Source organism: Taudactylus pleione, unplaced genomic scaffold (assembly GCF_031769625.1).
Source record: "Taudactylus pleione unplaced genomic scaffold, aTauple2 ptg000408l, whole genome shotgun sequence".
NCBI classification, from domain to species: domain Eukaryota; kingdom Metazoa; phylum Chordata; class Amphibia; order Anura; family Myobatrachidae; genus Taudactylus; species Taudactylus pleione.
This window is the reverse complement of record NW_028284810.1, coordinates 8952786-9092500: the sequence shown is the minus strand read 5'-3', so window position 1 is coordinate 9092500 and position 139715 is coordinate 8952786. Positions and strand designations below refer to the sequence as shown.

The following is a 139715-nucleotide window of genomic DNA, read 5'->3' as shown; positions in this document are numbered from 1 at the left end:
TACATACACACTGACACATACATACAGATATATACGCACTACATACACATATATACACATACATACATACACAATACACACTACATACACATTAACACATACATATACACACTACATGCACATATATACACATTAATACATTCATACAGATATATACACTTACAGATATATACACACTACATACACATACACACTAACACATACATACACATATATACACACTAACATATATATACAGATATATACACACTACATACACATATATACACATCAGCACATACATACAAATATATACACACTACATACGCAAATGTACACATTAACACATACATACACATATATACATACTACATACACATACATACAGATATATACACACTACATACACATATATACACAATAACACATACATACAGATATATACACACTACATACACATATATACACATTAACACATACATACACATATATACACACTAACACATATATACACACTAACACTAGACACATACATACACATGCTAAAACACATACAATACATAATTATTACTTACACTTAACAACAGCAGGATGCAACTCCCATGATTAGGCTCCGCCCCCTCCATAATGCCGCGATTCGCGGGTGTATGGGGGCGGGGCTTGTCACGTTGACTCCGCCCTCATTGTGGTCAGCATCAGCGACTGAAGAGGAAAATTGGCCAATCGGTTCCCAGGTTGGAGCAGGCACATTCCTCCTCTTGTTAGTGCGGGCTGGCAGGCAGCAGTGGCAGGAGCAGGCCCCCTCTGATTCTGCCTGTGTCAGCGTCCCCGCACAGAACACACACAGTGCGTCTTCAAGCCTTGAGGCTCAAGGACCCGCTCTGTTTTAAAAAACGGCTGCAAGGGGTCGGGTTGGTGGGCCCCTAGAACCTTCGGGCCCTTGGGCAGCTGCCCAAAAAGCCCAATGGAAAAGACGGCCCTGCCTCATGGTGTCTGTAGGAGTTCATGCAGGGTGAAAGCCGCCCTACATACCAGCAGCTCTTGCTAATGCATCCAGTTGTGTATTTGGTACGTTGTCCCACATTTCTCTTATGGTTGTTAGTACTGAAGGGGAAAATGAAAGTAAAGGGAATGAATCACATTACTGCTGCAGAGAACACTGGTGAAATGAAAGAGAAAGAAATTGATGTAACGAAGAAGTAATCTGTATAACCAATGTACATACACATACATACACTATGTAGTGTGGGGATCCTTAGTTGGCATAAAACATGAGTGAGAGCTACAAGGCTGAAGTTAGCTTCTTATTCGAGATCCAGCTTCTTATTCAGAAAATGTTATAGTAAAACATTTTTATCAAATAGAATCACTAAGCTTACATTGAATAAACAAAATATGGTATCTATTACACAAATGTCAATTGTATTTTGCTTGGCCCACAAAGCTTTTCGGCATGAAATAGGGCATCAAAGTGGGCACAGGCACCAATTAATACATTTGAATAAGTAGTTGTGCATAGGTTAAATAGCCTTGGACAACAAATATGACACTTGGAACTCATACAGTGGGGTCATTTACATATGAGACACTTGCAATTGGCATTGCCCAACAAGGTTTTGGGCATGAAATAGGGTGGTAAAGTGGGCACAAACACCAGACCAATAAGTAGCTGTAGTTGCGCAAAGACTAAATAGCCTTGACCAGAAAATTTGACACTTGGAATACACAGAGGAGGTCACTTATATATGACCCACTTGCAATTGGCCGTGCCCAACAAAGTTTTGGGCATGAAATAAGGCATTAAAGTGAGCACAGGCACCAATTAATATTTTGAATAAGTAGCTGTAGTTGTGCAAGGGTTAAATAGCCTTGGGCAAAAATGTTACACTTTGAATCCACAGAGGGAGTTAACTTACATATAACCCACACGTAATTGGCCTTGCTCAACAAGGTTTTGGGCATGAAATAGGTGGTAAAGTGGGCATAGGGACCAGTTTTTATATATTTGAATAAGTAGCTGTAGTTGTACAAGGGTTAAATAGCCTTGGGCAACAAATAGAGAAAATCTGGTCCCTCTGCCCATTTTACCACCTATTTCATGCCCAAAACCTTGTTGGGCAAAGCCAATTGCAAGTGGGTCATATGTAAGTGAACCCCCTATGTGGATTGCAAGTGTCAAATTTGTTGCCCAAGGCTACTTAGCCTTTGCACAACTACTTATTCAAATATATAAATTGGTGATTGTGCCCATGTTACCACCCTATTGCATGCCCAAAACCTTGTTGGGCAAGGCCTATTGCAAGTGGGTCATATGTAAATGACCCCACTGTGTGAGCTCCAATTGTCATATTTGTTGCCCAAGGCTATTTAACCCTTGCACAACTACTTATTCAAATATATAAATTGGTGATTGTGCCCATGTTACCACTCTATTGCATGCCCAAAACCTTGTTGGGCAAGGCCTATTGCAAGTGGGTCATATGTAAATGACCCCACTGTGTGAGCTCCAATTGTCATATTTGTTGCCCAAGGCTATTTAACCCTTGCACAACTACTTATTCAAATATATAAATTGGTGATTGTGCCCATGTTACCACTCTATTGCATGCCCAAAACCTTGTTGGGCAAGGCCTATTGCAAGTGGGTAATATGTAAGTGACGCCCTCTGTGGATTCCAAGTGTCAAATTTGTTGCTCAAGGCCATTTGACCCTTGCACAACTACTTATTCAAATGTATGAAATCTGGCGCCCGTGCCCACATTACCACCTTAGGTAATGCCCAAAACCTTGTTGGGCAAGGCCAATTGCACATGGGTTATATACAAGTTAACCCTTTCTGTGGCTTTCAAGTGTAACATTTTTGCCCAAGGCTATTTGACCCTTGCACAACTACAGCTACTTATTCAAATATAGAAAATTTGGTTTCTGTGCCCACTTTACCACCCTAGTTAATGCCTGTAATCAGTGGGTTAAATAGTTAATTTCTACATAGGCATATAAGTTACAAACACATATACCCTTGCTAGGCCTCTTTGAGGTTTGCAAAAAGAGATTATACTATAGTTGCAGTCTATGGACGGAATGGTTAGATATGACCTTTTGGGGTCAAATAACATATAAATTGAGGCCTAGCTCTACCTGTCATTTCTATTGCAACTAGAAGTATAATGAGCAATTCATAGCTTCTATGTTCTTACCAGTTAGCTACATTCCATTGGAATGACCATCATAAGATATGTAGAGATGCTAAGCATTATGGGTAATTACCAATGATGTCCATACTCTACACACAAAGGAGCTTTGAAACAGTTCATCTCCATAGATACTAGGATACGTCATTACTGTATGTCTTTGTCTGGTAGTATACATCTTAGTGCTTATGGAGCATGTGCAAGAGAGAAGTTTGATCAATGCTATGCTGGACCAATTAGTGCTTGATACCTAGCACTGTATGTAACTGATATGGGCTTAATATCCGGAAAGCCAACACCCCATTTTAGGGTATATAAACCAGAGGTACACAAAGGACCCTTTAGCTCGTGGTAGACCTGAGACTGCAGAAGGGTGCTGCCAATGTATATTGAATAACCTGGGCGTTGGAAACGATGGGCTCCCCAGAGAAGAAGATAAGATGAAGTACATCTTATGCTGAAAATGATGATTTACTGGTGTCATCTGAATACATAGACAAAAGTTGAGTATACTGTATACTTTGTATGTTGTTTGTTTATTGTTTGTTTCTTGTAAATAAAGTGTGTTCATTTGTACTCACTCATATTGGTCACATATTTCATTTCGATCAGAACGAAACCCACAGTTATGCAATGCCTAAAACCTTGTTGGGCAAGATTGCAAGTGGGTGATATGTTAGTGACCCCCCTCTGTGGATTCCAAGTGTCAAATGTGTTGCCCAAGCAGGGCTGCAAATAGGGGGGGGGCTAGAGGTGCACGTGCACCCGGTGCGGGAATGCAGGGGGTGAAAGAGAGCTGACACACGGTGGCTTAGGGCCTGCAGATTCAGAAAACAGCCATCCAAAAATGCCCATTTTCAGCAGATTCCATGTGGACGAGCCATCCGCATGGACTCTGCTGAAAATGGGCATCCAAAAATGGCTGCCGCCAAGGAGGAGATAAACACTAGAGGTCCTACTGGACCTCTAGTGTCTGTTAGGCCAGTGCAAGTGCCGGGAGAAGATGCTGAAAGCTGCATCTTCTTCTGTGAAACCCCCTGGCAACGAGCATGTAAACCCCCTGGCAACGAGCATGTAAAACCCCTGGCAACGAGCATGTAAACCCCCTGGCAACGAGCATGGAACCCCCTGGCAATGAGCAGGTAATTTTAAAGTAATTAGAAGCCTTACTGTGGGGCATAAAATGGTGTCGGGAAAATATGTAAGTGGCACTTTGGTAATAGGCATTATGGTGTGTAGCATAATGTGTAATGGGCATTAGGGTGTGTTAAATAATGCAAGTCACTATACCAGAGACGTTTGACTAGTGCACTGCCTTATGGAGGAGCAAGGACAAAATCCAGGTACGGGAAGGGAGGAGGCGCAAAATTGTTGCCTTGCACCGGGTGACAGATATCCTAGTTTCGGCCCTGGCCCAAGGCTAGTTAGCCATTGCACAACTACAGCTACTTATTCAAATTTAGAAAATCTGGTCCCTGTGCCCACTTTACCACCTTAGTTCATGCCCAAAAGCTTTATGGGCCAAGCAAAATACAATTGACATTTGTGTAATAGATACCATATTTTGTTTATTCAATGTAAGCTTAGTGATTCTATTTCATAAAAATGTTTTAATATAACTTGTTCGGAATAAGCTGGTAAATGAATAAGAAGCTGGAGCTCGAATAAGAAGCTAACTTCAGCCTCGTGTGAAAGCTCAATGTGATTTGTGGTTGGGTTCAAGAGAGCAGCTGAGACTGGAAGGTACTTTTCATGTCCATCAAGGCAACTCTGGACTGACAACATGGACATTTACTAAAATCATTGGGTGGCTGGCCTGTCACACAACAGCAGAATATTAACAAATTTGATTTTAGCCTGCATTAAGCTAAATAGATTGTTTCACCTTTTACCTACTGGAATCTAAAAGGAGGTCATATCAAAAGGATGGTTTTCAGAGTACCAGAGATCCCAGAGATGCAGAGAAGAGTGGCCGCCGAGGAAGCCAGCGCTGCCCTCATCTCCCTCTGTGTATACTTCAGCGGCCCCACTGAGCAGCAGCCGCTGGGGAAGCCAGCACTGCCCAACCCCTCCCGGCCATGCTTTTATACCCCAGCGGCTCCAGGGAGCCGAGCCGCCGGGGAAGCCAGCCCTGCCCTCCGGCTGCAGGGAGCAGAAGCTGCTAGTGAAGCTAGCTCCACCCCCCGTTTATACTTCAGCGGTTCCAGAGAGCCGTGCCACCGGTGGAAGTCAGCGCTGCCCTTCCCTGCATATACCCGGCGGCTTCAGAGAGCAGCAACCGCCAGGGAAGCCTGCCTCAGTAGTAGGGATGGACATCAGAAGCCGATGGTTAGCAAACATCAATGGTTCTGATTCGATGGAAGTACTTTTTCCATCGAATACCTGAAATTCGATGGTTGCCAGCCATCAGATGCAGCTTTCCGATGCCCATCCAATGGCTGGCTGTTGAGGGAGAGCAGCAGCAGGTGAATAGATGCTGTGCACATGAGCACAGAAAAAAAATAATGTGAACACACCCTTTTTCACTTTATTTTAGTAAAAATAATGTTAATAAAGAGAGCCCCTAGTGAGAAATCTGGAGGGAAACCTAAGAAATGTAAATTGGGAAAAAGTAGATTTGCTTTCTAAAATAGTTTTTTTATGGGTTTGTCTGCATCATTTACAGAATAGCAAAAATCCAAACATATAGGCTCTCCTGCATCTAGTAGTTAAAGAAGCAAGGGTATATTTACTAAAGGCTGATCTTAATCGATTTTGATAAATTCAAAATCGATGAAAATCGCTAAACATCAATGTTGTGTTTTACAAATACTGTCTAGCTACGGCTCTGCTGAAAAGACCCCTAAAACTGAGTTGCCTAAGGATTTGCCACTTAACAGAGATTATGTGTAGCACTGCTACATGCAGTTCTCACTGCAGTTTATTTTCCAAGTCATGCCCCAGTACATATACAGTGTTAGACCATATGGATGGTTTCAGCAATGAAGTAGTAAAATATATATTATACACACACACGCACACTATATACAGTGTGGAACGGGAGCACGAAGGGCCCACCGGGGGAATGCAGTGGTAGGGGCCCATGCTTTGGGGTGTGGCCATTTACCACAGGGGATTGGGTCAGTCCCCACAGAGGCTTGGACAGACAATGGAGCCCATGTAACTGACCCTATAATAGAGTAACAATGTATAATTCAAGTGTACAGTCTGGTACCTGACATTAGAACGGTAAGCGGGCACGCGCCCAAAACTTTATCCCCTGTCAAACCTCCAATGTGGAGAAAGAAGTCCGCATGTGAAAAGTCTGGACTTTTTGCTCCAAATTGAATACCCCCTCTATGCTACAAAAATATTCTGGCAAAAGATCTGATCGTTTGCCTCAAGGTAGGAAGAATAAGTTTATGCTAACATCCTGAGAGCATGGTTTATTTTATCAACATTCACAATGTTGACGTTTATTAGGCTGACATGTGAACATCAACTGGGTTGTAATGTCAACATGTCGACATTCAGTATGTCAACACTGATAGCGTTCCCGCTAGGCTGTTTTAGCGGGGCGCTGCGCCCTGCCCTCCTTCTGGAGGGCAAAAAGCACCCTGTCCTCCTTCTGGAGGGCAAAAAGCACCCTGACCTCACCTCTGTGCCGTTTTCACCTGTGGGTTGGGAAATGTGCGGTGACCCGGTTACCGCCGGTGAATAGACGCTGGGCGCATGCACCCGGCATCTATTCTACCCATCAGCAACGCTTTGGGGCTGCCCGGCGTGTCCGTAAGTGCCCCCAAGAGTGAAGAAAAGGTGACTCAACTTATAGACATGCCCCCTTTTCAATGGCTACGCCCCCTTTTCGGGTGCATCTTCGGTGCACGCAGAAGTGCCATCTCTAGCTCCGGCGCTACACTGCTTCTACTGTAAGTCAAACGGCTTTTTTTAAAAGTAAGAGTGTTGTCGTGGTACAATAATATATATAATTATATATATATATATATATATATATATATATACACACACACTAATGAGTGACCACCATATATGAGCAATATACGTCTACAAAACTGATCTGGTACAAAAGAAAAAAAGTTTACTTAAAATGTATTTAGTAGTCACAGTGCTCCTTAGGGAATCTAATGTAACATGTAATCAATAGAAAATACATACATAAACCATTATGCAATGGGGGGGGGGAGAAAAACACTTGAAAATCTCTGTGTGCTTTGGATAATGGAATATTACACATGACTATCCTTCTGGGGATTGTGTGCATCTCGGTCAGTATTGTCTCTAATGATGTCTTCGCAGGACGGCATCTGCGACATTTGCATATTTTCACATAGCATCTACATACTCATTGGAATCAGTGGCGGATTAGCTCAGTGGTATAACTAGGGTATTTGGAGCCCAGGGCAAATTTAAAAATGGAGCCCTCCGCCCATGTGTGCGCTCCAAAAAATGGGCGTGGTCACTTAAAAATGGGGTGTCTCAACATGATCAGGGCTGCCATCAGAAATGATGGGGCCCGATACTGACAAAATAGGTAGGGCCCCCCTGGGAAGGCTGGCTGGACTAGGTGGGGGGGGGGCACAGGGCTGGGAAGGCTGGCTGGACTGGGGGGGCACAGGGCTGGCTGGATTAGGGGAGGGCACAGGGCTGGGAAGATTGGCTGGACTAGGGGGGTACAGGGCATGGAAGGGTGGCTGGAGCAGAGTGGGGAAAGGACAGACAAGGATGGCAGGACTGGGAAGGGTGCGCAGGGAACTCTGGCTGGACTATAAAGCGAGTGCAGGTAAGGGTCAGTATGCTTACCTGTCACTGGCAGCCTGTCAGGCATGGAGGAAACCGGGCCTGGATGTCAGCGTTGTGGATTGCATCGGCAGCCATGGAGAAGAAACAGCGCAGGCGTCATTTTAAATACGGCGTTGGCCGCGAGCCAATCACAGCTCGCGGATCGGCAGCCAATCAGGAGAGGCCGTTGCTGATTGGCTGCCGGGTCGCGAGCAGCCATTCAGGAGCAGCTGCTCCCGATTGGCTTGCGGCCGCCAACTTATGGAATGCTGCCTGTGCTCTGTTTCTTCTCCCTGGCTGCCAGTAAATGAATGATTGATCCTCCCCACCGCTGACATGCCGGCCCCCTCTCTCTCCGGGCCCGGGACTACAGGCCAGGCATTCCACCCCTGATGGCGGCCCTGAACATGACACACCCCTTTATCGTCACTCTGAACATTCCTTTCCATATGCAACTTAACCCCAGTAGTGCCCCTTATACAGTACCCCCAGTATGCAATGTCCCCAATTGTGGTCCCTCTTATGCAGACCCATAGTCGTGCCTCCTCTTATGCAGACCCATAGTTGTGCCCCTTATACAGTACCCCCAGTAGTGGTCCCCCTTATACAGCCCCCCATTAGTTCCCCTTATACAGTACCCCCAGTATGCAATGCCCCCCGTAGTGGACCCCCTTATGCAGCCCCTCATTAGTTCCCCTTATTCAGTGCCCCCAGTAGTGGTCCCCATTATGTAGTGGTCCCCCTATGAAGTGCCCCCAGTAGTGGTCCCCCTTATGCAGTGCCCCTTATAGTGCCCCCAGTAGCAGTCCCCCTAGTGCAGGGCCCCCAGTAGTGGTACCCCCTAATGCAGTTCCCTTTATATAGTGCCCCTAGTAGTAGTCCCCCCCCTATGCAGTGCCCCCAGTAGTGGTAGCCTCTATGCAGTGCCCTTTATATAGTGCCCCCAGCAGTAGTTCCCCCACATGTAGTGCCCCCAGTAGTGGACCCCCTTATGTAGGCCCCCAGCAGTGATCCCCCTATCCAGTGCCTCCTGTAGTGGTCCTCCCTATGTAGTGCCCCCAGTAGTGGTCTCCCCTGTGCAGTGCCCCTTTTCCCCACTAGTAATAAGTCCCTTATATAGTGCCCCAGCAGTAGTCCCCCCTCATGCAGTGCCCCCAGTAGTGGCCCCCCTTATGGAGGCCCCCCAGTAGTGATCCCCGGTATCCAGTGCCCTTATACAGTGCCCCCTGTAGTGGTCCTCCCTATTTAGTGCCCCCAGTAGTGGTACCCTAGTAGTTTCCCTTGTGCCCCTAGTAGTAAGCTCCTTATATAGTGTCCCCCCCCGTAGTGTAGACACACAAGTTAAAATAAATAAATAAATAATACACTTACCTGAATCCCCGCTCCGGCCACAGCTCCCGCACGTCAGTCCTCCTGGGCTGGCACGCTCTGCATTATTGGAGAGACGTCATGACATCTCTCCCATTACCCACTGCAGGAGCCGGAAGGCGGAGCTCATGAGTGAGCTCCAGCCCGGCTCTTGCAGTGGGCGCTGCAGCAGTCAATGAGAGTCTGACACTCATTGGCTGATGGTTAACACACACATTGCTGCCGCGCAACGGTGACGTGTGTGCAGCAGCAGCAGCCAATGAGAGACTGTCTGACTCATTGGCTGCTGGTTAACACACACATCGCTGGCGGCGATGTGTGTGTTAAACTGCACAGCCTGAGCCGCCTTCCACCCTCCTTGCTATTGGGTAAGTGCCCAGGGGGAGGGAAGGGGCTTGGCTGTGCAGATCGCCTGCGTTCGGATCTCCACACCCCCGTTAAGCACCTTCCTCTGTTACCACCCACAAACGGCTCATTCTATCACTCAAACTAACGACCTGGCTGTGTTCAAGGAGAGAGCAATTTCTGATCGTAATAGCTAGTTTGCGCACTGTGCAGCATTATTAGCCACCAATTATAAAGCCGTCCTTGGTGTGTCATGTTTCTATGCATCTACTGGTGATGTAGCACTGTTGGAAGGAGGGAACACAGCAAAACCATGAACCAGTCACCGCAGAAATGCCAAAACAGCCATAACTTTGGGAGATGTATCAAACCTTGGAGAGAAATAAAGTGGAGAAGTTGCCCTCAACAACCAATCAGCTCCATTTATCTAGCACAGTCTATAAAATGACAGCTAGGACTTAAGCAGCGTATCCACTAGACGATATGAACGATAACGAGGGAGGGAGCCAGCACTGAACAATATCGTGAATATCATTCAGTGTGTGTGCTCAATGTCGTTAAGGACATCGAGCACACCACTGCCGGGGACACACTACACGATATCACTCATGGAGCGAATCATGTAGTGGATATGCGCCTTTAGGAGTTGATTGGTTGCTATGGGCAAGTTCTCCATTCTATCTCTCTCAAAGGTTTGATATATCTCCCCCTATTCAACCCAACTGAACCTCCTTCCTTCTCTGGCTCATGCTGCATAGGCACCACCATAGTCATCTGCCAGTCCAGAGTAGCTGTGCACCAGGTCTCCCTCCCGACCGTCACTCACTGCTAGAAAATGAGCCAGGATGGCTGTCTATCATGATGTTTGGCGGTAACTATTGTCACCAAGGAGACATTAGAGATTAGAAAAGGCCAGAGATTGCAAAGGCAATGATAATTGAGCTCAAAGGGGTTCAATTACCAGCAATGTGCCTTTAAACATCCCATGATGTTCAAATGCGCTAATTTCTACCTAAAACAGTAATGCAACATCACTAAATTAGTCTATGAGGAAAAACTATGAACGTTGGTGGCCATGGTTTGCCACTAATTGACGTGCCCATGGCGAGTCCAGTAGCTGAACTAAGGGCCTGATTCATTACGGATCATAACTGCAATTGCAAAAGAGATTACGCACGCAGTCTCACTGCGATAGTATTCGAATCCATTGCAATCGCTATGCCATTGCAGCACAACAAAAGGATGCCCACTTTACCTTACACACATCTGTAATCCTTAGCAAGACTACAAAACCATCGGTCACATAGAGTACCATCGCAGTCTCATGCACACTTGCACAAGGTCTGACCTTACTCAGGAATTGCTAACTTCACCGCACACAGAGTACTCAAGCTGCTGATGGCATTGCAATGGATAAGTAATGCACACCCATGCAATAGCGTTTAAATGCACTGGCATGCCTGCGTTTCACCGACAATCCCCGTCACCTTCCACAAATGGCACTTCCCGTCAACCACTCTGAGATGGGTCTGCGTAGTCACTGTGATCGCAGTCCCGACTGTAGTGGGTGGTTCGCGCACTGCCATGCATACGCATGCTCAGAAGCAACAATCGGCCGATTGCATGCATAATCGCAGTTGCGATCGGTAGTGAATCAGGCCCTAAGATGGTATTTAGGTGGATCTTCCAAATATCTTTAGGTGGCCATACATCAGAGACCGGATTTTGCAATCCGGCAATGCAATGGGAAGTGCTGGCGTTTCCGGGTGGAAACGCTGACCTCCCACCATCGATGTTCTGCGATCAGTCGCCGGATCGCAGACATTTTCCATGTTAAATGTCGGCGATTTGACGATCGCGATCATTTTTTGATCGAGATCATCAAATCGGGAAAACCCAACATGTTGGATTCCTGCGATGCCGGGTTGCCGCATCGCAGCAATCCATCGCTGATGTATTGGCCCCATTAGGCTTTGGGGTGGTGATTCCTCAGCACTACCATGTAGAATTATAAATCATTCATAGCAGACTGATAAAACATCCCAATAGGAAATGGTAAGATTCTTCCTAACACCTGCCAGTGATTATATTAAAAAACGCACCTAATTTTTTTTTATAGTATTACTGCTTCACATTTGTTGCTTTATTTTACTTTGTCCACATGGTGACACTGTATTTCACTAATCTCTAGCACTTCTATTGGTAGTATACAGGTATAGATAGAGTAAGGAAAACATTGGTAATCGATGCAAACTATACTATAAGTATATTCAGCCACATAGGTGTGGTTCTTTAATGAAATGATTATTTTACAATTGAGCATAACTTTATTTCTGTTATATTTATCACTATTTATATATAAAAGTTTTGGAAGTTGAAACTAAACTCCCTTTTCCAAGCATATAGTGCTGGTACAGCATGGCAGAACAGTAGTTAGCATTACAAGCATCATTCTTGACAACAAAAAACTAATGTTCACCAACTTTTTTATTTAATTTACTCTGACTTGTCATTTTCACGGGGATTTGACCCTAACCTGGCTCTAATGTTCTAAAGTGTTTTATAGTTTTCCTGACTTTTGGACCCTCAACCAGTCTGATTCCCTGCCACTGTTTTGCTTAACCATTCCCCCTTATTTTTTTTTGATCCAATCAATAATGATGGTTGAGAAATAATGCCATTAGATTTTGTATATTATATATTTTTAATTTTTTTCAACTTTTTATTAAATAAATGTAGAATACAGCAGAGGAATGTAAAAATACAGTCTAGGTGTAATCTCGGTACATAGAAAAGATACTAGGTAGGGCAGGTATAAATTCAAGCTAAGATAAACACCAACAGGATTGAAGACTGAAAAAGAAGGGGTGTGTGGGGGCTTAGGGGGAGGAGAGTGGGATTGCCGTGCACAGCATGTTTAAAGTGCAATGGGCTCAATAAAAGAAAAAAAGAACAGTGTAAGGGGGAGCATCAGCAGCTGCAGAGTAGGACATAGGGGACAGCTCAGAGGGGAGGGTGTGAGGATTACCTATGGCACCGGGGAGCCCAAATCTGTTGAAACTTTTCCTCTTTTCATGTAAGTGACTGGTGAGCTTTTCCTTATGAGTAATAAACTAAAGGACTTCAGGATTAAAATGCAGGGCAGCTTAGAGGGGGGCACACCTACAGATCTGCCACCTACAATTTTTAACCTCTAGGGGGCCCGTGGCCACTTGATGTTAGGGAAGGCTCTCTGCATTGCCTTTTTGGTCCAAGCTCCTGGTTATAGGCTCTATCACAGAGCCTCCATAATGTTGATGCCCAGAAATGCAGGGCACAGGATGGTATGATGTTGTTCCCCAGAAATGCAGGGCACAGGATGACATGATGTTGTGGCCCAGAAGTGCAGGGCACAGGATGACATGATGTTGTAGCCTAGAAATGCAGAAATGATCCCACTTTGGACTTGCACATTTTTGTTTGCAGCCCTATGAACAAAAATTACTAGTCCAAAAGGTACCGTATACAGCAGCACTTACTCATGCCTAATTGGATTGAGCCCTATATATGTCTAGTAACACTCCTGTTACTAGCAGTTCTAGCAGTGACTATTAGTAAACAGAACAGCTTGTACTTTACAATGCAATGAAAATAAGTTTCATATTGAAACAATTGTAATGTGGCAGGAGCATGTGTATTGCTGCAATTGGCACTATATTGTATTAAATGAAGAGCAAGGTAATTTATTTTTAAATTCTATGACTTACTGTGAGGTTTTGTGTTTGGCCCTGGGCCCACCAGCATCTTAAAACAGCTGGAAAAAGGATCTTGATGCATTTAAAAGGGACGCCATCAATGAGGTTGGATTTCACCAGATAGGAAATTCCACATTGGAGTTATTCTGCGATGCCGACTAGGGGACAGATGATGACCACCATTTCTACATGGGATACTTGTTCCTACTGGCAAGAACAGCGGTCAGCTGGGCAAGCAGCAGCAGCAGCCCACAGAAGAGTTGTCCACCACAGAAGCAGAATATTTGGCATTGACTGAGTCAGCCAAGGAGGCTCTACACCTCAAGGAAACCTTGGGTAAACTCAATGTCATAAACATACAAGGTACCATCAACATTGAATGCTACAATAGAGGTGCATATAGATTTTTCACATAGCACAGAGCATCACAAAAGGTCCAAGCATATTGAGATACAACATCACTTCATTCATGAACTTGTATTAAAAGATCCATTGATCTAGCCCAAAACGCCAGCAAGGAAAATACTGCAGATGTGCTAATGAAAGGGACCACATGGCATTCACTCAGAGCCGTAACTAGGGTAGTGAGACCTGTGCCATGGCACCGCAGGGCAGGGGGTGCTGTAATTTTTCTGATTATTATCATTCTCACTTGTAGCTTCTTCTTCTTTTATCCCCAGCATCTACTGGCCTCCCCTATCTCTTCCCTGGCCCTTCCCCATGACCCTTTTTTGGATGTGCTTCATATGTCCCTATTTGAAATATAAAAATGAAGGGGGGGGCATCAATGCTCTTTCTGGCACAGGGCACCAAAATGTCTAGTTATGCCTCTTATGACAAAAAGTGGACTGGTAGTCACATGATATGCCTTTTCATGTGTTTAACCAAGTTTATGTCACAGGTTGCTGGAAGAAAGTGTATTTGAATGTTTATGTAATATGGAGAAACTTGCTAATGTGCTGACTCCAACTTCCTGTCCATCCAGGGAGGCTTCATGCCCTGTCCCAAGATGGCCACAGAGGTCACTACTGAGCATGTGCAGGGGCTATCTTGTCTTTTATCTGTGAAGATTGACATGGTGGGACACAAAAGTCTCCTACTTAGGGTTTGAGAGACCCAGTTAATTACCTGCTATACAGCTGTTCCTGCATTCTGCACCACTACCCGTAAGCAACTCTCACTGGTTAGTGAGCTGTATGGAACCCCGCTCTGCTCAAGGTCCTCTCCATCACCAGTGTGCATGTACAAGTGAGTACTTTTGTACCTGCTATCTATCAATAAACAAACACCACTGGTTAAGTAACTGGACTATCATCTGCTGGTGTGTGCCTACATAACTCTGCAATATCAACACCTGATTTCCAACAGTACACAACTAGGCAACCACACCACCCCATCCATATGCTTTTGCCATTGCCATCATCCTTATCAGTGCATAATTACACTAGCCCTAACCTTGGTGGCAGAGACCCGTCTGAAATCACAACTCATCCTAGCGTACAATTCCATGTAAATGCTCTTCATAAATTTAGCCTACGTGTGAATGCCCCATTCCCCCTTATGACTGAGCTGCGTAGGTCTCTATCGCCTACAGATGCTTCTGCTTAACTACGGAGCATGTGCAGTGCAAAACCACGGTAGACAATCGGGAAATCGGCTGCCTTAATACCGGCAGCCGGCTTCCCGACTGTCATATCCCAGCGAGGGTGAAATGCCGGGCGTCTATATCTAGACGCCTGTCATTTCCCTGACGCCGGGAGACAAGTGCCCGACATCCCGATCGAAGGGACGCCGGGTGCCGCGAGCAGACAGCCGCGGGGGGGAGGGTTAGGTTTAGGGCACCCGGGTGGGGGAGGGGAACTTAGGGTTAGGCACCCCCCCGGCAGGGTTAGGGTAAGGCTAGGGGGAGGGAGGGTTAGGCACCCCCGGGGGACTTAGGGTTAGTCACCCCCCCGGGGGACTTAGGTTTAGGCAGCGGGGAAGGGGGGGTTAGGGTTAGGCACTTGGGGGGGAGGTTAGGGTAAGGCACCCCTAAGGAGTGTTAGATTAGGTTAGTAAGTACTTACCTTAGCGACGATCGGGATTTCCAGCGCTGTCGAGCTTCCGCTGCCGGAACTCTGCTTTTGTCGGCCAGGCGCTGTTGGGAATCGAACCATGCAGCCGCCGGTATTTCATACCGATTCCGAAAACACCACACAGATCTGTCTTAAATTAACTTTTGTGCATTTCTTTTTTTCACTTCACACTGCGGGGCGGGTGATTGGAGTGATGCTGGGACCTCTTAATTCCACATTCTAGTGGCGAAACATGCAGAGTTTAAGGCTGATATATGGAAGTAGACATATATTCCACGGAATGTTTTTAAAATGTTGCTTATTGCCAGGGCCGATTTTTGCCGTTGCTGGGCCCAAGGCAAAACAAGCCCTTTGACCCCTGTAAAACAAGTTCTAGATTACAGTATACAGTACACCCGGTTATTACGACTAACACATTTCCTAGTACACAAAATAAATCTGGTTTAACAGACTTACACAAGCTGCTCTGAGACTGTGCTCATGAACAGTCTGAGGATCTTGAATTTTCAAATTGCCCACAAAAGAAGTGAAGTGCTGCTACTGCACTATAGTACATAAGGCGTGTGGAGCCCACGTTGTCCTCTCTGGGTTTGTCACTGGCAGTGCAGGGGCATTAAGTGAAATATAATATCTGTATTCTCTGACTTCAGACCTCAGGAAAAAAATAAAAATTTTAATTAGTTAGAAATTTTGGTTCTTTCAAAATGTGAGGCCCAAGGCAGTTGCCTGGCTCGCTCATCTCTGCTAACAGGGCCGCCATCAAGAGGGGACTGCCGGGACTAGAGTCCCGGACACTGGCAGACTGTGAGGGGGCCCGCGCCCGCTCCTACCAATGCTGCACAGACCACACTAGCCCCCCCACATGGTCCGATTCCTTGTCCCCTCTTAAGGCTCTGATCACAGTGTGGGCGGGGCCAATGTGGCAAGCCCCAACCCCATACACCCAGGAATCACGTCATTTCAGAGGGGGCGATGCCTATTGACAGGGCCAGCTCTAGGGGTGTTCGACCAGTGCGGTCGCACAGGGGCACCACCCGTAGAGGGCGCACCCCTCCCCAGCATCCCGATTTCAGCGGGACAGTATTGGCCCACCGGTGGTCAAATCGGGAGGCTGGGGACCAACACTGCCACAGCTGTGCGGCAGTGCCGACCCCCGGAGTGTGAATGGATGCCGCGCATGTGCGCCGCAGCCATTCACTGACGGGAGAGGGCTGGGGGGAAGCACAGCCAGTGACGGATTTCTGGGATTTACCCCCTGCCTGTCGTTATTTGGAGGCGTGCCATGAGGGCACGCCTCCAAATAACGGCACGTAGGGGGCATGGCCTATGGTAATTAGGCCACGCCCCCAAATTCTCAAGGACCAGCACAGGGTGCTCAGACAGCTGGAGTCGGCCCTGTCTATTGATGCGAGGTGCCCGTCCTATTAGCAACCTGCTGTTGCATCAGCAGTGTAAGTAATAAGTATGTATGTTTTAGCATGTGTTAGAATGTATATATGTGTATGTATGTCTGTGTTAGTGTGGATATATGTGTTAGTATCTATATATGTGTTACAGACCCTCCAACATGACCCCTTCCACCAGCTACAAGAGGCTCTGCTCCTGGACTTCCCACATCATTTATGATTGCAGTCACCTTTGTTGAACAAGTAAACCACCTGATCCGACCAGCAGGCACCCCGCCGAGAGTTGATGCCCAATGGTATAGCCAGACCAAGCAACGCCGTTGGCTGCACCTCAAACAAGGGGCGCCAGCACAGCCTGAAGTTAAACAGGACCACACTAAAGAACACAGCAGAACCGAAGGTTGAGGTAACAGTGTTGTCACTGAATCAACAACCCCCCCCCTAATATATATTTTTTAAGGACTATTTTACCCCTTATGGTACGCAGCCCTCCAAACTCAGTACTGTATAAAGACGGTAACCAATAAGTAGGGCGGGATGCCGCTCTCTTATAATAATAAGACACCTGGCAACACACCACTAAAGAAGTGGTATACCCCTACAGGTGGCTATTAGTCACAAACCCAAAAGCAGACAGACTTATACCCCACCTTGATTAATATGTTATGTTTTATATATGCAAATATACTACAATTATAACTGTTATTAATACTGTGCAACATTAGTAACTCTGCTATCCCTGTATGTAATGAATAACCTTGATAACCTGTTATACATTGTTTACCATATAGGATTGTTTAAACAACTGTACATATAGGGGTCTATTTACTGAGCAGTGTTAGGAGACAGAGTGAAAAGTGATAAGAAAGTGATAAGGTGCCAGCCAATCAGCTCCCAACTGTCATCTCACAGGCTGTGTTTGAAAAATGACAGTTGGGAGCTTATCACCTTTCACTCTGTCTCCTAACACTGCTTAGTAAATAGACCCCATAGTGTGATATAGGTCTGAGGTTAACACTGATTAACCAATAAACAGATTCTTCACACATATCATTCTAGTATATTTGTAGAACACAAAAATACGCAACACATTTAGGGGTATAGCGCGGTATATCTTATCGGGGAGAAGTGGTGTCAGCACACATAACGTGCTCTGATACCGCTCTGAGCTTCATATATCTCCCCAAATAGCTGTCACAACAGCTCATACCATTCCGTGGGCTTGGGACAAGGCATTTTTTTATTTTACCGAGACTGGGTTTCTACTAGACAAGGGAATTGATCACCACCAAGGAGCAGGTGAGTATGAAGTGTGTGAGTGTCAGTGCAAGTGTAATTAACAAATCAATCGGTGTGTAAAGGCCCCCATACATCAGCAATTGATTGCAGCAATCGTGCAATTTGCAATCGATTGTGTATAAAAATCTTTCCCTTTTTCAATCGATTGTGGCAATTCTGCAATCTGCAATCGATTGAAAAAGGGAAAGATTTTTATACACAATCGATTGCAAATTGCACAATTGCTGCAATCAATTGCTGATGTATGGGGGCCTATAGTCCTGTCTTTTTTAAGATCTATAGGTACCAGCAGGCCCTTAATGTCCAGGTATGCTGGTACTTGTGATTGTAGTTCCACTGTAAAGAACAATATTAATTATTATTATCCTTTATTTATATGGCGCCACAAAGGTTCCACAGCACCTTACAAAGTACATATGTAAAAGCAGCACAATGCATAGGCAAATGCAGGGGGGGGGGTTCCGTCTGCCTGGAAACCCCTCTCCCCAGCACACACCATGACCCCAATAGAAATAGTAATATAATACAAATGTTACTAGTGCTGCATGTTCTTCTCAGTATCACAAATGAAATGATTAGCACCAACTGTGGATCTTTTCAAATGTGTCAGCCAGTAATAAATATACCTGTGCACCAACTAGGAGATGTGGAAAACATCCACTGTTAGGGGTGCACTGCTATAGACCATCAATAGGGTTAATTATTAATACTGTATAATAATACACTATCCAGTACATAAGGAGACCAATATGTACATATATGTCCAGGGCAGTGCTAGGTTCTTCTACTGCTACCCCAGACTTCCAGACTTGCTCCAATGCTCAGGAATGGTGCCCACATCTGAAAAAAAACATTCTGCTCAGACAGGACCTACTGCCGCATCTAATGGCTTACTGTGATCGCTGGTCCTGTATATGCTGGAACTATGCAACACAATATACTTTGTATGATGCATATTAAAGCTGGATAAGTGCTAATTATACCCTCTTCATGAACTGGCCACACTTGCTCTAAAATCAGGCATTTGGAAACTCCCCTCTAGAAATCCTGCATTTGCCACTGCAATGAGTGGCACTCAAACGGACTTGTAAATCAATCAGCAAGACACAGTGGATCAGTGGACAGTCCTGACGGAGGAGTAAAATCTGAAACGTTGACCTCTGGACCACTTTGTCTTGATTGATTTCCGTTTGAGTGCCACTCATTGTGCTGCTTTTGTCTATTATTGGAGTGTAGCACCGCGGTTGTCGACCCACAGTTTGAAGAGTGCCAACTTCTTTGGAACATATATATATATATATATATATATATATACATACACATTGATATATATGTATACACTCTGGTTGAGATCTGAGTTGGGGGGCCCTTAAAAAGTATACTATGGGGCCCACAAAGTTCTAGTAATACCCCTGGTCTACATGCTCCATTTAAAAATTAAGACAAACCAGAACCAGAGAATAAATGCAGCATTTGCTGGCACCTTAATTATTTGGTTTTTCCCTTTCCATACAAGCATTTCAGTCTTTAGAATTGTACCCTGTATTAAAGTATGGCGAGGGTCACTACTATCTAAGGGGGCTGGTGGGGGTGATATGCTTATTGTCTATTTCTGTGATTATGATGGGCTTATGTTTATTGCTATTAGCACTATTCAGCAGATAATGGTGGATTATAAATGGAGCAATGGAGTTAGGCTAAGAGTAAAAGGCCCTCATTCAGAGCCGCTCGTTAGCGGCAGTACGCTCGTTCCGAGCGATGTTTGCACATCTGCGCATGCGTACGGTTTTTAGTACGCATGCGCGAACCAGTCAGTGCGGCCGAAAATCGTTGGTACGCAATATAGCGAGTGCCTGCTATTTTGAGTGACAGAATGAGGCGTATGTGGGTGGTAACAGGGGAAGGTGCTTGAAAATGGGGAGTGGAGATCCGAACGCAGGCGTGCTTAAAGGTCAAAACGGGCGTTTTATGGGTGTGCATATTTAAAACAGCAGCGTCAGTGACCACGTCACTGGGTTATTTTATAGCCAGAACTGCTCGCAAATTTGTGGTAGCAAACACCAACCACAAGAATAGCGAGCAGTTCATACGCTGGTCGATGTACTCGATTAATCTAATAAATAGCGGACATGACGTAGGATGCGAGCGGCCAGGGGGCGTTTTTAACAAATAAACGAGCGTATGTTTTGCTCGCTCGTTCAGACTTAGAGGTGTGAACAGACTGCAATGTGCGTACGGATCATTTGAATAGCCACCCCTTGTTTTTAAACGAGCGACCACAAATAGCGAACGGCTCTGAATGAGGGCCAAAGATTCCAAGACCAGATGCTTTGAGGTTAAGTCAAACAGTATTAAATTGAAATCAAGTGGCCAGCTGTGAATGTCTAGGCTGAATGAACATATTTGCCACATTCTGCATGGAGAGATTACTGTATGGTAGGGGCACTGTATGGGGTCCTATGATGTCAATTTTGTGATAGTTTTCCAGTATGAGAATTTGGCAACTGCAACTTCTAATGTTTGTTGTAATTAAATTGTTACTCTGCCTTTAGATATTCTTCATACAGTACATCTGAATTTCCATAGATTCCATCTTACCCTAGACTCTGTATGTGGACTGTAGCATGCTTATTTTGTAGGACTGGATGTGCTTTTGTACACAATTATTTTCACTCTAGCTATTTATACATTTGTAAATATATTTGGATGCCTGACTATATAGGATTATTGCACCTTGTTGGCTGCATGAAACTCTGAGTACTAGTTCCCTGCTGGATCTAGTGTAAAAGGTCAGTTTCCACAGGCAAAACCAGCCTGCTAACCTGCACAATAAAGCTTGACGGACAAGAAGTGCTGGTATAGTTCTGGAATAAAGCAGAAACCCCACAATAATGATAGATTAGTCACAAGTTCTCACTGCTGTCCCTTTGAGCAAACTAATATTTTTCAATTGTCAATGATTGCTCTTCTCTAAAGAAGGTTCTTTTTGTTGGAAAGCAGTGCGCAAAAGAGTCACATTGATTGCCAGACCACCTGTGAGAGGCTGATCACTAATATGCAGGAATCTATGACCTGCAAACTGGATTTGTTCAAGGGAGCAGGATTGTTACCTAGCAACAGCAGGTGGGTTAGGCAGCAAGCCTCCCGAGTATGCTGAGGCAGAGGAGAGTGAAAGAATTTTCACTTACCTCTGACATAATGATGGAGCAGTGTGCATGCACACGCGGGTCACGTGCACGCCCACGGTAATAAGGGTGCCCATCAGAGCACCATTGTTCAGATTTTTCAGAAGGTCGCTGGTGGCAAACCAATCATAGAAAGTAATAGTAGGAGAAAAGAGGTAACCTCTCAGCCTGACAAGTCTGGCACTTTTAAATTATTACAGAGAACCAAGACACAAATGATTTGCAACCAACAATTTTATTGAACTCTAAATGACAAGTTATGAAAACTAATTATATGCTAAGATCGGAGCCAAAAGTGAGGAAGAACTGGATAGACGGCATCAGCTCCAAACTTTAGGAAGGAATCTAATGTAAGGAAGTAGATTACTTCTCTCCTTATTGGTGGCTGCCTGAGGCTTCTTTGGGTCCCTTGCTGTGCCTTGAAGGATAACAGAAGGAAAGGCTATTAATAATCAAACATATCATCTTCAGAGGGACAGCAGTCCTAGCAAAGGAGAGAATGATGGGTAGGGTGGCAGCTGTTGCTAGGTGGCAATCTTGTTCCCTAGAACAAATTCAGTTTGTATTGTAGGTCATAGATTCCTGCAAGCTGGTGTATTGTTCTTCGGCAGGCTTGCCATCTAGCAATAGCAGGTGGGCAGACTACTGTATATCGCTTGGTCTCCATAAATGCTTAGCAAAGGTATGGATGGAGGACAATCTTGCTGCTAGCATTATCAACTGCAAAGGGATGTCCTTGTGGCTGCTGCCCCCCATAAGGTGTGGCTTTTGAGTTGTATCTATCCCAGCTTCTTTCGTGGATGCCAAGATCCATCCTCTGATTGTAGAGGATCTTTATGGGTGAAAGGGTTTCCCACATGGGTCTGAGGTCTGTATGAGGGTCAGCTCAGCTCCTGTAGCTGCTATAGCTAGAGCCAACAAAAATGCCAACTTACAGCCTAAAAGTCTAATGATACAGGGGGTCATTCAGACCCACTCGCAAGCGTAAGTACGCTCGCAAGTGGGTCGATGTTCCCCACTGCGCATGCGCACGACGGAGGGAGCTCCATCGTGCCCATGCGCGAGACCCGGACTGCGACAGCCAAGCTGTTGCTCCGGGTCTCGCACCAAAGGGGGCGTGCTGTCGATGGTGACTGACAGCACGCCCCCTTTGGTGGGCGTGCCGGGGGTGTGCCTGCCAGACGGAGGCGTTCCCATGGGAACACCTACTGTCTGAAGCCGGCTCCACTGACATCACTAGTGATGTCAGTGGGAGTGATTTTGGCTCTGATAGAGCCAAAATCACTCCAGGGCTTGTGGCAGGGAGACCCTACCGCAGGGTCTCCGTCGCAAGTCCGATGGTCACGATGGTCAAGACCATCGCGACCATCTTTTTGGATGCTCGTATATGCTGTGGATGGTCACCCACAGCTATACAAGCGTCCAGGAGGACGCTCCATTTTAATGGAGGAGGGCCCTGATTCAGAGCGAGCGCTCTGGTCAGAGCATCCGGCTCTGAATCAGGCCCACAGTCCCTCTACCAAAAAGCTAGGAAGGTGAGGAAAGGGTCCTAAGTGTGGGAGTACTTTGGTAGGATGGGTCTAGAGGGGTATATGCCTCATAACCAACAGAGATATAGGGGGCCTATTCATATCACTCATTTTTGCAAAAGCAGATGAAAATGCACATTTTCACCTGCATTTGTAAAAATTAAGTAATCGGGTCATTCATCAAGAAAGTAAAGCAGGAAGTATCACAGATATCTCCTGCTTACCTTCCTTTTGCGGAATGGTCCACTGTCCCCATACACTAGTATTACAGATATATCCTGCTTACCTTCCTTTTGCGGAATGGACCGCTGTTCCCATACACTGGTATCACAGATATCTCCTGCTTACCTTCCTTTGGCAGAATGGCCCGCTGTCCCCATGTACTAGTATCACAGATATCTCCTGCTTACCTTCCTCTTGCGAAATGGCCCACTGTCCCCATATTCTAGTATCACAGATATCTCCTGCTTACCTTCCTCTGGCAGAATGGCCTGCTGTCCCCATACACTAGTATCACAGATATCTCCTGCTTACCTTCCATTGGCAGAATGGCCCGCTGTCCCCATACACTAGTATGGGGACAGAATTCATCAAGCTCTGAAAATATAATATTTTCGGAGCTCGAGTGTGGTAGCATTTGCCATCTTCAGATGGCGAATGCTCCTGCTCTGGGCTAGCAACCCGCTCCTTCCCTATGGGAATGAAGTCCTTTCGGATCCCTCCACCCCTGTCCGGCTCCTTCCGCCGGACGTCGGGGTTCTTGTGCGCATGGGTGACCTGTAGGTCACCCATGCGCATTCCCATCACTGCTCTGAAAAGATTCACTGCTCCAAAAAGGAGCAGTGAAGCCGCTCACGGGGACAGCTGATTTCGCATCAGCTGTCACCGCGCCGGAGCAATAATGAATTGCTCTGGCAGCCGCGGGGAGTTACAATGTTAATTATCGGGGTCCATTCGGACCTCGATAATTAACATCATGAATAGGCTCCATAGTCTGTTATCCGTTAAGTTTGGGATTATGATGGCTAGAGCAGAACCATATGATCTGATGGTAGCTGACGCTAGGCCCAACTCATATTTGGAGGCTAGGAGATCTAGGGGTATATTTACAAAGGTTCGATTATAGTGTGATTTCACATTCTATTTTCATTCGATTTTGCATTTGGAGATTTACTAAAGGCAAAATCGAATGTCAAATCGAATATAAAACTGAATTTCACTCAAATCCCACTCAAAATCGAACATCGGAAAAACATCGGTACTTTTACATCGACCTACACACAAATTCCTTATTTACTATTATTCGATTTATCAAACACAAAATCGAACTTCAAATCCCCAAATGAATAAACCTGCTTTATGCTTTCGATTTTAGCATGAGCATTCCGTTTTGACACAGATATATGCATACATCAGTGAGATGCATGCATGTATCTTACTGTAAAATGCTTGTTAAGTGTTCATTTTTTTTTTTTAAAGGACTTTGCATAGCCATAGCCAGGTACCAAAGCCGCAATTAATTGAGTACTGTCTTCTACAATTGGCTCCAAGCCGCACCATCGGTTACCATAGAAACATAGAATTTGACGGCAGATAAGACCACTTGGCCCATCTAGTCTGCCCCATTTTTAAACATATTGGGCCTGATTCAGACCCACTCGCGAGCGGCTGTCCGCTCGCAAGTGGGTCGATGTTCTGCACTGAGCATGCGCACGACGGAGGGAGCTCCGTCGTGCGCATGCGCCAGACGCGACGAGCGAAGGAAAGTCCTTCGCTCGTTGTGTCCGATCAAAGGGGGCGTGCTGTCAATGTTGATTGACAGCACGCCCCCTTTGGTAGGCGTGCCGGGGGCGTGCCTCCCTGATGGGGGCGTTCCCACGGGAACGCCTCCCGTCAGAAGCCGGCCCACTGACATCACTAGTGATGTCAGTGGGAGTGATTTTGGCTCTGATAGAGCCAAAATCACTCCGGAGCTTGCGGTTGAAAACCTCAACCGCAGGCTCCGGCTCGCAATTTCGATGGTCGCGATGGTCACGACCATCGCGGCCATCAAAATGCACGCTCGTATAGCCTGTGAGTGGTGACCCACAGCTATACGAGCGTCCAGAAGGACGCTCCATTTTCATGGAGGCCAGCCCTCATTCAGAGCGTGCGCTCTGCTCAGAGCGTACGGCTCTGAATGAGGGCCATTGTTACCTTAACACTTATTGATCCTTACTTCTTCTGAAGGATATCTTTATGTCTATCCCATGCATGTTTAAATTGCTCTACTGTCTTAGCCTCTACCACCTCTGATTGGAGGCTATTCCCCTTGTCCACTACCCTTTCTGTGAAGTAATTTTTCCTCGAATTTCCCCTGGACCTACCACCCTCCAGTTTTAGAACATGTACTCTTGTTCTAATACTTCTCTTTCTTTGAAGAATGTCTCCTTCCTTTACCTTGTTAAAACCCTTTATATATTTGAACGTTATTATCATGCCCCCCTTTCCCTTCTCTGCTCCAAACTATACATATTAAGATCTTTTAGTCTTTCCTGGTACGTTTTGTGGTGTAGACCTTGCACCATTTTAGTTGCCCTTCTTTGTACAGTCTCTAATGTATTAATATCCTTCAGGAGATATGGCCTCCAGAACTGAACACTGGGCCTGATTCAGAGCCGCTCGTAAGTGGCCGCTCGTTCGCTCCGAGCGATGTTCGCACATCTGCACATGCGTATGGGTCATAATGCGCATGCGCCAACCAGTCATTGCGGTCGGAAATCGAGCGCTCGCAAAATAGCGAGTGCCTGCTAATTTGAGTGACAGGATGAGGCGTTTGTGGGTGGTAACAGGGGAAGGTGCTTGAAAACGGGGAGTGGTGATCCGAACGCAGGCGTGCCAAACGGTCAAAACGGGCGGTTTAAGGGTGTGCATAATTAACAAAGCAGCGTCATCGACCACGTCACTTGGTTGTTTCTTATCCTGAACTGTTCGCATGATTGCGGTAGGAAAATCCTACCACAAGCACTGCGAGCAATTCAGATGCCTTTCGATGTACTCGATTAATCAAATAAATAGCGGAGATGATGTAAGATGCGAGCGACCAGGGGGCGTCTTTACAAAACAGCGAGCGCATGTTTCGTTCGCTCGCTCATACATAGAGGCGTCAACACACTGCAAAGAGCGAGCGCTCAATTTAAATATCCGGCCCCTTTTTCTGAACGAGCGAGCGCAAATAGCGTCCGGCTCTGAATCAGGCCCACAGTATTTGAGATGAGGACGTACCAATGACCTATACAGTGGTATTATCACTTCTTTCTTTCTACTACTGATTCCTCTCCCTATGCAACCAAGCATCTGACTTGCCTTCCTCATTGCTTTGTTACAATGTTTGCTTGCCTTTAAGTCACCTGAAATAGTGATTCCTAGATCCCTTTCCTCTTCAGTAGTTTCCAGTATAGTGCCATTAATAATATATTTAGCCTTTGGATTTTGAAACCCAAGTGCATGATCTTGCATTTTTTGGCATTATACTGTAGTTGCCACGTTCTTGACCATTCCTCTAGTCTACCTATCATCAATCATTTGTTTTACCCCTCCTGGTGTGTCTACCCTGTTGCATACCTTTGTGTCATCTGCAAAAAGGCATAGTTTCCCTTCAATACCATTTGAAATGTCACAAATAAAGATATTAAAAAGCACTGGTCCAAGTACAGATCCCTGAGGTACTCCACTGGTAACATTTCCCTCTTGAGACTGCACTCCGTTTACTACAACTCTCTGTTTTCCTATCCTGCAGCCATGATCTTATCCATTCAACTATCTTTGTATCTAATCCCATGCTTTCCAGTTTCTTTAACAGTCTCCGATGGGGAACAGTGTCAAAAGCCTTACTAAAGTCTAGATAAGCTATATCTATGGCCCCCCCTTTATTTATTTCCTTAGTCACCCAGTCAAAAAAGTCAATAAGATTTGTTTGACACGATCTCCCCCCAGTAAATGCTGTTTGGGATCCTACAAATTGCTGGATTTGAGATAATCTACTACTCTTTCTTTTAAGAATGTTTCCATCAATTTCCCTACTACTGATGTAAGGCTCACTAGTCGGTAGTTGCTTGCCTCTTCCTTGCTTCCACTTTTGTGCAGTGGGACAACATTTGCTTTATTTTTGTCCTCTGGAATTACTCCAGTAGCCAGTGACTGGTTGAATAATTCTGTTAATGGTGTTACCAGCACCCCTTTAAGCTCATTTAGTATCCTTGGATGTATCCCATCTGGCCCCATTGATTTATCCACTTTCAGTTTTGAGAGTTCTGTTGGGATCTTCTCCTCTGTAAATGTGTTTGTTCCTACCTCATTTTTCTGATTATACCTGCAACTTAACTGTGGCCCCCTGCCCTCTCTCTCAGGGCAAGGGGCCACAGTTAAGTTAAGGTGATCAGCTATTACATTGTCTCCCTCAACAAGACTCCCTCTTTCTGTCTTTAGTCTTTTTATTCCACCTTTTGTTTTTCTCCTTTTGCTTATATACTTAAAAAAAGTTTTGCCCCCTTTTCCCAGTGACTGTGCCATTTTCTCCTCAGCTTTTGCCTTTGCACATCTGATTACTTTCTTAGCCTCCTTCTGTTTTACAAGGTACACCTCTTGGTCTTCATTATTTTGCGTCTGCTTGTATTTCCTAAAGGCCATCTTTTTTGCATTCACAATACTTGCTACCTCTTTCCCAAACCACACTGGCTTCCTTTTCCTTGTGGCTTTCCTAACCCTTTTAATACAAAGGTCTGTTGCCTTTAATATTGCACTTTTTACATTTTCCCACCTCTCCTGGACTCCTTTCAAGTTTCTCCACTCTGCCAAAGATTTGCTTACACATCTTCCCATCCCTGCAAAATCAGCCTTCCTAAAATCTAACACCTTTGTTTTTCTATGGGGTGAGTCAGTATCTGTCTTTATTCTGAACCATACTGCTTGATGATCACTGGATCCCAGGTTTTCACCCACTTTTACATCAGATATTCTGTCTCCATTTGTAAGTATTAAGTCTAATATTGCATCTTTCTGAGTGGGCTCCCTTACCAATTGCTAGAGGGAGACTCCATGCAATGAATTCAGGATGTCCCTACTTCTAGTGGAACTTGCCACAGACAGTTCCCAGTTTATATCGGGTAGATTAAAATCTCCCATGACTATAACCTCTCCTTTTAATGCCATTTTGGTAATGTCCTGCAATAGTTTATTGTCCAGTTCCTCTTCCTGACCTGGTGGTCTGTAGATCACCCCAATACGAACAATCACTTTCTCCCCTGTTTCTATAGTCACCCAAAGTGACTCGGTTTTTACTTCAATACTATGTATTAATGTAGTATTTATGCTTTCCTTGACATACATTGCTACTCCTCCTCCTATTCTTCCCATTCTGTCCTTCCTAAATAAAGTATATCCCGGTATAGCTATGTCCCAGTCATGATTTTCATTGCACAATGACTCCGTAATAGCCACAATATCCAGATCATCCCTTGTCATTATTGCAATTAGTTCAGGGATTTTATTTCCTAAGCTCCTAGCATTTGCACACATTGCTCTTATATTTTTATTTGTTTATTTATTTCTCCTGTTCCTAGGTATGTTCATCTCTCTGCCTATGTTTATTTAGTTTTGTTCTGAATTATTTTCTGTTGCTGTGGATATGCTTCCTGTTTCATTTTCCAGCAGAAATAATACCTCTACCAAATAATACCTCTACCAAAGCCGCATCAATTGAGTACTGTCTTCTACAAACGGCTCCTAGACGCTCCATCGGTTCATCAGCCATATCATTGACTTTCAAGTCTCCTGGATACCAGTTTCTGTTCCTGTCATTCCTCTCTCCATTGAATCCCATTGTATTTCTGTGTGAACCTCTATTACCCCGAGTTTTAAGACCAGATGGCCGCCTAAGTACCGGTGAACGTCTCATAATTCTAAGGGAACAACGTGCGGTTGTTATTGGTGGAAGACATTGCTAGCCTGGGTTTTAGGCAGTTCACATGGAGCAGGCTTTGGGATTCGTAACAGGCTCTGACATTACCCCCCCTGCTAGAAAGGGTCCGGTGCTGGTTGTGGAAATTACAGGGGAACCCTACGCATTTTTTTCCCCTGTAATTCCAGAACCAGGACCGGATCTGAGCCTGGTGCTAGTTGTGCTAACTACAGGGGAATCATACACAATTTTTTCCCTGTACTTACACAACCATGTCTAGGGTTCCCTGGAAGCATTTCTTGAATAACTTAGGGGAAACTTTGGCCATATGCATAACTGGCTGATCAGAGAAAACCAGACTCTGGATGGCCATACATGATACACTATCACGATTTGAGGCACTCGGTCTTCCCTGATTTTCTGTAAAACCTTCTGGAGAAGGGCAGGGGGAGGGAAAGTATAGGGGTAGAGATAGATCTGTCCAGAGGAAGGACATCGCATTCATCTTCCACATCCCTTTCATCCATATATTTGACAAAAGAGAAACAGAACAGAACTTCTATGTATGGCCCACTCCAAGAAGGGAAGAAAAAAGAAAAAATAGAATTATAAAACATACCTTTTATACATTATAATTGAAATAGAAATACTGCATGCCAGATATACTCAGCACAAAACAAAGTGCAAACATGATTATTAATTAATTCTTAAATTATATGTGCAGGAATGTACACAATAAACTAATAAGCAAAGTGCCATATGTGTTAGCAGATCTGTTAATGATAACAACTGACAGTAGCTATTGGAGCCAAGCCTTGTGCCATAGTGTATTATGCTGATGTGGAAAAAAATTCATAAATATGAAAAATATGGTCAAATATTACTTTTATCACTTTCTATTATATAAGCACATAATAGCAGACAATTAGGAAATAATGAATCAACAAACTGTAATAAATGAATACCAATAGCTATGCAGGATGTCCCAATATGTCAAAAAAGAAAACCATATCCCAAATGACTTAGGGGTCTATTCATGATGTTAAATATGGGGGTCCATATGTGGCCCAGTGTGTGGCGTATCATTTTTTTGTAGGGGTTTCCCCCGCTAAAGCCAGAGATTTGTGTGGCCGTCTGGTAGGTGACCCTTTATACTGACTGTGGGCAGGGGGGGGGAGCGGGTACAGATTACCCAGGCTCGGGCTTCCTGAGGGGCCCGGGTCCGGTGCCGCTACCCCCTCCCTCCTCTCTCTCAGCAGCCCAGCACACAGCATGTGCTGAGCTGCAGTTGGAGACTGCTCGTGGCTGCTGAGCAGCAGCCACAGCAGTCTCCTTTTCCTGTGGGGGGAGCGATCACACTGATCGCGCCCCCTGGCTTTGCGCCGGGCTGAGGGGCTCACAGCTCCCCCCTCCCCGGCGCGCAGCGCTGCAAAACGTGTTTTGTTTTTTTGTGCTCGAGGGGGCGTGGCCACACCTCCCGCAATTAGGCCACGCCCCCTCTGTACCTGGGCCTGCCGCGGCTCTCTACGGCTCTGACTGTGGATCCCTTCATGCTGCCTGCTATGGGCAGAAGCATTATACCAGCTACAGGTAGAAGCAGTGGCAGGGACTTATTATTGGAAGCACTCCCTGCTCATCACAGCCAGACAGGCAGTCAGGGAGGTGTTTTCTCCCCCTGGGACTGCCAGACCCATGGGAAACCATTTCCCTGCTATAACGGCAGCCCTATCTTTCTTCTAGGGGCTGCGGCTAATGCAGTCCCTAGAAGCCAGCCTGTTTGCTGGCAGTGCCGGTCTTAAGCCATGCCCCCTTATTTAGGCTCCGCCACTTGCCACAGTTTGACTTAAACCCCACATCCCAGTGGCATCAGCTGTCAATCACTGAGATGGGAGGGAGGAGAGGACTGCATAGACTGCAGTCTATGATGTGCGCACACTCTGGCCAGACCCTCTGGCCAGACAGGTTAGGAGCTGCTGTAGAAGTGTCGTGGTTGCTTCTAGTACTAGAATGTCTACTACAGAGAATTCCAGAGAATGGGGGAAAATCACCTGAACAGGTTTGCCTGAGGTTAAACTTACTTTTCTTTTTCTTTTTTTTGTGACAGTAGTCTCCCTAAACAGGAAGATGACCTGGCACTGTCAAAAGGAAACTTTTCTATCTCAGAGTCTGTGGAGTGAGAGGTTCCAGAGTTCCTGACAAGAATTTACAGGAATTAACTTTTTTCTTTTATAGGAAATTTCTTCAGAAGAGGAGGAGGAGGAAGATATTGCCCGTTTATGGACTCTCTTCCCTTTTGAACTGCCAGCAATGTAGACCATCTGTAGAGAATATGTCACTGAGAAAGAGACAGCGTCCTCAATTTCAGCACTGACAGAAAAACCTGAGCAGCACCCACATGACCGCAGGAATGCACGTTACTCTTATGTGCGCACTGCTCTGTAGTTATGGCAGAGGTGAGTGAAAATTCTTTCACTCTTCTCTGCCTCAGCATAGTACAAATAAAGGGTGTGTCGGTCATAAAATAAATAAAATAGCTAACTTCTATGCAGTGGTCAAAGTGGGGCGGTATACAGTGGTATGACACACTGTCACTTCCTGGCGCCACTTCATTTTAGCCACATAAAAGAATGTGCCATCGCTGGGATCAAGTATGGGATTCCAGTGCTGGAATAGCTGTGGCATTGTGTAGAGATGTGTCCCGCTGGGGGCACATCTGGGTCGGCGACGGCGCTGGCACATAGCCGGGACGGAGCATCGGGTCCCAGCTACACTGCAGTTTAAAGTAAGCATTAGCCGCCAGCCAATCGTAGATAACCACCAGCCAATTGCGGGCTCGCCGCCTGCCAGCCAATGAGAAGCTGCTAACTTCTCATTGGCTCATGGCCGGTGCTGGATTAAAAAAGACTCCCCTTTTTTGATTGGCAGTCTGAGCCGGTCCGCAAGCCAGGTCCTGACTGTAAACTGCAGTGCAGCAGCAGCTTGGATCCGATGCTCCCACCGGCTCCATTCCAGTGCAGAGAGACAGGTCAGAGGGAATTAGAGAGAGGGGAGGTTGAGAGAGAGGGAATAGAGAGAGGGGCAAAGGGAAGCAGGCAGTTAGTGGTGTATCGGGTGAGAGTGTGAGGGAATCAGTTAGTGAGAAGGGCAGGGGGTGAGAGAGGGGAGCAGGCAGGAAGAAGTATGGGGGTGAGAGGTGCAGGGGGTGACATGGAAGCAGGGGCTGAAGGGGGGTGGAGATGCAAATCTCCATACTCTCACCTCGAAATTCCCACTTTGAGCACTGCTTCTATGAGTATACTTCTAAAAGTGGGCTATTTTAATGATTTTATGCTTTATTTTTCGGATTCATTTGTTTTTATTTCTGATATTATTTTACTGATGCTGTCTTTTTTTAAATATTAATTTCTTATATATTATAAATTTACTGTCTGTATATAGTGAAAATGTTTTATATGTTTTAATATTACATGGACACCATGCCTCCTGAATAATGGTCCACAATTCCCTAATACTCACTGGTGGTGGAACCCTGTCATTGATGACACATTGCACTGCATCCCACATGTTCTATTAGGTTCAAGCCCAGAGAACGAGAGAGCCAACTCATGATGCCAAACTCAGAGGAATGCTCCGTCAGCCATAATCTGGTGGTTATGGACCTATGTGGTGGTGCATCATCACGCTGAAGAGCCCACTCCTGTCTGAGTGAATGCATGATATGAATGGGTGTAAATGATCCACAAGGATTGTTATGTAGCTTCTGCTATTCAGTTATGTCTTCAAATGTATCACAGGTACAAATGCGTGCCAACTGAAAACACCTGATACCATAACAGAGCCATGGCTGCTCTGGACTGCCCCTTGTTGGTATGCAAAGTCCATTGCCTTATCGGTTTTTGTCCCCACGCATGACTTTTAATCTGCCCAAAACAGTTGGAGCCTAGACTCCTAGGACCAGGCTACAAGTTTCCAATAATCTTGCATCCAGTGGCCATGTTCACGAGCCCAAGTGATGTGCAGAGCCTAGTGTCGTGGGGTCAGTAATGAGATCCAAGTGAGTCGTCTGCTCCTGTACCCCATAAAAGGATAGAGATGTGCGCAGACTCCATGTTTTGGTTCTAAATCATCATTGTGCTTTGGTTTTGTAAAACCACCCTCAAGTATTTTGTAATTGGACCTGTTTTGTTCCTACAATATTATTAACATCAATAACATTAATTTTCAGTAAATTTTGTCCACCTCACAGCAATGTTTTCACAAATATTGGCCAATGGCTGCAGAGAGCTGGCTGGCTAAACCAAGTGACAGAGCAGTGACAAAAACACATGGCCGTTTTAAAGACTACAGCACATCTATGAAATATAGTGGCACAGTAATGGCAGACAGGATGGCAGTATAATAAACTATACAACCCTATGGAATGTTTTCTTGGTCTTCCAGTCCTGCATCGATGATGGAAACTAAAAAACAAACAAAAATGCAAATAAATGTAATGAAACACATTAAAAAAACATTTTCCTATCTCTCCTCCTAAAGTCTGCTACATCGGAGTGCAAGCCCACACTTATAAACCCAGTCTGTTGAAAATGTACAGCGCCGTACCAGAAGAACTGGACACCGTAACCTGCCAGCCCCCAATCCCCTTTTGCAGCAAGTAAAGCAGGCCCTAGTCAAATGACCAGATCAATTCGACAGCCTTGGATCACTTAATAATAATATTTTTATTTATATAGCGCTTTTCTCCTAAAGGACTCAAAGTGCTTTACATTTACAGTACAAAATACAAAATAAGCTTAAACAAGGGACATTAGTGAAATGCTTGGGTGAATAGGTGAGTCTTGAGTCTATTTTTGAAGGATTCTAGAGTGGAGGCCTCTCGAACTGTGAGGGGAAGTGAGTTCCAAAAGGTTGGAGCCACAAAACTGAAAGCTCGACCCCCAGATGAATTCCGTGAGATTCTAGGTACTGTTAATAGTCCTTCGTCAACGGGTCGCAGTAATCGAGTGGGACAGTAAGGAATCAGAAGCTGCTCAGGTACCCTGGGCCATGGCACAGAAACAGACAAATCTCAGGTGCACAACTCCAAATTATTAATAATATATATAAATGCAATAAAATTTTGCAATCATTAGAGGTTTTTAGCATAATCATGGCCAAGGTTATGGGCCTACCCACCATATCCAGGTAACCTCTTTCGGGTAGGTCGCTAACATACTAGGGTTCAAATCCAGAGTGCAGGACCCCCCAAAACTGGCCCAGCCAAGCTGCCCCAGGGCACCACCATAGTAAGAAAAGTGCAGTGTAAAGAGATAGTTAGGAGCAGCTGCAGCTGCATATAAAGAATGAAAATAAAAAAAGTGAAGTACATATTTATTAAACACACAGTGAAGGGTTAAAATGTGTTATAAAGGAAAATGTGTTAAAATGCGGTGCCCTGAGACAGATCAACCAATACAATCCAGGGGGACCCACGCCCCAAAAATAAACCAAAGTTGCACTACAGTATTGGGGGGTCCTGTTTTGGAATAACTTGTGTGAGGCCCAGAGCATTCATTGTGCACAGGAGATCTTGGCCAAGGTGTGAGAGCTCATCATCAACCCATGCATTGAAATCCCCAAGGATCAGCCATCTTTGATGCTCCAGAACTAGTCCAGCAACAATATCTGCAAATTCTTGTAGAAATATCTTTCCACCAGGGTGGCAGTAAATGAGAAGTACTCTGAATCCTAATTCTGTAGAACTCTGATCAGCAATGCACTCAAATGAGTGAGTTATTTCCATTGGGTGGACCATAAGTTTAAGTGCTTTTCTAAAGCAGATGGCCACTCCCCCTCCCCTGCGGTTAAGTCCTGGGTTGTGAATGACAAAATAATTTGTTGGAACTGCAGCTTCCAAGATAGGTGCTGTATTTTCATCTAGCCAAGTCTCTGTAATACCGGCAAGATCTGCAGATTCAATAAGGTCAGCAATTGTGGCAGTCTTGTTTCTTATAGATCTGGCATTACATAAGACAGACCTGATTGGGCATACCGGAGTGCCTGTAGTTTTCTTTATATTGAGTGTGGGAGCTCTGGGGATGTCAGTCACAGAGCGGGAGTTTAATGATCTGTTCTTCCAAGCACAGGGCCGTTTGATAGGTACCACTTCTATTTGTCTCCTATATGAAACTGGTGAACCTGAAGGCAAGGAACTTACATGGTTACAGCGGATAAGAGATTTTCGTCCACGCTTCCCACGACTGCCCCGTTTGAGTTTTTTTGAAAAAGCCAAGGGATTTAAGAATGGAAGCCTGTACTGGATCAATAGGAACTGCTGCTCGTGGTGGGCTGAGTGAAAGCATAAACCTGGAGGTGTAAAAAATACATTGGGTCATCGATGAGAGAGCATGAATTGCATTTGATGATAAGAGAAGATCAAGTAGTTTTTTTTTTTTTTTCTCAACTCTGTGTATGATCCAGAAGTTATAATGGGATTCATGAGCAGACTAATTTAATTTGGCCATTGCTATGTCCAGTTGCTTCTCTCTTGTACAAAAGGTATATTTTGAATAAGGAGTATCTAATAAGCTAACTTGTCTTTTCAGTTGATGATTTAGTTACACAAAGTATTCCAGGGCAAAGCAGGCTTGTGGAAAGGTGTTAGAAGCCATTCCTATTGTATAGGTGTGAAAATCCCAGTGTGAGACTCCTTTTGAAGTAGATATTCTGTGCAAGGGTAAAGATAACAGATCACATGTGGTGAGCAATCTTCACATCATGGATGAGGATCAGCAACTCCATGCTGAAAGGTTGATCTATGACATCATTATGCAGGGCAAAAGGAAGCAACTAGAATATACTACCAGGGTGATCAAGGAGCCGGTACTCACCTCCGCATCCAATACTGACTGTGGGTATATGGCATCACCTTTATTTCCCCCACCAACCTACCAGGACACTGGAAGAATGGGACAAACCCCATCCCAACCCACACCTCCTCCCACCTACAGTACAACTGAAGCATCCTACCCCTCATTCTCTTCAGAGGTGCTTTATCATGCCATGTTGTCTGAGGTTGAGGAGGCACCCTAATTTGATAATTTTTCATAGTGAAAATTTCCTCTGTATCAGCTAGTTTTTGGTTGTCCAATACCTGCGGCAGGGTATAGGGTGCGCACGATGCGGTTTGGAGAGGGTGACCAAACTAAGGGCACAAGGGCAGATTTTGGTTTTCTGGGGCTTCAATCTGCACTTACGCCATGCGCTTCTTTCAATCTATCATCTAACACACCCTATACCCTGCAGCTGGCAATCTATTGGGCATCCAAAAATTAGTTGATACATCTGTTATTTTGTGTGAAATTTATATGTGTTCCGTAAAGAGAAAAAGTTTCATGAAGGAAGATTTCCTCTGTATCAGATTAAATAATGATGGTATAGATGCGCTCAAATACCCCTTTTGTTCTGGTGTGCAAATGGAAATGATAAAAGAAACAAGGTATCTAAAGGTTTAAACTAATCTTTACTATTCAAAACTGAAAGTAAACATGCAAAGAAAAATGGTATACAGTAACAAAACGTAGCTCTGATCAATGTCAATGATGCAACTAAAAAATGTCCATACTAAGTAACAAAGACAGCTAGTAAAACAGTAACAAGGGTGGCGAACACCTGAATCAGGTGTCGGGGGAGGGGAGTTCAATCCTCCACAATGAGAAAAAAAAAATAGGGAAACTGAAATAACTTGTTGCAGAAATTAAGTCTTATAAGGAATAGATACGATTGGTCGGTGTAAAGTTGAAGTGGTATGGAGACCACAATAGAAAGTCTTTATGTCCAGGATAGCTCAGTTGATTTCTAGTTAAGTAATGGTGTGCACAGAAGTTGTTGCCCGGGATATGATTCATGGGATGAGGAGTACGGTACTGGAGTTACTGGGGGGTGGTTCTCTTTGACACAGAGGGCCTGATTCAGAGCCGCTCGTAAGCGGCCGCTCGTTCGCTCCGAGCGATGTTCGCACAACTGCGCATGCGTATGGGTTGTAATAATACGCATGCGCGAACCAGTCATTGCGGTTGGAAATTGTGTGCTCGCAAAATAGCGAATGCCTGCTAATTTGAGTGACAGAATGATGCATTTGTGGGTGGTAACAGGGGAAGGTGCTTGAAAACGGGGAGTGGAGATCCGAACGCAGGCGTGCCAAAAGGTCAAAACGGGCATTTTAAGGGTGTGCATAATTAACAAAGCAGCGTCATCGCCCACGTCACTTGGTTGTTTCTTAGCCTGAACTGTCCGCATGATTGCGGTAGGAAAATCCAACCACAAGCACTGCGAGCAGTTCAGATGCCTTTCGATGTACTCGATTAATCAAATAAATAGCGGAGATGACGTAGGATGCGAGTGGCCAGGGGGCGTCTTTACAAAATAGCGAGCGCATATTTAGTTCACTCACTCAGACATAGAGGCGTCAACAGATCGCAAAGAGCGAGCGCTCAATTTAAATAGCTGGCCCCTTTTTCCGAACAACCGTTCGCAAATAGCGTCCAGCTCTGAATCAGGCCCAGTGTCCTAGGTGTGGCGGTACGCCGGTGAACACCTGGACTGAACCGACAGAAGCCGGCACTCCGCACTGGAAAGACCGCTGATGTCTATGGGGGGATAAAACGTTTGTGGCTCGGGGAACCAGGCGCCGTTATCCCCCTCCAAATTGAGACTTTCCTCCTCAGGTCTCTACAGTGATCCGCTCTCACCCCATACCGGCTTGTAGTCTTCTCGCGTATCTCCTCCTGTCGCTTCCGGGTCAGTCATGTGTTCGCGGCCCGTCTGGTGCCGCCGAGGTGTCAGATGTCCGTGGTGGTCTCCAGATCTCTCTCGGTTAGTGTGGATAGGTGTAGCACCATCAACGCGTTTCAACCCTTGTGGGGTCTTCTTCTGGGCAATGCAGTTGGAAGCATTTTCTCTGTATCAGGCAGATTTTGGTTGCCCAATACCTGCTGCAGGGTATGCGGCACGGACGATGCGGTTTGGAGAGGGTGACCGAATGCATGGCGCAAGGGCAGATCATGGTTTGCGGGGGCCTCAATCTGCACTTGCACCATGCGCTTCTTGCCCTCTTCAATCCGTCATCTGACACACCCTATACCTTGCAGCTGGCAATCTATTGGGCATCCAAAAAATGGTTGATCCATCTGTTATTTTGTGTGAAATTTATATGTGTGTTCCTGTAAAGGGAAAAAGTTTCATGAAGGAATATTTCCTTGCCACTGTATCAGCCATATACTAGTATGATATACTAGTTTGGCTAATATAAAGACCATGTTGGTTTTGTTGTACCCCAAAAAAACAGTAACATTGGTTATACACTGCTAAATACAACCATGTTGGTTGTTACATATGTTTCCAAATTAAAAAAAAAAAACTTTTACACAAAAATACATTGTTGTGTTTTTAATCACCTTGAAGTGCTGGAATTTCAGGACTTTCACAATTGCCTCACAATTGTCCGGGATGATGCGCCCATATGCCTGGGCAGAAATGAGGGTCCCGAACTTCAGGTCTTCAAAAGACCAACCTCTCCTCAGCTGGAATGGCCATCCTCATGGATATAGGGGGTCACCAGATGCAGCAACTACTGGAATGTGGCATCATCCATCCGCAGGTAGGTGCGATAATCGTCCGACTTGTTCTCCCTAATCTCCATCAGCATATGGGAGCAACTCTACATCCTCGTCAGCCACTCCTTGGTCCAGCACGACCGCATCCTCCTCCTCTCCTCAGGTACACCTTTCAGTCTCGGATAGCTAGCAGAAGCTTATGGCGATAAAAATCCATCAGAAAGAAGAATACACACACTTTGTAAAAGGCAAGCCTTAAAACAAAGCAAAACACACTAGCAAAGTTCAACGTTCAGCAGGGTATAAAACCAAGCCTCACTAGCCACTGAGAAGAGTGTGCACAGATATAAACTGGATGCTGCTTTTTATACCCCTTAGCTAAGCCCTCCCCTATTAAAATTCCAGAAGATTTATCGTGAGGTGGTTAGCAATAAACAATGCATTGTTAACGATTTGAAATTGGAAACAACACATCAGATCGTATGATCGTATGTCCAATCGTACACCATTTGTACACATCGTGCAGAGAATATCAAGGGAAGAAATCCAAGGGCAATCGTACAACTCATCTTACCAACATAAGATTGCACCGTGTATGGCCGGCTTATCAGTGTTAATCATAGTTCAAGATGTCTTCATCGTCATCATCACTCTCATCTCTGTTGTTAATATCATCTTCACACAATATTAGCTTAACCCCACTGGAATCCACCGGTACAGTTTCTGTAATTGTCGGAAAAAGGTATTCCCCATGGAATTTGTAGCTCATTTTAATGAACAATTTTTCTAAATTTTTTGGAAGTAACCTCCTACACCAAATACTCACAAGGTTCCCGTCTGTGCTATTCCCAAGTACAGACTGGAGAGTGGGCAGCTTAAGTACACGATAGCTAGTTTTGTGTAAGGCGCTCTTTTTTTCCTCCCAGTACTCAAAGGGTCTGTGTAAAATGATGCTACTGTCGAAGCTGAATAATTGGCTGAGACAAGTTCAGTTTAAAATGTAATCGCGGCGACGCCATCTTGCGAATGGCCACAAGACGCCATCTTGAAAATGAGATCGCAAGACGCCATTTTGCGAATGGCCGCCTAAGCGCCATTTTAGATAAATTCACATTTTAGTACATGTGGCGATAATACTAATAGCACCATGCATTTGCATCTTTCACCATTTCTCATACACACATTAATACACACAATTGCGCTGTTAACTAGTCACATATTAGCGAATGCATAGGACTTTGTATGAAACCGCTGTTTTATTAGCTTTATGCGCACGCATCTTCCCCAAGTTAACTAGCGTCCTTATATCAAACCCTGAATACCCACACATTACATATTCACACATAAGGTTCAATACGCTTTAAAGTGTATGATTTCAATTGGTTCAGTTAGTTTAAATGCTGAGAAATAAAGATATTTGATAACTAAGGTATTATACATGCTAAACAAGTCGTGTTTGGAGTTGTACTGATGCGTACTCTTTTTACAGTATTCCGGTGTTATCGGTGGGGAGATCGCATCATGCATTCTCGAGTTATGGATCGCAGAGCCTACAAGCAACAAAATGTATATTTTAGGAACAACTGTTAGGATGTTGCAGGGGGCGTGAAGAGGAAGATCTCCAGCTGTTAGAGGCAGGGAGAGTCTATTTGAACTAGCCTGTTAAATGTGCTGTAACAGATGCTTCTCCCCTGGGAACCAATGACACCAGCAACAAACTTCCCTATTGTCCTGTTTATTCTGGGGGGGTATAAATATGTGTGCACGAACGCTGGTTCTCAGTCTTCGTGCTGAACACTGTATGACTAGGGGTCTCTTGCTGATGCCTATCTCCAGGTCCGGAAGCGCCTGCGTATGTATACTGTACTTGGGTCTGTATAATTTTCCTTTTGTGCCTAAATTGTGCCTTGATCAATTTCGTGTAACTGTCTGAACTTTTACCTGAATAACACTTGTGCTTTGGAACCACAGATTCCACGTCTAAGTCTTTATTTATGGTAGGACTGCGTACGCAAATTAGCGTCATCCTTAGAGGTTTATAGGAAGGGTTTTAGAAGGTACAGGCAGAGGTATATAGAGGTTCTGATCCAGTATCGTTACTAATTTGTACATTATCATTAATCCTCTACCATTCTATTGATGATTACTGTATCAGATTGAGTCATGGTAGAGGTGCCAATATACAATTTGTGGGCAATAATTTTAAGCCTGACCATGTTTCCCACTGGTGCACTGAGCTGACCCATCATCATCAGTGGGTCTCTTGGAAAAGGTCAGTTATTTTCTGGCAGTAGCATTTGTAGGAGAAACTGAGAGCCTGATTCCAAGATGGTTGGTAATGTAGCCACAGTCACTGCTGCTCTTCCAATAGCGGTTGCGGGAATGTGCAAATGCTAATCTCAGTTTACCTTTTGTGTGGGGAGGTGCAATGAAGTGTACAAGTGGTGAGATGTCCACTTTCAGGCTGCATGGTCTGCGCATCTGTGATGGAGATTGTAAACACACCAACATCAATGCAACATGGACATTGGCAGTAGTCTAGGGTCTACTCTAGTCTCCTCTAAACCAACTAAATATGGCTTCTGTAGCATTGGACTTGTTTGGGAATGCAGCAGCATTCTCAGACATGCCCGTGACATTCCCATAACATGCCTATGAAATGGCCCCTTTCTGCGACTTTAGGTTACCTCCCAGTCTCCCTCCTCAAATGCCTAGGGATCACAAACCCCTTCTCAAATATTAATGATTCTGTATGCAATTGTTGCGAACAGCATTGCTTACATTAGTTTGACTGTGCGCTGTAAGGGTTTTTGAGAATTTTTATGCATGCGCAGTAGCAAAACTGAGTAAATATCTGCACTGCGTCCATCTATGAAGCCTGATTCAGAGATGGATGGAATTGCACAGCTGCACACAAGTGCCTGTGCAATTGCGTCCATTTAAAATTGCAAATGCAGAAGGAGGTGCAAACACCTCCTTTCTGCATCTGGAATCACCATCGGAACAATCGTGACCCTTGGTCGCAATTGTTGTCCCTTTGGCCAGGCTGCTGACACTTACTGCAGCCTGACCAGGTCCTGGCAGCTTGCGAGGCCAGGAAGTCTGCATGCCCCCATGCAGACCCTGGCCTCCTACCTCCCAGAAAATGGGGCAACGTGCCCCCTTTCTGGAAACATGGCCCATGAATGCCTCCGCTCCACCCCTCCCAGTTAATCCCTGTCAACCAGGCTGCGGCTGTGAAGCTCTGTGAGTGAACTCACAGACTGAGGGCTGCACATGCACAGTACACCTCCTGCACATGCGCAGTCTTCCCACCATTGGAGATGTGTGCTAACCATCAGGTTAGGGTACATCTCTGAATCAGGCCCATAGTGTCATGTGCCAATTGAGCTGACAACTTGCATCTCTTAAGATCTGTGTCAGTTGGAAAGAAAACATTACATAGGACTTAAACCTAGGATCAATTGCAAGATGTTGAAAACATTTGGGTCCTGGTGAAGGAAATATAGAACTTGGACTTGTAGATCCAAGTTTGCTTGGTTTCATATCTTCTATATATGCTTTCCTAGTAGTTTAATTAAGGGTATGACCTGACTCAGGCTGGCAGTGTCTGAACTCACTGCACAGGTTACAATTTTAAATGGTTTCAGTAGCTTGCATAAAACCGAGTGTTTTCCGGTGTGCTGCAGTATGGTGTTAACTTGTCCCCATCTCTATCTCATGGCTTGATGTGTACATCATGATGGCTTGTTACTGTTCCTCCAGTTGCTAAACCATATAAAGGGTGGACTTCCACCTGGGTTTCTACCTCTTGCTTCAGTTGGTGGCATCATGGCAAATGGAACTTTTCTTACAGCAGCTGCAAAATTCTACCTGTTGTCGCTGAATGAAACAAATGCCCAGAAATGGGCCATAGCCAGCATGGAACTGTCATTTTAAGAAACTCTGAACTATCAAGTTTATTGTATGCTGAAAATATGGTACATGTTGAAATATACTCAGTTGTAATGCTTGTACAATGTTACTTGCGTTATGCCTGAGAAGAGTCTTCGTGGGGAAAGACATTTTGTTAACCCATCCCTAGGTTTTTCCAACAGATTGACACCATTATGCTTCTTAGTGAAGCCAGTGATACAGAGACTAGCCTGTCTGTGAATGAGCTGGCATTGAGTGTTAGAAACTCTGTGCTTGCCCTAACCAATTTGGTGCCCTATGCAAGATTTTGGCTGGTGCCCCACCACCAAGTTCAGTGTTTATATGCCTCTTATACCTCTTCAAGCATGATACTCAAATTTCACTTACCTTTTTAGGTGATCCTCACTTTTCTATCTTCCTCTTCTTTCTTCCTTTAGTAATCAGGCAGAGGACACAAAATTGAGAATTAATTTAACCCCATTTTAACATATCTATTACATCTCTCTCTCTCTCTCCACATACAAATAAACATATACATAGTGTAATACAAAGCAGTGGCAAAGGGAGTCTTGAGAAAAAGTTTTAATGGTAAAGGGATCTAGGAGTCACTATTTCAGGTGACTTAAAGCAAGCAAACATTGTAACAAACCAATGAGGAAGGCAAGTCAGATGCTTGGTTGCATAGGGAGAGGAATCAGTAGCAGAAAGAAAGAAGTGATAATACCACTGTATAGGTCATTGGTACGTCCTCATCTCGAATACTGTATTCTGTTCTGGAGGCCATATCTCCAAAAGGATAGTAATACATTAGAGACTGTACAAAGAAGGGCAACTAAAATGGTGCAAGATCTACACCACAAAATGTACCAGGAAAGACTAAAAGATCTAAATATGTATAGTTTGGAGCAGAGAAGGGATAGGGGGGACATGACAGAAACATTCAAATATATAAAGGGTCTTAACAAGGTAAAGGAAGGAGACATTCTTCAAAGAAAGAGAAGTATTAGAACAAGAGGACATGTTCTAAAACTGGAGGGTGGTAGGTTCAGGGGAAATTTGAGGAAAAACTACTTCACAGAAAAGGTAGTGGACAAGTGGAATAGCCTCCCATCAGAGGTGGTAGAGGCTAAGACAGTAGAGCAATTTAAACACGCATGGGATAGACATAAGGATATCCTTCAGAAGAAGTAAGGATCAATAGGGGTTGAGGTAATATGTTCTGGGGCAGACTAGATGGGCCAAGTGGTTCTTATCTGCCGTCAAATTCTATGTTTCTAATGTGATACCTCACATCACACCAACTTTGGTGCGATGTGAAGTATGACATTAAAACTTTTTCTCAAGACTCCAAGTGTCACTGCTTTGTATTACGCTGACTGCTCTTTTCAGAGGGCACTGGAACACGGATTTCCTTGTTTAGCGTAGTGCCGGTCCTCTGGCTCTCTCACACACACACACACACACACACACACACACACACACACACACACACACACACACACACACACACTCACACACTTTTGAAGGCAAAGTGTGGTCACACCAAATATTGATTTGATTTAGATTTCTCTTCTGTTCATTCACTTTGCATTTTGTTGATTGATAAAAATAAACTATTAGCATTTCTATTTTTGAAAGCATTTTTACTTTACAGCATTTTTCTCCGCACCTGCCTAAAACTTTTGCACAGTACTGCGTGTATATATATATATATACATACAGCACACACACTGATGCATTCTAGCCTCATCTAGACATCCCTCATCCAGCACAGCACCCCTCATCCAGCACAGCACCCCTGACCTCATCCAGCACCTTTTCCAGCACAGTACCACTCATCGAGCAAAGCACCCCTCTCCTAGCACAGCACCCATCTCTCAGCACAGCACCACTGGCTCACCTAGCACCCCTTTCCCAGCACTCCTCTCCTAGCACAGCAGCCTTGGCCTCATTCAGCACCCCTGTCCTCATGCAGCACCCTTTTCCCATCACCCCTCTCCTAGCACAGCAACACTGACCTCATCAAGCACCCCTTTCCCAGCACCCCTGACTTCATCCCAGCACAGCACCCATTTCATCCAGGACTCCTTTCCCAGCATAGCACTCCTCATCCAGCACCCATCCCCCAGCACAGCACCCCTGGCCTCATTCCGTACCCCTTTACCAGCACAGCAACCCTCATCAGGGCCACCAAGAGTCGCGGCGGGCCCGGGTAAGAGGGGGCGTGGCATAATTGCAGGAGGTGTGACCACGCCCCCTTCGGGAAAATAATAGAAAAAATGTTCAGCGTGCGTGCTGGCTAGGGGGGCGCTCTGAGCCCCCTCAGCCCAGCACAAAACCAGGGGGGGCGCAATCGGTGTGATCACTCCCCCCCACAGCCATAGGAGACTGCTGTGGCTGCTACTCAGCAGCCACGAGCAGTCTCCCACTGCAGCTCAGCACACACTGTGTGTTGGGTTGCTGTGAGGGAGGGGGGACGGCGTTGGACCCGGGCCCCTCAGGAAGCCTGGGCCCGAGGAATTTGTACCCACTACCCCCCCTCTCAGCGCCCCTGACCCCCATCTAGCACAGCAGTACTGGCCTCATCCAGCACCTATTTAGCCCAGCACACCCCTCATCCAGCATCCATCTCTTAGATGACTTAAAAGTCAGTGCCAGACACCCACAGCTGCTTCTGCTTGTTTTTTCCAGCTGCTTGGTAGACTTGGTGGGCCATGGGCGTCTGCTAGAAGTGGAGCCGCGAGGTGTGACTCACAAGTGCTACAAAGGCCATGAGAGGAGCGGCTGCATCTGGGTGTGCACAGCAGCCATCACGTGGCCATTTTACTTGTAGATATAACATAACATGGAGGTGTCTTAATAGTTAATGTCACTACCTCTACTTACTTTGGTCTCACCAATGGTACTGATACCTAGACTTGTGTTGACAGGATTTTGATAAAAATATTTCTGCATGAAAGAGGCTTTTGTTTTTTTGCCCAGGCATGACAATGCGCTTATCACTGGTATGAAGTGCTGCCACTGGTGGCTTGCTTACTTCGACATAAACAACATCATCCTCCTGAATTTTATTAACTTGTTATTCTAGTCCAACACCTTCATCATAATCCTCATTAGTGTAAGATAGAAAATTATCCCCCTCATTCTGTTGCACTTCCAATGTAGTATCCTCAATTTGTCTAAACCATCATCATTATTACTTTTACTACTACTCATTCTCACATTTGCAGATAAGTTAAAATATGGTGGAAGGAGACTGCTCTAGGATTACAGTGTCAGAATCAGAAATGTCAGACTCACACATAGCACTGGTAGATACCCTTAAGCCGGGTACACACTTTTACAATTGCAGGCTGATCGGGTAAAACTGTCCTCCCTGCTGGTCCTTTATCTTTTTCTTCTCTTTATTTCCATTATTTTTGTTTCTTAATATATAAAATTGTATCCCACAGTTTTACTTACATCACTCAAATACATTTCTGTGTTTTTACTATTGTAATTCTTAGTGAATATTATTTGTCTTGTTGTAGACATATTCTGCTGTATTCTGTGTTGATCTTTAATAAATATTCCTTTAAAAAAAAAAAAAAACTGTCCCGATCAGCCGTGCAGTCTGTCCTCAGTGTGACCCCGTCAGCTGACTGTGAGCCGCACACACACTGTGCAGACATGGCAAAGTGTGTACGGGCTTGTATGGGATCGGGAGGTCGAACCGACGAATATTAAACTGTACATAAGATGCAACCTCCCAATCCCGACCATTGCAGGGGTGTTAAAAGCCGTTTATCGGCTAACGCTCCTGCATCAGGATAGGGTATGTACCTATACAATCCAATGGCCATTCTCTCGATATTGGATGAACGGCCCGATGATTGTATAGGTGTGTACCCAGCTTTAGACTCTCCTCAGGCATCTGTACAGTTTGTGAACATTTGTTCTTCAGCCTTTGTTTTTTTTTGTGCATTGATTTTCCTGTTTTAGAGATGACACATCTAGAGTTAGAGCGTAAAGGTGGTGCATGCAAGGTTACAGAAGATGCCTTACTGTGTTTTGTCCTGGGTTTCGCAATAGGCATTATAGTGCATGAAACAACAATAGCAGAACCACCACTCACAAAAAAAGAGAATGGTCTGAGCCTTTCCTTGCCACTTAATGTGATGTATGGCACATTGGCAATTTTATATTTTTCTGCAGTAATTTTTCTTACCTTCATAGTTAGAGGTTGTTTTCTTAAGGATTGACAAACATTGTTTAGATTTGGAGTGCCCTTTCTTACACCTTCTTTAACAGTACGAAGATGTTGAAGAAGTACTATGACTGCCAGCACTAGTACTAGGTTGCGCCTGTTCTTCTATACACAGATTCATGATTGATTTACACCAGGACAGGAGAACTTGTAACTGTCATCCCACCAAGAGATAAAAATGACAGACTGGTACCTTCACCATGCAGTTTTATTAAAAAATATTAAACATTTTCTTAGTTTAACTATAATTATTTTTGGGTGCAGCTGTCGGGGCCACAACAGCAATTAAATTCAGTAATATATACTGACTCTGAACAACCAACAATATTCCCTTTGAATATCTGAATTTTAAAAGACGAGATTTATTTTTAAAACAGAAAAAATATATATTTTCACCACTTTTATTATTTTGGGGTACAGCAGATGTGGCCACAACTACCAGTAAGTACAGTAATATGCTGCCTCTCAAAAATAGTCTTCCCTTTAAATATCTACACTTGAGATTATGAAGTGCAGCTAACTCAGACATAGCAGAGTATTTGTTGGTCAGCTAAAGCTTGACATCACACTATCTGCCTTTATAATGGGCCTGATTCAGCAAGGAATGCAAGGGAGATAACTCACGCACTCGGCCGGTTTTCGCACTGCGCATGCATTGCACTGCATGTGCGCGAACTAGCCAGTGCGATCGGTTATGGGTTCGCAGAATACACTCAGTGTGTGTGCGCACCCTCCCAATATTGACAGGAAGTGTCGTGTGTGGGAGGTGATGGGGGGTGGTTGGGCGAACACAGGCATGCCTGTACATTGGAACGCCGTTATAGGGGTGTGCATAAATAAGGCAGTGTGGCGGCATACGCAGCCAGACAACTCGATGCACGCAGGATGTGGCCAAAATCCTGCACCAAGTCAGGTCATTCTCGATTGTGCGTCTGGGTCCGATGTTTGCGCTATCCTGCGTACTGGTTGAGCATTGAGTAAAGGGAGATGGGCGGCATTGTGTAGTGCTGGGCGCATGCATTTTATGCTGCGGTTGCCGTATTGATTAGCATACACACGCAGCGGCCTAGTGCGTGCGTTCTCTCCCTTTGGTCCCTTGCTGAACCAATATACTGTATGTACTGCAGTGTAGATATATATCTTTGTGAAAAACAATTGTGAGTGCAGCTCACTTCGAGTAACTTTTAACAAACATAAGCTAGAGCCTGTTTACACTGGATTGCAGGTTCTACTAGTGTCTGCAAAACACACAGTGACAGTAGCCTGTTTGCAGATTGCAATTGCTAGCATGTGTCTGACAAACATACACAGTGACAAAGATGCCTGCAATCTTTTACACCCTTCCTACCCACTTCACCTACCTACAACTCTCTCTAATGGCGTCTATCTATTGCTGCACAACTACAGTCCACACCCTCCCCTTACACTCTCCTGTGTGAAATGGCGCCTGATCACTAGGGAGGAACTCTTGTTTGCAATCATAAATATGCGAGATCCGACATTTCATGGGAAATTATATTTTGCCTCATTTTGAGAACCAAAGTTGGCGGGATGACCCGAGCCAGGACTCAGTTCTATTTAGAAGCCCCAAGTTCAGTTATTTTAGAATTTCTGCAAAACCAAACCGCTCATCCCTATAGAAGGGAATGCTACTTGTGGCCCCAACATTCAAATTTGCTGTTACCTGCGGAAATATTGCATGCCAGTTGGATGTTACAATGCGTGCCAGAGAATTATGTCCGTGATTGCCCAGAGTTTTTCAGCGGCCACATTGGTGTCGCACGCTAGATGTTTTCCCTGATGTTGTGAGGTCTCAGTACACCCTTCACATTGTTGCACGTGAAATACAAATATTGTGCTGATTTCGGAGGTGCCCTGACCTATATCTCTGGCACCTACTATCAAGTCTCGGTCCAAGTAGCTGAAACAATGATCCGCTGACACCTTCACTGTGAATTATACGACAATGGATGGCAGAGAAATCTTCCTATATATAGGGGATGTAGTCAGGATAACGTCTACACCGACGGTCACAATACCCACAGCGGCATCCCAACAGTCAGAATTCCGACAGATCCTGATGGTATTAGGATTAGGCTGTGGGAGGGGAGAGCTAGGGTTAGGCTGCAGGATGGAACATGGACTTAGGCTGCGGGAAGGGTGGGTTAGGCTGCAGAGGATGGGTTAGGATAGAGAGAGGGTTAGGGTAAGGGATGAATGGTTCCCAGCCTCTTATCACTTTGTAGTCCTGTCTGTGACTGTGACTGGTTCCCAGCCTCTTATTCCCAGGGGTTAAAGTGGGCAGGAATGGGGTGGAACTGAGTTCAATCACCTCTAGTGGTAGGTGGAACTAGTTCCACCTAAACCAAGTCCCTGCACAGAAGACCCACAGGCAGAGAGCCACTCTCTGTCTGCCTAGGGAGTCTCAACATTCAGGGAAATCAATATATAGGGAAAATCAAGCAAAAGCAATACATAGGGGTTGCAAAAAAACATTAGGCATCAAGTGACATAGACTAGTTTACATAGGCAATACATAGGGGTTGCAAAAAAACATTAAGCATCAAGTGACATAGACTAGTTTGTGGGGATCCCATAAAAAAAAAACTCAGAGGCACGACAGAAAAAATAACACTGCTGATATAGAACTTTTTTTTTTCTTATTAAGTGATCTAACATTGTAGTCTCAGCTGATGGCAGGAGTGCTAAAAAAAAAAAAGCATCTAAAATGTATTTCACACTGTCACAGCCCCAAAAGCTTCTGGGGCCCAGGCGGCCCCCCACCATTCCCTTTACCGTTTCCTATACACAATAGTGTGTGTGTGAAGAAAAGTTTTCACACTTGTTTTGTCCTGTCAGATTAGCGTGGTGGGGGAGGTGGGAGAGATGAGTTCCACCACCTCTCCAGAACCACTTTATGCCCTGCTTATTTTTATGTAGGTCATTCTGTGACTGGTTCTTATCCCTGTGTAGACCTGTCAGTAACTAGTTTCCAGCCACTTACTCCTGTATAGACCTTTGTGTAACTGGTTCTCTGCCTATTATCACTGTGTAGGCCAGTCAATGACTGGTGTCCAGAGCCTTATCCTTGTATAGGCTTTTATGCGACTAGTTTCCAGTCTCTTACCAATGTAGAGATCTGTCAGTTACTGTTTCCCAGTTCCTAGCCTCTTATCCCTATGTATGCGTTTCTGTGACTGGTTCCCAGCCTCTTATCCCTGTTTAAGCCTTTCTGTTATGTGACCAGTTCCCTGTCTCTTACCCCTTGTGTAGGCGTTTCTGTGACTGGTTCATTGTCTGTTATACCTGTGCAGACCTGTCAGTTACTGTTTTTCAGTTCCCAACCTCTTAATCCTATGTGTGCCTCTCTGTGACTGGGTCCCAAGCTATTATCCCTGTGTACTCCTATCAGTGACTGGTTCCAAGTTTCTAGCCTCTTATCTCTGTGTAGGCCTTTCTGTGACTGGTTCGGGATGTAGTTATGCGGCCGCCGGTCTAAATCCTGACGGGGCAAGCCCGACAAGTGACTTAAGATAGACGTCAAAATACCGAAACCTATCTTAATCCTGACGCCGGAATCCAGAAGGTCGCCGCCCGAACAAGGTAAGTCCGAGGGGCGCCCTTAGTGTTAGCCATGGGGAGGGAGCGTTAGGTTTAGGTAGCATAGCGGGGTTAGCGTCGTTTTTTTTGAGGGGAGCTTAGGGTTAGGCACTAAGAAGGGAGGGTTAGGTTTAGGCACGAAGGGGGGAAACAGGTTTAAGCACTAACGGGGAAGGTGAGGTGCAGGGTGGGGAGGGTTATGCTACAAAAATGGAGGGTTAGGGGGAGGAGAGGGTAAGTATACTTACCCAACCCGTCGGGATACCAACCATTGGGATGCCGCTGTTGGTATTTTGACAGGAGGCATCACAACAGCGGGCATTACATACTGATTCCGACTGGTTCCTAATCTCTTATCACTGTGTAGGCCTTTCTGTTACTAGTCACAGTATTTTACCCCTTTTGAGACCTGTCAGTTACTGTTTCCAAGTTTCCAGTCTCTTATCGCTATATATGCTTTCTGTAACTGGTTCCCTATTATACCTGTATATTCCTGTCAGTTACTGTTTTCCAGTTCCCAGCCTCTTATCCGTGTGTAGGCCTTTCTGTGACTGGTCCCCAGTCTCTTATCACTGTGTAGGCCTTTCTGTGACTGGTCCCCAGTCTCTTATCACTGTGTAGGCCTTTCTGTGATTACAGTAGTCACAGTATCTTACCCTTGTGGAGACGTGTCAGTTACTGTTTCCTATTTCCAGCCTCTTATCCCTATGTATGCCTTTCTGTGACTGGTTCCCTGGGACAGATGTATTAAGCTCTGGAAAGTGATGGAGAGTGATAAACGCCCAGCCACTCAGCTCCTGTCATGTTAGAGGCTGTGTTTGAAAAATGACAGTTAGAAGCTAAATGGTTGGTTGTTTATCATTCTCCACTTTATCTATTTCCACAGCTTAATACATCTGCCCCCTGTCTCTTATCCCTGCGTAGGCCTTTCTGTGACTAGTCCCAGGGCCCCATTTATAAATGAACGAAAATACCAGCAGTAATTTTTGTTTAGTATCACTGTGATACAAACGAAAATGCCACTAGTATTTATCAATACTTACCCCTCCGGCGAGGTCCCACAAATCCCTTCTCGAGGGCGGGGTCCTCCGCTCACCTGCTGGCAACCTAACGCTGCCAGTAGCAGTGTAATGTGCATGTACGACTGTCCGTCTGTACATGTGCATGACAGGGAGACCGGGCAGTGCCTCGAAAGGCTTCGCTGAAGCCAAAAAGGCACCGCTGGGTTTCCATTGCCGGCAATGGGGAGTGCATCACTCTCGCCAACTAAAAGATGGCGAGAGCGATGCTTGACAAACAGCAGTAATCTTAGATACCGCTGTTTGTTAAATCCAGAAAGGGTGACATAACCCCTTGAGCGAGCGCTAAAGGGGTTATGCTTCTTTGTTAAATGGGGGCCCCAGTCTCTTACCCCTGTGGAGACCTGTCAGTTATTGTTTCCCAGTTATCTCTATGTATGCCTTTCTGTGACTGGTTCCCAGTCTCTTATCCCTGTGTAGGCCTTTCTGTGACTGGTTCCCAGTCTCTTATCCCTGTGTAGGCCTTTCTGTGACTTGTTCCCAGTCTCTTATCCCTGTGTCGGCCTTTCTGTGACTAGTTCCCAGTCTCTTATCCCTGTGTAGGCCTTTCTGTGACTTGTTCCCAGTCTCTTATCCCTGTGTCGGCCTTCCTGTGACTGGTTCCCAGTCTCTTTTCCCTGTGTAGGCCGTTCTGTGACTGGTTCCCAGTCTCTTATCCCTGTGTAGGCCTTTCTGTGACTGGATCCCAGTCTCTTATCCCTGTGTAGGCCTTTCTGTGACTGGATCCATCTGATATCCCTGTGTAGGCCTTTTTTTGACTGGTTCCCAGTCTCTTATCCCTGTGTAGGCCTTTCTGTGGCTGGTTCCCAGTCTCTTATCCCTGTGTAGGCCTTTCTGTGGCTGGTTCCCAGTCTCTTATCCCTGTGTAGGCCTTTCTGTGACTTGTTCCCAGTCTCTTATCCCTGTGTCGGCTTTTCTGTGACTGGTTCCCAGTCTCTTATCCCTGTGTACACCTTTCTGTGACTGGTTCCCAGTCTCTTTTCCCTGTGTAGGTCTTTCTGTGACTGGTTCCCAGTCTCTTATCCCTGTGTAGGCCTTTTTTTGACTGGTTCCCAGTCTCTTATCCCTGTGTAGGCCTTTCTGTGGCTGGTTCCCAGTCTCTTATCCCTGTGTAGGCCTTTCTGTGACTGGATCCCTGTCTGATATCCCTGTGTAGGCCTTTCTGTGACTGGTTCCCTCTCTCTTATCCCCGTGTAGGCCTTTCTGTGACTGGTTCCGTCTCTTATCCCTGTGTCGGCTTTTCTGTGACTGAATCCCAGTGTAGGCCTTTCTGTAACTGGCTGCCTCTCTCTTAACCATGTGTAGACCTGTCAGTTACTGTTTCCCAGCCTCTTATCCCTGTATAGGCCTTTCTGTGATGACTGGTTCCCAGGTTGCAGTGGCTGGAGCTGCCAGTGACGTGCTGAGTGCATAGAGGGAAGTGAAAATGAAATTGCCTTGCTCCGAGAATGGCTGGGCATGGGGGCGGTCTCACCAATAGGAAGACTGCAGTGGAGCCAGTTCCTCCCCTCCCTGTGCTGCTGAGCAAACACGAAACAAACAAATCCGGGGAGGGGGCACCCTGTGCCTGAGCAGCGCTCTCACTTTCCTCTCCTTCTTGTTTTGCTTTCGATCTGGAGCCGTCACTTTTAGTTTTGATCCCGCGATCAGTCGCTGCTGGTATGTAACTTGCGTTGCAGAACGCCTGGGAACACTGATCCATTGTTGCACCCGGGAGTCAGCCGGAGTGATGATACTGTAACCTTGTCCTGTGTGTCTCTGCGGCGTGCACCTTTCATACATACACGCAGGAAGCGGCCGATGGCGCAATAAAATGCGAAAGAGAAAGAGGGAGTGATAGTGTGCCAGGGGTGGGGGCTGGGGTAAGGGGAAGTTTTGATTTCGCTTTTGGATTTGGGAGCTGATCTTGTCCTTGGTCACCTTCCAAGGGAGACGACACTTATGTCATTGCTCCAGGATCGGTGGGATTGTTGGGAGGACCTGTGGAGATGGCATGTCTGGTGGATGCCGGGCAGCATATGGGCAGGGGTGCTGGGCAGCCAGCAGCTGCCCCCAGCTGACACACTGCCATTTACGGCATGAGGTAAAATAATCCTCTAAAATAGTTATGATCTCAGTGTGTAATGGGCATACTACTGGTCTGGGGACAGGAACAGACCCTTGCTGCGGATGCTGTATCCCATGGTATGGGATTGTTATTTTCTACATCGTTTGCTACAGTGTGTATGTAACAAGTATCCATTGTTATTCCTGTGTCACTGCATTGTGTTGTTACCCATTGGATGTGTTGTCACTTCTATAGTGTCCGTACCCTATGCACTGAGATACATGCTTGTGATTTCAGCTCCCCAACAGCCTTACCCAGCATGGAAGCAGCCAGTGTAGTATGAATTGAATTGGTTGTTTCCCCCTCACAGACGATAAGGTATGTACAACAGGAGTGTGCTTAAAGTTAAATGTGTGTTATACTTCTATATCTGTGCATCTGACAGGTTTCCATAATGTCATTTATCTTCTAGTTCCTATACACCTGCCCATATGGTTGTTTGTGCATATCACAGCCTAGTATCAGCAGTGTCAGGTCTGTGCTTGTCTGACTCTGCAGGCCTGTGCTTTGGAAGTGCTGCTAGGTTGACATTGGCTGCTTCCTTCCCACTTATTAAACAGAACTGTTATAGCGACCCACCCCCCACATTGTGCCCACTTATATAAATATAATATGTGTGGCCTGTCTCACTGTATAATACGGTGCAAGGATCCCAGGTACTGAACTGGTTAAAGAGCTCCTGAAGCTTCTCTATTTCACTCAAGTAAGTTTTGTTGACTGATTGCTCATACAGCCAATGGGACAGCTGAGCTGACGGGAGATCAGCCAATTGCAGCCCTTGTTACACGTCAGTGTGGAGGAAGGCCTCTGTGCTGGCAACTTGTAACAAGCAGGGGGGGATGGGAGGTGCAGGCTCAGGCTTGCTGACTGTGCCACCAATTGCTTCAGCCCAATAAAGGCAAAAGCTATACTTATACTTTAAAGGCAACAATATTCGTATCTCATGGTCTGTTCTGTAGGTAATCATTTATTTATAAGCAAGGCATGGGTGGCATCAGTTGAACATTCTATTTTGCAACATTTTAGTTCACTTTATCACAATATTACAATTGCATTATGAAACAAGGAAGTTATACCTTTCCATGAGCAAAGCAGAAGCTGGCAGCATGTCAAGTTTTACTAGCAATTCAACACTTGCAACCATAGCTGTAATTTATTTCAGTGCTTTCAATGTATGTATGGGGAAATCTATGACATCTGGTGTACCCAAAGTTCTGCAGAAAATAGATACAAGGTTGTAGACATCAGTTTAAGACATTACAACTTACCATATGGTAGTACCTAATTTATTAACATTAATTTTCACAATTAATAACCCTAGCGCTTACTATTTTCTGCATAAGGATGCACTTTGATTTACACTTTTCTAAAATGTTATTGTTTATAAATATCCCTTTCTGTCTAAATAGTGCTTTATATCAGTGGTTCTCAACTCCAGTCAAGTCCCCCCAACAGGCCATATTTTCAGGATTTCTGTCTGTGAAAACAGGTGGGATAATTACTGACCCAGCAATATAGATTAACTCACCTGTGCATGATTACACAGGGACTTTACTTAATAACCACTTTTTTTTTTTTTTTCATATCAAGTGTAGTGTAGATTGCAATGACCAATGGATCATGCAGTGTGTATGGCGTGTGCAATGTATAGTTATATTGCTTGTCACAACGTCGGTCAGGTGTGTACCCAGCTTTATTATATAAAAAGATCGCTTAACAGCAGTTAGATGTGAAAGAGCTTAAATTCATGAAATACTTGTGCTATATCAGAAAATTTTAATTTTCAGTACGTAAGTATTTAGGGATCTATGTGCCTGATTCAGACCCGGTCGGAAGCGTTGTGCGCTCGCAACAGGGTCGATGGTGGGCCAGTACGCATGCGCATGTTGGAGCCGGCTCCGTCGTGCGCATGTGCGAGACCCGGATAGCGACGGGCACTCCGTAGCTCCGGGTCTCGCAACAAATGGGGCGAGCTGTCGATGTTGAGTGACAACTCGCCCCCTTTGGTGGGCGGGTCGGGGGAGTGGCTGCCCAAACGGAGGCGTTCCCATGTGAACGCCTCCGTTTGGGGGCGGCCCCACTGACATCACGAGTGATGTCAGTGGGAGAGATTTCGGCTCTGTTCGAGCCGAAATCTCTCTGGGGCTTGCGGCAAGGAGACCCTACCACAAGGGTCTTGCCGCAAGCCCGATGGTCGCGATGGTCTTGACCATCGCGACCATCTTCCTGCTCGCTTGCTATAGCTGTGGGTGGTCACCCACAGCTATGCGAGCGGCCAGGAGGCCGTTCTAAAAACAAAATAGCCCGGCCCTGATTTAGAGCGAGCGCTCTGTCAGAGCGTCCGGCTCTGAATCAGGGCCTATGTACTAAGGCAAATGCAGGGTAAACATCAGTGTGCTCTTTCCAGTTTGTATGCCTCCTCATGGTAATTTTGTGTGATTGTCTGTTTGGCGGAATGCTTGGAAGAGGAGTGGAGTTTCATTACCATGTGTTGTGAGCACCACTCTTCGCTTCTGATTGCTAATGTCCTCCTCCAATTGTTATTTATTAACAAAGCTCCATTGTATGTAATAATGATATATTACATATAGCACAACTATGCTTCCACAGGTGCGGTTTCCCGTTGCTGGTAATGTGGATGGATTTTGCCCTTTTTATTGTTTTATGTGGGAGTGTGATGAAACGTCTTCAAAATGGTTAAGTCAGAGAGTTAAAGAGACAGGCACACCCTTGTCAGCAAGACCTGGAATATGTGTGTGAATGAGTTTGTAGTGGAGTTTAAAAAAACAGGTCTCAGAACTAGAAAATCCTGAATCCATAACTACATATATAGCTTTAAGCACCATACATACAACTAAATCTTTATAAATTCTGAGGTTTTCAGCTATTTGTACGATCCAATTGCCACGTTATCCACTATACAGCCATGAGGTGTATGGACAGCAATATTGTAATGTCAGTAAGCTAAACTGAAGAAAAGCCAATTGGGTATTTATTTGTTTACTTTAATATAGTGTCAGAATATTTGCCCTTTACAATTGGGAACATATTTTCCCTAGCTGTGTTGATCCATAAGAAGGCAAAACAAAATGACAAAAGCTTTCATTACTGATGGAGTGCCATTAATTGGATTAAAGGAGAATGGAACTTTAGTTTGTTTTTGTCCCCAACCACTGAGCAGCTCTCCCCTGACAGCGCTGCACCTGATGTATGAAAGTAACCTCCATGTATTTGTAAGTTTGTTGATGAAGCTTATTGAATTGCTGTCATAGTTTGAATTTTCAAATGTAGGAAAATTGGTCACTCAAATGTATTATTTGAAGTGATGCAGAGGTATTTGGAAAATAAAGTATAAACTTCATTCTTAGAATTTTATTAATAATAGTGCTGTAAGTGACATATTGCAGAATTCAGAAAATTGGTGTAGTCGCAGTGGTAGATATGGTTTACCCTTATCTAGGACCAGCAGTTTTCTTCTCTAGATGGCCATTAGTCATCAGTTAATTGTTGATGAGAGCCTGATAATAGATGTCTGGCTATACAGTGTACATAGACGTTTTACTTTAAGCCTTAAACTGCATACACACACAACGATTTTCTGAACGATTTTCTGTTAGATTTTTTTAAAGTGTAATGAACGAATTTTTTTGAAGTACAAAAGATCTTTGCATATTCCTTTAATGAAAATCGTTCAGTTGGTCAGTCTGACTGAACTACAAACGTGAACGCGCATGAACGATAATCGTTCATTGTTTTAACTCAGAAAGTGAACAAATTTTTTCAACGATAAATGATATCGTTATCATTAATCGTTCAAAAAATCATGTGTGTATGCACCTTTAGTCTTAGCAACTGTCCTGACGTATCAGCCTCTAGCTTTGGTGACTGTACTATTTCATGTCCATGAGGATGTAGAAATTAGTGCTATTGCAAATGTGATTCCAATAATGACAATATACTTCTTTGGGGGCAGTTCAATTTAATCCAATGTTAAATAGCGCCGAGAATGAGTTCCCAGAGTTATTCAATTGTCCGCACTGTTAACCCACGACTAGAGGATTTCTGCTCACACCCTCCTGAGGTGCGAGCAGAACTCCGACTAATCTAGTGCCTCGATGGTAGTAGCGGGATTAGTGTGTGCGCTAACAGTATCAGAGAATGCCGTTTACCGCAACTAAACACCCGTTATTAGGCAACGTAAACTGCAACTTCCGACTTAACTGCAGGGTGTAATAGGGACAGTTGGATAGCGCTGGGCACTCATTCCCAGTGCTATTCACATCGCACTTAATTGAATTGCCCTATTTATTTCCTGTTTATTTATTTATTTTAAATTCTGCTGTGGGGACCTGTAATAATCTTAATAGCTATAAGGGGTATAGAGAAGACCTATCCAATTCCAGGGGTGCAACAGTTCTTACTTGCAGAGATGGGCAGATCTTTCCTTTATTGTAATGAATACATAAGAGTGCTATCTAGGGGGGGGCGTGGCCTGGGTAGGCATGGAGTAAATATCCTGATTCCCTATGCTGCGGCTACCCCTAGACTCCTTCTTACCGTTTTCCCCTGTGGGACATCCTTCTACTGCCCTGTGGGTGCTTTGCTGGGCTTCGGCTCTCCGCTTTGTTCCTCTGTGCATCCGTGTCATATTGGGGCCTGCGACGTCTCCGGCTGCCAGGCCGCCATTGTTGTCAGTCTACCTGCTGCTCTCTTCAGGGATTCCTCTCTGAATCACTGAAGAGAGCATTTGGTTCTGCAACCCTATCTCCCCGCTGCCTTCCTCGGCCCGCCACCATATTTGGGGTTTGCCACGGGTCTCCGCGTGAGTTGACCCAGCGGGTGACGCAGTTTGGATGTCTCCTGCGGCTAACTAGACTGCACTAATTGCGGGCCGCTAAAACTCACACTGGAGCCATGAGGGATCTTAATTGGCTCAGATATAGGTAAACACTGGTGGAACAGTCCATAAGTGGTGTCTGTTCCTCGGGAGGTCAACTAAACAACAGGCACAGAGTATTACAGTGTTGCGGAGCCCTCCTCCCTACCTGTTGCAGGGATTGTTGTTTTTCTGTAATGTTTCACCTATCCCATTACCTGCATTATACTGGACTTCCTGTGGCTAAGTCTCCTGTTCAGTGCTACCCTTTAGTCTGTTCCTGGGTTGCTGATACTTACCTTTTACGTTCATCCCGTGCGTTGTACCTTTTTGTGCTTATCATGGAAGTACTGCAAATTATTATAGCCACAGAAAAGAGGTTGGCCTCTCAGGTGATGGAGTTACATGCCGATTTATCTCTTCTATATCAATTTCCGCCGCAGGAGTGGGTTGTGATTGTTGAGGATGAGTCTTCTGTTCCCGTATTTACGCCCTGTAGCACAGATTATAACCATAACCAGCTGATCCCCTTGGAATTACATGGAGTGCTGTGCCCAGAAGACCCTGCCGTTTTGGAAAGATGTCTTGCTACAAGTTGGTTCTCTTCTCATCTTTCTTCTGACCGACCCTGCTATATATCTCTGGAGTCTCATCTTTTAAGGGGTCCTCGGAGAACATTTAGTGTAAACAAATTCTGTTATGTAGATCCTGATGTTGTCCCTCTCCTTAATAAGAATGTTGGTATGTTGAGGTTTGTTGGTGGGGAGTGGCGGTTTTTCAGAACTTCTATGTGGGCACCCTGTGGATTTCAACATATTTACATACCTTGGAATGGGATGATCCTCCCTGATTGACTTATGTGTATTTGTTATTCTATATTCTGTGGTGGCCTGTGTACATTTGTCTAATTGACGTAATTTGCTTTTCTTTACTCTTGATTCATAATGTTATCCTTTTTGTGTGTGTGTGTGTGTGTGTGTATGTATATTTATTTTTTATTTATTATTTATTAACAGTTTCTTATATAGCGCAGCATATTCCGTTGCGCTTTATATATATATATATATATATATAATTAGTGTTCACTCTAGAGAAAGGGCACTTGTGCGTGCACCCGAAAAGGGGCGTGTCTTTATTACGCGTCCCCTCTTTGTCACTTTTGGGGCATGCCGGGCAGCCCCCAAGCGCTTCGGTCACTGAATGGACGCCAGGCGCATGCGCCCGGCATCCATTCACCGGCGGTGACCGCTACAACTCTGTTTTCCCCACACTGCGTCCCGCAGGAGGGGACAGAACCCTGTTTCAGCTGGGCCTTGCGCCGGAGGGCAGGGTGCTTTCTGCACTTTAGAAATAGGGCAGGGCACGGCACCCCGCTGAAACAGCCTAGCGGGAACGCTATATATAGTATCCTATTAGTACTTGACTGTTCCCAGGATATGACCTGATTTGCTGTGTTTTTTTCATGCCTGGCTTTTCTAAAAAAATTTTTTTTTTTTTTTTTTTTTTTTTGGTAAGCTATGTTATTTATTATATTTTGGAGTCTCTTATGCCACTTTGATCCTGGGCTGATTACATAAGGGTACATGGGAATAGCTGCCCCCATGTTTTATATAGTGGAGAGTAGATAGGTGGGGGGTTGTTAGGGGATCCAGGTATGTCGTGGGTTGGGGTATGGTCGTACAGGTTGCGGGGTACTGGGGAGGGTGGTAGTTGTTTATTATATTTTGTTGTTTATATGATGGTGACAATATCCAGTGTATATTTTGTTGGTGGAGTTCTACATCTTTGTTTTTTTTATTTTTATTTCCTGTTTGTCTTATATAGAAGGGTTTATCACAGGACGACGAAGTTTGATGCTAGTTTTTGGGATATGGATATTTTGCACTGATGCCTTTTTATAGAGCTGAGTTCTTACTTATTTTTCACTCTATTTTCCTGGTCCTATGTTACGTGGGTCTGAATGGTGCCTTCGGGTCCCCGCTTCATAATTACTATAAAGTAAGGGGTTTTAGTGTATACTGCTTTTCAATATTATGAGGTACTTCTCATATGCTTTACTCTTTATGATATCCTATACCAGATTTCTTGTATTTCATACATACCAATGAGCCGCCCATTTTGTCATATACTTATTCTGATATATTCTTGAATGTTTGAGTGTACTACATGTTAATTCCTATACTTGTGTACATTGGTTGTGCCTGATATGTATACTGTTTGTTGTTATTTTTGTGGGTGGAAACTATAACAGTCCAAAAATAAACATAAGTTTAAAAAAAAAATAGTGCTAGCTAGTATTATAATAAGCTGGAAATATGTAGTATCCTGCACATACTGTGTCTATTCTTGTTTGTGGGTGTAAGATACAAATGAGTTCTAAAGTATTACACAACAACGGGGTCATCAGATACAGAGCTATATTGTCAGGCTATTCGCACAACCGCTTCTCCTAGAGTCCAATTGTGGAGCACCAGCCAGTATGCTAGTAATAGTTTTGCATATGTGTTACATAGAAATATACATTTACCACCCATTAACATTTAGTAATTAGACCTAATTTGTTTCCACTATCTAGGTCTAAATTAAAATGTGTTCCTTTTTCCCTGCTGAGGTCTCTGTCTTTTGGGTTTTGGAGTAAACTGCAAATAACAATCCATATTGATATGGATAAAAAGTAAAATTATGGCATTTGTCACAATATGCATTGCCTGACCAATGAAAGCCATTGTGACTTAAGTAGAGAAAAAGTAATAATTTTGCTTTATTTTATTTATTATTATAATATTGGGACTAATTCAGAGGTGGATGCTAATATCGGTACTGCTACATCTTTTTATGTAGCGCCTGTGTGAAAATATACAAAAGCCGCAGGCATTGTCTTGTGTAAAAAGACGCCCAGCGCTGGCTTATTGGATCCGCTGCCTGCATCTGAAGAGGCGGCATCAGATCAACATTGCGACCATTGGTCGCAGCATCGGACTTCTGAGTGACCCTCATGTTACTCAGGATACCCAGCAAAACTATGTTGCCGGGACCAAGGAAATTGCGTCTGAAGACGCAGCCACTGGCTTCGTCACGCCCAGAAAATGGGGCCGACAGGCCCCTGCTTTCTGGAATGCTCCCGGTTGCTACCCTTAAACGCCTGCAGCCTGTCAATCAGGCTGCAGCTAACAGGGCACTACGACTGGAGCTGCAGCACCATTGCAAGACGTGTGCACTGCGGCTCTGGCACATGCGCAGTGCTGAAAACTTCGGCCAATGCAACCAAATCGGGACAGCGACCAGGGCTGACCCACTGTCAGGAAATAAATATTGGTAAGGATTATCTTCATGTACTTCTTTCAATTCCCAGTTTGGCTACATCATTTTCATCACAGAAGAACGTTGTTCTGTTTTTAGAATCTGAAACAAGAAGTAGAGGAAGGAAGTTAAAAAAAAAAAAAAAAAAAGTTTCTAATGTGCTTCAAGATAATAAACCTATTTAATCATTTGTCTACAACCAGGAGATACAGTAAATATATTCTTTTAATAGCTGTTGGGCCGCCTTACACTGTACACTGTTATTTTCTGTGATGTAATGAAACCTTTTTGATCCTAATCATTATTATATTGTTTAAAATAGATAGTTCTATCTGAAAAATGAAAAACATAATTCACAAGGCCTAAAGTAAATGACTGCTGTTCCCTAACATGTTTGGATTTATCCTGTATAATTCAGTGGGAGCAATTTACAATGTCTCAATGGTTTTTCTGAGTGACTATATTCATATTTTTCTCCATACTTCGCTTGCTGAGCAATTGAACCGTAGCATTTCCATGGCTATTTTCCCTATACTGTCTAGCTACTTACATCGGTAGGAACATCTGACGTAAAGATTAATGTATTACAGTGGCAGGAGTTCTAATGTTACAGAAATGGTTTGCAAATGTTTACTGAGCTAACTAATGATGGCTTGGGTATGAATACCGACAGCCAGAATCCTGATACCAATAGGAAGTTATGGTAAGTATTTTTCTAACCCCTACCCTAACCTACCCTCCCTGGTGCCTAACCCTAACCCCCCCCCCCTCCCCAGTGCCTAAACCTAACCTCCCCCTAGTGCCTAAACCTAACCTCCCCCTCTCCGCACCCTAAACCTAACACCCCCTCCCCAGTGCCTAAACCTAACCTCCCTTAGTGCCTAAACCTAACCTCCCCCTCCCCGCACCCTAATCCTAACAATCCCTATACGGTGCCTAACCCGGCTACCTAACCCTAACCTCCCCCTAACTGCCCCTATACTTCCCTTCGGGATACTGGTGCCGGGATCCCGACCTGCTGACTACATCCCCTAATCACATGTTCTGTAATACAGTAATAAACTTTCTGCAGCATTCACCTCTCTAATGATTTCAGTCCAGTATCTCCATTTTCTTTGTCCCCTCTTCCACTAGATGCTATTATTTGTAAAATATTTTAAGATGAATAGTTTTTTGTGTGTATTTGTGTGCACATAAATATATATATTTATCTCACGCACTGTGTAGCTCATGTGCACTACAGGGTCAATGCAATTTCGTGCGATTTGCCATTGCAACAGCACATAAACTCGCCCCAACCTCAGGAACTTTTGTACGTAGCCCTATGGTGCTGCAAATACACATACGTGAATTCAGGGCTACAGTAAGTACAGCATATACCCGCATATGTTTGCACTATATAAATATTATATCAGAGATTGATTATTCATGAACAATAATTTTACTGCCACCAGCACATAAATGCACACACACAGAGGCCAATTTACTTAGTAACCAATTAACCAACCTTTGTGCATTTGGACCATGGAAGAAAACCAGAGCACCACCAATAAATCCATGTGAATACAATTAGACCATAGAAATATCATGCAAGTAGCACCCTGGTCAGACTTCACTCCAAGGTTACGTTTTTGCGGAAGTTTGGGTGCGTGAATTTGCGACTTAAATATCGCACGCATCGCAAATCATTTTCATGAAGCGCGCTCCCGGAGGGTGCACTTAAAGTGGATTTTGTACACACTCGTTGCTTACAATACGGCATACTTGCCTACCCTCCCGAATTCAGCCGGGAGCCTCCCGAAAATCGGGTGCCGCTCCCGGCCCACCGGAAAGGAAGGCAAGCCTCCCGGCAGCCGCTGACCACTCCGCCCCCCCTGTGGTAATAAGAGAATCCCCCACAGCAGGGGGGCCGGTGATGCCATTCTCACCGAATCGCGACTTTGGCCCGCCCTCTGCTTCACAATGCCGGTAATCTCTGCATTGTGTAATGGAGGTGGGGCCAAAATGACGCGATCACATGGCCACGCCCTGATCCGTCCACAAATGTCAGCAACGCTCCCTGGATTTGCCGATCTGGCTGGCCCCTCACGGAAGGAAATCTGCAATATGGGGAAGCTGGTAGTAATTGAATAGCTCCGGGCATAGCTGCAGCCACACATTCAGTCCCGCAACTAATTTAATCTGCCTCTAAGGTGGCGATTCAATTCCCAACGTGGCTAACCCTGGGCATTATCGTGAGAAATAGTGGCCTTCGTGGGAAGTATTTGAGTAGGTCCTGGGCACACGTCGATTCAATTCTTATGCAGGAATTTAGCTGTCTAATGCTGGGTACACACTATACAACGTGTACCGAGAACGACATCACCGATGATGTGACCCGACATGCGGCAATTGCATACACACTTGCCGATGCCGGGTCCAAAGGGGAGAGAGGTACGTGTCATGTGGCATACTGCAGCATGGCATCATTGGCGACATCCCCCATTGGCCCTGCAGTAGGGCTGACGGACAATGTCGCTAGCGACCTGCGGCAGCACGGATATCATGGGTACACACTAGACGATGTACCCGGTATATCACTCCGAACCCAGCTTAAGACCTGGAGCTATAAGGCAGCAATTCTCTTTAGTGGTTTTACCAGTTTTAACATTTGGGATTAGTTAATTAACACAACAAATGTCCCACAAATGCCTAATATCTCTTACTGAACAGTGTTCCAGGGTTAAGTGCTCTTTGCTATTCAAATGACTTCATCGTACCTGGCATCTAACCTGGGAGCACCTTATCACCATTAATGCCAGTGGCTTATTTGCCTTAAACTGCATTACTCAGGTTAAGTGCTGGGTGTTGTACAGTTACCGAATGCTCGCGACTAGCCCAAAGCAATATTTAACACCGATTTCTGCTCGCACCCTCGGTGCTAGCAGAGATCCACGTCAAGGGCTAGTTGCAGGCTTACCGAGGGAGTAAATGAATAGCTCCCAGCACCTAACCCTGGAGGTACATCACTGCAATGCTAATTGAATTGTCCCCATTGTTTGGGACCCTTAGCCTAGTTTCATCCTCTCTAGGAGGCTCTTTGCTCTTTTAAGAAGTGTTGGCGATATGTCTTTCACTTTGATGGTTGTTCATATACGAATAAGGCAGTAAGCAGTTTTAGAGCTCTATTCATAAAGATTTTTCAGTGCTAAGTGGTAATTAATGTCTTTGTCGTGCTAATTTGACCAGTTATGGAGTACTCATAAATAAATACTTAACTTCTGGTGTCTCTTGATGAGCTGCGGTACCCTGGTCCCTCAGCGAATTTCTAACAAGCCCTCGCTAGGGCTTTATCCCAATCGCGGCTAGTGTTTCAGTATAGTGCAGGAGCCAGCACGAGAGTCCGCGCTTGACCAGCTTGAGTCAATAAGGTCGGACATGCCCAGTAAAACTTCAACTTTCATTAGTACTGCGCATGTGTGAGACAAAAATGGCACAGTACAATTATCCAGGTGTGCGGGCAGGTAATTATATTTAGGTTTGCAGACAGGTCATTACATTATGCTTTTCTATAAAATGGCAGCATGCAGAGCTTACTGCAGTTTCCTCATATTTGCGTTTTGGGAAGCAACATTGTGCCTGATTCAGAGATGTAAGCTAATGCCGCTGAAGCTGGCAATTTGCACGCACCCACCGCCGGCTTCTCTAGTACAAGCGACTGCGTACAAAGACGCAGCTCAGCCGCAGATCAGTCGATTTATTGGACTTCTGAGTAACCCTGTGGTCGAGTAGAATAGCTGCCGGAACGGAGATGCAGGAGCCATTTTGACTGTGTATGGGACACATCCCATACACCCCAAGTGCTGTACACTTGCATACTTTGTTGGCCAAATTAATAGTTTGAGGCCAAATTGAACTGACTATTGGAATATTATTTGACTTGGGAGAATGGTAAATTTGGTCAGCTGATGACCCCTATTAGCAGGGAACAGGATTGGTGTTTTTAGGTACATTAGTTTGGCATACCGCAGAATGACCATATCTGTTCAACTGGGCCCCCTATGGCAAGTCCGATATGGATGATGCTGGCCATGTGCCATTGGAATGATCGTGAGGGCTGCACATCTCTCACCCCATAGGGGTGTGCAGTAAATGGGAAATGGTACTCTCCCATAACTATCTGTCATGTGCACAGCTGTACATCACGACCACATATCAAAGTTAATTGATTTTCGCCATCTTTGTCTGCAACCATTTTGTAATTTGATCACCGTTCTGAGCAGCTTGCTATTGCGGCAATCAATTGAATTGATGATTCAAAGCCAAAACAAGAAAACTCATGACAGATTTGTGTAAATGAAAGTTTGTTTATTATCATATTAGGAGCCTTTGTTACTAGAGATGAGCGAACGGTTTCTCTGACATATACGGTATGTGCCTCATTTCTCATTGGGCTGTGACATTTTGTACATTGCACTTTGTGGAATTTGGCCTTGTGATCCCCCTTCTACAGCCATTCCGCAAAGCAGAATGAATCACCGTCTAGGCTGTATTTTTAGACTGTAAATTCAGTGAGAGGGTAATAACCACATGGAACCCCATTCCGCGGAATGGCAAATTAAATGAGGATCTTGAAAATTGTGTCATCAGACGCTTGCATGTCTGTGAGTCGGCCTGGCGAAACTTGATTTAAGGGATCTTTTTGCACATCTCTACCTATGAGAAGGGCTAAAGTAGCAGTTTTGTGTCCTAACTTGTTAATATCAGTTTACAATTGATAGGTACTTGTGTGTTATTGCGTCTACTGGATGACTTGCAAGTCTCAACAGCATTGGTGTGAAGAACTAATCTGTACAGCTTAGTTGATGTTAAAATAGCATTTCTCTGTTAAGTTTCAAACTGTTAGCACTGAACTGGGCTGTAAATGCACTTGTTGGATTGCAGATTTTTACTTCTGCTGCTGCTGTTTTCATGTTCTGTAATTTCAATGTTATTAATACCACTTTTCCACTGCCATAAAAACCCTGGTTTTGGCAGGTCTAGCCTGGTCGTGGCTCAGTGGAATAGGGTCCCTAAAAAAATACCCCGGGTCGAGTGACCAGAGGTCCGGTGTAAACGGCATGACCCGGGTCATGCCTCAAACCAGCCAATTGGCTGGCTCCAGTAGCATGTGGAGATTACCTCATCTCCACACGTCCTCTGTAACACTGGAAGAACCGGCTCCGATGTGAACTGTTTGACCCGGGAAATAACCTGTGCCCAGCCACCGGTGTAAAAGCCGGTCCCGACCCATGCTCACTCTGTGCTCAGTGTCCTGGACTTGAGCTGAGTATTTGGTGGAAGTTTCCATTAAAGATTTGACTTTGGTCTGAGCGTCTTTTTTTTATCATTTGTCATTTCCAGTTTGTGTGCCTCCTGTATGTCTGGATAGGCAGTAACCTGTACATGTGTGTAGTTATGCTCTTAAGAACAGGGATGTATGTGGCAATGTTGAGGATCGAAGAGACCTATCAAGGCCACGCACTGATGGTGGAAGCAGCAGAGTCTGTCAACATAACATTGCAGCAAGGGGGTGTCAAACATGCCTCCATATGAGAATTATGCTCCTATTACCCCACCTGTTTATTTTTATTATGTCTTTTTGTTTATTTACGTTGGTGACCAGAACTGAATTACAGGGGAAGTCCCATTTGTAGATATTTCCCACATGTAAATATGGGTCCTACTTCCCACATTACATGAAAGCCAGAAGATGCAACAAGACCACTTGCACTGTGTCCTCTGTCCTATCCTCGATCATAGATGCCAGGAGAAGTGCAAATGAATGGTCGGGTTAGAAACAATTAAACAAAACATTGAAATAGACACCAATTAATAGTTAAAAACATTACATTTCCTTGTCCATTGTTATTACTGTGTATATTGCAGAACACCCCCGTGCAGGAATACCAAGCTCCCAACTGTAGGAGGGGAGGCTTTGTGCAGTGGGCATGGGTCCCTACCTCGTCCAAGACTTAGTCGCATACTAAAAATGTGGTCAGTCGTGCTGCAGGCCTGCTCCTAATACATGCAATAGCAGTCCCCATAGCTTTCTTTGGAGAGGAATACAAAGAATCCCTCTCCGGTAACTACCTCTTGCACATATGCTGCCCAATAACAGTGCATTTGCAGTAACACAGCCGAGTCTTAACTCAGAAGTAAAGTTATTGCTTAAGCAGTCACTAACTTTTATCCTTTGTCAGGATGGGCTCTTTATGGAGCCCGTTTCCCAGCGTCTGAGTAATAATACATTGCAAATCACTGAAATAGGCTTTTTGAGGTTTGCCCTCATTTGTTCATAAATTGAGGGAGTCTGGATTTGGAGTGTGTGTTGTGATTGGTTGTCATAGTCTTAGGGAGCAATTCCATTCTTTTATTGGGCGCCTTAACTAATGGGCTTTTCAATTGTTGCTCTGTTCGGGCGTGCATGCCACGTGTGCGTGCATGACAGCATCGGGAATAGGCACGCAAAGAGGCTAAACCCATCTAAAGTACTGCTTTGGGCATCCAAACTCCGGACTTCTCGCACATTTCTGCTTGATACCTCAGGAGGTGGTGAGCATCACTACGATCGGGTTGCTGGGCGCCGGTCTCCCGACGTCGGGGAAATGCGGGCGTCTACATCTAGACGCCCGGCATTTCACCCTTGCCGGGATATGACAGTCGGGAAGCCGGCTGCCGGTATTTAGGCAGTCGGCTTCCCGATTGCTTCCCGTTTTAACTTGTTTTGGCTGTCAAAATATTTGGTTATTGTTGGACATTCTGTGTAGTGATGATTTTGGAATTTATCACTTATCTGTTTCCTGTCTCGGCAGCATTGATCAGCTAGTCAACTGGTGTCAAAGATTTTGTTTGTATCCGTCTATGCGTCATAGGTATATTCTTAAAGAAGTATTCATCCCCAAACTAAGAATTTAGATCAATAACATAAAATGGAAAGGTCTACTTCCCTTATGTGAAGCGTTACCAAAGAAGGCAGCAAATCTACAGTTCTATGATCCTCTCTATTACTATAACTAGGAAAATCACAGGGCAGGGCCATACTGCTATTTGTAAAATGCCTTCTTTAGTCTAGTACAGTGGTTCTCAAACTCGGTCCTCAGGACCCCACACAGTTCACGTTTTGCAGGTCACCCAGCAGGTGCACAGGTGTAATCATTACTCACTGACACATTTTAAAAGGTCCACAGGTGGAGCTAATTATTTCTCTTGATTCATTGTGGAGACATGGTAAACATGCACTGTTTGGGGTCCTGAGGACCGAGTTTGAGAACCTGTGGTCTAGGAGAAAGCATTGCAGGTTTAGACCATTTGGACCTTCCATATCCGATTAATGATGGCTCGAAGGCAGTTTGAGCTGTGTATTTTATCTTGGTTCACAGGACTGTTTTTTTTTTTTTTTTTTTAAATGAACCCAATGCCCCAACATGATGTTTAAAATGTAATTTCTGACAGTAACACAATGCTGTCTCTGTTTTATGACCATTAACTTTTGGGCAAAGCATTATTGAAAATATTAAAACAATTTTGTGGCTTAATCACCATGTTGTATATTTTATAACTCCAAAGTTAAACTCAAAGATCCAGGTTGAAGTCCACAGCTCAGAATTGAGATGTTAAAATAAACTATGGCATCTAAATTGTTGTAGTATTTTTAAAGTTATTTTTTATTTTTTTTGAGCAGCACACATTAGTGCCTTTGAATTTGCCATGCACATAGAGAAGTTTGACCTGGCTCAAACGTAGTTGAACCTTTTTATCTTGCTAGAATGTTTTACGGTACTTAAGGGTGAGAAATTATTGCGCTATTTTTTTTGTTTGTTTGTTTCAGAACCATTTTTAAAGCATTTTGAGCATCTCTACAGCTGACTCTGAAAGGTCCCCCTAGGTTGAAAAAAAATAACAGACTGTTCGCCCCTTTAGCTACCACAGACCTTGCAAGTATACATATTTGGCATCACTATACTGTATAACTTGACAAATGCATTTTTGGGAGATTTTCTGGTAGTGCTAAAACATACATAAAAGTAACTGTTGAAATCTGTTTTTGGGATTTAATGTTCATAGATAATTTCTTTTTCGTTGTTCCAGTGTGCTGCAAATTTCTAGAATAGAAAAAAAACTGTAATAAATTTGTTTGGATACAGTAAAAAAAGTAAAGTTATTTCTGGCGTGAGCATCCTTTCTTGAAGGGGTTAGGAACTAGTCCCAGTAGCTTGTCGGTGCTCATTCATACAACTTCCTACTAATTGGTCTGCAAGACCACAACTTTCATTAACAACCAATGTGTATAAGAGCTACTGGCAAGTATAATGCTGGGTACACACTATAAGATTGTGCCCAACGATGCTAACGACTAGACTGATTCAGACCAAAAAAATCATCTATATACAGCGTAAACGCTACCCAATAATTGTTTAATTCAAAATGATCCTTTTCACTCTAAATTGTCTCACCGATATAGTGTCTTTGTACACACTGTTCTTTCAGGCTGGAAAAAGTGAATTAATTATAATAATGGGCTGGACAAAATAGAGCAAATGACAGCAATACTTGGGCACAGGTGTCTGCACTTACATGAGGGGTGGAGTAGGCACAGTGTCACAGGAAACCCTAAAGAGCAGAAGTAAAGTGAAGGGGGATGCTACAGGTGTCTGTAATACTTGGGCACAGGTGATTGCACTCACTGGGTGATTTAGATGGCATATTATCACTCCTGCTACCTGCAAGGGCTACATCTGGAGTTGACCACCTGCCACACTTCATGTGCCATAGAACTACACATGCCTGCACACCCTGCCATGGTACATGTTGCTGTGAAAGGCATGGTGAGATGTGTAGTTCCACAGCAAATGGGGTACCTTGTACTACCTTCTACTATGCTACTGACCAATGACATGTGGTGAGGTCAATGGCTGGGGAAGCACTTCTGGAGATGAGTCTGAGTGCTGGGAACTATCTAACCTCCTACTCACTGTAACTCTCCCCTCACTACACTAAGCTTCAGTGTCCATTGATTATCCTACCTACATCACTTTCTCTTCTGTTGCTGAGCTCCGATCTCTAAACACTGCAGTGCACTTCCTGGTCACATGACACTCCAACCTGCATCACTGTGTCTTCTCTTGCTGCTGAGCTTCGATCTCTAAACACTGCAGTGCACTTCCTGGTCACATGACACATCCAAGTTTCCAACAGTGCTCAAGGCACACCCCCCCCATACTCGGAGGCATGCTTCTATTAGCTCTCTTTCTCTGCAACTTACTGCCTGAGGTGTGGCCCCATCCCCAGCTCTGCAAGTAGTGTCTGACTACAGAAGTGATGCTGGCTGTTGCTGCCTCATCTCTTGTCTCCCTGCAGTCCCAGGGAGCTCCACAAAGCTGGCGAGTGTTAACTATAAAAATTATTACAATAAATATAATATAAGTTATAAATATCTTCTTCTTTGTATTCGTCTAATCATTTTTATATCAAATCTCAGGAGTATGGAATGGGAGACTTCTCTGCCACTGCACATCCCTGCTACTGACATAATGTTTGTTCATTTACTGACTAGCCCAGGGAAGTCAGTTCTAGCTGATTTAAATATTTAAATACAAACACCATGAGCGAGACGTGTTAATGATAGGACATGTTAATGATAAACTATCGGGAGACATCTGGCAGTGATCCGTACACACTGCATTTTTTAAACGATACAAAATGATGGGACTATTATAGCGTGTGTCAGGAGCTGATCCAACAGGTATTAGATCGGCCACAGGCCCTGGTGCTGTGTACACACTAGACAATTCTCTGGCGAGCTGACGGATGTCCACGTCAGGCCGAAAATCGCATAGTGTGTACTTCGCTTAAGAGTTCAATTAAAGGATGGGATCTGAAGTTCTGGCAACTCTTGGAAATACAATGCTAGAGGTCAGTCAGTCTGTAACACAAGGACCTCTAAAAACAAGTTTAAAGAGATGCAAAAATTAAATGTATTTAATCTTATATATATTAAGGTGGCCATATATATATGTTAGTCAGAGCCGTAACTAGACTTTTTGGTGCCCTATACCAGAAAGAGCATTGGCGCCCCCCTCATTTTTCAAATGGACATAATGCATCCAAAAAAGGGCCATGGCTTCATGGGGAAGGGCCAGGGAAGAGATAGGAGAGGCCACGAGATGCTGGGGATGAAATAAGAGGAAGCTACAAGCAAGAATGATAATAAGACATTTTACAGGCCAAAACAGTGCCCCCTGCCCAGCGGTGCCCTGTGCGATGCCACCATTTGAGTCTTTTTGTGAATGGTGGGATCTCTATCTAGTTTGGCCACACATATTACCAACCTGAGTTTAGAAGCCTTGAATTAGTACTTTGACCTGCTGTTATCTCTAATGAAGGAGATCTGAAGTGAGATACTTTGATAATAATGTCACATTTATAGTTATTATCCCTCAGAACTTTCCTGGGAATGTATGTATGCTCACCTAAACATTTCTAACAGATTGTAGAGTTGTGAACAAATGCCGTAATTTATGTTTTTTCTTATCTATATAGATTCAACTTGAATCTCCAATTCAGTCTTGATGCAACAATGTATCCTTATTGTAGGAGAACTATAGGCACATACAGTATATGCTGCACTCTGAAGTTCATGTTATAGATTTGTCACTATTGTAGCTGGCCGCAGCAAGATGTGGGTGCATTATGCATCATCTGTACCGCTAATAAATAACAGACAGACAAAGAGGGAAGAGTGCCCTGCTCGCAAACATATAGGGGATCGGTATGAATGCCTAAACCTAACCCCCCATTCCCACAGCCTGAACCTAACCCTCCCGGAGGGGGTGCCTTAACTCTCCACGTGGGTGCCTAACCCTAACCTCCCCTTCCCCTAGCCTGAGCCTAACCCTCCAATGGGGGAGGTGCCTAACCCAAAGTCACCCCTCCCAGGAGCCTTTAACAACCCCCCCCCCCCGCGCGCGGCTGTCCGTGCCTGCCACGCGGCTTACCTTCTTTCGATATGCCGGGCGTCGGGCTCCCAGCGTAGGGATAATGATAGGCGTCGGGATTTCGACGCCTATCATTAGTCCCCTGTTGGGACACCGGTGGACGGCATTTTGACAGTCTGCTTCCTGACTGCATCCCGCATATAGTACACCTTTATTTTCCAAGTGATCTCCTCCGTATTATGATGAACTGCTACCACAGACTTTTGATCACCTTGCTCTGTTGCTGTTGGGTACATATGGAGACATTTATAGAATGTTCTCTGTACGTGACTAATTCCAGATTGAAGGGACCATTGTAGCCTTTGCCAGACTTTATATTTTCAAGTCTCCTCCTAAACCAACATGGGTAATTTCCCTATTCTATGGAATTAATTAATAATTTAACTATTACAATGTTCCCTATGTATTTACTTGACACTTGCAAGAGTAACGATTTCATTGGTGTATTTAGAGCAACTTCGTAAAAATAAATAATTTGATTTTGTCTTTAACAACTTATGATCTAGTATTTCTGGAGTCTTGTGAGTGCAGAAAGCTTAAGGGTGCTGCATTTGAAAAGTGAGAGGGTATGTGGTCAGGAGGTCTGTAGGAAGTCTGTTTGTTGATACTTAATATATCCACATTATGCTTTCGCCATTATGCCGACTTAAGCATTTTAACCTGGTCGGCATTATAACTTTAACATGCTGCTTTAACAAAATGTCTAATGCCGACCCGGATAAAATGCTTTAAGTAGCATTACAACTACGTCAGCATACTGGCACTAGCATTGTAGTGTCGTTACAGTCATTGCCATCTGCTGCCCAGATTGTCACTTGTACTATTTTATTTGCATGTGGGGTAAATACTGGCTGCATGTTTCCACAAATGCTGGGCAGCTTTATTGTTACACTGCAATTTCTATGTGTGTTAGGACACGCCCCTCTCATATCTAATTCTCTCTGCACTTTCTATGTGTGTTAGGACACGCCCCTCTCATATCTAATTCTCTCTGCACTTTCTATGTGTGTTAGGACACGCCCCTCTCATATCTAATTCTCTCTGCACTTTCTATGTGCGTTAGGACACGCCCCTCTCATATCTAATTCTCTCTGCACTTTCTATGTGTGTTAGGACACGCCCCTCTCATATCTCATTCTCTCTGCACTTTCTATGTGTGTTAGGACATGCCCCTCTCATATCTAATTCTCTCTGCACTTTCTATGTGCGTTAGGACACGCCCCTCTCATATCTAATTCTCTTTGCACTTTCTATGTGTTAGGACACGCCCCTCTCATATCTCATTCTCTCTGCACTTTTTAAATCTGCCTCCACCTGCAGTGCAGCATAGTTTGTCCATGTCAGGGCCGTTTCTAGGGGCTAGGGCTCCCAGTGCGAACAGACAAAATGCGTCCCCTCTCCCCCACAAGAACAACACACGAATAATGTGCGCGCCGCTTAGAAGAGGGTGTGAGCTTGCTGTAAGGATGTGCGCTCCACCAGAAAGGGGACGTGGTCTCACAGTTAGGGGCGTGGTCTCTAATAAGGGGCAAGGCCTCAAATGAAAAGACTACCTTTATGAATAAATGACGTTAGCATAACCATAGGATTAGGACCAGTAAAATCAACTGCTGTTATCCTGTTTCCTGTTCTAAGGCACACAATCAGTCCCTTTACCCCCTTCCCCACAGAAGAAATAACATTGCTCCCCCACAGTCTGAAGACCTGTCCTCCTCAGTATATTCACTTCCCATCATATAGAGAGCCATTTTGTTGTACTAAAACAAAATGGCTATATATATAGGAAAGTGAATATACTGAGGAGGCAAGGGCTTCAGACATGTTTATTACAAAATGGTAAAGCTTAGGAGAGTGGCAGCAGGATCCGTAGTGTAGCTCTGGGGACAGAATGAAGGAGCCGGGTCATCAGGGGCACAGGTCCAGGAGGCTGTCTGACAGCTTGACAGTTGGCACTGGAGATTCAGCTGGTGGGCATCGGAACGTTCCTATGCAGAGTGCCAATCCTCCTGCTCCCACTCTGCTACCACCCCTGCTACAGCCTGGAAGGGATCGAGGCCGTCATGATGCTGCCGCGCAATGCGGTGGGCAGGGCCAAGAGAGACCGCCAGAGGTGGGAGCGAGCATAGGGCAGCAGTCGCTGCTGCCCCTGTGACTCGTCTGTATGAGTCTGACTGACCGGGCCAGGGCAGAGCGCCCCGTGCGATTGCCCGCCCGTTACTTGCTATCTCTGCTAAAAAGTTATGCCCTGGTTTTTACTAAATTTCTATCTTGTGCATTTGATTGCCTGGTAGTTAAAAATTTATTTTGTGTGATGTGCGCCTCACTCTGTATGTGCTGTGAGATCTTGTTTAACATTAGCAAACTTTGTGCTGTCATTAAAAAAAGAAATTAATCTAAATCTGTTAGGTAATAGCGCATTATCAATATTTGTATCTCAAGATATCATTCCTATATTTCTATTAAGGGTTCTATAGTGGGAATCCAATTAGCTAATTACCTGCATGGGGAAATGAAATAGCATGAAATAGCATTTGTCCTGCGTGATAAATCAGGGGTTAACATGCAGAAACCCTCTGATCCCACTTAAACGGTGGAATTAATGTATTTCCCCTTGCGTGAAACCCCTGATGGTGCCATTTTTCTCACTGTCTTTTCCTCCGCAACTCCTGAAGCTGCGATGAAAAGTCCACCAAAGGGAGATGATGGGCAGAGCTAACCCTGCTGATTGAATTGCTGGCTGTGGATATTTAGCCGCAAGGTATGTGTGAGCAAGAGTCAAACGCACATATATTACATTAAATGGGTTTTATTAATGGAGCCATTTGAGTGCAGTTGTTATACTTTGTACTGACTATTTTAAAATTTGCGCATATATTGCAATTTGACTGTACAATTTGCTTTTGATTGAATTGGACAGAAATTGTAGCTTGTGTGAAAGACCTAACATAATAATTCTAAGAATACTAATGGATTGCATGAAATTTACATTGGATGATCATTTTCTCAAGATATGATCATACTGTAGCATGTGTACTGTTAACACATGATTCTACACACTCCTCCAGTGTATAGTAATTAGCTAAGTATAATAAAGATCTTAATGTGGGTGTGTCTATCATTTATGAAACAAAAACTGTACCGAGTGTGGTGACATTGTAAAACAATACATACAATCAATATAAAGAGAATTTGAACAAAAATCAGTTTCCCTCTCAATATATACAGCTGTGGTCATTGTGCCTGACTTAGAGGTGGATGGAGGTGCAGTAGTGTCTGCGACTTTATGCTAATGGTGCAACTGATGGGCTTCTTACTGATGCCCTCCGGCGTGTTGAAAGTAGCACCATCGAGCGGACATCGGGACACCATTGGACAGAATGTCAGACGTTACATGGCCGCCAGTGCCTGTGGAACTGCATCTTCCAGCGCAGTCCCTGACACCGGCATGCCTGCCGATCAAAGCCACCCTTCTAGTCACCGCCCAGGATCGCCGATCAAAATTGCTTGGATCCCTATGCAATTCTGATACAGGCCTGCCTGCCGAGACCATCGGAACTCATGTGCAGTGCGTCTCGGACGCATGCCCAGGTTTAAACTGTCCTAAATCTGTCCACCTCTGAATCAGGCCCATTGTCATAGAGTAGCTTCAAGGCGTGGATTGGAGGAAGTATGTTTAGGGGTACTGTATGATCCAGAAAGGACTATATAGGGCAAAGAGCAGACTGCGGTAGCTGTGATGAAAAAGAAGTTTGGTTGTGGGTGGTCAGTTTTTGTAAGTACATTCCATTTGTCTCCAAATGTGTGAAAAGGGGCTGCACTGTTGTGATGGGCAAATATACTATGTAACAATTATAACTGGAGCACACATTAAAAATGTACAAAGTCTTCATATTCATATAGGTGAATAGTGTGAATTATAACAGGGCTTTATGGGGGCAGGTAGTACTAGCCTTGTGGATTGTACAAAATCATATTTGTCTTGTGATATCAGCTTCCTACACATTCTGTGTACACAAGCTTATTTGGTACTGTGTTAAAGTGTTTGATATTTGTTTAACACTGTAAAGCCCTCAGGTTACCCTTCTGTTTCTTGGTCGTAGGTCACATCAGATATCGGCTCATACACTGTTATTTGTTAACATTTGTCCTGATTTTTAAAGGTGGTCACGTTTCATTTATTTAAATACTTTAAAATAGGTGTGAATTGATAAAGCAGAATGAAAAAGATTAGATAGCGTTGCACTGGTGTATAAACACACCTGAAATCCCATTCTCTCTTTTTTTTTTTTTTTTTTTTTATCATGTTGACCACACCAAATCGAATGTTAGGGGTATATAGTTACTAACGCGTGTGTTTTTAGAAGTGGAGTTGTTGCCCCTAGCAACCAATCAGATTCTAGTTATTATCTTCTAGAAGGTGCTAAATAAATAAGTAGAATCTGATTGGTTGTTGTGGGCAACAACTCCACTTCTAAAAACCGGCACTTTAGTAAATATAGCCCTTAAGGCCCCCACACACAGTGCAATTATTTTATTTATTTATTTTTTACACGATTTGTCTGTTTTCGATCGGTTGGAATGACCAATCATGTAAACATGACGTGTGTGGGCATGATTACAACGCTGATGCACGCTCCCGCTGATCGTGGTCGCTGATCAATTGAACCTGCAGAAAGATATCGACCTATCTTTCACGATTTGGCACACATCGTTTAGTGTGTGTGCATGATGGACGATTTGTCATCCCAGATCTTGGCCACTCGTGAGGTTGTTTGCTGAACATGATATATCGTTAACTATTTGCAATTGTGAACGACCCGTCTATATCGTTTGGTCATTTGTACAATCGTTCCATTTGTAGGCACAATATCGTTTGTTCAGGATTTCAAGGGAAATCGCAAATGACATCGGATTGTTTACAAATCACACAGTGTGTGGGGGCCTTTAGGCAGCCTACTCAAGAAAGCTCTTATCTAACAATCGTCCATTGTTTCACGTTATTAATTTCACATCTGACACTGTGAAGAGGATATCGCAGTTGTGTCTATTGTAACATGTATTAAAGGCTATCACCTATAGCTGACCGCACACGCGCACACGCACTTTGCGATCTTGCAGCAGAGATCTGTCACCCAACTAAATAAACAGACTGTTGCCTAAAAAGTGGCATATATATAATATTTCTATTCAATCTGCCTACTCCTATATTCTGTTATATGCCTATGACCATACATGTTACATTTGTACATCATTTATGCAAATTTGGTTTATTGCCCACTGTCGCTCACTTATAGCTAGGCATTTCTTGTTTCTGCTTATTACATGAACATGGGTACTTCATCACCAATAGCATGTCAGCTGCACAAGTATCACTACTCTTGTTATCTTTGCTGCACACGGGGAAGAGAAATTACTTATATTTGCAAAATGTTTTCTTGCAGCTCCAATCCTGTAAATATGCCTGTGGAAAGGATGCGGATGCGGCCTTGGTTAGAAGATCAGATAAATGCAGATTGTATACCGGGCTTGAAATGGTTAAATAAGGTTTGGATGGCATTTATTTATTTTTCTCGCACGTTTTATTTATTTGTATACTGTACATGCATATTTATGGTGGTGGTTGTTTTGGACGATTTAAACCACATTTATAGGGAGCGATTCAATTCAGCTCGCTGTTAGGCAGACTAAAGGATTTCTTCTCGCACCGTCCTGAGAGCGCGAGCAGAAATCGGACTAAAGTTCCAGCCGCAAGTTTCTTTGTCGGATTAGCTCGGCGCTAACAGCCTCGCGGCCGGCATTTTAGTTAGAGAATGCAGGTTAGCGTGACTATACAGCCAGCTTTAGTCGCACTAGCCGTCATTCTCCTACTAAAGTCGGACATAACAGCACTCTGTATTGAATAGCTCCAGGAACTCCTTCCCAGGGATATTCACAGCGCGCTTTATTGAATCGCCCCTATTGTTGGTTACATTTGTGAAAGGGAAATTATGTCCATAGCAAGCAGCCAGATTCTCTCACTTTTCTGGGTCATCTTAGAAATCAAACGTAAACACCCGGTTGCCATGGGCTTACCCTAAACTTAACTGTAGAACATGTTTCAATGACCTCCATGTATATACGTATTTAATTTTAGTCCATGTCTGTAAATACAGATATAGATTGGATGATGTTTTTCCACACAACTTCCATCAAAATAATGTAACTTAACTATTTTTCTGATTCTGTAAAATAAGTTGCAGATCAGCTGGAAAACTGCTGCATTATTAGCAAGTACAATATTTTGTATGCATACCACAGCAATAATTGTCAGCCATAGGTCGCTAAATACTACAGTGGTACAATACATCCATTGTTATGTGGTACCATCCAATCCTGCTGCTTGCTGTTCGTAACAACTTTCTCCTCTTTTCACAAATATATTTTTTCTAGTTAAATGGGAATCTGCAAATTCCATTTACTTGGGGATTCCCATAGTTGATGGAATGTTATGTAAACATTTAACTTACTAACATTTAACTCCCGCATCCTGCAAGCCACCTCTAAAAGATCTCTGGCCACGATCCAGTATTAACTCCTGCTTCCTCTGCCTCTCTATTACTGCTCTGTTCTGTGGTCTGCCAGCCTTTACATTCGTGCCTTTTGTCAGCATGTTCCTCATGATAGTATCGTCATTTTTTTTATTTTTATGAGTGTTTTACCAAGATAATATATAAAATAGTTGCAGATAGTTATTATTTTGGTGAGTCCCAGTTTGGTGATTGTTGTTGGTGTATCTTTTCAGTCCACTTGTAAGGCTATGATAGATGATCACTCTAGGGTTTTTTTGGGCTGGGTGCTGACCACTGAGGAGGGTGCATTTTAATTTTGAAGATGGCGGTATCCCACGCAGACAAGATAGTTCCTGCTTTCTTCTTTGGTACAGTACATCTGAGGACTACTTAATTTTGCCCTTAAACATGCGGAAACAGTAGTTTGATTAATAAATATTCCCCATATCGAGAAGAAATTAGATCTGGATACCGTTGTGAGAACTAAATAAAAAAAAGGGCCACTTATACATATAGATACACACATATATAGTAGATATATATATGTGTGTGTGTGTGCATAACTGTGGGTTTCGTTCTGATCGAAATGAATAGTACACACAAGTGACCGTTTGAGTGAGTACAAATGAACACACTTTATTTACCAGTAACAGACAAACAATTAACATACAAAATATACAGTATACTCAACTTTTGTCTATGTATTCAGATGACACCGGTAATTCATCATCTTCAACATAAGATGTACTTCATATTCTTCCAGGGAGCCCTCTCAATAATAACGCCCAGGTAGTTCAATTTACATTGCAGGCACCATATACTGCAGTGTCAGGTCCATGAACGAGCCTAAGAGCCTTTGTCTAGGTCTTGATTTATATACCATAGTATGGGGTGTTGGCTTTCCGGATATTAAGCCCATATTAGTTACAAACTAGGTATCCACTGATTGGTAGAACATAGCATGAACCATGCTTATCTTTTGCACATGCTTCGTAAGTACTAAGATATATACTCAGACAAAGAAATACAGTAATGACGTGTCTTAATGTCTGGAGATAAACTCTGTTTCAAAACACCCTTTGTGTAGAGAATATGGACATCACTAACAGTTACCCATATTGCATAGCGTCGCTACACATCTTACAATGGTCACTCTATTGGAATGTGGCTCACTGTCTACTGATAACACCACATAAGCTATGAATGACTCATTATACATCTACTAATAGTAGTGACAGGTACAAGTTAGGCCCCTCAAGTTATGGCTTGTTTGACCTCAAGGTGATTCTGTCCATTCTATGCTTAGACTGCAACTGTATGAATACAATCTCTTTTCAAACCTCAATGGGGCCTAGCACAGGGTATATGTGTGTGTTACAACTTATATGCCTATGTAGAAATTAATTATTTAACCCACTGGTTACAATATAAATATATATATATATATATATATATATATATATATATATATAGATATATATATAGATATAGTTATATATATTAATAGAGAGATAAATATCTATACATATATTACATATCTGTAAAATAAATATATATATATATATATATATATATATATATATATATAATGTGTGTGTGTGTGTATGTCTGTGTGTATATATATATATATATATATATATATATAAAATATATATATAATATGTGTATATACAGTCTGCTTACATAGGAATAACAGCACGTTCATATACATGACATGGCTTCCTGACACTAGCTATGTCCCACCAGCCCTAAAAAATATCCTGTCTATAGCAGATGCTGTGGGTCTATTTTGATGGTGGGCTTGGGCTATTTGCTCTGCCCAGCTTTTGTTGCTCCGTGGTGGCTTCCAGATTCTGTGTGTCATGGCCCCATGCTCCTAAAAAGTGCAGGGTGCAAATCGGCAGTTCCAAAACGGCAGGGCGTAACACAACTTTTTCAAAACGGGCAGGGTGCGGCGCCCTGCCAATAATGCCTAGCGTGAACACTACTACGATTAATAGCATAGTACAGTTCTTGATTAATTCATTCTTCCAATTATCCTGATTTTGACAAAGGCGGGTTCCAATTTGTGGACCTTGAAAGGGGAGGAGACATAACTGAGTGTCTGTAGATGGATCAGAGCAAGATATGGGTGGATTGGGGTGTGATCATTTTGGCACGATTTTGCATGGGGAGTATACAAAGCCTTAGAGAGATAAAGTACCAACCAATCAGCTTCTAATGCCATTTTTGAAACCCAGCCTGTAAAGTGACATTTAGGAGCTGATTGGTTGGTGCTTTATCTTTCTCCACTTTTTCTCTCTCCAAGGCTAAGTACATCTCCCCCAAAATGTTCGGCGATATGATTATTAATTAGTGATGTGGGTAAAATTCATACACTTTTATACACGGAAAAGAAGTCTTACTTCATGGAACAAGTTTCTTTTTTTATTTCTACATAGCTTCTTTGTAAAGGTGATTGTAAAGCACAGGTCAAAGTTGCTGAAAGTTACATAGCTATTACTCCACGTCAGACACTTGCTGTATTTTCTCTGTAGCATTTTTAGATATATTGTTTACTATTGTTTAAAAATCACGACCCTCTCCAATTGTTCCATATACCATATCATTTCAATCTTATCAGTCCCGGTGTTAGCATTTTCTTAAAATAGAAGTATTTATAGATGATTTATTGGTTCCTATAGCCTTTGATCATTTATTTTTTTTTCTTCGTTTTTTTCCATGTTGAATGCATGTGAAAACAGATTAAATATGTATATGGAGAGTTTTTACTTTTGTCCTCCATATCAAAATGGTTACTGTAGTTCTATTACACAAATCCACAGAGGAACGAATGGGGGTGGGTAGGAAAGCCGGGAAAAAGGCCCCTGTGCCTTTAATGATCAGGTTTCACTAGGCATTACACAATATCTTTGTCGTTACTCATAACCAACTGATCTCAATAAAATGTGTGGATGCAATATTTCATAATCCATTGTGATATGGCAAATGTTACTAAGGATGAGATGTGAGTTAATAAGTGCATTTCCTGGGTTGTTAGTTGTACTTGTCCATGAATGCAAACACAATAATGATTAACTGCACACTCTTGGCTCTGGAGTTGTTTGTCAAGTCTTGGAGTAAGTGGGTGGGAGCACACTCTTGTAGTATTCCTATGTTATTAGCATTTCATTCTATTGAGATCTACAAGCTGTAACCTGAAGGCTGAGGGGAAGATTTGGGAATTACTGGGTACGGGGATATGTATATTTGGATTGTCATGATGGGTTTTTGCATCACATTTAGATACATTTTTACAGTGGATCAGAAAATGTATATCCATTCTGTAAATTTACAGCTCTCGGGCTATACCATAGTTAGTCTTTGAATGGTGTTTAAGTGCTGTACATGTTGGCATTTTCATAACCAGTGTGTGGCACTTATTCTGGGCATTTATTCTGGGCATTTATTCTGAATATCACATTAGCCAAAATACCCAAATTCTGTTCAGTTATTTAGTATCGCAGTCCAACTGTTACTCTGTTCTAGCAAGTAATTAAGTCATCCAGACAGCCGTCAAATTGTTTACAATTTTTTGTTTCTTTTTTTATTTTGTAATTATATTGATTCTATCTTTCCTCTACTGACATAATTAACGATTTAGTTTATGTTGCTCGTATTTGCAGGCTTGGATATTTAACATTTCAACATAAAGAAGTTAAAAGACTTAAACAGGAAAGATTTCTGGTCGTAGCCATAGGGTTGTTGCAAACCATTGTCATGGAATGTACTGAATGTTTCTTAAGCTAATATGCTATCAGCCAGCACAAGACAGGATACATGACTTCAATATGTAAGCTATTTATATATACGCATGTTCACTGCTGAACTAGCTATATCATTGTGTACAGAAATAATGGTGCTATAGTTCTCATTCCATCTCCATACCTCATAACGTTGGTCTGGTCTATAATGGCACAAAATGTACAGTGTTGTGCAAACAAAAAGAGGGTGTAGGGTGCAGCTATGTTCCCCATGGGCTGGGGGTGGTCTGAAGTACCTCCCTCCTTTCCCCTAAATGAACTTTTAATTTAATCATGCACCAGTGGGGTGATATGGGGTCATATCTATTAACTTCCCTGAAGTTGGTACAGTGAGCCAGTCCTTTAGATAAGGACTGTGCTGCCTAAATTAGAACAATCCTGGAGGTATGTACATATGTGCTCATTGGTAATAGTTAAAAATAGCAAGATGCTGTTCTCCAGGGGTGGGTACAGGATGCTGGCGGTCAGATCCCAATGCCGGCATCCCAACAGGATTAGGATACCGACACTTGTCGGTCAGTATCCTAACCCTCCCCCTCTCCCTCCCCTAACCCTCCCTGCTAACTCTAACCATCCCCTAGGTGTCTAATTCTAACCCTCCACCTTATTGCAGTACTTACCATCGAGATGCCTGTCCCGGGATTCTGACAGGTGTCGGGATATTGCCTGGATCTCGTTCTACGTGTTGTTTCTATACATGTTAAAAAATAATAATATACTTTTTTTTTTGGATCATGTAACATAGTATGCATGAATAGGCCAGCACAGTGGTTGGCATTGCTGCCTCACAGTGCAGGGGTCATTGGTTCAATTCCGACGAAGGACATTTCTCTGTGGGGTTTGTATGTTCTCACCAATTTTGCATGGGTTTCCTCCCACATTCCAAAGTCATACTGGTACATTAATTGGTTTCTGACAACAGTTGATCTAGGCCCGTATTCAATTTGGAGTGAAAAGCCAGAATCGGCGAAAAAGTTTCGCCGATGACGTCATTTCGCCAGGCAGAAAAGTATCGCCGTATTCAATTTCAAAGACTTTCTGCCTAGGTGGAAAGTCAATGTAATGTAATAGGCGAAAAAGTTTTGCCTATGAATAGCAGGCGGAAAAAAGTGCAGAATTGGGATTTTGGGTTGCAACGTTGCGGGAACCCCCATGCAGCCTTCAGACAGTCCCCCCAATGGTAAACTGTGTCAAGAATTTTTAAAAAACACTACACGCCCCAAAAAATCATTTTCATTTTGGGGCTGAAAAATAAAAATGTTGGGGGCAAAGTTAAAAACTAGCGAACCAGACTCTAGGGGAGTTCCCAAGTATGCCCCAGGTGTTTTTTTTTTTCATTGCAGGTGCTTGTGGCAGGTGAATCTTTCACGTTTTTTAAAACTGAACTTTAGCGACTTTTAAATATGCTGTCCCCCATTATTCTTCACCACTTATACAAAAACGCTATTTAGCAGCTATTGAGCCTGTTTAGAGACACCAAATACCTTGCCAAAATCGGGTGTAACCACCATGGGTAACCCCCATGTCAGAGCATCTTTTGGGGGGTGTCAGGCTGATTTCCCCAAATGTGACAGGACTTTCTGCTTGTTTAAGTTTCGCCGGGTCCCGTTTTCGCCTACTTTCACATCGCATACGGGGATATGCGGGCACTCGTGCAATACTTTTCTGCCTGCAAAACAGGCGAAGTAGGCGAAAAGTCCGGGAGGCGGAAAAGAATCGCGGACACACACACACACACACACACACACAGTCAGGTGCATAAATATTGGGACATTGACAGAATTTTCATATTTTGGCCCCTATTCACCACCACAATGGCTTTGAAATTAAACAAACAAGATGTGCTTTAACTGCAGACTTTCAGATTTAATTTGAGGGTAATTGCATCCAAATCAATGGAACGGTGTAGGAATTACAACGGCTTCTATATGTGCTTCCCACTTTTTAAGGGGCCAAAAGTAATGGGACAATCCTAAATCTAACTTTCACTTTTTAATACTTTGTTGCAAATCCTTTGCAGGCAATTACAGCCTGAAGTCTGGAACGCATAGACTTCACCAGACGCTGGGTTTCATCCCTGGTGATGCCCTGCCAGGCCTCTACTGCAAATGTCTTCAGTTCCTGCTTGTTCTTGGGGCATTTTCCCTTCAGTTTTGTCTTCATCAAGTGAAATGCATGCTCAATCGGATTCAGGTCAGGGGATTGACTTGGCCATTGCATAACATTCCACTTTTTAGCCTTAAAAAACTCTTTGGTTGCTTTTGCAGTATGCTTCGGGTCATTGTCCATCTGCACTGTGAAGCGCTGTCCAATGAGTTCTGAAGCATTTGACTGAATATGAGCATATAATATTGCCCGAAACACTTCAGAATTCATTCTGCTGCTTTTGTCAGCAGTCACATCATCAATAAATACAAGGGAACCAGTTCCATTGGCAACCATACATGCCCACGCCATGACACTACCACCACCATGCTTCACTGATGAGGTGGTATGTTTTGGATCATGAGCAGTTCCTTTCCTTCTCCATACTCTTCTCTTCCCATCACTCTGGTACAAGTTGATCTTTGTCTCATCTGTCCATAGAATGTTGTTCCAGAACAGTATTGGCTTTTTTAGATGTTGTTTGGCAAACTCTAATCTGGTCTTCCTGTTTTTGCGGCTCACCAATGGTTTACATCTTGTGGTGATCCCTCTATATTCACTCTTCTGAAGTCTTCTCTTGATTGTTGACTTTGACACATATACACCTACCTCCTGGAGAGTGTTCTTAATTTGGCCAACTGTTGTGAAGGGGTTTTTCTTCACCAGGGAAATAATTCTTCTGTCATCCACCGTTGTTTTCCGTGGTCTTCCGGGTCTTTTAGTGTTGCTGAGCTCTCCGGTGTGTTCTTTCTTTTTAAGAATGTTCCAAACAGGTGATTTGGCCACACCTAATGTTTTTGCTATCTCTCTGATGGGTTTGTTTTGATTTTTCAGCTTAATGATGGCTTGCTTCACTGATAGTAACAGCTCTTTGGATCTCATATTGAGAGTCGACAGCAACTTATTCCAAATGCAAATGTCACACCTAGAATCAATTCCAGACCTTTTACCTGCTTAATTGATAATGAAATAATGAGGGAATAGCCCACACCTGTCCATGAAATAGCTTTTGAGTTGATAGTCCCATTACTTTTGGCCCCTTAAAAAGTGGGAGGCACATATAGAAACCGTTGTAATTCCTACACCGTTCACCTGATTTGGATGTAATTACCCTCAAATTAAATCTGAAAGTCTGCAGTTAAAGCACATCTTGTTTTATTTCATTTCAAAGCCATTGTGGTGGTGAATAGAGGACAAAATATGAAAATTCTGTCAATGTCCCAATATTTATGCACCTGACTGTATTTCTCTATCTCTACAGCACTGTGTAGAGTGATTGGTGCTATAATCAATAAACACTAATAATAAGCTGGTGCAGCACAATTCATCCTTACTTCATGAGATATTTGGTGGCACAGTGGTTAGCGTTGATGCCAGAGCACTATCTGTGTGAAATTTTAATTCACTCCCCATGTTGGATAATAATTTAAAGTAGAGCCATTTTAGGCTGCCTCTGGTATATTATAGAGATGTGCAGTTCGGTTCTCCTGAAACACGAAAACGCATGAATTTATGTTTTCCAATTCGAATTGAGTCCTAGTTCGGAATCACTTTGTGGTTCCGAGTGGAACTGCGTTTCGGCTTGGGTCTCCTGTAAGTTCCAAACTCTGATTTAAAAATAGAACTTGGATTTTTGATTGCATGTAAACCCGTCCAAATCGCATAATTTTAGTGTTTTTTAGTGATTTTTTTTTTTTAAGTGATTTTTAAAGGAATCCAACATTGAATCCGAACCAAACACTTGAGGGTGATTTGATCGAAACGAAAGCACGATAATTAATTAAAACCAAAAACATTGGGGTCTCTAGTATATTATGTACATTTAAGGCTAGTCAAGCCCGCCATAAAACGCCAGGGTAGTGAGCCTAAATACAGATTTGTCCGCCTCATGTAATCAAAGAAAATTGTCTGCTCTTTTTAGTGCAGCTTGGTAGGAACTACAAATCAAATATACAGTATTATAATGGGAAGAGGACTGGCATTTTGTAATTCATACAATCCTTTTTCTTATTTTATAAAAAATAATAATACATTTTACCACTTATACCCAGTTTTGGTTTCTAAAAATAACTGGCCTGTACCATCAGAGCTTTCCAGAATGTAATCATTTGTGCATGGATTTTGTGTCCTTACAGTGTTCCATTTCCAAATTACAATTTTTTATTTTTTTTAAGTCCCAGCCCATTTTACCTCCAGAATCCTATGCACATGTTCACGTATGCACATCACTGCTAGCGTGTGATTTATTTCTTTTTATACAAGTTTTCTGATGCAGATTTCTTAAAGAAAGTCTCTTACTGTGTTTTTTATTGGGTGCTATACAAGAGTAGGACTGTGAGCATTTGCAGGGGGTTGTTGTCACATACACAGAGTAAGATTGCTGGGGTCATGTTACAGTATTTCACTTATGAACAATGGAATTCAAACGTTGGTGAGATGGGGATTTCCACTGTAAATGTGCAGTGACACATAGCATTTGGCTATCTGGTACAAGTTTAGAAAATGAAATGAGCGATTCATTGCTATCGGTTATTACACATTTGTGAGTATTATGGCTGTACAAGGACACTATATAAACAAATTAATATAATATATCATCTTTATACACGACACGTTCTTCAGTTCTATTGTCATTACTTGTTTCTCCAGTTACCATTTTTAATGATGTGATGAATGGGAGAACTTTCATACACCTATTACCTGATTAAACACTTATTTGTGCTCCTGACAATGGAATGCAAAGTAAAATGCAGCTTATTTAACAATCTCCCTTTATAAAAGTAGCAATTTAGCATTTAGCTTTAAATATGCACGTTGACGCAATCACACATTTGTCACATGTTTTTGTAGCACCAGCATTAGTGTGAGTGGGTAAAAAGTCTAGCGCTCACGTTTTTATATTTAGAAGACAAGAGGGCTCAGGACTTTAAAGTAAGGGCTTACAGTCCCTATTTTTTCTTGTTGACGTGGCTATATGGCAATTACGGTTTATGTAGTTTACCTTAAAAGGAAATGTTCTATTTTTATGCAGGATATATTTTCATATTTCTAGAAATATATTTAGCAAAACATTTGATTGTATTATGTACAGATAATGTAAATTTATCTTCAAATTTACAATTAATATGTTTTAGAAATGCTGTTTGCTATTAAATTATTCTGTCCATAAAATTGCCCAGTGCCATCTAGTGACCAGAATATCATGAAGGCTGGTTGCAAACTTGCTTGCCTTTACTATGCAATCATTATAGAAAAAGACATGTCTGGGATAAAAACCATGGTACTGTACTAACTACAAATGTCATATGCACAGAAAGCTGAATAGATGCTCCCAGCTTTTGGTGCTGACCGTGTGATCCAACTGGTCACTAATGTGAGGTCCACCCACAGCACAAGTCTTCGTAGCCGGAGTACGAGCTATAGCTTGTATGCAGGACTCAGGCGTTATGTATATACACTATAAAAAGTGATTTATGTCTGTACTTTTGCAGTGAAGGTAATGATCGTATTTGACGTGATCTCAGCAGAATTTAAACAGCAGCATTGTCCCAGGCAAGTGTTTCATACTCTTATCAGTTTCTGTTGGCTTGGCCTAGAGAGGCCGGATGTAAGGTTTTAGGTTCTTATTGCTTGATAAACAAAGTCTACCAGAACACAGAGCTTCAGATGTGTATCAAGTTGCTAGTAACTAGTTTGCTTGATGAAAATAACTGAATAATAAAATGAAGTAAGAGAGAAACATTTATAGGGCTATTCACTAAGAGTACAAATATTTAAAAACCTTTAGCAACCAGGCATTAGCAATAGGAGGAGTTATTTATTGGCATAGTGCAGACTTATTACCAGTTATTTATATAGCACACACACACATTCTGCAGCACTTTACAGAGAATATTTGGCCATTCACATTCACATCAGTCCCTGACCCAGTGGAGCTTACTATCTATATTCCCTACCACATGCTCACATACACTTACACACTAGGGTTACATTTTTTTTTTTAGTGTGAGGAACCAGTTAACCTACCAGTATATATATTTTTGGAGTGTGGGAGTAAACCGGAGCACCGTAGGAAACCCATGCATGCACGGGGAGAACGTACGAACTCCACACAGTTAGGGCTGTGGTGGGAATCAAACCCAAAATGCTGTGAGGCAGTAATGCTAACCATTACACCATCCTTGCTGCCAGATATGAAGTAACCTTAGTTTCTTTATGTTTCTGTACATTGGTTCCTTTTCACTTTGTAGCACCTTAGTAGTTAGCAGAAAGTTCAGACATTGCAATGTCACTGATAATCGACGCTTGTTTGGTGCGTGTTTCTTTGGTTTGTGTTCTCTTGTTCTGCTTTTTGTCGATGTTCATGTCCGGTTTATACACAAACCTGATATCCTTTAACTGGAATGATCTGGCCATCTGCTAGATGTTTCGTAGAGAAGGCCATGATTCATGCATCTGTTTGTTTCATAGCATTTTCATATAACAATTCTGATTTTCTAATACTGCAGGTTTTTGTTTCATTAATGAAAATAATTGCACAGAAAGTACCGTTCAGAATTCCCCTCCTGAATGTGCAGTACAGCTTCCTCCATCGGAGCACATTGTAGTACAGTGCGTGGTTACATTATTACACATCATGACCTATCAGTCTAGTTTGTCAGTTTCTATACATCCTTGCTAGAGCTAAACTGTCAAATTGTAGTGTCCATATTGGGCTCATTAATGAATATCCCAATAAAAATGTCATATGTGAATCTATTTCTTGGTATTTAAATGTAGCATATGTCAGATGATTCTACAGAATTTACCATGATCATATTTTACTTCCTGCCCTGTATATAACACATGGGTGTCGTGTTTTTTCACACGCTGTAGGTCTTTGTTCTATTAATTTGGGCTGCACCTGATGAATTGTATGCCTTACTTTTATATTATTCTTCATGACAGACCATAAATATGTAGCCTATACCTTCCATTAGTTTACTAGATCTTTACCCAATCCCACAGTATGTGGTGACATCTAGGGTCTGATGCAGAATTGCACACTGCTCTGATACTGTAGCGTCGTTTGCTGTAGATGTGTCTGCGATTTCATGCTGCTGCTCGTAAAAGCCCTTCCCCTGGTGTATAAGTGTGTGTTTGTGCAAGGACTGAGACACCCACTTTGTGATTCTTTAGACACAGCAGTACCCCTTGGTGCGTCTTTACATCCGACTATCCGATGTACCATTGAAACTTGTACCTGCCGCATGCTAGGTGCATATTATCTCTGGGTATGGCCTCTTATGGAAGCGATTTAAGCGTCTGAGTTTGCAACCAGTTATGCAAAACTACCATAACAAACACGCCCATAAAACAGACATCTCGGTGCATCTCAATAGCCACCGCCCAGGAGTCCAAATACATTTCAGATCGTCCATCTCAATCACGAGTCTGTGCGTACACACTCATGCGAAGTCGAAAAACAACAACCATTTGCGTGGATATCAGCATTGCATGCAACTCGAAATCTGGCCTCTTGTGTTACTGGGAAAGTACTGTGCATGCATGGACTGATAACCGCCACGCAGTTATGTTACACATGGTGTTTTACTTCTCACACCGCTGCTGTAGTGCGATGACATACGTCAGTCGGCATGTTTTGAACGAGAGCAGTTTGCTAAATGTCACACATCGGATTTACTGAAAACTAATACCGCATCCTATGTAATGCGATTTACAAGCCCTAAACCGCTGCATGGTAAAATTAGATGTAATGTCCCTTTTCATTGCTTAGAGTTAAGGTGCGTATCCACTACACGTGAAAAGTGAGCGATTGAATGATTACGACATCATAATCATTCATTAAGCGTTCATTAAGCGTGCAGTAAAATGCCGGCAACGACAAGCGATGCGCTTTCCCGCTGGTTGTTGTCTGCATTTGTCATCGCCTGAACACGCAGGCCAACCTGTCTATATCGACAGGTAGTGCATGTACGGGGATGAGGGAGGGTGCCTGCACTGAACGACGTATTGTTCAGTGTGGGTATATTATCCACTGCACAGGATACAATTACAATGTACAGTTGTTCGATACGCACCTTTTTAGATGGTAAACGGCTCAAGATGTCCCAACAGCACATTGTAGCAATTTGAAGCATCTGTCCAACTGGTGAGGGAAGATTGTGATGTCAGATGTACTTCTATTAAAATTAAATGGAACAAGTGTATTTAATAGTTGTCTTTCTCACATTCAGGAAAAGAAGATATTCCAAATTCCATGGATGCATGCAGCCCGCCATGGGTGGGATGTTGAGAAGGATGCCCCTTTATTCAGAAATTGGGCAATTCATACAGGTAATAAACAAGATAGTTTCAGCTAAAGTAAACCTGTGTAAATAAGCACCAGGCCTAAATTGCAGGCTCCTGAGTTATCAGGAATGGGTAGTGAAAACAAGGTGGTGATGGTATGATACATTTTGTACTGAGCACACAAAATTTCATGCTACAAAGAATCTTTTGCAAGTTGAAGTTATAGATTGGAGAGAAGTGTGCGCTGCCATCATAATATTTAAACTGTTGTATTCTGGGAATGTTCATGATCCAATAATGTGTCACTCACCGTACACATTACTCTTTCTACAGCTGTTTGTATTTTACCTGGTGGCTCCATCAGTCCAGTACATGAGGTGCTCATGTATACAATTTTAAAGCTGTGATCATAAAGGGAGGGGAATCAAGGGATGGACCTATGCTATCTAGAGTGATGCTATCTTATGGGTTGGAGTTTTTTAGTTTGTTAAGCAGAAGGCTAGACATCTAGTTGTCTAATGATTATTTTTGATTATTATCCTGTTGTTACCTTTAAGGGAAATATCAACCTGAGGTAGATAAACCAGACCCAAAGACATGGAAGGCAAACTTCCGCTGTGCAATGAACTCATTGCCGGACATAGAGGAAGTAAAAGACAAGAGTATGAAGAAAGGAAATAATGCCTTCAGAGTGTACAGGATGATTCCAGTAGCGGAGAGGCCATCAAAAAGAGGTATGTCTTTATTTACATTATCCATGGTATCTCGGGCCAGTTCTTTCTGTCTGTCTCTTATTGGATTATAGAAATGAGTGGATAAAATAAACAGTGCATCTTAACACTGCTGCTAAATGAAGTTACTTAATGCCACTGTATACACCATCAATGCAAACCTCAACAATAGAAATGTGTAAATTACATTCAGCGTTACTGTACAGCCACCAGGCAGCCTGTGGAACTGTAAAACGGGCAAGACGGAACCGTTTATAAGTACCAATCGCCATGTTGATAATATTTTTTTTCAATTACAGGTCAGTTTTATTAATCCAAAAAAATACAAACTGCAGATTACCCTTACATAACGGAAACAGAATGTCATAAATGGTCAAACCCCAAAGTGGGTGTAAATGAGGTTCATGACAGAATGGTATGCACTGAAACCCTGGGAACTCCTGAAATATTCAAGGGGATGGTTGTTGGCCCCAATGCGTTGGTCTTTCTTGGTGACCTTTCCACTGAAGTCACACAAGCACCACCAACTTGTTTTGCCCTCCCTGTGGGACTTTTTTAAGGCATGGTGATGTGTGTCAAGATGGTGCTTAAATACCCAACACAGGGTTCACTTCCTGTTGAAAAGGAAGGGGTCCGCTTGCACGTAAAAAACTATTTCTGGCTGAATGGGTATGTGGGAGAGTTATTTTTTAAATAATATAGTCCCTTTCAGATATACTTGAGTTCCTTAACAGGTTAAACATGGTAAAATGTATTTATTTATGGTCATCATGTTGACATTCATCATGTAGGCAGTGATGTAATGTTGACATGTTAGAATTTGGACATAGCGACCCTGGTGGCCTAGCTGTGACTTACCTGCTCCAGATGGCTGCAGCTGCACCTTCCGGGTCCCGTTGGTCATGTGACTGTGACTTCCGGGTCAGACTTTCTCTAGTGCCTATCCCTAATCTCAACCACCCCCTTCACCCGCTACATAACCTAACCCTCCTGTCTGTAACCTAACCCTGATGTCGACATTCTGACAATGTAGACATTTCACCTGTTGACATGTTGTCTGTCGATATTTAAACAATGTTGACATAGCTGTCAACATGACATTGTTGAACCTTGGACTACATCCCGAAATGGCATCCTCCTGTAGTCCACTAACAAGGAATGATATCACACCCCCTGTGATAGATCTATGTACATGCGCCATCTAAATTAATGGGTAGGACTGTCCACAAAATTTGAATATAGGCTTCGCAATAGTATGGAGATTTTGTTTCTCCCAGCATTGCTGTGTTTATGAATGGCAAGAATAAAAGTCACACTATCTCACGGATATAATGCAATGTAATATGTAACTTACTGTTCACAACTAACTATTCTTTAGAAATGGAGCCCATTATCTAGGAACCAAAGTTGGTCTCCATTTCCAAGAACAGAGCTTGAAATGTTAACGGGAATATGACAGATCACGAAGCTCAGGTCCATGCAGGAAACGGCCAGTCCCTCCTTCCTTGCTTTACAGCTCTGGTTGGTGAACGCGAACCTTCTCCTCCATTATGCTTTATGCAGTGGGGACATTTCTAAAAATGTTGCACATGAAGATGGTGTAGCAACCATATTCCTTAACTTTTCCAGTGCAGCTTATCCAATTACACAAACCATCTGAAGAACACCACCACCTTCCCCATTATATTCCTTAAGCCACATCCCTCTAGAGATGGATCGACATGCCAGGAGTATTTTATGAAGAAACAAGGAAAAACAAAATAAGCTGTTTTAATAGAATTTTTTTAGCTTTAAATGTTACATTTCTGTGTAAAGCTGCAATACAGATGTGTCCTCATACATCTAGCCTCCTTGCGCGTTGAACAGTCCTTCTAATCGCGCCATGCCGTGGCGTGACTCTGTATCGCCGAGCGTCTCTGTGTGACCTTTTACCTTCAAATGCGTATTAATCACACAGTGATAGTTAGCACAAGCAGCCTCTGCTGATTAAAATGATATGCAGCATGTCTATGTTCTGTGTACATCTGCGGGTGTATCTGCATGTGAAATGCTACGTTACAGTGTTACAGCAACTGACACTGTAATGAATCATTTCACATGCAGATACACCGCAGACGCACACAGAACAATAGGCATGCTGCATAGCGTTTTAATCAGCAGAAGCTATCTCACTGTGTGAATAAGACGCATTTGAAGGTAAAAAGTTGCATGAAAGACACTTAGCGCTACCGAGGCGCACAGCGCTCCCGCTTTGTGTGGTGCGACTTGTAGCGCATGAAGGATAGATGTATGTGGATGCATCTGTACATCAAGTTCTTGGGGCCCTCTTCATTTTAGTGTGCATTAGTATGTATTACAAATTCTGCCTTATATCTTTCTAGTTTTCAACAGAATTTTTCCGATTTGCATGTCTTTTAATGCATCGAGCTTAGGGGAAAATGGGAGGGACTTCAGTGTAAAGTGGCTGTAATTGAGAAGGAGTATGTTGGGATTTTTTGCATGGCTTATGCAGATCAGTGGGACTGGTTTTAATATATTCTGATTTTGCCAGACAAATATTGGGAGATTAGTAGAAATTTGTATACAATGTTTCAAATTTGATTAGCGCTATGTAAAACTTGACATGAAAATTTGCTATGGCACACAAGTGATCTGTTTGCCTAAACCAGGGGTGGGGAACCTTTTTTCTGCCGAGAGCCATTTTGATATATAGATAGATATATCTATCTATCTATCTATCTATCTATTTGCGGGCCTGGTGCAGGCCACGCCCCCTGCATTGAATGTCACACAAGGGCGGGGTCACAATCGCCGGTGATTACAGCAATGCCCGGAGCATCCTTAGGATGCTCTGGGAGCTGTAAGGGCAGCGGTGTGACCGTCTGAAGCGTCGTAAGGACGCTCCTGGTGGCACTGCTGCATAGATTTTGGCTGCAGGGTGCTATTTCTAGCAGAAAAAAGCTCAGAGGGCCAGACCAAATGATTCCAGGGGCCTTATACGGCGTAAACTGTGAAAAATGGTGCAAGCTTTCTGATCCATTTTCTGAAAATCGGTTAAAAGCTTATGTTCCATCTGAGGATGTATTATCCCTAGGTTTAGGGCCCTTTGTGCTCCATTCATTTATGAGCGAGCTGAGCAATTTGAAAACTGGGAAGGGACTCCACCTAATAGAAATGTTCTGTATTGCTTGCCACAGCAGAAGTCTCTGTGGTGGATAGATAAATATCCAAAAGAGAACAGCGCTAAAGGGGTATCTAGTAATCCCCTTAGTGGTGATTGTGAAACTAGACCATTGTAAACATCACTGCAATGTAAGTGAATAAATCACAAAAAATCCAAATGTTCCATTCACAATTTATAAGACCAATCAATATAAAATAAATTTATGAATGTTAAAAAATTATTTAAGCATAATACCACATATTATAAATCCAATAAACCTAGAACAATATGAGAAAAATGTTCCTCAGAAGCTATGAACCCAGTGCTCAATCAGGCTGAGAAGTGGTAATGAAATATCACTTAAAAGAAACAATGGGCCTGATTCAGAGCCGCTCGTAAGCAGCCGCTCGTTCGCTCCGAGCGATGTTCGCACATCTGCGCATGCGTATGGGTCATAATGCGCATGCACCAACCAGTCAGTGCGGTCGGAAATCGAGCGCTCGCAAAATAGCGAGTGCCTGCTAATTTGAGTGACAGGATGAGGTGTTTGTGGGTGGTAACAGGGGAAGGTGCTTGAAAACGGGGAGTGGTGAGCCGAACGCAGGCGTGCCAAACGGTAAAAACGGGCGTTTTAAGGTTGTGCATAATTAACAAAGCGGCGTCATCGGCCACGTCACTTGGTTGTCTCTTAGCCTGAACTGTTCGCATGATTGCGGTAGGAAAATCCAACCACAAGCACTGCAAGCAGTTCAGACGCCTTTCGATGTACTCGATTAATCTAATAAATAGCGGAGATGACGTTGGATGCGAGCGGCCAGGGGGCGTCTTTACAAAATAGCCAGTGCATGTTTAGTTAGCTCGCTCACACATCGAGGCGTCAACAGACCGCAAAGAGCGAGCTCTCAATTTAAATAGCCGTCCCCTTTTTCCTGAACGAGCGAGCGCAAATAGCGTCCGGCTCTGAATCAGGCCCAATGTTTCTAGTTGCAGCCGCAATGCTGTTCCAACTCATGATTTGTGTCAACTTGAGTCCACATTAATAAGGGATAATAAGTAGATCTTCCAGTTCTGTTAGGAAAAGAAAAGAAATAGATACAGTATGTGAGGTGGATATGACACTTGTTATCCACTATGTAAGCTTCAGACTGTATAGCGGGGGATAGAGTGATTAAAACATATAGTGTATATTTGCACCCGCGTCCGACTTAACAGAAATTGATATTAAAGTTAATGAGCCAAATGTAATAGGGTGAGAGTTTAGAAATAGTGTTAGTTTAGCAGTAACCTCTCACATTGGTGAAGTTTTATCTTCAAAATGGGAAAAAACCAGAATGACATTTTAAATTGTGAGAGTTTCTTGAGTCTGAAACACATGCGAGTTTGCTCTATTGCTTTGTTCTTAGACTCTATTACATTGGCCGAGTTTAAAAAGTGTGAGAAAACTCTCACATTTTCTAAACTCTCATCCTATTACATTTGGCCCAATGTCCCTACTCCAATATATTGTATAGGAGGAGAAGGTTCCTTTCTTGATAAAACAGGTTTCCCGATAAACTCACTGCCAGTGGGTGCTTAAGATAATGTCATGTGGGCATTCACCGCTGTAATTGTGGGATTTAGGCCGCTACAAAGAGCTGTGTTTCCCCCCCCCCCCCCCCCCCCCCCTGCTATGGATGGAGGATACTGCCTTCAGCTGTGAATGGGGCCGATCGCGCTGTGCTTATCCCACAATAATTTAAACACTTCCAGTGGGTGCCTGCCGAGTCTCGTGTGAGAGGCACTGATAGCTGGGCTGGGGGAAGTGTCTGTGCTGCTGCAACAAATCTCCAAAAGTTCAACTGATATTGTTCCCTCTGTGGTGGATAGAATATTATCAGCACCCAGAGCCTTTGGAATAGTATGTGTCTTTCCATCCTATCTACAAAGGAAACTGCAATGATGCTGAGGGCTAAATAAGTATTACCTATTGCACCCTCCTGATTACATATTATCTGTTACCTTTTAGAGTTGTGGTGCTCTGTCAAGGAGTTGTCAATGGTGACTGCTCTGGTACGTCTCCAGAGAGTGTATGTCACAAACACAACACATAGGGCCGGATTCAATTAGCCCCGAAGTTTCAATTGGTCTTAAAGCAGTGCCTAAGGCTATTCAATTGTAGCCCGCGATAAGCCTGCAAGCTGCACTAAACCCGGATTTCTGTTCACCCCGTCCTGAGACTCGAACAGAAATCTGCATTAAGTAGGACTTTCTGCCCTTATCGCAGTACTTATACCGGAATCCATTGATTAATGCCTGAGGAAAAGGGCTTTTAATTGAATAGCTCCGTGCCTGTAAGTCTGAGGCTACAACCCTTTTCCTCTGCACGGCATGGTATCAGGCCAATTCCCAAATCAGTATGAGTCCATAAAGGAGCTGGATACTCTCTTAGTAAAGGCTTTTATTATGAGAATCACAGCAGACAGTTTAGGAGGGGTAACAAATGGGATGATCACAGAGAATCTACTAAACTGTAAAGCTAATAAATTTATCAATTAAGCTATTTGACACTGTAAGCAAATACTAAATATCTTAAATACAGGTTGACTCTCCCATATCCAAATATTCAGAAATACAGAATTATTTTCGCCCCGATTGAGATAGTGACACCTTTTGCTTTATGATGTTTCAATGTACACAAACTTTGTTTATTGCACAAAATTATTAAAAATATTGTGTAAAATTACCTGCAGGCTGTGTGTATAAGGTATATGTAATACATAAATGCATTCTGTGTTTAGACTTGGGTCCTATCCGCAAGATATCTCATTATAGTATGCAAATATTCCAAAATACGGAAAAATCTGATATACTAAATACCCCTGGTCCCAAGCATATTGGATATAAGAGACTCAAACTTTAATAGCATAAATAAATTCAGTCTTATTACCATAAGATTTACACCCAATGACTGCGTGTTTCCTGTGAGACTACTACTGCTGCTACAGAGCTTGTTCCCTGCCTGTTTCCTTTGTTTTATATGGATTCCTGTTACGGCTTGTTTACTGCATTTGCTATGAACTCAGCCTGCCTTTGACCACTTGCTTATGGTTTGGATTTCCTTAGAACCCATCACTTTTCTTCAGCTAGTTCAGTCTCCATACTGTTATTGTGGTTCCCTATATTCTACAAACCATCAGATACTCCCTGTCAAAGTTTTTCTTTTTTATATACCAGTATCTTCAACTACCCATGCACAAAACCAGCATTACAGCAACTGTTCTACTTGGGGTCATCTTGCATTGCATCTCAGACGGCATTATTATCTACTTGGTATCATCTCATCTCAGATCCTAAAGCACAACGTATATCGGGTTTATGTACGGGATCCCGACGGTCAGAATGCCGACGGTCAAAATACCAACAGCGGCATCCCAACAGTCAGAATCCCAACAGATTGCTGTACGTATTGTAACCCTTACCCTAACCCTCCCCCTAGTGCCTAACCTTAAGTCTCCCGCTGACCCTAATGCTAAGTCTCCCCCTGACCCTAATACTTACCTCCACAATCTGTCGGTATTGTGACCGTCGGCATCCTGACTGTCGGGATGCTGACTACATCCCCATATATCCTGCAGTTCTTCTTGCATTTCATCCATCGGACTAATTGTTATACTGCATATAAGCCTGCCATATTTCTTGGATTGCATCCCAGCAACTTATTACACACTAATTATTTGTCTGCTGTATTTATTGGATTGCATTCCAGGCCTAAGTATTAAGCAATCCTTGTATTCCCCTATGTTCCAGAGTTCATTGTACCATATTTAAAACTTTCAAAAGACTTATTACATTGGTGTTTATGTGGTTCAGCTCCTGTAGTTTAACTCTGCTCATTCACAATTGCTTCCAATCTCCAAACCTCCTGTTGTATTATTACCATGAGCTGTTATTGGACCATTTGCTACTATGAAATGTGGGTTTCTCTGGCATTAGGTCTCCATAACCAAAGCCACTTATCTGGAGCTAATACAATAAATATATACCATCATTCAGGCTCTGTATTTGTATTAGCTTTCAGCAATCCTAACATTAAGTTCTCCACAATTATTATAATTTCAGTTTAGACCTCTGTATTTGTTGCTCCTGACAGTAGAATCCATTTTATTCAACATGGTTATGAAAAAGGGTAATAATCCTCAATATTCAGTCTCCTTTTATTTTCACACAAAACCTTCTGGTTTCTCTGGGTATTAATTGCTCTGGTTAACAAGGTTTTGATGGTTTTCACCTGACCAGAACATGTGACATTATAAATATTTTTTGTCAATGAATCATTACTGGAACCACTTATCTGCTCCTGGTAACCTTAACCTATGTGTGATGGAGATGCTGGTGGCTGTTCTGATCTTGGTAAACTTGTTCCCATCAGGTGGTATCTGGACAGTCTTCTACCAGAAGTCTCTCTTGTCCACATTCTCGTCTGCTGTTTTGCCTTTACTTCCCAATCTGCAGTATTCTACTCTTCTTGTCACTTCACTTCCCCCGACAGAATTTCTGCTCTGACTAAAATGATAAGGATTATATTTATTTCTTTACTATAAATTGAACAAAATGTTTTGTCTGATCCCCAGCTTTTAGTTTATTTGTAATATGCAGCAATATGGGCAGCACAGACTGTGTAATGGTTAGCGTTACTGCCTCACAGCAATGAGGTCATGGGTTCAATTCCCACCATGGCCCTAACTGTGTGGAGTTTGTACATTCTCCCTGTGCTTGCGTGGGTTTCCTCTGGGTTCTCCGGTTTCATCCCACACTCCAAAAATATACTGGTAGGTTAATTGGTTCCCCACAAAAATTAACCCTAGTGTGTGCGCATGTGGTAGGGAATATAGATTGTAAGCTCCACTGGGGCAGGGACTGATGTGACTGGCCAAATACTCTCTCTGTAAAGCGCTGCGGAATATGTGTGCACTATATAAATAACTGGTAATAAATATGCTCACTTTCCTGACTGTCTGAATTTCCTATATCAACAGCCGGAATGATCTAAGAGAGAAAAAGACCTAAGTCTCTTTCTTTTTTATTGTCTCTGACAGTTAATGTATTCTCATTGGGTTTCTTCTACCTCCATTAATCTACTTTTACTCCTGTGAAAATGTATCTCCTCTGAATCTTATTTGGCCATTTAGCTCTCTACAAATATACTCTGCTTCTACCAATCTCCCGGTCTCTTTTTTTTTGGCACATACCTTGTCCCCATTATTTTAATAAATAGTCACCTTCCTATCACTACTAGATAAACAGGCATTCATTATGTAGCGTGCTTGGCAATGATGGCTTGACCTTCTTTTTTTTTTTTTTTTTATTACAATTAAATATTTAACTTTTTGCAGATATTGCAGTCCTCCTTCTCTTGATCTGCTGTCATCCTTCCCGACAAGTTATGTACAACCGATTTCTAACTTAATCACATTGTTAATATCAATATTGCACTTGGTGTTTTAAGATCTATTTTTAAATTATTAAAGTAATATTATATTCTTGTACATAAGGGATTCGTGGAAACAGTAGATGGCATCACTGTCTGAATGTGGTGCATGACAGTACTCACATTATGCTTTTTATGTAAAAATGACATTTAATATGCGGAGCAGCATTGTACTTCTGCGTATTGAAGCCCAGAGAATAAGCACATATCGCATTGCCCTTGAGCCCAAATATGGCATATTAATGTCTGGTTACTCTGTACACTGTGACACAATGTATTGCTTTGTTTCCAATGCAGGAAACTGGTGTAATACAATATACAGATGTACTGCCTGCTCTGTGAATCTTCTCCGCACTTATTTTAGGTTACACAGTTAATATGAATGTTTGAGGTATCTGTTATATCTCTGCATGTGCTAATTGTGCTGGATTTGCAGACCAGAAGGGTTTTTATTCTGGATTTGTCTCTGGTTCTATGTAAAAGTCCTGGGAGTTTTATAGAACTGAAAATAATTTGTGTGCTTTGTTTAGCAAACTTAAGAATACAGAGGGACTTACCCCGACTGAGTGACCTACCGTAGAATTGCATTTCAACTTTTAATAGTGTCCACCACATTAGCATAGTTCAGTACTAGTCTTCTCCAGTATGCAGTAGTGTAATGCTGGCTACATGTGGGGGTGATTTTGGTGGCCACTTTCCCCTTTTTAAAAATGTAGCAGAAATGTGTGTGTGTGTGTGTGTTACCATGCAGCTGCACAGAGATTGCTCAGCCCCAGCAGTAGGTGTGTGACCATCCGTCCAGCCATGTGTGTAGACAAATTAAATGGGTCAGAGAATGTGGTCATTTTCAAGAGCTGTACCTGATCCCTGGGCAGGCTATCAGCACTCCTAAACCAATTCTTCCCCATCTCTTTGGAACGACTGCAGACCTTACAATGAACCTACACCAGTGATTCCCAACCTCGGTCCTCAAGGCACACTAACAGTCCTGGTTTTAGTGATATCCATGCTTAAGCATTGATGGTTAAATCAAAATAACTGAGGAACTAATTAAGTCACCTGTGCTCAACTATGGCTATCCTTAAAACTTGGACTGTTAGTGTGCCTTGAGGACAGTGGTTGGGAACCCCTGCGCTACACACTATGGTCCTGATACAGAGGCGCTCGCTATTTGCGAGTACTAGTTCTGAATCAGGGCGGATTTTTTAATAAAAAAATCTGCCTCCAGGCCGCTCGCATAGCTGCATGTGACCACCCACAGCTTGTGCAGCCGGCCTGGTGATGGTCGCGATTATCGCGACCATCGGGCTTGCGACGAGAGCCTTGTGGTGTAGGGTCTCGTCCACCACAAGCCCCAGTGAACTTCCTGCTCTAATAGAGCAGGAAGTTCACTGCTGACATCACGTGTGATGTCAGTAGGGCCGCCCACAAATGGCAGGCGTTCCTTCGGGAACGCCTCCGTTTGGTCAGCCACCCCCCCGATCAACATCGTCAGCCGCCCCGTTTTGCTGCGAGCCCCGAGCGAGTGAAGTTCTCACTCACTCCAGGGCTCGCGCACGCATCGACCCGTTTGCGAGCGCTATGCACTCGTGAGCGGGTCTGAATCAGGCCCTATTTGTATGGTGCAGAGGGAACCAGAGCTGGGAGCTTCTTCAGAGTTGGTTGCCGCTGCAAAGAGCTATGGCAGCTATGCCTACCCCTCGGCTTTTGTGCCCTGGGCAGCATTATTAGACACATTGCCCTCAGTACAACCATGTTATCGTGACCACAACCAATTTGAATATAAGAATAAGAAACATTTCAGCTTCACTGAAATGCACAGTGTCAATGGGACTCATGCTGAGTTGGATGCTTTTGGGTCAAAATAATAAGCTTTAAAAGCTGCATGTAAAAATATTTGTGCCTGAGTGTGGGGTCATCTCAGGATGCATCCAGCTGTGCGCCAGTAGCACATGTACCAGGATTACATGCATGCCCCTTACCTCCCCTATTCTGCCTCTGCAAGTACAGTATAAGGAAGTGCAAGTGTTAGCTCTGCATCCAATTGTAGTCGTACATTTATCTTTTTGTATATTTTACTCTAAGCAAGCAGGCGTATGCCCAATTCAGCATGAGCCCCATTGTGAGCGTGAACAATGAAGGTCTGTATGCATTCTCCTTAATTGTGTCAGCAGTTTTGTTTTTGGGGGGACGACTTCTAATTGAGATAGATAGATAGATATATATATATATAATGTATATGTGTGTGTGATAGATAATGATAATAACATTATGTTGTTTAATCGATCATAGAAACGCACTTAGGACCTGATTCAGCAAGGACCGCTATTATGCTAATACGCACGCTACACAGTTGCTAATATCAGCGGTGAAATGCAAACTTTTTTGCGATCGCAGCCTAACATAATGACGCCCACTTCCCCTTACACACATCCGCGTACTTTGGCAACATAGCGAATGAATCAGTAACATCGGACCCATATGCACAGGTAAGGCAGGTCAGGCCTCACTCAGGAATTGCTAACTTCAGTGCCCGCTATGAGGCCTCAGGCTGCGTCTGGTAGCGCAGTAGCTAATTTATGCACGCCCCTGTAATGGCGTTGAGATGCACTGGCACGCCTGCGTTTGCCCGACCTCCGCCCCCGTCACCACCCACAAACGGCACTTCCTGTCAATCACTCTGCTCTGGGTCTGCGTAGCCTCTGCAGTCATTCCCATTGCAATTGCTAGTTTGCGCACTGCGATGCATGTGCAGTGCGAATTGATTGACCGATTGCGTGCGTATTAGCAACTGCGTTCCTTTCTGAATCAGGGCCCTAGTTCAGTATCAAGGCTAGCATAAGCTCCTTAAACAGGGTATGGCTCCACACTCTGTGCTACACTGAGCTCCAAATCTGGCAGGATGTATTGTGAAAGACTCTTATGGGAAGCACTGAGTCATATTATACAAACAGAATCAGGGATTGCTTACTGCAAAATAGGTTCCTGCCCAAATCCTATAAAATAAGTTTCTGGTGACTGGTGCGTAGAAAAAGTTATGTAATATTACACATTTCTCAATACCGTTTGTTTGATTTTCATTCTAGGCAAACGGACAAAAACGGAAAAGGAAGACAAATTGAAACAAGAGAAGGTGTGTATTTTCGGGCACTGCCCATGATGCAGAGGATATTATATGCACGGTGACATCACATCTCATGCATCTCCTAAGCAAATCATTTCCTATGTTAAGTATTTAGCTCTTCTAAAAGTCACAGCAGCATCCGATATTTAGTAAGTGTATCACTTTGAATACGTAAGGGTTTTTCACCTTAACATGATTTTACCTTGGTTTGTACATGTCCTCCCACCATATTTACTGAATACATTATTTTTTTTTCTGGATTACGTTAGTGTGCTTCTTAGCCTTGTATCTGTCAGACAGACGTTCATTATTTTACGCTCTGTGTTCTGGAAGAACTCTTTTTTTATATTAGATACAAGTACAGATGTGTTCTTACTAAGCTTTGCTAAAATTGCTCCAAAGACCCCTCTATCTCCCACCACAGTGATGGATATAGTGGTTGTTCATAATGTGCGAGTTCTCTCAAAAGATTCCTGTTTGTTTATATTAAATATGCAAGTATTAATGGAATAGCTAAAACTTGCAAAGTAGCAGAATATTAACATATAGTAGCACAGAGCATTAAGACTTCTCAACATTGCTATCTATCCATATGACCAGCAATGCAGCTAAACATGGAAAATCATATTGTAGATATAATGCAGTGATCTATGACCTACAGTACATGACAATGTATGACCAGATTATTTTACATTTTTAGCCGAATTATCTGTTTTATGGATACAGTTGACTGTCACACTGTTTGCTACTTTTCACTAATTTGCGGACACATTTTTGCTTATCTGTTTTAATTTATAGGCTGCTTTTATGCAAATCTTTGCAATTAAAAGTGCTATGTTAAGTATAGCGCAGTAGAGCGGCAGTGTGAAAATATACTCTTGAAACCTTAGCGCACGATGGCGTCCTAACAAATATAAAGCACTTTGAGTCCTATTGGGAGAAAACCATGGCCGGCCCTAACACTTAAAAACACTTAAAAGAACATGTGCTAAACGCACAAAAAGTCAGGTAGTCATGGATATCACTCCCTATTCAGGTGTCTCCCTGACAGTCAGGGAGAGTTGAGAGCTATGGTTATACCACACTTTGATGCTCCAGATTCTAGCATGTACTGTGTATGCGACCACCATAGTGCCACATATGCTTTCCCTATAATGTTGTATAGGCCCACAGTAGTGTCCTTAAGTCCCCAAATGGTGATTCATAAGTGTCCCTACAGAAACAGGCCCATGTGAGGAGCTGCTGTGGCCTTCCATGAACTTCTCGCTGTCCCATTTCCTCAATCCGCCACTGCCCTTAGGCTTTTACAGATGCCCCTAGGCATTTGCCTACACTGTCTATGCCTAGGGCCGGCTCTGGAGAAAAGTGATCTATAAATTACATTATTATAATTTATTACTGGACCACGCTATCTTGTGCAACTCTATTGAATGTGTCCCACTGAGAGTTAAGCTAACTAAGGACACATCTGCAGAGATTATTAAATCAGATGGGTGTAATGCCCGGAACCAGCTTCTTGCATTCGTACAAAAACACGAAAATATGTGTGAACCAGATCGGACACATTCGAGTTTATATTGATCCAAGTCACTATATTTTAGTTGGAAACCTTGAATGCAAATGGGTGAAAACAGTGATGTTCTCAACTTGAATAAAACAAATGTTTAAATGCTTTTTTTGTTCTGGTATTATACAAATAGTGTTTAAAAGTATCATCAGTAATTTTATCATAAGCTGCAAACTTGCATCTAGATAAGTGTATCCGGAGACTAGCGTTATTTGTTTCCTATAACAATGAAACCAGAGATAGCCAAACATGGCAGAACTGACCTGAACGCAAAGAGCAGTGCATTAGTATAAGATGCAGGAGACCTTAGACAAACCAATACAAATTTTAAGTAGTCTAAAAGACCATTTAATCCTATTACAGTATATACTTTGTCACACCCACTAGAAAATTAAAAGCACTGTACAAATACATTTAAATAGTGTTTAGTTATGGTCTATTTTCTATAGATAATAACTGTAGACTATTGTGAAAAATATAACTTTTTTTATTAGTATAATGGGAAAACTGACCATTTTACAGAGAAACAGGAAGTATCTGTAGCTGGACTACTTAGCTTGACAGTCTTGCTTAAAGCCTGGGGCCGTCCCAGGGAGAGAATACAGCAACAGACATTTAAATGTGAGGCACAATTCTGAGCATGGACTTTGTAGCGTCACAGGGAGGTATTTAATTGCGGGCGATGAGCAGGAAGTATCTACAAGCTGAACGGAAAGGTGGCACTTTGCTGCACTAACATTGCCTATTTTCATTTGCATTCTATAGAAGTGCGCAGTGAAATTGGCAATCTTACGGTACCGTTTTCTATCATGATGTGTGCGGCTGCACATCTTACAGAATTTAAATATTAAATGTAATGAAGCCAAGGGAAATGCTGGCATTTCATTTTTAATATGCGTTTGACCAGTGCAGGCCACGCCCCCTCCAAATGATGTCATATGGGGCGGGGCCACAATCGCCAATGGTTACAGCAATGCCTGGAGCATCCTGAGGATGCTCCATGGAGCTGTAAGGGCAGCTGTGTGACCGTCTGAAGCGTCCAGGCGGCACTGCTGCCCATTCTAGGCACCCTGCTAGCCAGATGAGGCTAGCAGAAAAAATCTCCGAGGGCCAGACCAAATGATTCCGAGGGTCTTATTCGGCCCCCTGGCCTGAGGTTTCCCATCCCTGTTGTAGGGGAAAAGAAGCTTTAAAACTCAGGTCAATTTTGAATTAAGATTAAGGGCCTGATTCAGTAAGTGTATATGGAAACAAGATAATAAATTCTGCGCTTCACAACAGTGATAATGCTGCTCAGTAAAGTTGTGGTCCACACCACACAAAAATAGATGAAATACAATACACCAAGCGCAAAAACTTTTAAGGTACCAAAGATTAAAATGTCCGTAATATTTGGATTTCCTGGAAGTCAGTCCATAGGTGTATTCTAGCTGAATTCAAGTAATTTCTCCTTTTGGGATTGGTTTTTCTTTACTTTTTCCTCAAAAAGAGAGAAAGGGACCATTCAGTAGATGTGAGTAGGTATAATACAAATGTGCTCTTCCTAATTACATCTAAGTTTTAGATATCCGTCTCCCCTTGATCTTAATTCTGGTCAGATGTATACCCTTGCACAGTGGTTCTGCGTCGACCAACAGTTCCTTGACCGCTCCGGCCCTTACCGGCTCGGCTGTTGTGGAGTTGCTGAGTATTATAAATACTCACATCTATTGTATTTTGTGTTTTACCTGATTCAGTAAGGATCACTATTGAGATTGCAATAACGATTACGTACGCAGTTCAACTATGACAGTATGCTAATTAATTGCGATCGCAATCCTGCCGCCGCAGCATTACATAAGGACACCCACTTTACCTTACACCCTACCGTAATGTTTAGCAAGACTGCGATAACATCGGTACAATCGTGTATCATCACAGCCTCACGCACAGTTGCACAAGCCCTGACCTTACTCAGAAATTGCGAACTTCAGCACAGGCTATGAGGCCTCAGACTGCGCAGGGAATCGAAGTGAATAATTTGTGCACGCCCATGCAACGGCGTTTTCGCCCCCCAGCATTTCGCCCCCCACCTGTCACCACCCACAACTGGTACTCCCTGCCAAGCACTCTGCGATGGGTCTGCGTGGTCACTGCAATCGCAGTCCCGATTGCAGAGACGCAACAATCGGCCGTGAGTGTATTAACAACTGCGATTCTTACTGAATCAGGTCCTAAATTACATTTGAGTCAAGTCCGTTAAAAATCTGGGTATTATGGGGCTGATTCTGAGTTAAGAGCAAAGCAAAAAAAGAGCAAGTAGCTTGGCAAAACCATGCTGCAGGGGCACGTTCAAACTCAAATCGGAAATTGCAGTGTACAAATAAAGCTGCCCAGTATTTGTGGGCTACATGCAATAGATGCCAGGATTTGCCCTGCATGCAAAACTGATAAATGTATTTGCTCCCCTTGCATTGCAACATGGGTTGTACAGATACAGAGTTACTTGCTTTTTTTTTTTTTTCATTGCTTTGCTCCCAACTCAGAACCAGCCGCTATATGTTTTTAAGCACTGACAGGCCACAGCTCTCTTTATGCCTGGCCAGTATCTTTAGTGTCACAGAGATGTTTATTTAAGACTGGGGGGCCTATTCATCAAACCTAAACTTTCTCTGGAGGTAATTAGGTTTCGAACTCGCATGTTCTACCTAATTACCTGAGGAATTCATCATTCCTCCTCCCCATAATTATATTTCGAAAAGCTGTCATTTTTGCGATGACAGCTTTTCAGGAAATAGATAGTTATCTCTATCTACACTAACTTACTGCAGCTGGAATCAGTGCTGTGCATGCGCTGTTAAATTCGTTAACCCAGCGCATGCGCAACACTGTCTACACCTCCGTAAAGTTTGTGTGCCCCCCTCCCCCTCCGCTCTTCTCCCCCCGTTCAGCACTTACCTGCTCGGGCAGCAGCCTCCGGCTCCGTCTGCTATGCTGTCATGTGTTCTCCCTAGCAGAACTCAGTAGTTTAGAAAAAAAAAAAAACGTTTTTTTTTTTTTTTTCTAAACTTTATTGTGTTCTGCTGGGGAGAGCACATGACAGCATAGCAGACGGAGCCAGAGGGAGGGACCAGAGTGCCGGAGGGAGACGCCAGGGGACCTACCCACGCTGACGCAGGTAAGTGTTACCTGCTATTCGCCACCTCACAGTGGCAGATAGTAACTCCATCAAATTCCGAAAATACATAATTTTCGGAATTTGATGAATACCATAATTTCCATATCCCCATACTAATGTATGGGGAATGTGGAAATTAACGCAGGGGGACTTGGCAACGAGATATCGGTGATATCTCCTGTGTTAAGTGTGTTCATGAATACTAAAATAACGTTAATTAAGGAAAATGTCCTTAAAAACTTTATTTTAGTGTTGATGAATAGGCCCCTGGGGAACAGTACTTATTGGTTCCTATGTGATATGAATTTTATATTCAAGCAACCATGTTCAAGTAAAAAAAAATAGAGCGGTGACTTACCCAGGAAATGTACATTAGCTTTGATGGTGATCGTGTGACATCAGCCTTAGTTTCCAACCGTGGATGAAAACCTGTAAAAGATCTAATGTAGTATTTTGCAGTTTAATTACCTGTAGTCATGAGCACAAAATGAACAGTTTCCCCAGACCCAGAAATGCACTTAATCCTTCATGTCTGAGAACAAAAAATACATAAATATTGGACTTGGTTCTGGTACGATTAATTGAGATCAGCAGTAGGAACATGTATATTAATTTAATCCTTTATTTTTTTTTTCTTTGTACAGGACGAATCAAGCCAGACTCCACTGTCATCTTTGAGTCGGCCATGTACATATTCCTCACAGTTAGTCCTGTGTCCAACAATAAAATCAGAAGTGGATAGCACTTTACATATTCTAGGTAAGTAAATAATGACTACTACCCTGAATAGTATATTTTGTCAGTTTTAAGTTTAAAGGACCACTCAATATAGACATGTAAGTGTTTTTTTATTTTCATCTCAATTCCATTTGACTAAAGTGTTCCTCCTCCTAACATAATTAGGGCTTTAGGGTAATATAGGACTTTTGTTCAGTCACTCCAAGTCTTTCCCATTTTTGGCTGTACAGCTGTGTGAGCACAATGTTATATGGCTGACCGTGCCAATTCTCTGATATATTACACTTAGCTCTGGACAGATGCATCACGTCAGGCACATTCTAAGCAAAAAACAGAACCCTGCATTTTATTATTATTATTATCCTTTATTTATATGACCCACAAAGGTTCCGCAGCGCCTTACACAGTACATTAATGAGCACACAAGAAAAACAGTTAATAGTAATACAAAACAATGCAGAACAAGGACATGGTTTATAAACATAGCTGCATAACACAAGCAGCAGGGCCTCAGCAACCAGGTGTTAGGTGCCAACTGGGGAGTTAGGAGTAAATTATAATATAAGTAGGGGGAGGAGAAGCATGTGAGAGACGAGGACCCTGCTCGTGAGAGCTTACATTTTCCCAACACTGAGCATAATAGTTTATTTGCAGTGCAGTGGTGACTTATTGAGGTAATGTTCTGTTTTTGTACATTTTATAACAGACTGTTTGACTCCAAAGTACTGTGAAAGCTTTATCATTTAATTCTTAGTATACAAAACTGTTTTTCTTTATGGTATATTATGTGAATCATATGGTATGCCTTTTTGCAGAGGTGATTTAGGTTTTCCCCCTGTAACCTCAATGCTTCCTTTGTAATAAAAATAGCACAAATAGCATTGAGATAAAGATTGCATAAATGACCTCTTTGTGGGTCTACACCACAAGCTCAGATAAGCACCTCAGTCCTTCATTTGTCATTTCATCTCGTTTTGGATTTCCGTCTCTTAGAATAGCAATGTGTAAATGTGGGGCCACACATTCGGCTACCCAAGATGTCTGATCCCTAAAGGAGGAGCTGGATAAATCGGGAGCTGGGACAGAAAGTTTGTAGATGAGGTGGATAATAAAATATATACACATTACTTACACCATAGGAGGGACCATATTAGCTGATTCACCCCCTAGATATCTCCATAATAGATTCAGAGTTGGACACAGGCAAAGTGTTTTACATCTGCGCTTACGTCCGATGTTTACCATCGGGAGACGCAGATCGAAATTACATGGAGATCCATGTCATTTTGATGGGTGCTTTGGGCGATAATTGGGGAAGTGGGGGGGGGGTGTAACAGTCGCAAGTGTGTCGGTGACTGTGTCTAAAGATGCAATTACACTGATATTGTCGGCTATGGTCAGTCAACATTTTACGTCTGCCATGGGCTGGTGCAATGACCGATGGTGTGGATTTGCGCCACAGTAGGTGGGCGTGGTATTAGCATTAGGATGCAGCAGCTACGTTATCGCACCCTTCGCAGGTTTTCACTGCTTATCTCCACTATGCGCGTCCGCATTTCTCGCGCAATCCTTACAAAAGTCGCGAAGCTGCATTCATGCGATGATTTGACTTGTGGTTTGCCGCGATAAGTATAAGTAAATCTGTCTGTACCCAAAAACAGAGCCAGACTGATGTAGGATAACAATATAAAAGTGTATTAACGGCCATAATAAAAGTATTTGGGGTTCTGAAAATGTGTCAAATGATTGTTATATGCTTGTTTCTAAAACCGTGAAATAATGATAGAAAGTAAGTGTTTTACGACTAAATAAATGTTCTTTTTAATATGGTGGTGCATAAAAATGCCTATAAAGTATATATTTGTGTCATTTAACCACTTAACTGACTACATTATTTTTCTAAAAACTACTCAGAAATTGTCTTTTTTTTATGAGTGAATTGGGTGAAGAACATTTATTTCATCGTATCCAAAATGATTTTGTTAAAAAAAAAAAAAAAATCTTTTTCTTTAAATATTTGTTAAAAAAAAAAAAATTTTTTTTCAAACATCGTAAAATCGTATCACCACTGTCAGAAACATCACAATCATCGGAACATTCATTTTTACCGCTGCTTCAGGCACCAGGTACACTTTAGGGAGGGAATGAGGGGGGGTTAATTAATTTTTTCCCAGCGGCTGCTAATCTGGTGGGGGGTCCTGCTGTGCTGACCGATCAGCATTAATTTGCAGCACAGCAGACACTGGGGGGAAGGTGCAGGGAGGCAGAGGGACCGGAAGGTCCCTCTGAGAGCAGCAGCTTTGGGAAGATTCTTTTTCGGCAGCCGCCCTCACTGTTTACCTGACTGGTCGTCTTATTGCGACCAGATCAGATAGCGCACTGCCTGGTGTGGACGGAAAAAGGCGACCATGCCAGGCAAGTGGTTAAAGACACTTTAAAATAACCTTCAAAATACACCTCTAAACCCCCCCTGCAATCTTAAAAACACCTGTCCCACTCATATAGCACCCCCATATACCCGTCACACATCACTTAACCCATTTTCCAGATATATGATGTTATGTATGGAATCGCTGGCATTAGAAATGGAGACACAAGACAATGGGCATTCATGTGACTGAAGAGAATGCAAAAAAGGGCTGTCTCATGGGCTAGTTATGGGAGTGTCACGGGCGTGTCAGTGGAAAAGGCTGCATCCCCAAATGCAGTGCCGAATCCACAGAAGACATGTTTAAAGCAATATCAGAATACGCTGCACCAGCCATGGGTTTGTGCAAGCATCGATGGTGCTTGCGACGGTGTGCCGATAGTGGAGTGTTCATAAGCACTGGTGAAGTGCACCATCCACGGGCATTAAGAGTAGGCGTCTCAGGGCTTACACTGTCTGGCACACGCTAGTACACAAGGGGAGGGCTGAAACTAGTATTTGCTTATAACTGCATCTCTGCATAAAGTCAGTCGTGGCTAAAGCTGTGTGCACTGCCACTAGGGAAGAGACATTTATATCACTTTGTCTAAACTTGTTGATAGCTTATGTATAATATTCTGTGACAGTCTGTTCAGGGTACTATCACTACAGAGGATACAGTACAAGCCCACCAATATAGGTTGAAAGAAACAAAATATACAGAGCTACAGGCATTAATAAAGCATCTAATAGTATGTGGGTCCATGGAATTGCCAAATTGCTTTATGTGATGAGCAAGGAATTTCCCTACTCTTAAAGCAAATTACACTGTGTTTCATTGGATTTATTCTTTTGTCTGCCTCGGCATCAACTGGGATGTTTGAGGATGAAAGGTTTAATTCTACAGACATTCCCTTTCTCACCTATGTATTACAAATGAACAAGCTGAAGCAATTATCAAGGGGATCTTTTTAAGTTTGGAAACGAGTCACGGCTAGTGTGTGTGTGCGTGTGTGTGTGCGTGTGTGTGTGTGTGTGTGTGTGCGTGTGTGTGTGTGTGTGCGTGTGCGTGCGTGCGTGTGTGTGTGCGTGCGTGTGTGTGTGCGTGCGTGTGTGCGTGCGTGTGTGCGTGCGTGTGTGTGTGCGTGTGTGTGTGTGTGTTAGATAATGTTTTGCGCTCTCCATAAATGTCAAACTATTTTTAAAACTTTACTTTTTTTACGGATGTTAGCTGCCATTTTAAGGTGTTAGTTACTACTGCAGCTTTCTGAGGTACTTTTTAGTAAACAGTATTTGTCTCATATCTCCAGTTTGAAGTAAGCTGGCATAAACCTTAAGGCAATAAAAATATTCACAGTAATTCAGGATGTCAATGTTGACCATTTTACAGACAGTGACCTGCTCCCTTGTGTGATTATGCTGGAAAAGTAACAGGGTTGCATGTGACAAGGTGTCGTGATGTGCGGTGAGGAAAAGAGTGCAGCGCGTAGCCACAAACAGAATTAGATCATAGATTGCAGAGCGCTCCACGCCAGTGCAGTACAAATCTTACCACGCGGTCACTTTATTTAATTCTTATATCTCACAGTATTACTAAGTTTGAAAGCTTTTTAAAGTGCTCAAGTGTTGTGTATAGCACATGTATCTGACACTGTGGCCTCCAGTTTTTGTACATGGGGGCCACAAACCCCAACTGGTACAGGAAGACTGCTACAGATTTGTAGACGTGGTATTCCTGTGCATGCACCAGCTCTGAAACTTCAGAAACCATGTTAAATGAATGTTGCTGCATAAAAAACTGTAAGCATGGATTTTTCAAGTACAGACATGGTTTCTGCTTATAAATGTGGCTTTGCTTTGAAAAAGGACATGAAATCACGGGGCTTCACTAGTTGTCACTAAAAATAAGAAGTGAACTTCCCGCTGCGGAGTTTGTTGGTAACAGAGTACTTTGAGGACTCCACTATATCCAGTTAAAGGGAATACTGCCTAAGGACATACCCATACAGACATCCAGTGCGGTCTTATACAGGAGATATGCAGGGCCGGTTCTATGCATATGCATGGTACGCAGCTGAGTAGGGCGCCACATAGTGGAGGGCGCCTTGGCTGTGACCATGCTAATTGCTTATTGTGTAAAAACACAAAGCAGTGGGCCGCGGGCAGACTGTGTCACTGTGACACAGCTGCACCGCGCGTTTGTCACTGTCACTCCGTCCCATCAGCACTACACAGTGACAAACACACAGCCAGTGGCGGCTGTGTGTTTGTTTTAATTGGCAGCCAGCGAGAGTCAGACAGACTCTCATTGACTGCTGCGCCCACTACCGGAGCCGGGCTGGAGCTCACACATGAGCTCCATCTTCTGGCTCCCACAGTGCGTAATGGGAGAGACGTCATGACGTCTCTTCCATAACGCAGAGCGGGCCGGCCCGGGAGGACAGGCGGAGGCGCGGATGGCAGGAGCCGGAGCGGGCATTCAGGGTGCACTTTCGGCTGATGCGGCAGAACCTCCTGTCTGGGCCGCCAGTGACGCTGAGATGGGCACCGTCGGAGGGGATACAGTGCAGCCAGGTCGGCCCTTTACTTACTGCTGTGGGTGTGACAATGTCTGGCTGCTATGTGTGTATGTGAGGCATTGGATGGCTGCTGTGGGTATACAAGACAATGTCTGACCGGTGTGTGTGACAATGGATGACTTCTATACACCTGCATAGTAGCCATATCTATCATCAGTATAAAGAAAAAAAAAAAGGCGGGTAGCTGCTTTGAGCAAGCGGTGAATAATTGCCGTGCGCATGATATTCACTGGAGAGAGGGACTGACGGCATGCCCAGGAACTCCTTGAGTGCTGGGCCGGCATCCAGTGTGACAAAAATGGGGTGTTGCTCATGGTTATGGCTTTTTCCATGAGACCACGGCCCCTTCATTTTTTGGGGCAATATGCCCGGGGGCACTAAAAAATTTGAACTAGGACCGGCCCTGGAGATATGCCAGCTTCCTACTTCCCCATATAGGCTGCCATTCTGGCACCTGCAACAGACCACCATGCCACGCTGTAGTTCATTCTCCTGCCAGCCAGCAGTCCCTAACCTGAGTTTATTTACTGACCATGCATTTGACAGCCCACAGAAGTATAGTTAGCTTGGCAAATCTCAAGAGCGATGTTTAGAGTGGACAGGCCAACCGTGAAGTCAAGTGTTCACTGGTGAGCCCCAATAGTGTAGCTATAAACACATATTTTGGGCTATACACAAGTGTAGTAATATGAAAATCTTTTAACATGTCATTTCTCACTAGCTAAACCTCTACATAGATGTTACCATGTCACATTTGTGCCACACTACAGGCTATTGTAACCGAAGAAGTGGCCATTTTTTATACTACCCTTTACCTTTCTACACTCTCTTATGGTTACATTTGCTGAGATCCAGCAATGTTATAAAGAAATGGTTTATATTCATGTCTCAAACTTATGGACTTGTAGTCTATAATTTCCTTTGTTTTTGGCCTGTTTTTTTTAAACTCCATTCACTGATTCCATTTGACCTTTATCATACGTGCTTGTAGAGAAGCTGGGTATACTAACTTGTGAGTCCTTCAGGCACTGCTGAGGTGGAGTCACTGTGTAAAATTCAAGTAGTTATCAATAGGGGGAGTGTGTCCTGACAGGAGTGTGTTCTGATTGCAACTTACTTTATGTTGACAGGTGTTTGTATCTTACCCAGAGACTCCACTTATACAGCAGCTAGGGTACAAAAGACGGCCAATGGATGATAAGATTTCTGGGGTCAGATATGACTATGCCAGTCAAGTGGTTTTTAATCTAGGAACAAGTAAAAACCTTGGGCATGTCCTGTTCTAGAGCTGAAGAGTTGTCGCTTCTTTTTTTGTTCTTACAGATATCTGCCAGCTGTTTTATTGGCAAGTGTTCTATATGTGAGGTGTAATTATGGGGCATAGTATATTTGCTGCTATTTCACCAGTGGCTGGTGCAGTCACCCAAAGGTGTAAATGGATTTATCCAGAATTCCCTTCTTGTTTTTGAGTTATTTGTGATAACTGTACAACGTTGCAGGTGTTGATAATTGATTAAAATTACATGAACATACACTAGTGGATATGAAGCCAAAGTGGGCATTCTCCTATACCACAAAAAATAAACACATGTGACTTTGACAGTGACTTTATTTCATGCATTAATGTTGTAATATTGTATTTTAAGCATATAAATGTTTATGCTACTTGTACTTTGGTTTCCAGACCAGCATTGTGTCCCTATAGTTTGTTTTAAGTGCTTTTTATACTACACCAGTATCTATTGCATTGACAAGCTCCTGTATGAATTGTGCCATATAATATATGACATGCATATTGTGGTTTTATTATGCTATATACTTTGTGGGTGTTATTATGACCGCTGTTATGCTATATGAAGCTTGCCTATACTTGTTAGAAAAGTCTTCATCCACCAGTCACCATCAGGAACAACAAACTGCTGTCCAGTATATTTATAACCGCTGTGGGGAATAACTTCAGCACAAACACTTTGATTTAGCCTTAGGACCATGTATTTGTAAACATTTGGTATTGTACAACAGTATTATGTAATTGTAATATAATATGGGTAGCATATTGTATTGTTCGCATACTGACACTGCTTATTGTCTAACTCTGGAGGATGTAACCTGTACTTCTCCATTGTAGCAGATGGGACTACATATCACAATAGCATGGTAGAAGAGATGATCGTCGCCAATCCGCCCGATGTTTGCCAAGTTGTAGAAGTAATGACAGAAAGTGATGACCAGCCGGCATATAGGGCACAGCATTACCCACTGCAGATTTCGCCAGTTTCTTCATATGCAGGTGAGTGGGTATAATGTAACCATCTGAAGGGGGCCCATCGGAAATCTGTGGCTGTTTTATTGTATGAGATTCAGTTCAGTAGAAACAGTTCACTTGGTATTGTAGTGAAAATGATGTTGGCAGGGACTAATGACATCACTGTGACATGAGCCATGGGGGCTGATTCAGACTGAAAACAAACAAAAAAAAAAAAAGATGGTTTTGCAGATTTAAAATACACAGAAAGATTTAGGGGTCTAGTTACTATGCAGTGTTAGGAGACAGAGTGAAAAGTGATAAGAAAGTGATAAGGTGCCGGCCAATCAGCTCCCAACTGTCATCTCACAGGCTGTGTTTGAAAAATGACAGTTGAGAGCTGACTTTTCACTCTGTCTTCTAACACTGCTTAGTAAATAGACGCATTAGATAGAAGAGCGACGTGTCCAAACTCAAATCTAAATGCAGTGTCAAAATAAAAATACAGAATAAAACCAGAAATGGAAATGTTCCCAAGGCACAATAAAAGAGGAAGCAGCCCATTATATACAAGTAGGAGCTACTAAAATCCAAAGGGCAGATACAAATCACAAACAAGTGTGTTTAGGCGCTAAATAAAGTACCAATTGATGAATGGAGATGGTATAAATATATCCAACTGATATCGTTCCTTTGCAATGTGCAATCTTCGATCAGAATGAGCATGCAGCAGATTCTTTATATTGCAGGAATCTCTAAACACCTGGATAATCCACTAGTAGTTGTCCTTCTCCATAACTAGTCTGTTGGATAAGACCATACTGAATTAGTTTTCGGTTAGAACTGGTTACACCGCACCCTCTTTGCAATGGCAATGTTTATGAGATGCTGTTAAGGTTTCTGTCACAAAGCATTCCTCGTTATTTAAGCAGTTTACAAAATCTTTATCTTTGTAGGGTTTAGTGTTCACATCTCTCTGCGAAGTAGGTGGGAGTGTCTGCTTGCTGCAGTGTGACCATTTCTTACCGAAACCTGGTTCAGTATTTTCTGCAACAGACCGTTATCCGCCGATGACGTCATTTTCGCCTATTGTAATTATCCCCGTATTCAATTACAAAGACTTTTCACCTGTGCGAAAAGTCTGTAAAAAAAACGGGGATAACTTTTCTTGTTTGGCTGGTGAAAAAAAGTGCAGAATTGGGTTTTAGGGGTGCAGGCTTAAAAAAAAATAGCCTGCACCCCTGGGAATGGCCCCTAAAATTAATGTATGTCAAAAAAAGTTAAATAAAAATAAAAAAATCGTGACACCCCAAATAATTAAGTTTAATTTTGGGGTAAAAAAAATTAAAATTAAGGAACACACTTCTAAAATAGCGATAATAAATCCAGAGGGGTTCCAAAGTATGCGGCAGGTGTTTTATTATTTGCGGGGAGTAGCGGCAGGTGCATTTTTGAAGCATTTTTAACAATCATTTTAGGGAATTAAAAATATGCTTGCACCCATTTTCATGTACCCCAAATTTGATGGGCATAGCTTTATTTGGGGGGGAAAATAACTAAGTGCTATTCTTCACCACCTTCTTCCAGGCGCATTTATGCACCTGCTGCGGCTATTTAAAAACCAGACTTCCCTTCAGCAGGCAAAAATGGGGGTACCCATAGTGATCCCCCATGTCAGGACATCTAGGGGGGGACCAAGGATGATTTCCCGAAAATTCCCAGGTTTTTTTGCCACTTCCAATTTCGCCGGGTCCCATTTTCGCGCCCTTTGAAATTAAATACCGGGATAAGCAGGCACGTGCGCGATACTTTTCCGCCTGGAAAACAGGCGAAGGAGGCGAAAAGTCTGGACATTACGCCTCAAATTGAATACAGGCCCATGTAGGGATTGAATTTATAGAGAATAAAAGCTGCTTGTCGATGATCCCTGCAATATAAAGAACCTGCTGCATGCTCACTCTTATCATTTAATCATTAAAAATTTGTGATATCGATTGGATATTTATACAGTCTCTATTATTTGGGACTTTATTCAGTGCCTATCCTTATGTCCCCCTCTTTGTGATTTGTAAAAATAAAGCTGTCCAGCATTTGTGGGCTACATGCAAAAGCAGCCAGTATTTGCCCTGCAAGTCAAAATAAATAATTGTATTTGCACCCCTTGCATTACAATATGGTTTGTCGGTATGTAGTCTGGAAGCTGGCGGTTGACATGCCGACCGCCGGCTTCCCGACTGCAAAATCCCGGCATGGGTCTAATGATAGGCTTCGAAATACTGACGCCTATCATTATCCAGATGCCAAACTCTCGACGCCCGGCATACCAAACGAAGGTAAGCCGTGCGTCGGTACCTCTTAACCGAGCGAAGGTTAGGTTTAAGGACTCCTGGGGGGACTTAGTTAGGCACCCCCCCGGGAGGGTTAGGGTTAGGCTAGGGTAAGGGGGGGTTAGGGTTAGGCCCCCCCTGTGGAAGGGTCAGGCTTAGGATGCGGGGAGGGTTAGGCAATAGGGGGGGAGGTTAGGGTTAGGTACCCCTGTGGGAGGGTCAGGTGTAGGATGCGGGGAGGGTTAGGTAATGGGGGGGGAGGTTAGGGTTAGGTACCCTTAGGGAGGGTTAGGGGGGAGAGGAGAGGGTTAGAACTTACCTCATTCGGGATTTTCAGCTTTCTGCCTTCCGGCGTCGGTATTACATCCGCCGGCCTTAAGGCCGGAGGTATGTCATACCGATTCCGGTTTGTCACTTGTATTTATTTGTTTTGCTCCCAACTCAGAACCAGGCACTTAGTTAGTTGACAGTTAATTAAAACTGAAACGTTGAGACCAGGAACAATTGGTGTTGAGTCACCTCTTCTCTCTCGATCTCTCTCTCTCATTTTTTTTTTTTTTTTTGGCGGAAGAAGATCCAATTTATTTAACACGTCCATAAAGTTGGTGGCCCAGGAAAAGCAATTGCAAACATTCTATTCAATTTGGGGGAGGGGGAGGGGGAGATATGACTGATTTTAGGCATTGTGCTAGATCCTGGTTTCGGGTAGTGTTTTGACTATAGGCACTGTACTAGTTCCAGGCATTGGTTGGCGATCATAAATATGCTTACAGTGTGCTACTATAGCTCGTGGCATTTGGTGGATATGGGCACTGTTCTTTCTGGCTCTGGTCAATTGGCTAATAAGGTGCATTCAGTTAGAGAAGGGGAGAAGTATGGATCTGGCCTGTAAGGCACAGCGTTTTTATAATTAGTGACCAGGTACAGATTATATTAGTATCTGGGGTTTTAGCACAGGAATCAGTATGAGTATTAAAGTTATATACTTGAGGAGAGTTTGATAAGGTATATTTCAAGCTTACTGCCAATCTGCCTGAGTTGGCGCTGTTTCTGCTGCTGATATGAAGCTCTTAAGATGTACTCTATGTCCTTTTCTTAGCTGAGAATTCTCCTCTCTTGCTAACATCTGTCATTTTAAATTAGGCCTCTGGACCTGATTCATTACGGATCGCAACTGCAAATGCAATAGCGATTACGCGCAGTCTCATTGCGAAGACATGCTAATCCACTGCATTCGCTATGCTGTCGCAGTACAACATAAGGACGCACACTTTACCTTGCACACATCCGTAATACTTAGCAAGACTGCAAAACTATCTGTAACATCGAGGACAATCGCAGCCTCACGCACACTTGCACAAGCCCTGACCTTACTCTGAAATTGCTAACCTCATTGGACGCTGTGAGTTCTCAAGCTGTGTATGGCATCGCAGTGCCTAATTTATGCATGCTCCTGCAACGGCGTTCAAACGCACTGGCACACCTGCGTTTTGGCAACCAAACAGCCCCCCTGTCACCACCCCTCGAACGGTACTTCCTGTCATCCACTCTGCAATGGGTCTGTTTAGTCACTACGATCAAAGTCCTGATCGCAGTGGCTGATTCGCGCACTGTGATGCATACGCAAAACTCAACAATCGGCCAATTGCATGCGTAATCGCAGTTGCAATCCTTGCTGACTCAGGCCCTCTGTGAATACAAAATCAATTTATATTTAAATAATATATGCAAAGGTCGGTGGGCCTAATTCACCAATCAAAAATAGTTTGTTACACCACTAAGCCAATCAGAGTAGCCATCTGTAATTGGATGAGTGGTGTGTGTGTGTGAGACCCTTTAAACTTGTTTACTGAAGCTGCTGTATTAGAACCGTAACATTTAATGGTATGCATTGGCTACATAACCTCATGCCTTACATTTCTTTTGACTGTAGATAGATTTATTTTTTCTATCGACCATGAGAATGAGCACATTTTGCTTTTGTAATAATAATTCAAGTTTAGTACAATCCGTTATGTGATATATCATATCCAAAGCAGTATTTCATCTTATCTCTCTGTGTAAAATGTGTCAGTGTGTTTTATATTTCAGTTTGTTTATTTCATTTTCACTTTTGTTTGGTTGTCAGAGAGTGAAACAGACAGCATTCCCAGCGACGAGGAAAGTGTGGTAAGTGTTACATTTTTGGCTTTATAGATTAATCATATTTCTTTATGTATTTATAAAAGATCTGTGTTGAGTGTATGTTCATTATAGAAAGCATAAGACTGATGACCATGTGAACTATGGTGGTATAAGGGCAAGGTATTTAGGCCAGGAATCGCACAGATATTGCTAGTTATTTCATTACCTGTTTCTGATCTTTCCCTGCAGTTTATTGCATTATTACAATGGCAATTCTATTACAGTAGATTTTTCCCATGTCAATTGAAAATACTCCCCGCTTTTCCCTGGGTGATACATTGTCAGTATTATCCCTGACTCTCCTGGTTCTCTCCTTCTGCTTTCACGTTCCTCCGGCATGTAAATCCGGATACACAGCAAATGCAGTACCTGGTGGAACACAGATTGCACTCTGTACAATCATTTACAGGACCATCAATCTCATGTCTGTCTGATGAGCTTGTAAGAAAGGGGTTAAGGCTGGGTAACGTTATTGATTAGCAAGGTGAGGGAAGATTTATTTATTTATTTTTTTCAAAACAGTGCAGCAAATATGAGCTATAAAACACATACTTAATATAATTTTCCTAACAAATATACTCCTTTGGCACGTTCGCAATTATTCTCCTGGACCAATCAGTCAATTAGCCCCAGCATGGTTATAGATCATAGAGGGGTAGAACCCTCTTACTATCTTGGGGTGGGGTGGTGTCTGTTATGATGAGGATGTCTCCTTGAGGAGTTGCAAAGCATATGGATGTAAGTCCTTGCTGTATGTATGAGTAGTGTCCCCAATTTGATGGATGCGTGCTTTGGTAAGGGTACCTTTTGCATGCTAGGGAGTGGTCCGTCCTGATGAAGCTCTGTAGGTTAGTTGATTGTCTGGGTTTTAGCAAGTTTAACATTTGTGAATCCATGACTAGAAATTAAATGAGGAACAAGACACCGAGAAACACTCCTGTCAAGAGGATTCAAACAGTTTCTCTTACAGAGTTACACAATGTTCTGCTTCCACATGTCACACTTCATTTACTATTGCAGTTACTTGTGCTGAAGTCATTCACTGTTGCTTCATAAGGAAAAATTCACACAGCACCCAACCCATTCATTTAATTTAAGACAAGTAGCTATAATATTAACAGAAGCGTGACAAGCAGGGTCTGTTGGATGGAAAGAGCTCATGTTGAATGGTCTGCCATTATAACTCATTTTGGGGTGGTGTTACCCTTAAAGGTACAGCCACTTACATGATCCTATAAATTTGTATTGATGATTTGTATTTATTTAAAAAAATTAATTTGCAATAAAATACAATAGAACATATACATAAAGTTTATTTTATACACTTAATTGGTTACGTTTATGTGGGTTCAATGACTGTAGAACATAGCAACGTTTGTAGCAAGAAGATAAATTTAAGCAGCATTATGCTATAATATATGTGGCTCTGAAAGCTTTAGATCAGTGAACAAGTCAGCGTGAGGTGTGCTGTGGCCTTGGAGGAGTTAATGCTTTCATCATGTGCCAGCCGTGTCTTGCTATGTTTGTGCTGGGAGGAGCTCTTTAATGAATGCAATCCGCATATCATGTGACAGGTGCTTTAGTTACAGGGAGAAGTCTGTAATAAACAGGTTTCATACCTTAAGTACTGCACACATTGTAAGCGCCAAGGTACATAGGTCTCCATTATACTTGGTTGAGACTTGATTAGGGACCTGCTGGTAATTGTGTACTCTGGTCTCTGTAGTCCATGAGGGAAGTCATGTTTGTTATTGCATAGCCCCAAAGCATACTTGCCAACTCTACCTCATTGTCAGGGAGACTCCCTGAAATAGTAACAATCTCCCTAAAGAGCCTAGCAATCTCCCTGATTGCACCTTACCCCTATTATGAAGCTGTTATATTAAAAAAAACCAAATATATACATTTAAATGGCATCATTAGTATAGTTTCCCTGTATTGGTTATAAGGCACAATGATCCTTATGGCTAAATGCATTTTCTGAAAATATGTTTTCATCAACAAATCTTACTAACTGCTTTTGGGCTCGTTTACATTTGAAAGTAAATTTTATGATGCGCTTCTCTGATGTAGCAGTACACGTGACCTGTAACGCACGCTTATAGGTGCTGCTTTCAAAATCTCCCTGAAATGCTTTTTCAAAAGTAGGCAAGTATGCCACAAAGTGTTTTCACGGATTCACCATTTTTCATTATTGCAATGTTATGTTCCATTACAAGGCAGACTGCTTCATACCTATCACACAATAAGCGGATTGGCCTTTTATAGCACTCTTACCTCTATTATATAAAACAATAAGTCACCGTGCTCTGTGCATGTATTTTATGGAGGGAAATGGCTCCTATAATCTGTCAGTGTGGTTGTTAACTGATACATGATTACCATGCTGTTTTTCTGTCAATGTAAATAAAAATACAACATCTGTGTTTTTTTGTTTGTTTTTTAATCTGAGAGGAAGCTGCCATTTACAGTAACTTGCTTCATCAGGATTATAGACCGAGGAATGTAATAATAAGAAAATTATAATAATATGCACTACTGATAAATAATTATTAATATGAGAGCTAATAAATGCATACCCAAAAAGCAATGCATGCACATTACAACATATGTAAACTACAGTTATGCTGCAACTATAGCTATATGTTTCCGCTTCCATAAGGTTAAAAAAAATAATAATAATGAGCACTGGATTTTATTCGGCAGCTTTACAAATCATTGTCCGAAAATGGGAAAAAAAAACAGGACAACATAATTACAAAATCAAAATGAGCATAAAATAGTTTTGTGTGATTTTTGAAAACAGGATATTTTTTTCCTTTCAGTAAGTTATTTCTAGTTATGTCTGATGCTTACTTTTAGAAATTTCCCTCATTATAAAGTTCCACGAGGTGGACATTTTTTTTCTGATTATGTGAATGCATAATGATATAATAGTTTAACACAAATTTCTGTCTGTGTTTTTAAATTTAAGAGTCGATTACAAAGTCAAAAGATCAGTGAAAATAAAGAGTGTGTACGGACAGCAAGCCCGAGAGCTTTCCACAATCTCCCTGGCATGGCAACATTTGTAACGTCCAATAAGCCAGACCTCCAAGTCACGATAAAGGAGGAGAAGTGTCCCATGCCCTATAACAGTTCCTGGCCAGTATTTCAAGAAGGAACCCCTTTCTCACAGACAGCCAGTTCCTCCACATTAAACAACACTCGGAAGGACCATGAAACCAGAGCCACAGTTATTAAGAAAACGTCAGATGTCACTCAGCCGAGACTCAAGACATTCTAAGAGGACTTGTGTTATGAGTATTTTTTTTTTCTCATCTTTTTGTCCAGGAGAGGAAAACAAAGAAAGACCAATGAATTGTCATCATATTTAAGTCCCATTTACCTGCCTTTGAGGTGCTGTTAAAATGAAAGAAACTCAGCAAGTTGCTGTGGAGACCTAAGATTTTCTCAGGATTTATGACTACAGAGAAATCAGGACCAAGACAAAAAGTAAACACGACACAGGCCTTAGTGTGGACTAGAGAAATGTGAAATTGTTAGAATACTGTCATTTTCGTTAAAATAAGAAAAAAAAAGAATTCTATTGTAAATATGTATATTTTATCCCACAGTCTAGCACGTTGGCATACTGCTTGTGCACCTTACAAAACAGGCACTTACACAGGAGACATGGTCCCACAAATTGTAATAAGTTTCCACATTCTTGTTGTTAAACAAAAATAATTGTTCACTTGAGATCACAGTCAAGGCAAACAAGACAAGTGGCCTCCTGTATGAGTGATTGGTTTGTATAATGGATAATAAACCTCTTTACTGTGGATAGTAATTATTTAAAAACAAAAGCTTATTTTACTAACTTGCTCAAGCTTTGAGGTACAATAGGAATTTAGATATATTCAGAGTTCTTATATATTCCCCTAAAACTGAGTGTTTTAATATAAAATTAGGAAGATATGACTAATCTCTCCCAGAGCAAGATTTTTTTATGTTTTATACAGGGGATATTTAATTTGCGATATTACAAAATGAATATAATTTGTTTTTCGTTTTTATACATCAGATTTATTTTATGATTCAGTTTCATGTTTGCTAGCAAAAATTTTCTGAAAAGAAAAAAATAAGTAGCACATTTCCTAATTTTTGTTACCTGACATGAAACTGATATATTGCTCTAATCTGTAGAAAGCAAATTTATCCTGTGGATTGAGAAATAAATATTAATTGCAAATCTATTTGTTAAAAAAAATATATTGTTTGCCTCGATTTTATTGCTCGTCTCTGGGGAGTTTGTAATCTAAAGATGTGTATTGATGTGGAAAGAACTGCGTCTAAGTGGTCTACAAATATGACATCCCACGTACTGGTGACCAAGACCCATATGTACAGTAGAACCAAGTGGTGCTCGAGGTTCCTTTTTTCCCAACCTAAATCTTTAACTCTCTAAGGGCTCTATTTATTAACATTATTTTTACTAAAATAAAGTGAAAAAGGGTGTTTTCACACCCTTTTCACATTATTTTAGTTTCACCTGTAGTTATTACAGGGCAATTGGAGTAGAATTAGTAAAATTCTACTCCAACCCCCAGTATCACTTATTTTTAGTAAAGCAGATCGCATTTCCCATAATTGTAATGGGAAATGTGATCCGACCAGAGTTACTAAAAATAAACTGTAAAAAAATACCGGGGGAAGCCCTGTGATAATAACGCCACCTGGAGGTGGCGTTATCCAGGGTCTCCCCCGGTTACCGGGCTCCCACTCTGCTCTAACGGGGAGAGCAGAGCCGGGAGCCGGTACCAGTAATCAGCTATGTGGTCTATACAGACCGCAAGCTGATTGCTGTAAAAAAAATAAAAAAAAATGGAAACATTTTTTTTTTTTTTACTTACCTGAATCCAGGGACCGGTGATCGGGCCTTCGGTGATGGCTCCTCTCCGGTCAGCTGGTCTCCCACAGTGCACTGCTGCCCGGTCATCAGGTGATAGAGTCCCAGTGCAGTATGAGAGATCACCTGACTGGGAAGCCCGGAGAAGATCACCGGAGGCCAGGAGGACTGCAGGTAAGTGTAATGAAGGGAGGGGGGGTCGCGGGGGGGCCACGAACGCAGGGGGCGGGGCTTGGTGTCGGTGGGGGGTAGCAGCGACGGTGGGTCGGCGCATGCGCGGGCTCTTAGTCACGGTATTTTTTCCGAAAATACCGCGACTAGAGTGCAGATGGGATCCGCAGGGACAGAGCTTTATCGCAAGCTCTGTCCCTGCAAGGGATTTATAGTAAATCCCTGTGATATTGCCTGAATTCGCAATGCGAATTCACTCGGTAATATCACACTACAATCCGCATTCAATATGCGGATTGTAGTAAATAGAGCCCTAATACTTGTTTTTATTTATTTTAGACTCCCAATTAAATGCAAAATAAGTTTGGGAACTAAATAAGGTGTAACTTGGATCTTATGGCCTGGGCAAACTGTTGGTCACATGGCCGTCAGAGAACCCTACACATTACCAGCCTTTTAATACAAACTATATAGTTGATTGAAAGCTAAGGCAGTATTATCGGTTTATTAAATGTGAAGTAAAGCCCCCCCCCCTTTATCCCACATATTACTATGTTATATAACATACTAGTTAGCAGCCTGTCAAAATGACGGCCCATTGTTGCGCCGGCGAAAAGTCCTGTTTGAGCTCTTAAATGGGTCACTTTAGGTCATTTCTGCTCTCCAGATCTGAGGGCTGTGATTAGAAATGTCGGCGCCAGTGGCTGTACGCACCCGAATGGAGCAACAATTGAATTGCTCCATCAGGTGCCATCTTGTGGCTGCTGGCGCGCAAACACTTCAATTTTCCCCTTAGAGGAGCAGGGTTACATATATCTGTAGATATACAAATCTCTGTATAATGCCTTACACACACTATTGGTCTCTGCCCATACATTGCTACACTGTACACGCACCACAGAGATGACACATTGTATCATGGACCTGCCCATTACTGTCACCCTGCTCACTGTTGCTGGACAGTACTCTCATACTGTATATACATAATACGCAGCAGTGCGTCAAAATGACGGAACATTGTCGCACCCGCGAAAAGTCCTATTTGAGTGCTGAAACGGATCACTTTTCGGTCAGTTCTGCTCGTCAGCTTGGGGGGCATAACAGCACCATGCCCCCAGTGATATATAGAGATGAACTTCAAAGTGCACACTAACAGTAAATAGCCAGCGCCAGCTGCCTCACTACACACAGAGCCTGCAGACAGTCACGGAAGGGCAGGGCTAGCCAGCCACCTGTTAGTGTCACTGAGCAGCGCTGCGGGAGTCCGTATCCACGCAGTGCTGCTAAGAAATCCGTAACCCGATACAAACCATTACAGTGCGGTTTGCCGGTAAAGACCTTAAATAAAGGTACTGTACCGGCTAAAACGATACAATTGGAAGCTATGATAGCGGCGGCTGTGCGAATCCGAACAGAGCAACAATTGAATTGCTCCGTCGGGCACCATCCAGTGGCCGCCGGTGTGCAACACACTTTAATTCCCCTCATAGAGGTGAGGAGCAGTGTTAGCCTTTTATATATAGATATTATAAAATAATATATTACGCACACTACTAGGTATCCTCATGGAGGGGTCCATTCATTATGCTAATTATCGGGGAGCAGCAGCGGTGGATACAAAGCCACCGGAGCAATTCAACATTGCTCCAGTGTGGAGACAACTGATCCGAAAATGCTACCACGCATGCACGACCTCTGGCAGAAGGAGCTGGACGTGGGCAGTGGAATACGAATGGTCCGGTCCGGCAACAAATGCCATCTGAATATGGTAGAAGTTCCCACATTCAAACTCCGGAAATGTAATATTTTCAGAGTTTAGGTCCCCATACTAGTGTATGGGATGGCGTGCCACATCGGGGCTGAAAGGTAAGCAGGAGATATCTAAGATATTCCTGCGTTTCCTTTATACTGGATAGGCCTGACACTTATTTTCACTTATTTTTGTGTAAACTGTTAATTTTATTCATAATGACTTGCCTCGCCAGCGGGGTCCAGCGACGGTGTCCTCTGCTAAGCTGCTGGCAGCTACTCTGTGATGCGCATGCGTGGCGGTCAGTCTGTGCATGACTGTTTAAACTGGCGGGCACCTGGCAGTGCCTGAAAGGTTTCGCTGAAGCCGGAAAGGCTGCAGCCGGGTCCCCATTGCCGGCAATGGGGACCGCATTGCTCTCACCATCTAAAGATGTTTTTGTTATATACAGAAAGGATTACATGACCCCTTTAGCGAGTACTAAATGGGTTATGCATTGTTAAATGGGGCCCTATATCTTTTACATTTGGAATCCCTCTGTAAAATTCTGTGCTTGCCTCTTGTCACGTATAGAATTGTTTTATGAGGAGTGTTTAATAGATGAGAGAAAAAAAAATATGTACTACACACATTGCACTCAAATGTTTTTCGTCTGTTTTTTTAAATAAACTATGCTGAAGATGTATGACCCAGCGGCTAATGGCCGTTATTTGCGTGGACCCGCTTCACCTCCGGATCATGGTGAAGCGGGTCCTGATGTATTAACTCAGGTGCTAACTCACCTCTGGCAAATCGCACTTTCCCTCTTTCCACTTCTGACGGGGACTTGCAGTGCATCTGCGCATGCGCCGGTCAGAAATCCCTCAGCGGCACCCGCAACTAATTGGTGTGACAATGACAGCTGCAGCTGTCTGTACGGTAAGTGCCACTGACCATTCATACATTTGCCTGCACATTGGTGTACTATCTTGAAGATGGGGGAGAAGCGGTGTCAGTGCACCAGTAAACCCCATAATGCCCCTTCATACAACTTCCCCTATATTCTTAATCGACCCACCTTACAAACACCCCTTTTTGCCATTAACACATTTGTTTCTATAAAGCTACGTGAAGGGGTTTTTTTTAGTACAAAAAGAGGCTAATATAAATGCTTGTCTGGCACAACCAATACATTTTTAACCCTTTTTTAAATTATTATTTTTTTTAATTGTTCCATTTAAATTGTCAGCCTGCCTATGGGTTGAGTAGATATAATAGTCGCCAGCAACACTTGTTTTTGGCCACTAGACCAAGCCTAGTTCTGGCCCCCACTTTTAGCAAGCCATTTTCTGATAGTAATGTCAAAGTACTGTCATGGTGTTTGACCATGGCAGTACTAGGGTGTTGAAGGAGAAGGGTGTCAGTTTAGCCCGAGCCCAGTAAAACTATGATTGAGTGACAGATCAGGAGGAAAAAATTATCAACAGAGGAGATTTGTCTGGCCAGCCAAATGTACAGGAGACACGGAGGGGTTGATCTAAATTTTGTTGTCCGCCCCATGTTAAGTGGGGTTGAGTATGGGATGCCGGCGGTCGGAATACTGACACTATTAGGTAAGTACCCCAACGCTAGCTCTTACCACTAACCCTTCCTACCCGGTACCTTAACCCTCCCCCTAGTGCCTAACCCTTACCCTAACCCTAACCCCAGACACTTACCTTCGGGATGCCGCCGGTCAGGATTCTGGAGCTGGGATCCAGACGCCGGTATTTTGACCGTTGGCATCCCGTCTGCCGGAATGCTGACTATCTCCCGATAAGTGAGCCAGGGTTACCATACTTTCTCAATGTCTTAGAAAACTCCACTACGCCATGGTCAGAAACTGAACTCATAACCTCAGACATGCAAGGCAGTAATGCTAACCACTATGCCACTGTGCTGCTCAAGATGCAGTGATTTGAGAGATCACTGTATTGCAGATATGATTAATAAGTTTATTATAGTGTTTATGTGCCCTAAGGGATCGGAACAGCTTAAGGTCACTGATCACTGCCAAAACAGGTAAAGTTAGATTTAAGATTCATAAGCTACAGGGAGCAGCTCAGTGAGATAGCAGCAGGGTTGTTATGTGGGAACTGGATTAATTTTTAAAACAATTTCAGCTATAAATAAAATAAGCATTATATTTTTGCTTTATGCTGAAATAAATTAATTTATTTCTAGTTTCCTCTAAGAAGCCTTCTAGTCCTGGACTCCAATCACAGCCACGGAAAACGGTAAGGTATCTAACAATCAGAGCTGTAACTAGACTTTTTGGTGCCCTGTGCCAGAAAGAGCATTGGCGCCCCCCTCATTTTTCAAAGGAACATAATGCACCCAAAAAAGGGCCATGATTTCATGGGGAAGGGCCAGGGAAGAGATAGGAGAGGCCAGGAGATGCTGGGGATGAAATAAGAGGAAGCTACAAGCAAGAATGATAATAAACAGAAATTTGACAGGCCCAAACAGCGCCCCCTGACCTGTGGTGCCCTGTGCCATGGCACCGGCCGCACTACCCTAGCTACGGCCCTGCTAACAATGTCATTATTGAAGACTTTCTAGTCTATGGGTCAGTCTCAGAAATCTTTGCCATGAAGTATTTGGTTGGTTTGTCTGTTGTGAACCAAATAAACACACTTTGTCTTAATGGCTGGAGACTTCTTTTTTAATATTGATTCTCTTCTTCTCAAACACAGAGGTGTGTGACAGATGATGACTACCCAGTGCCCAGCTATTAATCCTGCGCCTCGTTTTTTTACCAGCTTCACAGCTACAGGACATCTGTGCACGTCAAGGTTGCCAAACTACGTTCAACGGAGAGGGGTGTTTTCTCCAAAGCGGCAGAACAAAATCAAAGACCTGTTCTATTTGATTTTTACTATGCCTGCCAAGTGTCAGCAAATTCTATTGTTTTGCCGTAACACCTGCACTTTTTCCTCTGCAGAGCAATTGGGTGTGATCATAATTTTTGTTAGAACTTTTAATGAGGTAGGAAAGTGTCAGCATAATTTAGTCTTACACTAGCCCTGTGTTAGTTCACTGTATTTAGTACTTCCAGCTTATAACATGAAGTGCGATTGGTCTGTTTACTTGTAGGAATGTCCATCAAACAATGCCTACACCTTGTGTTGTGATTGGAAATGCTTTTGGGGTCCATACACTGGGGCTATTAGGAGCTATGGTGATTGGTAGCTTTAGCCAGCCATCTTCCATTTTATTTGATTCACACATGTAGAGGAAAGGATATGCAGGCATGAGAGCTCATCTATTAATATTGCACTGAACCACAGCAATCAGATACTTATGTTCATCTTGCCCTAGGCATATATAAGGTAAGTGGTTATAGTGTTAAAGGCAATGTTCGTAAATGAACACTCTGGTGACTACTGGGCAGTAGGTAATATTGTAGATCATTAAAATCCCAAAAGGTTTGTTGACACTTTATTTTCTCTGCAGCTCATTGCAGATAAAGACCCTCAAGCCCAAGTTTAATGCGATACATTCTGGGGCTCGGATGGGCAACGCCATCATTAGATGGCGTGCCCAATCTATTTGCGACTCCCCCCGGGAGGGATCCATTCTGCATGCACAGAAGGACGCTAGAAGGGCTTCTGGATCATAAACCCGGGAAGTCCTATCGCAAAGGACAGCTCTTACAGGGAGAGCTGCCTTTTGTGATTTTATTCATGCATCTGGTGTTATTTACTCATGCATGCAATGCGATGCTTGATGCATCCCGCCCATATACAAATTTATCAATGCACGTTTTTGGGGACTATCCACAAATATAAAGCCAGTATTTATGTAGTGGGGCCACAGAAGATATATGATATCGCCTGTTTGGGATTGCAAAAGCATCATGGTGGCAGGTCCCAGTCATAGTTACGACTGGGACACTACGTTATGTCTTGTCTTTGTTACGGCTGTTGCAGGTAGCTGGAAATCCTGTCTAATCTGTTTTCAGCTCTAAACTGTAATCTTGCCTGTCTGTCTGTGTGCAGACTTCAGCTGCACACTAATTAATTGTTTCTCTGTGAACCCAACTGCACAATAGCCTGTCATTAGGAAAGGCTCTCTGCAGGGAATGGCTCTGATTGGATCCTACATCTCATAAGTTACAGCCAGCCCTGCACTCAGTGTCTGTTATACTGTCTGACTACCAGTATATGTTCCTCTGTGCACAGTTACCTGAGTTCTTGCCTGTCTACCTAGATCTACTATTATTTTATCCAGATCTTGTCAGTATTCAGCCTTGCAGTATTGTTACCACAGTCCAGTTAACTCGTGTCAGTCTGCATTTAGCTTATATTACCTGCAGTGTTTTCCACCCCACTGCCTCCAGTTTGGGTTACTGCCGCGTCTGAGTTCACCTGTCTGCTGTTTGGTTCCTGCACCTCGCCCTGCAACGCCGCATCTAGCCATGTCAGTGTATTCCCGGCTATCCTGCCAACAGTGTTCTCCACCTTGCTGCTTCCAGTTTGTGTCCCTGCCACGTCTGTGTACTCCTGTCTGCCATTTAGCCTTGAATTGTGTTATTACCATCACGGCTCAGTAGCCGCACATGGCCATTAAGGCCGCTCTGTTCGTTCCAGTCTTGTCACGGCCCTCAAGCCCGCCTTCGTGTATTCCAGTTGCACTCAGCTCTCAAAGCTGCATCTCTGCCAACTTCACATCAGCTCTCAAAGCTGCATCTCTGCCAAGTTCACATTCGCTTTCAAAGCTGCATCATGGCCTGCTAAGCCGCATCCTGAACTGTATCAGTATTCCTGTCTGTATACTTGCCACGTCATTTGTGCCCTGTCTGTTTCTTGTTTGTCTAATCCTTTGTCCGTAATCTTGCCAGTCTTGTCCTCGTCTGTTTCTTGCCAGTCCTGTCTTGTCTGAATCCTGCAATACCTCCGTCCAGGTCGATCCTGCCCTGCAGCTTATACTGTGTCTAGTTATTCCTTGTCTAGCATCCTAGCTGCACTACAGTCCCTAGACATTCCTTAGATCATAGTGACCTGCCGCTGCTAGTACACAGTGTTCTCTCTGTGTTGTGCCATCTTTCTGCAGCCTCACTCCAGCCAGCTCCAGTTGTGGAAGGACTGCCATTCCTCTACCCAGTCTGGTCCTTGGTCAGCAGTCCTGCGGTCTCCTCTCCGTGTGAGAACTGTAGCACAAAGTGCATATGATCAATAGCAAAACCGTGTCTGAACCCAGAAGTAATTAGTGATTTACTTTACGTTGCGCACACAAGGACAGGCTCCAATAAGAGCCTCTGTCCCTGGATATAATTAATGGTAAATTTGGGTGAGCTTTAAGTTCTCATTGCCATGATAAGCAGCAACAGGAAATTACAATGATCGGGACCAATTCCGGATCATTTATAAATATTCCTCATAATAACATAATACACACAGTGGGTATGTTCTATATATAGATGAAAGTACATTTACGTGCTCTAATAAAAATTAAAAAAAATTCTTGGCACATAGTACTGTACATGGGCACAAAATAACACTGGAATTTACAGTGTAACACATAACTTGCACTTGCAACTCATTCAGCCTGGAGAGACAGATTAGGGCATTCCTGTGCAAACTGAGAGCCTGATTCATTATGGATCGCAACTGCGATTCCACACGCACGCCCGATTGTTGTGTACTGCGCATGGGCATCACTGATTGTATGCAGAATCATTGCAGAGTGAATGACAGGAACTGAGCCTTTGGGGGTGTAGATGGGGGATGGTCGGCAAAACGCAGGTGTGTCATATATATATATATATTTAAATATATATACACATGTAAAGGCAGTGTGGGTGAATAAATAGTAGGCAGTGAGCAGGGTCTGAGGCAATCAGGTGGGAGGTGTAGGGCACTGAGGTGGGAGCAACAATCTTTCCTCATGCCCTCCCAGAGAGACGCACAGTTACCGGGTGAGGTTACAAGTCCGGACAGGGGGATCTAGCAGCCACCACTCCGAAATATGCTCAATCCTACCGTTAGTGTTCGGCTGCTCGGCCGCCACTGAAGCTGTCCCAGCCAGCTCCGTCTGGCACCCAGAAGTGCCCGCCATCCAGAGCAGACGCCAGTTTCCGGATTGTGTTCCCAAGTGGAACGCAAAATCATGTGAGCGGCCGGCTGATGTGAGACGGACAGGCCAGCAGTAAGTGGTGCCAGGGGGAAAGGGAGCCCCAGGAGGTGGAGCAGGTGCCATCGGGGTAGGGCTGAGTGGCCACTAATCCAATGTCTGGCGGCCTGGAAGATATGCAGAGGACACTCCCCGGCCACTCAGTTTGTTACAAGGGCTTCAAGGACAGCAACACTGAATATCCTTGTTACACAAACTGAGCTGCCTGGGAGCATCCTCTGCATGTCTCCCGGGTGCCGAATGCAACTGGCGGCCCCATAACGCTAAAATTGTACCGGTCCGGGGGGCAGATGGCACCCTGCCCCCCGGCCCAGCCCGCCACTGGGTGGGGAGAAGCGTCTGCACTATTCCTACTGACTAAGCACTGCCCCTGGCAAAAGTGCAGCCCATTCTGCAGGTCTACAGGGACCAGCAGCCGGCCCAAAGTGCTGAAAATGGGACTGGCCCAGGGGCATCTGTCACCCCTCCCCCTGACCCAGCCCACCTCTGGTGCCAGGATGGATGGCCTGCCTTGTTCTTTCTACTCTAGCTTATTTGACAGGTTCAACTGTCAGTCAACAGCCCAGCCACACCCCCAGCTCCGGCTCACATACAGTGAAGTCAGAACTGCAGGAACTGCATGTTACAGATGAATGCTCCCAGGTCTCAGGGATGCTGCAGGTGGCCAGCGGGGACACAGATAGCAGTAGGGTGACACTACTAGACCTGATAATGGGGACCCGGACCCTGATGTGAGACAATGCACACATATATATATACGCCTATGCAGACCCGAACACACTTTGTATGTATCACACCCAGGCCCGCCAAGAGCCGTAGCGGGCCTCGGTAATAGGCGGCGTGGCCTAATCGCGGGTGGCGTGGTCACGCCCCCTTCCCGAGAAAAAAAAAGATTTGCAGCGCTCTGAGCCCCCTCAGCCCGGCGCAAAGCCAGGGGGGGGCGCGATCAGTGTGATTGCTCCCCCGCACAGGCATAGGAGACTGCTGTGGCTGCTGCTCAGCAGCCACGAGCAGTCTCCAACTGCAGCTCAGCACACGCTGTGTGCTGGGCTGCTGTGAGGGGGGGAGCGGCGCCGGACCCCTCAGGAAGCCCGGGTCCGGGTAATCTGTACCAGCTCCCCCCCACTCTCGGCGCCCCTGATCACACCTTATCACTGGAGATGTGGAATAGGAGTGGGAGGGGTATCCTTGTTTAGGCAAGGTGATGTAAGGGCATGTACACACAAATACAGCCTAGAAAAACATCAAGTAAGCTCTCCAGCCCTTCGGCGAACTGCCTTCTGTTACAGCCAAATATTTCACATTTTGACTCATCAGTCCAGAGCACTTATTTTGCAACACCCCAGTTCCTATGTTTTTGTGCATAGTTAAGTTGCTTGGCCTTGATTCCACGTCGAAGCTATGGCTTTTGGCCACAATTCTTCCATGAAGACCACTTTTGGCCAGACATTTCTTCGAACAGTAGATGGGTGTACCCGGGTCTTACTGGTTTCTTCCAGTTCTGAGCCGAAGGGCTGTAGAGCGGTACAATAATGAGTGTCTGCATGCAACAGTGAAGCATGGTGGTGGTTCCTTGCAAGTTTGGGGCTGCACTTCACCAAATGGAGTTGGGGATTTGGTCAGGATTAATGGCGTCCTCAATGCTGAGAAATACAGGCAATACCATCAGGGAGGCATCTGATTGGCTCCAAATGTATTCTGCAGCAGGACAATGACCCCAAACATACAGCCAATGTCATTAAGAACTATCTTCAGTGTAAAGAAGAACAAGGAGTCCTGGAAGTGATTATATGGCCCCCACAGAGTCCTGATCTCAACATCATCAAGTCTGTCTGGGATTACATAAAGAGACAGAAGGATTTGAGCAAGCCTACATCCACAGACGATCTGTGGTTAGTTCTCCAAGATGTTTGGAACAACCTCCCTGCCGAGTTCCTTCAAAAACTGTGTGCAAGTATACCTAGCAGAATGTAATAATTGATGCTGTTTTGAAGGCAAAGGGTGGTCACACCAAATATTAATTTGATTTTCATTTATCTTCTGTTCATTCACTTTGCATTTTGTTAATTGATAAAAAATTAACTATTAACACTTCTATTTTTGAAAGCATTCTTACTTTGCAGCATTTTTTTCTACACCTGTCTAAAACTTTTGCACAGTACTGGATATTTTATATATAACAGATACATAATGGTGGTAAGGTGCAATCAGGGAAATTGCTAGACTCTTCAGGGAGTTCTTGAGATTGCTACTATTTCAGGGAGTCTCCCTGGCAATCAGGGAGAGTTGGCAAGTATGAGTGAATGTAATGCTGCAATATATATATATATATATATATATATATATAAATATATATATATATAAAAAAATAGGGTTAGGGCAGGGGTAGCAACCCTGGTCCTCGAGAGCTACCAACAGTGCATGTTTTCCAGGTCTCCTTACAGAATCACAAGTGAAACAATTAGCTCCACCTGTGGATCTTCTCAAATGTGTTATATCCCTTTTACACCGGAGCTAAAACCCGGATTTTTGAAGGGTTAACCCGGTCAGCTCCCTGGTGTAAAAGGGCAGAGGGTTGGATCGCCGGGTCGAGTGACCCGGCAATCCAACCCAGGTAACTAGCAGGGTTTAACATGGGCGTAGCCCGTTAAACCCTGCTATGAGAACAGCGCACGCCGGGTCACGATGACCTGGAGTGCGCTGCTAGCCGGCCGATTGGTCCGGCTTCAGTGGCGCTTGGAGATGACGTCATCTCCAAGCGTCCACTTTCACTCCGCAAAAGCCGGGTCTATGCAGACCCGACTGCGGTGTGAGCGGCGCTGACTCGGGAATATCCCGAGTCAGCGCCGGCAAAATTCCGGGTCTGATCCGGATAGGAACTTTGTTCCAACTCCGGGTCAGACCCGGAATTTAGGTGGAAAAGGGGTATTAGTGAGTAATGAATACACCTGAGCACCAGCTAGGTGGTCTGGAAAACTTGAACTGTTAGTAGTTCTCGAGGACCGAGGTTAGCTAGCCCTGGGTTAGGGTAATCCAATGACACACCGGGTCCTCAGCTCATGCCTAAATCGTCTAGCAGGTGATCAGGTTCTGGGCCTGCATTTGTTTTCCCCTGCTTTATTAGTAACCACTCCCCACTCTCCGATGCAGAAACACAGAAGAGTCAGTAATACCCCTTTTACACCAGACCTTAAACCCGGGTTATAGCAGGGTTAACCCGGGTAGCTCTTTGGTGTAAAAGTCAAGTGACCCAGCAATCCAACCCAGGTAACTTGCAGGGTTTTATACGGGAATAACCCATGAAACCCTGCAGTGTAAACGTCGTGATCCGAGTCACGATGACCTGTATCGTGCCGCATGCCTGCCGCTTGGCCGGCTTCAGTGGCGCTTGGAGATGACATCATCTCCATGCGTCCACTTCGACGCCGGAAAAGCTGGGTTTCTGCAGACCCGTCTCCGGTGTGAACGGTGCCTACTTGGGAATATCTTGAGTCGGCGCCGGCTAAATTCCAGGTCTGATCCAGCTTGGGACCCTGTTCCAACCTCCGGGTCAGACCCAGAATTTAGGTGTAAAAGCAGTATTAAATTACGGATACATCTTTGTAAAAAAAAAAAAAACATTACCATTCAGGATTGTATATATCATGTGCCCATTACATGTGAAATGTGATGCTGGAAAAGGGGTTTTGGCCCCAATTCAAGAATAAATGAGTGTTTTGTTGCAATTTGTGGGATGGAAGCCCCAAAGTGAGAAGTATCTAGTAGTCCTTTAAATATAAGGTAACTTATTATTGTGCAATTTAATTTAAATATATAACATGCTTCAGACTCAATCAGAACTAAGCACAGCTTTGCTAATTTCTAAGTAACAAACTCTTTTCCTGCTAAGAGTATTAATCATCAAACTTGGGAAATTGCAAGATAGGAGGAGGGTTAATAGAACATTAAAAATGAAAATATATAAAGCACAAAGGATAAATATCTTGAACAACAGGTGTAACTGCTTTAACTAGCTATTTGGGTGTTTTAGACAAGTTTAAAATCACCATAAAAACAGGACCTGCTTTGCATTTGAGCTATTTTCTGCAATATATTTTAAACTGTGTGGTTACAATGTACAACTGAAGACACATTACATTGTTTGAAGGGTGCCTTGAAATGTATTTGCCTTCAGAAGATATCAAATTCAAAGTGTAAAATATGTCCTACTACAGGTATTAATGATTGTCAGGAAGATACACAGGGCCTGGTACTGTAAGGATTATAATTGCAAAGATGATCCTACTATTAATTCTCTTAGAATCAGTTTCTTAGACCAGTACCCCCTGGCCGCCCGTTTGCTTTATTTGTACCCCCAGCATCTGCAAAGCATAAAATTTAGTGAAGTCACTGGATTGGTCATCCCATAGATTTGAGGTCTGGTTTATAATGTGGTGGTGGTGGTGATAGGGAATTATTGCAATATAGTATATCAGGAGAACTGATAATAATATTCTACAGCTGGGATTTTAGCTGAGAATGATGAAACCTTTACTCATACTGTTGCAGTTATGAAGCTGTAATTTATAGTGAACTTAACAATGACTTATTGCTCCTCTAGTGGCCAATTCTATTAAGACGTCATTTCCAGACCACTCAAGATGGTTCAATATAAATTAGCTTATAAACAACCTCTAAACATATTGATTACCACAAGTCTAGCACACAGAATTTCTGTATTGCTTTTGCCAGAGTCGTCATAATGACCTGTGTCTAGTTTAGTGCACTGCAAATGGGGGTCAACTGGTCAATGGTTTTCACGGATTACTTGTGTTCATACAATGTCAATTGTTGAAGTTTATCGCTGTATTGTAGATCGGTCACTAGAATGCTCTATCATACATTAGAACACTGGTTCTCAAACTCAGTCCTCAGGACCCCACACAGGTCATGTTTTCCAGGTTACCCAGCAGGTGCACAGGTGTATTCATCACTCACAAACACATTTTAAAAGATCCACAGGTGAAGCTAATTATTTCACTTTTGATTCTGTGATGAGAGACGGAAAACATGCACTGTTTGGGGTCCTGAGGACCGAGTTTGAGAACCACTGCATTAGAATGATCCCTAGCGGTCACTAGAATCCTCCATGTATTGTATATGGGTCACTAGAATAGTATCTACTTTATCACATATAGGAAATGGAATAAGAAAAAATATGTAGACAATAGACGGTAAGATCATATCACACACACAATGGAGAAATTGTAGCAGCAATTGTCACACAATTTGCACCAATGACTCCCTAAACTCCAAAACCTCAAACCAATTCCTTAATCTAAAATAATCCCTACTCAGGATAATAAAAATATACATGGGCCAGAAAAATCCAGCTCTAACCTTCAACGTATCCGTTTATTTAGAAATATACATTGTAATAAATTAATGTTGCCAGCTTAGTCTTGCGGTGGGTGCCAAGGGCGTTGGCATGCAGACAATATACGTCATGGCAGTAGGCTTAAAATAGCAATGCTCCATTGAATACAGTTTCAATACTATAGGATGCAGTTTAGACACAGGGCCTGATTCAAAGATGGACGCAGTATCACAGCCGCTGCGTCTTTGTATGCAGCGGTTGTGCTAAAGTATGCAAAAGCCGTAGGGGATGGTCGCTAATGCCATCACAGCTGTAAAAATATGCAAATGTTGCAACCGCCTGGATTTGTATTGAGACGC

At 43.3% G+C, this 139715-nt stretch overlaps 1 protein-coding gene across 10 annotated transcripts; it reads left to right on the top strand.

The window, feature by feature from the left end:
- Positions 1 to 18460: 18460 nt before the first annotated feature.
- On the top strand, positions 18461 to 125269 carry IRF2 (interferon regulatory factor 2). 10 transcript variants are annotated; one of them, XM_088446983.1, is made up of 12 exons: positions 52737 to 52920; positions 53606 to 53686; positions 69394 to 69503; positions 75232 to 75317; positions 78001 to 78103; positions 91292 to 91391; positions 91904 to 92080; positions 103794 to 103840; positions 109200 to 109314; positions 116408 to 116569; positions 120980 to 121020; positions 124010 to 125269. In XM_088446983.1, the coding sequence occupies exons 5-12, from the start codon at positions 78017 to 78019 to the stop codon at positions 124319 to 124321; spliced, it is 1041 nt and encodes a 346-aa protein (XP_088303109.1). In that variant the 5' UTR covers positions 52737 to 52920; positions 53606 to 53686; positions 69394 to 69503; positions 75232 to 75317; positions 78001 to 78016; the 3' UTR covers positions 124322 to 125269. The 10 variants fall into 10 exon arrangements, with proteins under 10 accessions (XP_088303106.1, XP_088303105.1, XP_088303109.1 ...); XM_088446982.1 differs by lacking the exon at positions 69394 to 69503; XM_088446981.1 differs by lacking the exons at positions 69394 to 69503; positions 75232 to 75317.
- Positions 125270 to 139715: the final 14446 nt, after the last annotated feature.

Bases quoted from the DNA above. Each gene is read 5' to 3' on its own strand.
- IRF2 (XM_088446979.1), top strand. The intron at 92,081-103,793 runs GTATGTCTTTAT...TTTTCATTCTAG, and splicing joins GGAGAGGCCATCAAAAAGAG to GCAAACGGACAAAAACGGAA. The intron at 116,570-120,979 runs GTGAGTGGGTAT...TTTGGTTGTCAG, and splicing joins GCCAGTTTCTTCATATGCAG to AGAGTGAAACAGACAGCATT.